The sequence below is a fragment of the Chrysemys picta genome, chromosome 19 (assembly GCF_011386835.1).
Source record: "Chrysemys picta bellii isolate R12L10 chromosome 19, ASM1138683v2, whole genome shotgun sequence".
NCBI classification, from domain to species: Eukaryota; Metazoa; Chordata; order Testudines; family Emydidae; genus Chrysemys; species Chrysemys picta.
In genome coordinates this window covers 25,026,262-25,146,521 of record NC_088809.1, presented here as the reverse complement: position 1 = coordinate 25,146,521, position 120,260 = coordinate 25,026,262, and the positions used below count along the sequence as shown (strand labels likewise).

The 120,260-nt window shown below is 55.6% G+C and overlaps 2 protein-coding genes and 1 long non-coding RNA gene across 4 annotated transcripts; 1 reads left to right on the top strand and 2 right to left on the bottom strand.

The window, feature by feature from the left end:
• Nucleotides 1–14,334: 14,334 nt before the first annotated feature.
• Nucleotides 14,335–54,655, bottom strand: LIMK1 (LIM domain kinase 1). Of its 2 annotated transcripts, XM_005278861.5 has the most exons (16): nucleotides 54,482–54,655; nucleotides 51,454–51,550; nucleotides 36,608–36,746; nucleotides 33,021–33,130; nucleotides 30,433–30,639; nucleotides 29,620–29,725; nucleotides 29,348–29,532; nucleotides 29,017–29,200; nucleotides 28,529–28,615; nucleotides 22,963–23,094; nucleotides 22,416–22,475; nucleotides 18,108–18,173; nucleotides 17,717–17,873; nucleotides 17,476–17,531; nucleotides 17,157–17,314; nucleotides 14,335–16,655 (listed from the first exon to the last, which is right to left on the bottom strand). In XM_005278861.5, the coding sequence occupies exons 1-16, from the start codon at nucleotides 54,537–54,539 to the stop codon at nucleotides 16,493–16,495; spliced, it is 1,965 nt and encodes a 654-aa protein (XP_005278918.1). In that variant the 5' UTR covers nucleotides 54,540–54,655; the 3' UTR covers nucleotides 14,335–16,492. The 2 variants fall into 2 exon arrangements, with proteins under 2 accessions (XP_005278918.1, XP_023967118.1); XM_024111350.3 differs by lacking the exons at nucleotides 51,454–51,550; nucleotides 54,482–54,655 and adding an exon at nucleotides 48,845–49,040 and having other exon boundaries at nucleotides 16,355–16,655.
• Nucleotides 54,656–98,119: 43,464 nt separating this feature from the next.
• LOC135976660 (uncharacterized) lies at nucleotides 98,120–98,756 on the bottom strand. Its single transcript, XR_010593978.1, has 3 exons — nucleotides 98,656–98,756; nucleotides 98,352–98,447; nucleotides 98,120–98,218 (listed from the first exon to the last, which is right to left on the bottom strand). It is a non-coding gene; the product is annotated as an uncharacterized LOC135976660 (long non-coding RNA).
• A 7,121-nt stretch (nucleotides 98,757–105,877) lies between these two features.
• On the top strand, nucleotides 105,878–110,287 carry LOC101934590 (fibrinogen-like protein 1-like protein). Its single transcript, XM_065573558.1, has 4 exons — nucleotides 105,878–106,184; nucleotides 107,076–107,219; nucleotides 107,989–108,051; nucleotides 109,197–110,287. The coding sequence occupies exons 1-4, from the start codon at nucleotides 106,181–106,183 to the stop codon at nucleotides 109,823–109,825; spliced, it is 840 nt and encodes a 279-aa protein (XP_065429630.1). The 5' UTR covers nucleotides 105,878–106,180; the 3' UTR covers nucleotides 109,826–110,287.
• Nucleotides 110,288–120,260: the final 9,973 nt, after the last annotated feature.

Below are 120,260 nucleotides of genomic sequence, written 5' to 3'. Positions count from 1 at the left end.
CCTATGGAATATAACCGCAACATTACACTGTCCTGTGCTGCACAGGGTACTGTACAGCGTAAGCTCATAAAATTCGCCCCTTCCCTCACTGTGGAGAGGAATATTCAACAGCTTTCTCCCCCTGAGTTATGATTCCACACACTGATTTTAGATGAAGCAAAAACACGTTTATTAACTATAAAAGATAGATTTTAAGTTATTATAATGGAGAGCAAACAGATCAAAGCAGATTACCTAGCAAATACACAAAAAATGCAAACTAAGCTTAATATACTAAATAGATTATAATCATAGAATCACAGAAGATTAGGGTTGGAAGAGACCTCAGGAGGTCATCTAGTCCAACCCCCTGCTCAAAGCCAACACCAACTAAATCAACACCAGCCAGGTCTTTGTCAAGCCGGGCCTTAAAAACCTCTAAACAATCCCAGTTCCCTCAGCCTCTCCTCATAAGTCATGTGCTCCAGCCTCCTAATCGTTTTTTGTTGCCCTCCACTGGACTCTTTCCAATTTTTCCACATCCTTCATAGAATCATAGAATATCAGGTTGAGACAGGACCTCAGGAGGTCAGATCTTGTAGTGTGGGGCCCAAAACTGGACACAGTACTCCAGATGAGGCCTCACCAATGTCGAATAGAGGGGAATGATCACGTCCCTCGATCTGCTGGCAGACTGTGGGGGATTTACAGTCTTAGCAAACATTTTTCTAGTTATGGAGCAAACATTTAAACATGCCCTTTTAATATGGGATAGAGAGAATATAAGCAGGATTAATACATGCTGTATCCTACACTAAACACCTTGTTACAAGTCTTACTCCTGTTATAGCCATACTAACCCACAGGCGTGTCAGACTAGTTTCTAGCTCTGCATTTGATAGTGTTCACTCAAGGCCTAGGGACCTTGGCATGAGCTGGCACCTGGTTTGCCAGCATCACAAGAGTCATCATTTGTCCCTCCATGACCTCACCTGCCATCCTGAGGAGAGGCAGGGGTGGAACAAGGAGGCATATCCCCTGCAAAGAGGAAGCAAGTGGGAATGGGAGGCAGGTGTCTGTTCACTCCTCCCTTGAAGAAGTGGTAAGAGAGTGTGTGAATGCATACCCGTGCAAACATACACACATGGACACATACATGCAGCCATGTGCACACACACATTCACATGCCCACACAACCAGGACCCTACATTTTATCATTACATTTTTCTTCCTAGTGAGCAGGCGAATGGCCGCTGAGCTCACAAAAATGCAGTGTCTCCCACTCCCTTTCCCTTGTCTCCACTGCCCCCCCCCAACAGTCCGTACTTCACAAGCACATCTCTCAGAGGAACCCTACCAGGGATGCTATCTCCAGGGAACACGAGGGAGGCACTGGAGAGGAAAGATGGGATGTTGGTGCCTGGGGTGATTGTGTGGGACTGGGAGCTGGGTGCTGCTGGGCCAGGCATGGGCGGGGCTGGTTAGTTGGAGCACAGCTGAGGAGTGCCTGGGGTGTTGCAGTGTGAGTCCCTGAGAGGGGAGCTGAAGGGCCTGCCAGAGGGGAGGGGGAATGCCTGAGGCAGTAGCTGCGGGCACTGGGGAAGTCACCTTATGGGGAGAATGAGGGTCATGGGGGGTACCTGAGGAGACAGCTGAGGGTGACTGTGGTGGGTGCCTAAACGGAAACATAGGACATGGGAGGTACGTCTAGTCCAGTATCCGATCTCTGACAGTGGCCAGCACCAGATGTTTCAGAGGAGGGTGCAAGGACCCTGCAGTAGCACATGTGGGATAATCTGCCCCCACAGTAGGGCTCATCCTAGTCACTGAGAGCTAGAAATTGGCTGAAGTCATTCCGGAATGTCTGTTAGCACTGCCTGGGAGAACTCTGGGTATCCTGGTTATTCAGATAAATGAACCATCGCTTATTACTGCCTGGCTCAGCTCGTAACTGCAACAACTTCCTGTGCCAATGAGTTCCACAGCCTAATTATGTGTTGTCTGAAAAAGTGTTCAGTGAGGCTTGGGGCCTTGGCATGAGCTGGCACCTGGTCTACCAGCATCACCGTGTGTTTCTAGTGGGGTCCTACAGGGACTGGTGCTTGGCCCTGTGCTAGTTAACATTTTTTTTAATGACCTGAAAGAAAATGTAAAATTATCATCGATAAAGTTTGCAGATGACACAGAGATTGAGGGATGGCAAATAACAAAGAGGACAGGTCACTGATAACAGTGATCTTGATCAGTTGGTAAGCTGGGTGCCAACAATGCATTTTAATATGTGTGATGGGGTGGTCACCCCGCACAGGGCCTGGCAGGTTTAAAATGGCTAAGGGAGCCAATTTCACTGCCCAGGCTGCACCTGGAGAAGAAGACAGGGAGCAGGGATTTAGTAGAGCAGGCTCAGCTGGGCAGGAACCAGCGGTGCCGATATAAACCAAAAAGCTGGCAACAGAAGGGGTGGGAGGGAAGGAGTTTGCAGCCAGTCCCTGGGAGAAGGGTGACTTGGCAAACCCAGAGAAGGGGGAGAGCCAGAGAGGTAGGCAAGGCTCGGGGGGGGAAAGCAGCAAGGTGTGGGGTTGGTCAGACCTTGGCTGCTGATTAGAGGGTCCCTGATCCAGGACCCAGAGTAGAGGGCAAGCCCGGGTTCCCCTACCAGCTGATGATAAGGTGGCACCCATGGGGCAGGGAGCAGGAAGACTGCCTGAGCCCATTTGTCAAGAGGGTCTTTGATAGCCCAGAAGCGGGGTATGGTGACCTGTCTGGAGGGCCGAGTCATGAAGAGGAAGCTGCGGTTCCTGGAGCGAGAGGGGTCTGCAGAGCGAGAGAATGATGGAAAAGACACTGCCGGGGGAGGGTGCAATGCCTGGCCAGAGCTAATCCTCAGGATGGCCAGCAGGAGGTGCCACCAGCAGTGAGTGAACCCAGTAACAATATGGCTAAATGTAAATGGAGACATCTAGCAACAAAGAATGCAGGCCATGCTTACAGGATGGGGGACCCTATCCCGGGAAACAGGGACTCTGAAGAGGACTTAGGGCTTGTGGTGGACAATCAGCTGAATATGAGCGCCCAGGGCAGCCTGGGGGTCAAAAGGAATAATGTGATCCTTGGACGCATAAACAGGGGAATCTCTAGTAGAGAGGTTATTTATTTGCTGTTGGTGCAACCACTGCTGAAATCCTGTGTCCAGTTTTTGTGCCCACAGTTCAAAAAGGATGTTGACAAATTGAAGAGGACTCAGAGAAGAATAATGAACAGATTAGAAAACATGCCTTAAAGTGACCCAAGCAGCTCAACAGATTTAGCCTAAGAAAGAGAAGGTTAAGGGGTGACTTGATCACAGTCTGTAAGTACCTACATTGGGACTAGATATTTGATACTGGGCTCTTCAATCTAACAGAGAAAGGTCTAACACAATCCAGTGGCTGAAAGTCAAAGCAAGACAAATTCAGGCTGGAAATAGGGCATATAGTTTTAACAGTGAAAGTAATTAACCATTGGAACAATTTACCAAAGATTGTGGTGGATTCTCCCATGATCACACAGTTTCCATAGCTGGAAACCAGTCTTGTTTACCTGTGTGTTAGCATTGTCACAATAAACATTAGATTTTAAGTTGGTAAGACTCTGTTTAGTGTTTTAAAAATGCTTGGAGGATGCTGCATGTATTGTTCTCACTTAACTACACTCCATGTTATAAAGTGATCACAAGCATTTGCATTGTAAACTTCTCTGACTATGTAACTCACCAAACAGGGGAAAAGCCTTGTGAATGCAAATGATGGTATTTTACAAGAAGATGTTAAATCCTGTTCCTTAAACACAAACGAGCCATTGTGCAAGATCAAGGATCAAAGACTTTAACTGCTGTCCCACTTTAAGGGACCTGAGTGGGGAACTTTTGCTGTCAGTTTAGTTTCTGTGAGAAGAAGCTATAAACATGGCCACAAGGAAAAATTCTTCATCTCTGGACTGTTTGGATTCTAACAGGGAAGAATAACTGAATGAGAAGACGGAGATCCCCAGAGTTACTCTGGGTAGCCCTAAAAGACTTTTGGGAAACTGGCAGATTACTACATCTCTGCTACACTTTGAAATTATAGACTGTGACTCATCTGTACATATATTTTACCTGCTTTAACCTCTCAATAATGCTCATTACTTTTTCTTAGCTAAAAACCCTTTAGTTAGTTTTACTATAGAATTGGCAACCAGTGTTACCGTGTGAGATCTAGGATGCAAATCGGTCTGGGTGAGTGAATGGTCTCTCGGGACAGAGTATAACCTGAATGTTGTGTGATTTTTGGTGTAAGTGACCATTTATCATGTAGTCCAGCTTGGCTGGGTGGCAAGGTAGACTGGAGTGTCTAAGACGACTGTCTGTGACTCCATTATAAGACTATTGTAGTACTTTGGGAATTCACATTTGGTACTGGGATGGTGAAGTCTAGTTGGGTATGTTCCAGACAGTGAGCCAGTGAGCAGGGCCGGCTTTAGGCTGATTCAGCCAATTCGGCTGAATTGGGCCCTGCGCCAAGAGGGCCCCGCGCTGCAGCTCTCCACCCCGCCCTCAGCTCACTTCCCCCTCCTTCCCTCCCCTGAACACTCCGCCCCCTCCCCTGAAAAGAAGCAGGGGCGGGCCGGTAGCAACAGGTAAGCTGGGGTGGTGGGGGCGCGAGAAGGGCTCCGGGGAGGCGCGGCCCATTCCCGCCGAGCACGCAGGCCCCAGCAGCTCTGGCCCGGCTTGGCTCCAGCCCGGCCCCTGCGGCGCGGCGTGGCTCGGGTCCGGCCCAGCCCCCGCGGCGCGACCCGGCTCCAGCTCGGCCCCCGCAGCGCGGCTCGGGTCCGGGTCCGGCCCGGTCCCCGCGGCGCGGCTCGGGTCCGGCCCGGCGCGGCTCTGGCCCGGTCCCCGCGGCGCGGCTCCAGCCCGGCCCCGGCGTGGCCCCCGCGGCGCGGCTCGGGTCCGGCCCGGCGCGGCTCCAGCCCGGCTCCGGGTCAGACCCAACCCCGGCAACCCCGGCCGGAGCGCAGCTCGATTCCTGGGGGCGGGGCTTGCAGCAAGCCCCGCCCCCAGGAATCGGGCCCCGCTCTTGCTAAAGCCGGCCCTGCCAGTGAGCCATTCCAGACAGTGTAACACACACCTGTTCAATTCCCCGTTTACAATTACATGTTGAGACCTATTCATTAGCTATCTTTTAATTTTAATGTGTGCCATGTTAATTTTATATTCTAGTTTTTTAATCAAAATGCTGTGTGATACCAAGTCAAATACCTACAGAAGTCTAGGTATATTACATCAACACTTTTACTTAACAGGACCTATTTTCCATGTTAATTGGCATCAATTATATCACCCTTCTTTAATTCTTTATTATTCGAGTCCAGGATCAGCAATTCTGGTTTGCCTGGAACTGATGTCAGACTGACAGGCCTATAATTACCCAGGTCATCTTGTTAACCATTTTTATACATTGGCTCACCATTAGCTTTCTGCCAGTCTTTTGGAACTTCCCTGGAGTTCCAAGACCTCAACATAATGGTCTAATGAGCTCCTCAGGCAGCTGTTTTAAAATTATAGAATGTGAGTTATCCAGACCTGCTGATTTTAAAATGTCTGAATTTAGTAACTGCTGTCTAAAATCCTCCTGCAATACTAATGGAACGGAAAGAGTGTTATCATATGATATGACTACAGCATCTGTTCTTGACCCAATTACTGAAGAGAGAAATTTATTGAGCACTTCTGCATTATTGTTGATAATTCTACCATCTCCATCTAGTAACTGACCAATACTATTGTTAGGCATTCTTTTTGTTTCTATTATACTTAAAAAATGTCATCTTATTGTCCTTAACTTTGCTGGCCATAAATTTCTCCTTGACTTTTTGCTTCCCTTATCAATTTTCTACATTTCCTAGCTTCTGATTTATATTCATTATTATCAACTTCCCTTTCTTCATTTGTTACATTAAAAAAAATAAAGCTTCCCTCACTTCCCCTCTAAACCAAGTGGGTTTTTTAAATCAATTTGGCTTTCTTCCTCAATTGTGAGAGTGTGGCTTAGAGCGCAGTGTTCCCTCTAATTTTCCTCACCCATGTGTGGATTTAATTTTATGTGCACCAATACGGAGGTGATGTGTGATACATGACCTTCATATTGGTGCACATAACAAAACTCATGTGGTGGGGGTGGGGCCAAGGGTTTCGGTGTGTGGGAGGGGGCTCAGGGCTGGGGCAGATGGTTGGGGTGCAGGGGTGTGAGAACTCTGGCTGGGGGTGCAGGCTCTGGGGTGGAGCAGAGGGTTGGGGTGGGGGCTTAGGGGGTCTCCAGCTGGAGGTGTGGGCTCTGGGGTGTGGCTAGGGATGAGGGGTTTGGGGTGGAGGCGGGTGCTCCATCGGGGAGAGGGGATTCTCCCCAGCAGCACCTGGGCTGGGGGATAGAGGCACCTCTCCCTGCTGCGGCACCTCCAGTGCTGGTTGGGGACCGGGCGCCCCTCCCCCAGCCAGTCCCCGGGCAGGTTCCCTGAGTGCCTGCATGGCACTAAAAAGGCTGCTGCGCAGACACGCAGCTTACAGGGAATTGAGGTAGAGTGTTCTTAAAGAATTACCACTTATCAGTCACATTTTTCTGATTACATTCTCTGGGCAAAGGGCTAAACTGGGCCTCTGTGCTGGAGGAGTCCCCTTCCAGCGACCATGGAGGAGCCGTCAGAGACCGGAGAGGGATGATCGATTACAATACTGGGGTGAACGGTAGTGACATCGAGGAGCCTGGAGCCTGGATGGGGATCGTTCCCATGTGGCAGGTGACAGGGAACAGTGATACGACGTAGACCGGTAGGAAGGCGAGCGGTGCCGGTAGTATGGAGATAATGTTGATCTCTAGGCGAACCTTGCATAAATAACGGTGACCACGATCACGGTGCCGGTGACCAACGGTAAGCACCAAGGGTCTGGGGAGCGGCTCCGGGGATTTGCGATGCAGGGGTGGGGAGCGCTGTTTCGTCTCGGAAGAACGATGGCGCTCTGCTACCCCCACAGAGGTCGCAGCGGCTGGCTTGCCCTCCTGGGGAGCCTTTGCCGCTTCCTGCTGCCCCCACTGCACCGATGGTGCCAGCGGAGGGCTCTGCTCTCTTTGCACCAGGGAGACCTGGGCAGGTGCTGGTGCTGATGGGGGCTTGGGTCCCAAACAGCTCCTTGAGTCAGTGATGGACCTTTCGAGGGGCTCAGAGTTTCAGCTAGAGAGGCCTGCACTCGTGGCTCTCGGGTAGTCAGGTGAGCCAAACCAGGTCCCTTGCCTGAACGCCCTTGGGCCTTTTTGTCTGGTGCTGCGGAGCTGTGCTTCTGGGTCGTCTTCTTAGGCACTGGGGAAATCAATCGGGGCCGGGTGGTGCACTAAGCACCGATGCCGAGGTACTTGCCGATTCCTGGCAGGATAACTCAGATGCTGGGCGAAGGACCCTCCCCGTGAGAAGGGCTCCGAGTCTGGTATCCTGCTTCTTTCTGAGCTTGTGGCCCAAACGGCACTTCTTGATGTGTGATTCGCCCAAGCATTGAGACAGCTGCCATGGGGATCACTAACAGGAATAGGCCTGCAACAGTCCGTGCAAGGTTTGAACCCGGGGGACCGGGCCATGCCCCACCTGGGGCAAAGTCCCACTGGGGATTCTAACTATTAACTAACTACAAGAAACAATTAAAACTATTTACAAAGCGCTAAGGCTCAATAGCTCTTAACGAGGCAAAAACAACCGCTGACCACTGGTGAAGCAAGGGAGAGAGGTGCTCCAACTAACCACCATGGGCGGTAAGAAGGAACTGAGAGGGCATAGGGATGGCGACGCCTGATATATCATGCCATGAGCGCATCACTCCAGGGGCGCCACAGCCGTCCCTACGGATACCGCTAAGGCAAACGTCTCTGACGGCCGTGCACGTGGGTGTGCGCACACCTACAATGGAATTGACATAAGCAAACACTCTGTAGAAATGAGACACACGCACCCATACACCCACTCTTTTTCAGCCACGTCAGGCACTGCACTTACCCTGTGGGGTGGAAGGAGGCCAGATTCTGTGGGGTTGCTCTAAGGTCTTCTGAGAGAGGCAGGGCCAGTAAGACAATTGTTTCCCTTTTCTTTCCCCACCAGCCCCACACAAAGGGAGTCTCCACAGCCCACAGAGCAGAGGCCTGGGCCTGCCCTGTGTGCTCCTTGTGCCCCTAGCAGGGTCTCAGACTGTGAGCTATGCCGAGAAATTCCCAGGAGGATCCTAACAGTGGGTTACTCCTGGGGAAATTCTGTGCCACTGCGCAGTGCAGAGGTTGTGCAGAAATTAATGTTCTGCGCAGAATTTCCTTTTTCCTCCCTAGAAATGGGCTGCAGAGCTGTTGGCTGCCACTAGGGGCCGCTGGAGACGGCAGAGCCCAGCTCGCAAAAAGAAGACACTGCTAGAGGGAGGGAGGGCTGGAGGGTTCCCAGGAACTGCAGTACCCGCACTCCGTGAAGGAAGGAGGCGGCACACAGGAAATGCCACACAAGCCCAAGACCCAGCATCAGGCTGTGTGATAAACGAAGGGGCGGGGGGGGGGGGGGAGGTAGCTCCCTTTTATAGACACCCAGCCTGCCTGTTAGCTATAAAGTCCCTTTTGGTGGCTGTTCTCTGCTTTATTTACCTGTAAAGGGTTAAAAAGTCCCCCAGGTAAAGGAAATGGAGTGAGCACCTGACCAAAAGAACCAGTGGGAAGGCTAGAACTTTTTTAAATGGGGGCTGGGGGGAACTTCCCCTTTGTCTTTGTTGTTTTCTGGGAAAGAGGGGAACAGGGAGCAGTTATGCTGTGAGAAGCTTTAAGCCAGGTATGATCATAGGTCACCAGATCAAACCTAGAACTACTTATTTGAAACCCCCAGATGTGTAAGTAGATCAGCAATGTTTAAAAAATGCGATTAGGTTTATTTCTGTTTATTTCTTATGGGTGAGTGGACTCCTCTGTGCTAACCCCAGATGCTTTTGTTTGCTTGTAACCTTTAAGCTGAACCCCCAAGAAAGCTAGTTTGGGTGCTTAATTTTTGGAATTGCTCTTTTAAAATCTAGCAAAAGCCCAAGTTCCAGATGTATTTTCTTTCTTCTTGTTTTTTATAAAATTTACCTTTTTTAAGAACAGGATTGGATTTTTGGTGTCCAAAGAGGTTTGTGCACATGTTGTTTAGTTAGCTGGTGGAAACAGCTAATTTCCTTTGTTTTCTTTCTCAGCTCTTCCCTGGAGGGGGGTGAAAGGGCTTGAGGGAAGCCGCAGGAAGGAATTCCCAAGTGTGCCTTCCTGGGTTCCAAAAAAGGGGTTTTGCATTTGGGTGGTGGCAGAATTTACCTAGCCAAGGTCAGAGAAAAGCTGTAACCTTGGGAGTTTAATACAAGCCTGGAATGGCCAGTATTAATTTTTAGACTCCTGGCAGGCCTCGACCTTCTGCTCTTGAAGTGCCAGAGTGGGGAATCAGCCTTGACATGGTGGTAGTGGTGGGATCATTTTGAACCAGAAGCACAGACTTCAGGATTTTAAAAGGACAAATTTTTCCTTTTGGCTGCTTGAAAGCCAGGGGGTTTTTGTTTCTTCTTTTTTCTTTGCTGCCTGAGGGGGAACAGGCACGCAAAGGAATCAGCCTGCAAAGCCAGGGCGTCCAACTAGCAGTTTATTTTTTTTTTTCTCTTTTCTATCTTCTTGGCAACTAAATAGCTAGGCTAGAATAGGGCAACCTGTGCATGAGGTTGAGGGCAGGCATCGAAACCTTAGAAAAACCCATCTTCCCAAAGTGGCCCGTTATGGAGAAGACAGACCCAGATCAAGCCCAGACATCCAGCTCCATGATGGAAATGCAGGGAGGGGATGGCGAAACGGGGACTTCCGAGGAGGGAAGGGTCAGCCCTCCCCCGTCTGAGATCCAGGTGCCAAGATGGAGGGATGCCCTTAACTCAAGCCGAGTTCTAACTGAGGCAGAAAGGAATTTCTGCCTAGAGATGAAGCGCTTGGAAGCAGAAGTGGAGGCAAAGCACTTGGAAATGAAGTGCTTGGAGGCAGAAGCGGAGGACAGGAGAGAGATGAAGTGCTTGGAAGTGGAGCTGAAGCGCTTAGAGCTGGAAAGGGCTAAGCTGGATCAAGCAGGTAACCCTCACAGTCCTTCTCCAGGTACTGCCACTCCCCATTCCAAGAAATTCCCCACATACAAGGTAGGCGATGATAGAGGCCTTCTTAGAACATTTCAAAGGGGCCTGCCTTGGGTACAACACCCCTATAGACCAGTATATGGTGGAGCTGAGGCCGCAGCTCAGTGGATCCTTAGCAGAGGTGGCAGCTGAAATGCCTAAAGAACACATAAACGAATACGAACTTTTTAAACAAAAGGCCAGAATTCGAATGGGGCTAACGCCCGAACATGCCCGTCAGCGGTTCAGAGCCCTACGGTGGAAACCAGACGTGGCATTTTCCCGACACACCTACTACATTGTAAAAAATTGGGATGCCTGGATATCAGGAGCAAGTGTTAAATCTCTGGAAGATCTGTCTCTCCTAATACAAATGGAGCAGTTCTTAGAGGTGTTCCTGAGGAAATAGAAAGGTACATCCTAGATGGGAAGCCCCAAACTGTAATCGAGGTGGGGGAGATTGGAACCAAATGGGTGCAGGTGGTGGAGAAGAAGAAAGCTAGTAGCAGTTGGAGCGGATACCAGAAGGGGCAAGCCGAGACGACACCCCACCATTGGGATCAGCCCAAAGCCCCACCTCGCAAGGAGGAGCCCTCCACACAGTCAAGGAGACCACAGATGCCCTCTTGTCCCACCACTCCACTCTCCAACCACCAGCCTCGCCCCAGCCGACAATCAGCTGGGCGATGCTTCAAATGTAATGAGCTGGGGCATGTGAAGGCCAACTGCCCCAAGAGCACCAACCGACTACAACTCATCATCCCGGAGTCCCACCAAGAGCCCTCAGGCCCAGATGTCTCCCAAATACCCCCAGAGAGAAGGGAAACTGTAAGTGTGGGCGGGAGGAAGATTACTGCGTGGAGAGACACTGGAGCACAGGTGTCAGCTATCCACCAATCCCAAATTCATCGACCCAGAGGCCCAAGTGACAGTGCTATCCTTTAAGGCCAACTCTTTTAACTTGCCTACAGCCAAGTTGCCTGTCCAACTTGGTCAGGAATATGGACTTTTGCAGTCTATGACGATTATCCTATTCCCATGCTGCTGGGAGAAGACTTAGCCAACCATGTGAGGCTGACAAAAAGGGTGGGGATGGTCACCCACATCCAGACTAAACAGGACTCCACACTTAACTCCATTCCTGAGCCTCTTGCAAGGGCCCAGTCTGAAAAAAAGATATATTGGAATTGGAAAAGGTACAGAGAAGGGCAACAAAAATGATTAGGAGTATGGAAAAGCTTCCATATGAGGAGAGATTAATGAGACTGTGACTTTTCAGCTTGGAAAAGAAATGACTAAGGGGGATATGATAGAAGTCTATAAAATCTTGATTGGTGTAGAGAAAGTGAATAAGGAAGTGTTATTTATTCATTCTCATAACACAAGAACTAGGAGTCATCTAATGAAATTAATAGGCAGCAGGTTTAAAACAAACAAAAGGAAGTATTTCTTCACACAATGAATCATAGAATATCAGAGTTGGAAGGGACCTCAAGAGGTCATCTAGTCCAACCCCCTGCTCAAAGCAGGACCAATTCCCAGCTAAATCATCCCAGCCAGGGCTTTGTCAAGCCGGGCCTTAAAAACCTCCAAGGAAGGAGACTTCACCACCTCCCTAGGTAACGCATTCCAGTGTTTCACCACCCTCCTAGTGAAATAGTTTTTCCTGATATCCAACCTGGACCTCCCCCACTGCAACTAGAGACCATTGCTCCTTGTTCTGTCATCTGCCACCACTGAGAACAGCCGAGCTCCATCCTCTTTGGAACCCCCCTTCAGGTAGTTGAAGGCTGCTATCAAATCCCCCCTCATTCTTCTCTTCTGGAGACTAAACAATCCCAGTTCCCTCAGCCTCTCCTCATAAGTCATGTGCTCCAGACCCCTAATCATTTTTGTTGCCCTCCGCTGGACTCTTTCCAATTTTTCCACATCCTTCTTGTAGTGTGGGGCCCAAAACTGGACACAGTATTCCAGATGAGGCCTCACCAATGTCGAATAAAGGGGAACGATCACGTCCCTCGATCTGCTGGCAATGCCCCTACTTATACAGCCCAAAATGCCGTTAGCCTTCTTGGCAACAAGAGCACAATGAGCTGGGGCACAGTCAACCTGTGGAACTAGTTGCCAGGGGATGTTGTGAAGGCCAAAACTGTAACAGGTTCAAAAAAGAGCTAATAAATTCATGGAGGAGAGATCCCTCAATGGCAATTAGCCAGGATGGTCAGGAATGCAACCCCATGTTCTGGGTGTCCCTAGCCTCTGACTGCCAGAAGGTGGGAGTGGATGACAGGGGATAGATCACTTAGGAAATTGCCCTGTTCGTTCTCTCTCAAGTATCTGGCGTTGGCCACTTTCGGGGTACAGGATACCGGGCAAGATGGACCATCAGTCTGACGCAGTATAACCGTTCTTATGGCCTTAGCCATGAGACCATCCTCTTTCTTCCTGCTGTCCTTGACTCATTCACTACATACTTTGCCATAAATGGGGCAGGGGTCTTACAGATTCCATTCTCAGAGCAGTGTCAGTCCAGAGCACTGAATGATACAAGGATCTGGTGGAAAAAAATAGTATGGGCTCATGTCATTAAAGGTGGTATAATGCAGATGCAAAAGGAGGCTGAATTAAAGTTGCACAAGAAACCTTAATTCCTGCATTTTCTAACGTGGGAGGGCCTTGCCTTGCTTTGAACATGGAGTTTTGTGTTTAATTTCCTAATTTAAAAACAAACAGAAATTCCATCATGTGGCACTATGTTGACTACAGCTTGGATTAGGAACAGTGTTTGACTTTAGCTCCACGACACAGAGCTCTGCCATTTGAGCAAAGGATGAACTGGTAGCAGTAGTAAGCTGTACACTGCTAGAGGGGGATGAGACACACGCAAGATTTTTTAGAAGCTCGTAATGGCCTAACTGGGGTGAATTTTCCCAGGGACACCAAACAGCCCCTCCTTGACACCAGCGCAGCCCTCCTGCCAGATTCCAAGCCCTTGCTCCAAAACACAGGGCCAGCATAGGGTTGTAATCATGTTTCAACATGGTCAAAGCACCGTATTGTCCCTTGAACTCATTCCAGAAACCTTCCAAACTCTTGGCATGGGGAATTTCAGCCTGAACAGTTAAAACATGGCGAAGTTATAATCCACTGAAACCAGGGTGGTATAAGTGCTGGGCAACCTTCACCACAGACACTGTTACCCATGACCACGCCCTCCTCTGGGGAAAACGCTTTTTGCTCCTTAGTAGCTGGGTGCACTAGGTGGGGTGTGATACAGCTGATGCAGCCACAGTGCAGCTGGCCCTACTGGCAGGCAGAAAGAGGACCGAAGAGCTTTCCCACCCTAGCTGTAGCCCTGCAGTTCAGCATCAAGGCATGCTGGGGGGTGGGGAGGCTGGCCCCACCCTGCCCATGCAGATACAGACACCAAGTGGCTGGACGGTTGTTGGGTGGACGTTTGCATTTGGAAGGCATTGCAGGGAATGTTTCTGACACATGTGTGCTTTTCCAGCTAGTGCCCCCATGTCCCCTCTGCCGGTAATTGCTACATCCTCCTCTGACTTGAAAACTAGCCTGGCCCCTTCTGCATTCCCTGGGCTGTCCGCTGCTCTCCCAACTCGGGTGAAGAGCTGCTCTTGCTTTCTGGCTGCAGGTCTGTAGTAGCAGGTAGCTGGGCCTCTCCGTTCACGGCTCCCATGCCAGCGGGGAGAGAACCCTGTCAGAACCGAGCACAGGCAGTCACAATGGAGAGGGGATTTAGGCTTTGCTATTCAGCTCCTCCCATTCCCCTCCCTGCGGCACCTGCACAGCACAAATGCTGTGTGGTCATGTACGAGTGACGCCTGCTTTAAGCTCAAGGCATTGGCTCTGTGGAGTCCCAGTCATATCAGGAATGGGGGCTCTGCTGGGTGACTCCCCAGGACTGTCCAGGGAGCCCAGACGCTCTGCCAGTGACTCCTGTTCATGCAAACTGGGATAGCTAGAAGCTGATGCTGTTTGAGAGAAAGGATGAGCCACCACAGCCCTTGGGCACATGGCTCCATGAAGGAGTGACTGGGGGCCATTGTGTGGTGGCCTGAACCACTCCCCCCCCCGGGAGGGGACACCAGAGGAGATGGCAGGGCAGAGCCCTGCTGTGCTGAGTGAGGCAGTCAGAGGGGAAGGACTGGATTTATTGAGTCATGACTTGTTACATCACAGTTTGAGAATTCTCCTTCCCGCCTCCGAGGACATCGGTTTTACTTCCAGGTAAAAGTGCGCAGAGACGCTTCACAGTTTGAATGCTTCCTGTAAGCAGAACTGAGGCAGAGTGACAATGGCAAACTTCAAATCGCCATGGCGGCCATATGAAAAAATAATACAAACTCTTCTCTTTAAATATATTACAGAAAATTAACCTGAATAAACGTAGCATGAACAGCACCGCACTGCAAAAACCACCGGGGGGGGCACCCTCCAGACCAGAGCCCCTCTGCCAGTGCTTTCCCACAGAGACCCCGCATGGTGCTGGGCACGGGGTCGGCAGCCCCCTCATGGAGCCTTTGTAGTGGGTGGGAAAGGAAATGAAACCAGCTGTGTCCCCCCACACCCTCTCCCCAGGTTCAGAAAACCCAGAGCTATGGGCTTGTGACAAACGCAGGCGGGGGGTTGGAGGGGCGCACACCCTCCATAGAGGGACACATTAGCAGGCATGTGAAGGGAGCAGGAGTCACATACGCTGCAAGACAGACATGCACATCACTGTACAGTTATGGGAAAAGAGACGCTCCAGCCACATGTGCAGGGAGTTGCGCCACCTTCAAGGGACTCAGCACGTACTCTCTCTCTCACACACACAGGCAAGACACCGCCACATCTGCTCCAAGAGACACACCCAGAGCATACACACGCTCCTACCCCACAGAAAACGCTCACGCTGCCCCAGCGAGCCGTGCTCCAGCTCAACAGGAATTTTGCTGGGGGAGCTCTACAGCCAGTCACCCAGGAGGGCTCCTGTCCCTCTGGCTTGGGCTCTGCATCTGGGACCTCAGGCGGACGTGGCGTGAACACAGAAGCAGGGACTGTGACGGCCCGGGAGATACACAGTGCAATCCTAGGGAGAGGGGAGCTGGCTACTAGAACACCAGGGCACAAGAGAGGCCAGGCCCCGAAGCAGAGCTGGGAGATGTTTAATGAGAGAGGAGATGTGCCAGAGGAGAGCAGAGGCGGTGGCGCACCCCAGCAGCCTGCCAGCAGGGCAGGAATGGGCCTGGGATCAGACCCCCTGTGGGGAGCGCTCCCCTCTGCTGGAGGGCCCAGGTCCCTTTCTCGGATCCGGCTGGCCTCATGCCAAGGTGTTCTTGCACTGAACTAAACACTAGCAAAGAGACGGGGGCTGTAGGCCCAGGGAGGAGAGGGTAAGGGGAGAGTGACACACAGGGACCCTGAAAGGGAAAAGAAAGAGTTTGTGGGACCCCTAGCCATTTCTATGGTGGGGGCATTGCAACAGTTATCTACTGGGACCAGCCCCGAAGCAACAGCCCCGCCCCCTGCACCATCAGAGAGACACACGCCCGACTTGCACATGCACCCCATCACACGCCTGCACACGCCTGCAAAGCGCCAGTGAGCTCCCAGCAGGCCCCACTGGTCCAGAGGACCCTTTATCTTTGCAGTGCAAGTTCACAAACCCAAGGCACCACTTTGATAGGCCAAGCGGCTGCACAGGGGAAGGCCGGGGCACCCTGCAGGTGCTGAGCGAGGCCCAGTGCCCCTCAGCCACTGGGGCAGAGCCTGGGGTGGGAGCGAGTCAGTGCCCCCTCACGCTCTGAGGAGTGTGCAAACGGCTGTGCAGGCAGGCGGCTCACCAAGGAGTAGGGGAGCGGGGCTGCAGGCTGTGCTCAGCTCCCGCAGGCCCTGCCACATGGCAGGCTGCTGCACACCCAGCATGCTGAGGGGCCCTTTCCTGGCCCCAGGCTCTGCATGGGAGGGGCTATGTACAGTCAGGACCAGTGGCTTGCTGCCGTCCCGTGGGGGCCATGGGCAGGGAGGCAGGGAGCTGGGGAAAGTGCAGTGGGTGGGGAGGCCTGGCTCTCCCAAGGGAACTGAACGGCAAACACGGCAAGGGAAGCAACCAAACTGGCCTTGCCGAGAGGGCTCGGCCACCGGCTGCTGCTGAGGCACCCCAGAGAGCCAGCCCTGGGGGGGGCCGGTGGCAGGAGGGGGCAGTGCTTGCCCTCTGGGCTGTGCTCCCCATGCGCTGTGAGTGTGAGGGAGGAGCGTGTGAGAGCTCTCCCCCTACGCCGGGGCTGGCTACTGCCTATGGCCCGGTGCTCAGTCAGGGACCTCGGGGTGCATGGGCAGCCCGCCCTCGCCCCGCCGGTACGACTCCCAGAAGGCCCGATCCAGCTGCTCCAGCTGCGAGCTCAGCGGCAGGTGGATCTCCAGGTGCATGTGCAGTGCTTCCAGCCACTGCGCCAGCCTGGGGAAGGAGGGCCTGGGGGAGAGAGGCCAGGTTAGATCCTGAGCGCGAGGGGAACCCTTCCCCCGCCACAAGGGCAATCCCTCCCCCCAGCACCTGAGCACAAAGATCAGACCCTCCCCCACAGCACTCTGAGCGCTTGGGTCAGACCCCTCCCCACAGCACCCCGGGGTGCAGGGGTTAGACCCCTACCCCCAGCACCCTGAGCATGGGGGGTCAGACCACAGCATCCCGGGACACAGGGGTCAGACCTGTCCTCACTCAGTCTGCGCTTAGCACGAGGGTCAGAGGGGGCACTTAGTCCCAGGGGGAGAGCGCCCTCTGCAGGGGGCAGGGGCACTGTTCAACTCCCCACTCCAGCCCAGAGTCTCTCGTTCTGTCAGCAGGGAGCAAGGTGTATGGGGCGTTGCTGTGCTTGTACAGGCAGGGGGCGCTGTGCGAGTGTTTATGGGGTCAGCGATCCCTTTCCCTTCCCAACACTCGCTGCCTGGGGCTGACCAGGGCTCCCCTGCTCACCTCTTCTCAGGGTCGAGGTCACAGCAGCGCACGGCGATGGGGAAGAAGCTCGGGGGGCAGGCAGGGGGGCAGTATCGCTCCAGGAACCCTCGCACATTGAGGCCGAAGTCCATGGTCCTGGGCAGGTAGTCGGGGTCGGCGCTGACCCGGCCGATGATCTGGGGATGGGGGAGCACAGGGGTTAGGAGTGGGACACAGCACAACTCAACGGAGAGCTCCGTCCAGGCACTTAGCGCTGCAGGGACACCCGGACACGGGAATTGGGGGCTTGGGCAAGGGGTGGAAGGGGGTGGGGGCAGGGCTGAGGGGATGTACTTGCCTCGCACAAGAGAATGCCAAATGAGAAGATGTCGACTTTCTCATCGTAGCTCCTGCCTGCGGGGAGAGAGGAGACGGGTCAGCCCCCACCAGGCCCTACTTCCCCCTGCCCTCTGGTGGCATGAGGACAGGCAGGCCCAGCACTGCCAGGTCATGGATGTGTCCCCCGGCTGCAGATGCCCGTGATGCCCTGGCTGCCCTGAGTCTGGCGCTCCCAACCGTGCCCCAGCCTCTCCGCTTACCATTGATCATCTCCGGGGCCATCCAGTAGGGGTTCCCCACCACCGTGTAGCGCTTCTTGCGGTCCGGTTTCTTCAGGTTCTTGAGCTGCTCAGGTTGGTTCTTTTCATCCACCATGAGCCGGGCCAGCCCGAAGTCAGCCACCACCACACTCCTGTTCTGAGCAGGAGAGATGGGCACAGGTCACCGGGCACAGGCCAAGGCAGCTGCTTGCAGCCACTCGTGGTAGAAGAGCCACGCAGCGCCGAGGCTGGAGTCAGCCCCCGCCGCACACCAGCCCGGGCCTTCTCAGCCACTGCTGCTGGCCGGCTGCCCTGCTCCCAGCCAGGCCCAGGGCTCTGTGCAGAGGCCAAGATGGGGCCTGGGCCTGGCTCAGCAAACAGCAGCACTTACCTCCCGCACCAGGCAGTTGTGAGAGTTGAGATCGCGATGGATGATGTTCATCGAGTGCAGATAGGCCTGGGGGAGCAAGGACCGGGGTCAGAATGGCACCAACTCACTGCGCCCCCCTGCATGGGGGCAGCACGCTGGCACTCAACCCTGCTTACGGCACCCCTGCCTGTACATGTACAGCAACACCCCCCTAAACACTCCCACCTGTACATGTACAGCAATGCACCCTAAATACCCACACAGCGCCTCCACCTCTACATGCACAGCAATGCCCCCCTAAACCCCCACACACCACCCCCGCCTGTACATGTACAGCAACGCCCCCATAAACACCCGAACAGCACCCCCGCCTGTACATGTACAGCAACACCCCCATAAACACTCCCACCTGTACATGTACAGCAACGCCCCCTAAATACCCACACAGCGCCCCCGCCTGTACATACACAGCAATGCCCCCATAAACCCCCCCACACCACCCCTGCCTGTACATGTACAGCAACACCCCCATAAACACCCGCACAGCACCCCCGCCTGTACATGTACAGCAACGCCCCCTAAACACCCGAACAGCACCCCCGCCTGTACATGTACAGCAACACCCCCCTAAATACCCACACAGCGCCTCCACCTCTACATACACAGCAATGCCCCCATAAACCCCCAAACACCACCCCCACCTGTACATGTACAGCAACGCCCCCATAAACCCCCACACACCACCCCCGCCTGTACATGTACAGCAACACCCCCCTAAACACTCCCACCTGTACATGTACAGCAACGCCCCCTAAACACCCGCACAGCGCCCCCGCCTGTACATACACAGCAATGCCCCCATAAACCCCCACACACCACCCCCGCCTGTACATGTACAGCAACGCCCCCATAAACACCCGAACAGCGCCCCCGCCTGTACATACACAGCAACGCCCCCTAAACACCCGCACAGTGCCCCTGCCTGTACATGTACGGCAACACCCCCATAAACACTCCCACCTGTACATGTACAGCAACGCCCCCTAAACACCCGCACAGCGCCCCCGCCTGTACATACACAGCAATGCCCCCATAAACACCCACACACCACCCCCGCCTGTACATGTACAGCAACGCCCCCATAAACACCCGAACAGCGCCCCCGCCTGTACATACACAGCAACGCCCCCTAAACACCCGCACAGCGCCCCCGCCTGTACATGTACGGCAACGCCCCCTAAACACCCGCACAGCGCCCCCGCCTGTACATGTACGGCAACACCCCCATAAACACTCCCACCTGTACATGTACAGCAACGCCCCCTAAACAGCCGCACAGCGCCCCCGCCTGTACATACACAGCAATGCCCCCCTAAACACCCACACACCACCCCCGCCTGTACATGTACAGCAACACCACCCTAAACACTCCCACCTGTACATGTACAGCAACGCCCCCTAAATACCCACACAGCACCTCCACCTCTACATACACAGCAATGCCCCCATAAACCCCCACACACCACCCCCACCTGTACATGTACAGCAACGCCCCCATAAACACCCGAACAGCGCCCCCGCCTGTACATGTACAGCAACACCCCCCTAAACACTCCCGCCTGTACATGTACAGCAACGCCCCCTAAACACCCGCACAGCGCCCCCGCCTGTACATGTACAGCAACGCCCCCATAAACACCCGAACAGCACCCCCGCCTGTACATGTACAGCAACACCCCCATAAACACTCCCACCTGTACATGTACAGCAACGCCCCCTAAACACCCGCACAGCGCCCCCGCCTGTACATACACAGCAATGCCCCCCTAAACACCCACACACCACCCCGCCTGTACATGTACAGCAACACCCCCTAAACACTCCCACCTGTACATGTACAGCAACGCCCCCATAAATCCCCCCACACCCCCCCGCCTGTACATGTACAGCAACGCCCCCATAAACCCCCACACACCACCCCTGCCTGTACATGTACAGCAACACCCCCCTAAACACTCCCACCTGTACATGTACAGTAACGCCCCCTAAATACCCACACAGCGCCCCCGCCTGTACATACACAGCAATGCCCCCATAAACCCTCACACACCACCCCCCCTGTACATGTACAGCAATGCCCCCATAAACACCCGAACAGCGCCCCCGCCTGTACATACACAGCAATGCCCCCTAAACACCCGCACAGCGCCCCCGCCTGTACATACACAGCAATGCCCCCCTAAACACCCACACACCACCCCCGCCTGTACATGTACAGCAACACCCCCCTAAACACTCCCACCTGTACATGTACAGCAACGCCCCCTAAATACCCACACAGCGCCTCCACCTCTACATACACAGCAATGGCCCCATAAACCCCCACACACCACCCCCACCTGTACATGTACAGCAACGCCCCCATAAACACCCGAACAGCGCCCCCGCCTGTACATGTACAGCAACACCCCCCTAAACACCCGAACAGCACCCCCGCCTGTACATGTACAGCAACACCCCCATAAACACTCCCACCTGTACATGTACAGCAACGCCCTCTAAACATCCGCACAGCGCCCCCGCCTGTACATACACAGCAATGCCCCCTAAACACCCACACACCACCCCTGCCTGTACATGTACAGCAACACCCCCCTAAATACCCACACAGCGCCTCCACCTCTACATACACAGCAATGCCCCCATAAACCCCCACACACCACCCCCGCCTGTACATGTACAGCAACGCCCCCATAAACCCCCACACACCACCCCGCCTGTACATGTACAGCAACACCCCCCTAAACACTCCCACCTGTACATGTACAGCAACGCCCCCTAAATACCCACACAGCGCCCCGCCTGTACATACACAGCAATGCCCCCATAAACCCTCACACACCACCCCCGCCTGTACATGTACAGCAACACCCCCATAAACACCCGAACAGTGCCCCCGCCTGTACATGTACAGCAACACCCCCATAAACACTCCCACCTGTACATGTACAGCAAATGCCCCCTAAACACCCGCACAGCGCCCCCGCCTGTACATACACAGCAATGCCCCCCTAAACACCCACACACCACCCCTGCTTGTACATGCACAGCAACGCCCCCATAAACACCCACACACCACCCCTGCTTGTACATGCACAGCAACACTCCCATAAACACCCGCACAGCACCCCTGCCTGTACATACACAGCAATGCCCCCCTAAACACCACACACCAGCCCTGCTTGTACATGCACAGCAACGCCCCCATAAACACGCACACACCACCCCCGCTTGTACATGCACAACACTCCCATAAACACCCGCACAGCACCCCTGCCTGTACATACACAGCAATGCCCCCCTAAACACCACACACCACCCCTGCTTGTACATGCACAGCAACCCTCCCATAAACACCCGTACAGCAACCCCACCTCTACATACACAGCAACACTCCCATAAACACCCGCACAGGCCCCCCGCCTGACCATGCACAGCCACGTCTCCATAAACACCCGCATAGTGCCCCCACCTCTACATACACAGCAATTCCCCCTTAAACAGTTGCACACTACCCCCTTCCTGTAAATGTGCAGCAATGCCCCCCATAAACACCTGTACTGTGCCTGCCTGTACATGTACAGCATCTATAGACTATCACTGAGCTCCCGACTGTTCCCCCCAGTGGTGCAAGTAGAAATCATTTCTTGCCGGTATGCTGCATTCATGAGAGGGACACAAAGGGGGGGGGCACGTGACCTCCCCACCCCGTCCCCAGCCTGGGGCCCCCGCACTCTCCCCGTCCCCTCCCCATGATCCACATCCATCCCACATTACCTGCGGGGGGGCTCTGTTCTCTTCCTGCTGCACCAGAGACTTCTGCTATACAGACTCCAGGCCGGAGAACTCAGGAGATGCAGCTGCATGGAAGGGCTGGGGGCCAGGCTGGGAGCAGTACAGCCGCACCGGAGGAGTTGCTGGCGTTCTGCTCATTTCCCCACTGGGAACCGCAGCAAGGAAAGGAGCAGAATGCCAACAGCTCCACCGGCTGCTGTACTCCCCCGCTGAGTCCTCCGGTGGGGCTGCTGTACAGACAGAGGAGACACAGCTCCATGGACGGGCTGGGGGCAGGCTCCTCCTCCGTTTTTCCAGTACACCGTACCAGCATTCCCCTGCATGCATTCCCTCTTGTACCTTTGTTTGGAGTGTCCCGTTGCCCCCACCAGTGAGCCAGGTGTGTATGTGCACAGCAAACCCTCCCACAGCAACTCAACCCATGGGCAGAGTGCCCAGCCCCTGGCACCACCTCTGCTGGGACCCCACACTCACCATCCCAGACGCAATGTCCTTGGCAAAGCTCACGCGCTGGCTCCATGGGTACTGGCTGTCCTGTGGGTGGAAGGGTTCCATTAGTGACAGGAGAGGGAAGAGGTGCTTGCCTGCACCCGTCCTGGAGCAGTTGCTAGGCCATGGCTCACAGCCTGCCCCGAAGCGATCAGCAAGGGCTTGCATGGGCACAGCCCAGCCACCCCTGCCCCAGGAGAGCTCTGGCCACAGGAGCACCGCCAGCTTTTCTGCCGCCATAGGCGGCGGAAGCTCCCGCCGCCGAAATACCACCGCAGTCGCCGCCCCCCAAATTGTAGCACCCTAGGCGACCGCCTAGGTCGCCTAATGGGTTGCGCCGGCCCTGCCTGGCCATAGTCCACACGGACACAGTCCAGCCACCCCTGCCCCAGGAGAGCCCTGGCCATAGTCCGCACGGGCACCGCCCAGCCACCTCAATGTTCTACCAACAGTGTCATAACATCCAAGATTTCTCATGTCCAACCCCCGAGTTGTGCCCAGGGCTCTAGGCTGGGGCAGCTCCCCTGCTCACCATGCTCTTTATGATGCCTCGTAGGGTCCCCCCCTTGATGTATTCTGTGATGAAATTCAACCTCTTGTCCTTGTACAGCACCCCGATAAACTTCAGCACGTTGGGGTGCTCTAGGCACCGCATCACTTTCACCTATGGGAGCCAAAGCACCATGGTCATCATATCATGGATCCCAAGGCCAGCAGGGTCACTGTGACCATCTAGTTTGACCCCTGTAGAGCACAGGCCGGAGACCTGCCCCATAGTTATTCCTAGAGCAATGGCCCATCTTGATTTAAAATAGAATCCATCACAACCCTTGTCAGTTGTTCCAAGAGTTAATTACTCTCACTGTTAAAAAAACTCACCTTATTTCTAACCTACCCCTGTCCAGTTTCAGCTTCCAGCCGTTGGGTCTTGTTAGACCTTTGTCTGCTAGACTGAAGAGCCAAATTTCTGTTCCAGACTGAGATCAGCTCACCCCTTCACCTTCTCCTTCTTAGGCTAAACTGATCAAGCTGCTTGAATCAATCACTATCAGGCAGGTTTCTAATCCTCTAAACATTCTTGTGGCTTTTCTCTGAACCTTCTCCAATTTACCAACATCCTTCATGAAATGTGGGCACCAGAACTGGACACAGATCGCACCAGTGCCAGATACAGAGGAAAAATAATCTCTCTGCTCCTACTCGAGATTCCCCTGTTTAGGCATCCCAGGATCGCATTAGCCCTTTTGGCCACAGCATTGCACTGGGAGCGCCTGTTCAGCTGATTATCCACCACGACCTCCACATCTTTTTCAGAATCCCTGTTTCCCAGGGCAGTGTGGCTGACTCTCTTTGTTCCATAGACATTTACATTTAGCTGTATTAAAAACACACATTGTTTGCTTGTGCTCAGTTTACCAAGCAATCCAGATCTCTCTGAATCAGTGACCTGTCCTCTTTGTTATTTACCACTCCCCCAAGTCTTCTGTCATCTGCAAACTTTATCAGTGATGGTTTTGTGTTCTCTTCCAGGTCATTGATAAAAATGTTACATAGCCTAGGGCCAAGAACCAATCCCTGCAGGACCCCACTAGAAACGCTCCCACTCGATGACAATTCCCTGTTTACAATTACATTTTGAGATGGGGTCACAAAGTGAGTAGCCTAACACGGCACTGCTGCCTGTTGGCCGGCCTTGGCTGCCTGGCCAAACCGCTGAGAGCCCATAGGGGGCAGTGTAGGAGTCTGAGAAAGGGCCCTTCCCCTGCCCCCACTTCGCTGGGTCCCCTCAGAGTCATAGAAATGTTGGGCTGAAAGAGACCTGAAGAGGTCACCTAGTCCAGTCCCCTGCACTGAGGCAGGACTAAGGATTGTCTGACTCTGACCAACCCCAGGATTTGTCTAACCTGTTCTTAAAAGCTCTAGTGACATGGATTCCACAGCCCCTCTAGGGAGTGCTGAGCCACCCTGACAGTCACAAAGCTTTAGAGTCCAACCTGAACCGCCCTGGATGGAATTTAAGCCCATTGCTTCTTGTCCTGTCCTCAGTGGACAAGGAGAACAATTTATCACCCTCCTCCTTGTAACAACGTTTAACGTATTTGAAAACTGTTCTCATGTCCCCTCTCAGGCTTCTCTTCTCCAGACTAAACAAACCCAATTCTTTCAATCTTTCCTCATAGGTCATATTTTCTAGACCTTTCATCATTTGTGTTGCTCTTCTCTGGACTTTCTCCAATTTGTCCACATCTTTCCCGAAGTACGGTGCTCAGAACTGGACACAATACTCCAGCTGAGTAACAGTGCTGAGTAGAGAGGAAGAATTACTTCTCGTGGCTTGCTTACAACACTCCTATTAATACAGCCCACAATGATTTTTTGCAACAGCGTTACACTGTTGACTCATATTTAGCTTGTGATCCACTATGACCCCCAGATCTCTTTCCGCAGTACTCCTTCCTAGGCAGTCATTGCCCATTTTGTACGTGTGCAACTGAGTGTTCCTTCCTAAGTGGAGTACTTTGCATTTGTCCTTATTGAATTTCATCCTATTAACTCTAGACCAGTGGTTCTCAAATTTTTGTACTGGTGCCCCCTTTCACACAGCAAGCCTCTGAGTGCGACCCCCCCCCCCCTATAAATTGAAAACACTTTTTTATATATTTAACACCATTATAAATACTGGAGGCAAAGTGGGGTTTGGGGTGGAGGCTGACTCCCCATGTAATAACCTCACAACCCTGAGGGGTCCCGACCCCCAGTTTGAGAACCCCTGCTCTAGACCATTTCTCCAGTTTGTCCAGATCATTTTGAATTTTAATCCTATCCTCCAAAGCTCTTGCAACCCCTCCCAGCTCAGTATCATCCACAAACTTTATAAGTGTACTCTCTATGCCATTATCTAAATTACTGATGAAGCTGTTGAATAGAACCGGACCCAGGACAGATCCCTATGGGACCCCACTCGTTATGCCTTCCAGCTTGACTGTGAACCACTGATAACTACTCATAGATTCATAGATTCTAGTACTGGAAGGGACCTCGAGAGGTCATCGAGTCCAGTCCCCTGCCCTCACGGCAGGACCAAATACTGTTTAGACCATCCCTGATAGACATTTATCTAACCTACTCTTAAATATCTCCAGAGATGGAGATTCCACAACCTCCCTAGGCAATTTATTCCAGTGTTTAACCACCCTGACAGTTAGGAACTTTTTCCTAATGTCCAACCTAAACCTCCCTTGCTGCAGTTTAAGCCCATTGCTTCTTGGTCTATCCTTAGAGGCTAAGGTGAACAAGTTTTCTCCCTCCTCCTTATGACACCCTTTTAGATACCTGAAAACTGCTATCATGTCCCCTCTCAGTCTTCTCTTTTCCAAACTAAACAAACCCAATTCTTTCAGCCTTCCTTATAGCTCATGTTCTCAAGACCTTTAATCATTTTTGTTGCTCTTCTCTGGACCCTCTCCAATTTCTCCACATCTTTCTTGAAAAGCAGTGCCCAGAACTGGACACAATACTCCAGTTGAGGCCTAACCAGCGCAGAGTAGAGCGGAAGAATGACTTCTCGTGTCTTGCTCACAACACACCTGTTAATACATCCCAGAATCACGTCTGCTTTTTTTGCAACAGCATCACACTGTTGACTCATATTTAGCTTGTGGTCCACTATAACTCCTAGATCCCTTTCTGCCATACTCCTTCCTAGACAGTCTCTTCCCATTCTGTATGTGTGAAACTGATTTTTCCTTCCTAAGTGGAGCACTTTGCATTTGTCTTTGTTAAACTTCATCCTGTTTACCTCAGACCATTTCTCCAATTTGTCCAGATCATTTTGAATTATGACCCTGTCCTCCAAAGCAGTTGCAATCCCTCCCAGTTTGGTATCATCTGCAAACTTAATAAGCGTACTTTCTATGCCAATATCTAAGTCGTTAATGAAGATATTGAACACAGCCGGTCCCAAAACAGACCCCTGCGGAACCCCACTTGTTACGCCTTTCCAGCAGGATTGGGAACCATTAATAACAACTCTCTGAGTATGGTTATCCAGCCAGTTATGCACCCACCTTATAGTAGCCCCATCTAAATTGTATTTGCCTAGTTTATCAATAAGAATATCATGCGAGACCGTAACAAATGCTTTACTAAAGTCTAGGTATACCACATCCACAGCTTCTCCCTTATCCACAAGGCTCGTTATCCTATCAAAGAAAGCTATCAGATTGGTTTGACAGGATTTGTTCTTTACAAATCCATGCTGGCTATTCCCTATCACCTTACCACCTTCCAAGTGTTTGCAGATGATTTCCTTAATTACTTGCTCCATTATTTTCCCTGGCACAAAAGTTAAACTAAATGGTCTGTAGTTTTCTGGGTTGTTTTTATTTCCCTTTTTATAGATGGGCACTATATTTGCCCTTTTCCAGTCTTCTGGAATCTCTCCCATCTCCCATGATTTTCCAAAGATAATAGCTAGAGGCTCAGATACCTCCTCTATTAGCTCCTTGAGTATTCTAGGATGCATTTCATCAGGCCCTGGTGACTTGCAGGCATCTAACTTTTCTAAGTGATTTTTAACTTGTTCTTTTTTTATTTTATCTGCTAAACCTACCCCCTTCCCATTAGCATTCACTATGTTAGGCATTCCTTCAGACTTCTCGGTGAAGACCGAACCAAAGAAGTCATTAAGCATCTCTGCCATTTCCAAGTTTCCTGTTACTGTTTCTCCCTCTTCACTAAGCAGTGGGCCTACCCTGTCTTTGGTCTTCCTCTTGCTTCTAATGTATTGATAAAAAGTCTTTTTGTTTCCCTTTATTCCTGTAGCTAGTTTGAGCTCATTTTGTGCCTTTGCCTTTCTAATCTTGCCCCTGCATTCCTGAGTTGTCTGCCTATATTCATCCTTTGTAATCTGTCCTAGTTTCCATTTTTTATATTACTCCTTTTTATTTTTTAGATCATGCAAGATCTCGTGGTTAAGCCAAGGTGGTCTTTTGCCACATTTTCTATCTTTCCTACTCAGCGGAATAGCTTGCTTTTGGGCCCTTAATAGTGTCCCTTTGAAAAACTGCCAACTCTCCTCAGTTGTTTTTCCCCTGTCTTGATTCCCATGGGACCTTACCTATCAGCTCTCTGAGCTTACCAAAATCTGCCTTCCTGAAATCCATTGTCTCTATTTTGCTGTACTCCCTTCTACCCTTCCTTAGAATTGCAAACTCTATGATTTCATGATCATTTTCACCCAAGCTGCCTTCTACTTTCAAATTCTCAATGAGTTCCTCCCTATTTGTTAAAATCAAGTCTAGAACAGCTTCCCCCTAGTAGCTTTTTCAACCTTCTGAAATAAAAAGTTGTCTGCAATGCAGTCCAAGAATTTGTTGGATAGTCTGTGCCCCGCTGTGTTATTTTCCCAACATATATTTGGATAGTTGAAGTCTCCCATCATCTCCAAATCTTGGGCTTTGGATGATTTTGTTAGTTGTTTAAAAACAGCTTCATCCACCTCTTCCACCTGGTTAGGTGGCCTGTAGTAGACTCCTAGCATGACATCACCCTTGTTTTTTACCCCTGTTAGCCTAACCCAGAGACTCTCAACACTTCCGTCTCCTATGTCCATCTCCACCTCAATCCAAGTGTGTACATTTTTAATATATAAGGCAAAACCTCCTCCCTTTTTCCCCTGTCTATCCTTCCTGAGCAAGCTGTACCCCTCCACACCAACATTCCAATCATGTGTATTATCCCACCAAGTTTCAGTGATGCCAACAATGTCATAGTTGTATTTATTTATTAGCACTTCCAGTTCTTCCTGCTTATTACCCATACTTCTCGCATTTGTATATAGGCATCTAAGATACTCTCTGAGTGCGGTTTTCCAGCCAGTTGTGCGCCCATCTTACAGTAGGTGCGTCTAGGTGTCCCTAGTTTGCTCATGAGGTCTGTTGAGACAGTATGAAAAGCCTTCCTGCTGCCTTGAGGAGTAGGAGAGGGACAGAGACTGGGTTGGGTCAGGATCAGGGTTGAAGGACAGAGACTGCGATGGGTCAGGGTATGGTTGGAGTGAGATCAGGGCTCAGGGACAGCAAGCAGGGTGGACTCACCTCTTTGAGGAATGCCCTCTGGGTCTCCTCATCAAAGCGGATCAGTTCCTTCATGACCATCACCTCGCCTGTCTCCCGGTGTGTCACCTGGCAGAGAGGGGCAGAGTGTTGCAGCCACACCCCGCAGCTCCCTGCTGCAAGGAGCATTTCTCAGCAGGGTGGGGCTGCAATGGATACTGGAGTGGGGCAGGGCCCTCGCCTCTCTATGGCAGCCACTGGGAGACCCACCTCCCCGTGTGGGGGGAGAGGTACAGGATAATGGGGCGACAAGGGAGCTGAGCCCATCACACGGGTGACACTGGGAGAAGGAACAGGGATCTGCAATGCAAGCCCTGACAGTGGCCTGAGGGTCCTGGCCGCTGCTCTCCTGGGCTCTCAGCTTAGAGAGTGGGGAGGGGTCCCCAGGGAGTGGGGGGCAAGAGGGGAAGCTGGGTTACCATATGGGTGGGTGTGGGGACCAGCAGAAGCCCAAGCTGGGTGAGTGGTACCTTAATGGCCTGTCCAAAACAGCCCTTCCCCAGCACCTCGCCGTGGATCAAGTCCGAGGGACGGAAAATGCGGTGCGTGCGGGAGACGACGCGGAGCGACTCGGAGCGGCTGATGTCCTTGCGCTGGGAGGCAGGGGAGCCCAAGGAACTGGAGCACGGGGACTTGTCAATGCTGCAGCTCCTCCTGCAGAGCCCGGCAAAGCACACAGCAAGTCAGCTGGGCCATTGCCGCAGGGGCCCCAGGCTCTATCCCACCGGAGCTCTCGCCCCCCCAACCCTTCCTTCGGCCCACCCAGCAGCATGCTGGTCATGCTTGTAGCTCTGTCCTTACATGACTGTCCTCTGGCTCACGGCGCTGGCCTCACCGCCAGGCGTGCAGGCCGGCGAGCGCTGGGGGCTGTGCAGGTCAGCCAGGGGGCTGCTCTCCAGCGCCGACTCTCGGGCCACCACATCGTGGGGGTCGTGTTCTATGGTCAGCTGGAGGAGGCGGCTGGTCTCCTGGATCAGCAGGTCAATCTGCAGGCACAGAGTGAGGGATTCAGGTCCCTGGGCAGCTGCCTGGGCCCTGCCGGCTGGCTGGGGGAGCATGAGGAGGGGGCGTACCTCGTCCAGTGGAACGTGCCTGATGGGGGTGCCGTTGATCTCCAGGATACGGTCCCCAACGTGGATGGAGTTCTTCATGTCGGGGCTGATGCAGTCAGGGTCCACTCTGGAGGCAGGGCACACACAGTGCAGTGAGCTCCCGCCACACCTGCACCAGGACAGGCTCACGGAGGCCCCACGTCCAGCCCCCTGGATGCAGTTCCAGGGTCCCAAGCATCCCCACCCCATACAGCGAAGAGGCTTTCAAGTCTCACCCACGGGGGGCAGAGCAGGCACCAGTGCCCCCCACCTCCCTGCATACAAAATGACACCTGGTCACCCCCAGCACCACAGGGTCATGCCCCCTGCAGGAGACTGGTCCAGGCACCCCCAGCCCCAGCGGCTCCTGTGTCCTCTACTTGGGGGGTGGGATTCTCCCCTGTTCTCAGTAGGGGGCGGATTCTCCCCTGTTCTTGGCTGCTCAGTGGCCCCTCAGGAAAAGGGGCTGGGGGGGTGGTGGTTTCGGTGCTGCACACACAGCTCCCATTGCAAGTGGCTCTACCTGGGCCCCTCCTTGCTTGCACTAGATGGGACGTGAACTCCCACCCCTCAGAAGGGTGAAGGAGGGTGTGTGCATGGGGTGGGGGGGCTGGATTCAGTCTGCAGGGCTCTTTGGCCTCCTCCCCATGCACAGAGCTGTGAGAACTGGCAGAGGGGCTCCCACTGCACCAGGGAGATCCATGCCCACTAGCCCCAAGTCAGCTACCTGTGGAGTGCTCCCCCCTCCCCGCTAGTGCTAGAGCATCGTCCCCCTCCCCCAGGGCAGATACTTACTCTCGGACCCGGACTGTGTGGGAGTGTTCTGAGCCACAGCCCTGGGAGCTGCAGTGCTGGTCGATGGACACAGAGAACCCTCGCTTCCCGTCGCTGCAGGCCGGGATGGACACCAGTGTGACAGTGTGTGGGATCCGGGCGCCAGGGGAATCCGGCAGGATCTGCTCTATCACCGGGGTCACCACCATCTGGTAGTAGCAGTGCCCACTGGGAGGGGTGGGGAGGAGGGCAGCGGGGCAGAGACCCAGCGGGGGGAGACAGGAGAGACGCCATGAGCAGTTTGTTAGCAGTTTTCCTTTGCAGATGGGCTCAAGACCAGGGGGACCCACGCGCTGGCCCATGGAGGGGTAGTGAACAGTGGGCTGGGGCTCACCCCGTGCTCCCTAACAGTGCATTTCAGTCTGTGGCATGTCCCAAGAGGGATTTCCAGCCTGGTACCCATAGACTAGGCCTGTCCCAGGCGGTGTGAGGGGGACTCGCTGAGCACCCACTCTGCAAAGTGCCACAGCTGGGCTATACTCTGCCCCACTATCACCAGTGTGTCCAGAAGGCTGCACTGGGACGTGGGCCCAAGAACAGGAGCACAGTGGGGCCATAGCAGTCCCAAGAGTTAGTGTGACAATACAGGATGGCCCAAATCAGGCCATTGGCCCCTAGACCAGTACCCCCCTCCCACATGCCGGAATGGATCAGCCTATTGGCCACTAGTTCGGTATCCCCCCACCCACTGGAATGGATCAGCCCATTGGCCACTAGTCCAGTACCCCCCCGCCCGCTGGAATGGATCAGTCCATTGGCCACTAGTTCGTATCCCCCCACCCGGTGGAATGGATCAGCCCACTGGCCACTAGTCCGGGGTCAGCAACCTTTCAGAAGGGGTGTGCCAAGTCTTCATTTATACACTCTAATTTAAGGTTTCACGTGCCGGTCATACATTTTAATGTTTTTTAGAACGTCTCTCTCTATAAGTCTATATATAATATAACTAAACTAGTGTTGTATTGTAAAATAAACAAGGTTTTCAAAATGTTTAAGAAGCTTCATTTAAAATTAAATTAAAATGTTGATCTTATGCCGCTGGCCCGCTCAGCCCGCTGCTGGTCTGGGGTTCTGTTCACCTAGGCCGGCAGTGGGCTGAGCGGGGCCTGTGGCCGGGACCCTGGCTGGCAAGGGTCCGGCAGCCAGAACCCCAGACTGGCAGCAGGCTGTGCGGGGCCGGTGGCCGGGACCCCAGACTGGCAGCAGGCTGTGCGGGGCCGGTGGCCGGGACCCCAGACTGGCAGCAGGCTGTGCGGGGCCGGTGGCCAGGACCCCAGACTGGCAGCAGGCTGTGTGGGGCCGGTGGCCGGGACCCCAGACTGGCAGCAGGCTGTGTGGGGCCGGTGGCCGGGACCCCAGACTGGCAGTGGGCTGAGCAGTTCAGCCCGCTGCCGCGCAGGGGTTCCATCCGCTGGCTCCTGCCAACCGGGATCCCGGCTGCTGGACCCACTCAGCTCGCTGCCGGTCTGGGGTCCCGGCCCACATACAGTGGGTACCTACCTTCTCCCTGGTTCTGGCCCATTCTCTTCCTCTCTCTCTGCTCTGAGCTGAGGGTGGGAGTGCACTGAGCACAGGGCTAGGGGTTGGGGTGTAGGGTCTGGCCAGGAGCTAGAATGAGGGAGGGAGCTCAGGGTTGGGGCAGGAGGTTTGGGTGTGGAGCGCTTACCTGGGCAGCTCCCATTTGGTGTGAGGGGTGCAGGTGGGAATGTGGGGGAGGGGGTGCAGGAGCTCCCGTTTGGTGCTCAGGATGGGGGTGGGTATGTGGGGGGTGCAAGAGTCAGGATGTGGGGGGTGCATGGGGTGTGGCGGGGGCTGGGTATGTGGGGGGGTGCAAGAGTCAGGGCAGAGGGCTGGGGGCATGCGAGGAGGGTGCAGGTGTCAGGGCATGGAGTGGGGGGGGGCCTGGGTATGTGTGGGGGTGCTAGAGTCAGGGCTGGGGTCGTGGGGGTGGTGAAGGAGTCAAGCAGAGGGCTGGGTGTGTGAGAGGGGGGTACAGGGCTCAGGGCAGGGGCCTGGGGTGTGTGCGGGGCTGCAAGGCTCAGGGCACGGGCCTGGGAGGTGTGCAGGGCTCAGGGCAGAGGGCTGTGTGTGTGTGAGGGGGGGTCAGGGCAGAGGGCTGGGGGTGTGGGCTGGGGTCATGGGGTGCTCACAGCAGGGGGCTGGAGGGGATATGCCCCTATTCCACCCCCCCCCTTCCACAAGGCCCTGCTCCCGCTTCTTCTCTGCCGCGAGCAGCAAGCACGCTGACTCCACTCCTCCCCCAACCCCTCCCTTGCAAGGGCCATCAACTGATCGGCTGGCAGGGAGGGAGGGACGGAGAGGAGGACGGGAGGGGCAGGAACCCAGCACACTGCGGGAAGAGGCAGGGGAGCCGGCAGGACCAAGCTTCTACCCCCTGCCCCCGCGGGAGGGGGCGGGGAGGGCGGAGAAGAGCGGGCCCCCAGCCCTGGGGTGGGGGGGGATGTGACCCAGACATGGGGGGGACGGCGTGACCCCGGCCCTGGGGGACAGGGCCCTGGGGGGAGGGGCGTGACCCCAGCCCCACATACCAGTAGAGCTTGGAGCGCTCCACGAGCGCGTAGGTGTCGCCGTCACCGATGAATGCCCGGCAGCTGAGGCAGCTGAAGCACTCTGGGTGGTATTTCTGCTCCCCAGCCACCTGTTCAGGAGATACAGAGCGAGGGCTGAGCGTGCCCACCTGGCTGCGCCCCCCACCGCTCAGGGAGCAGCCGGGAGAGCGCTGGGCCAAGCATCCTGCCCAATTCACTCCTCTGCTGTGACTGGAAGAGCCTCCTGCAGCTGGGCCTGAGTCCCACAGGCTGCTGGCCCCATGGCTGGACAGGCACATGGGACTGGTTCATGGGGGGTCTAGGCCAATGATAGGGCGAGGCAGGAGTTACATCCTGCATCCCAGCAGCCCGAGCTTGGGCCCCCTCATGGTGCCACTGGCAAGATCCACTTCTCTGCTGCCCTGTGCTATAGCCATTCCTCCTCTCTGGTCTTCTGCCCGTGAGCTCTGCCCATGGACACAGGGCCCCATTCACTTGGCACCAACATACAACACAGCAGCAAGGCCCCCGTGAGAAACTCCCCATGCAGGGGCCCTCTGGTAGGAGAGGAGCCAGCTCTGACAGCTTTGTGCCTCCTCTACAGGAACCCCAGCACCGGGGGCGCGACAGCAGCTGGAGCAGGTCTGGCCAAGGCAGGGCTTTGTTCCGCTATTCCTCAATTGCATTTGGGGCACAAGGGACGGCAACCCTGGGCCCCCTGGCAGCCCTGGGCCAGGCTCTGAAGCAAGATTACCCCAAGTCCTACCCTTCTAAGGGGTTGCACCAGGGACCCTGCCTTCAGGGCTTGGATCCCTGCTCCCCGCTGCAGGAGTCTGCCTCTCACTGGCCGTGTGCTGGGAGCTCACCCCCAGCCAGGCGGTGAGGGGGAGGGACGTGCGGTGAGGGGAGCCCACCAGGCAGGGATCTGTCTGTGAGGTGGCATGGAGTGATGGCCTTGGGCCCTAGCAGGGAGGGGCCTGGCCCTTCTCTCCTGCTTGGGGAGCCAGAGCCAGGATCACCGGGCTCTGCTCTGGGCGTCTCAGAGAGAAAAGCCAGACAGACTCCGGGGCTGGAGGGAGCCCACAGTGAGAGGAGATTCAGGGAGCTGGCCAAGGGACAAGTAGGGGACAGGGACAGCACTAAGGCCCTGCAGAGCCCCGGCAGAGAGGGCAGCTACTCAGCCAGGGCTCCTCAGGAATCACAGGATTAGATGTAGTCAAGGAAAATGTGCCCTGATGGCCAGGCCAAGGCTGCTGAGGGTGAGAGTTCTTCGCCCCTGGCTGGACAAAGCCCTGGGAGTGGCCCTGCCCAGTGGGGACAGCCTGGATGGGACCCAGGGGTTGCGCCCATGACCAGGGTAGAACATCTAGTGGCTGGGGTGGCAAAGAGCCCCTCCCTGCCCTGTGCTTGTAAACAAGGGGAAGTGCCCTGTGCTTGTAAACAAGGGGAAGTGCCCTGCGCTGCAGCATAGTCACATGGCTGGCCTCCCCAGCCCGGCCTTTCCCCGCTGTGGCAATGACAGCACTTGACTGAAGCACCCGGGGCAGGAGACGGGAAGTGCAGAGGCAGGGCTGCCCGGAAGGCACTTGCTGGCTCAGCTCCCTGGCTGGCTGGACCAGACCTCCGAACACAGCTCTTCTGGGGTAACCACCTGGGTGGGGACAGGCTCTCCTGGGTGGCATGCAGGACATGGGGTTCGGAAAGAGACTCGAGCATGGAGGCAAGCTGCCATGGGGGAACCCCTGGACTCAGCCTCAGAGGCCCAGGCCCTGGCCCTGGGGGGGGACCCCTGGGCTCAGTCTCAGAGGCGCCATCGATGGGGGAACCCTCGGGATCTGTCTCAGAGGCCCTGGCCCTGGGGGGACCCCTGGGCTTAGCCTCAGAGGCCCTGGCCCTGGGGGGACCCCTGGGCTTAGCCTCAGAGGCCCTAGTCCTAGGGGGACTCCTGGGCTTAGCCTCAGAGGCCCTGGCCCTGGGGGGGACCGTTGGGCTTAGCCTCAGAGGCCCTGGGCCTGGGGGGTGACCCCTGGTCTCAGTCTCAGAGGCGCCATTAATGGGGGAACCCCTGGGCTCAGTCTCAGAGGCCCATTCCCTGGGGAGGGACCCCTGGGCTTAGCCTCAGAGGCCCTGGCCCTGGGGGGGACCGTTGGGCTTAGCCTCAGAGGCGCCATTAATGGGAGAACCCCCGGGCTCTGTCTCAGAGGCCCTGGCCCTGGGGGGACCCCTGGGCTTTGCCTCAGAGGCCCTGGCCACATGAGCTGGGGAGAAGCTGTATAAACCCAGCAGGACGGCGTTCATGAACCGAAAGGCAATCGATTGGCAGGTAGTGACTGTTGGATGTAAACATCCCCTGCAGCCCAAACCCTGCGTGCTGAGCGGGTGCTGCAGCCCCAGCACGGCACTGACTAGCACAGCTGCTCGCATGGGGAAGGTTGGGAGTTTGCCAGTAAAACCTGCACCAAATCACTCCCCACCAGACAAACAGAAGCGAGAGGTATCAGCCGCTCTGTGCTGCCCACGCTGAGTGAGATGCAGAGTGAGTCACGGACAGGGAGGTGAGACTGCCAGCACTGTCAGCTTGGGGCTCCCCAGGAATAGAGGACAGGAGGTTTGACGTGACAGTGTCCCCTTAACTCCTGGGGCTGGAACCTCTCTCACCAGGCGTGACTCCACTGCCATCTCACTGGGGTCCCACCAGGGGTATTTGGGTTGCTATTGCTACTTCCACCAAGAGGGTGCAGCAGCCTCCCCCAGCACCCCTAGTTCCAGCACCCATGGGTATCACGACTGACCCCTTGTCTGCAAAGGGGGTGGATATGGAACTCGACCACCTTGGCTATTCTCCCAGCTCCCTGACTAATTGCCACTTATCTGCCTCAGGCAAGAAATTTGAGGTTACAAATTTCCATCCAAAATCCAATGACATTAGTGATACCAACAAGCCCCCCAATCCCGGCTCCAATGGCCAAGGGGCCCTGGTTGCTGGAAAGCAGCATCCTTCCTGGCCCTCCCCTTCGTGGGCAGTGGCCGCAGCTCCCGGTCTGGCCCTTACCTGTAGCATGGTGCTGTACCAGTTCCCCTGCTGGTGCCTGAGCCTGGCTTCTCCGACCATGGTGCTGGGTAACTGTGACAGGCTCCCTGCTGTGTGTGTGACTTATTTACTCGCCCACTGCTGGAAACTACCCCCTTTCCAATGACCTCATCTCTAGATGACACCAGCTAACACCGCCCACATCTTCAGTTTGAGCCCCAGGTCATGTCCCACGCTGCCCTGCGGAGAAGCTGGGTTGGGAATGTCCAGTCACTGCTAGCCACAAGACCACCGGGTTTGTGGGAATCCCCAGCATCCAAGGAGCCCTGGGCCTGACTCTCTGCTTGCCTGCACACTGTGAGAGCATTGATTTCAATGCCGGTCTGGCTGGGCAGTGCTCCTCCGGAGTAAATGACTGCACAGGGTCAGGCCTCACACCCGGGTTGGGCTGACTGCACAGAGCCCTGTGCCCCTCACTTTAAGCTGTTCCTTAGGTGCACCCACATTCAGACTGCTCGCAGAGGGCGACGCCTCTGCTCTGGCGAATGGTACTTACCATGACCAGCCCCTTGGTGATCTGCTCCGAGCAGCCGTGGCACAGCTCCCCGAACCTGGCCCAATAGTCCTTCTTGCAGTAGAGGCGCCCATCCTTCTCATAGTACTGGTGGGACAGCAGGGCCCCGCACTCGCAGCACCTGCAGTAGCAAGAGGGTGGATCACGGATGGTGCCCGTGACCTATCGGGATCCGAACGAGGGCACCATGCAGGTCTGACCCTCCCCTCGCCCAGCCACAGGAAAGCCACAGTGGGGCTGGGCTGCTCCTGCCGGACGCTACCTCCCCAAACGGCTGCAGGGCTGGACTCTGGGCATGGGGGCTGCCCCAGCTAGCGCCCGGCCCTCCACGCTGAGCTGCCCTCCATCCCTCCCGTATGGCCCTGCTGGTCTCTACTCCTTGTCACTCACCCAAACTCCCCTCCCTCACACACCTGTACTAGCCACCATGTCACTGCAACCTGGCAGCTGCCGACAGGCAAGCGACCCCCAGCCTCTGTGACTTTACAGATCTCACTCCTCACCCCCTCGCTACCCCACCCCCGGCCCTCCTGCTGTCCCAGTGACTCCAGGGGAATTGCACCAGGCGAGCACTGGGTCCAGCCAGCTCTGCCTGCCCTCCAGCTCAGGCTGCATCCTGCTGGCCTCTCCCAGGCCTGCTCCTTTCCCCTGGGCTGACAGTGACAACGCAGCCGCAGGCGGCTCAAGCTCCCTCCCAGCACAGCAGGAGTTAATGCTCAGCCCCTCCCCCCACTTTCCTGGTCTGTCCCAGCTACACTCAGCCCCTCCCCCGTCCTGGGAGTGCCCCAGGGACATTCAGCCCCTCCCCACATCATGTAACTGCCCCTCCCCCATGGTGTAACTGCCCCAGGGACATTCAGCCCCTCCCCGCATCATGTAACTGCCTTCAGTGATGCTCAGTCCCTCCCCCATCATGTAACTGCCCCAGTGACCCTCAGCCCCTCCCCCATCACGTAATTACCCTGGTGACACTTAGGCCCCCTCCCCCCCTGCAATGTGAAGAGCAGACTATGTGAGTTCAGGGCTGCAGCCTGACAGTGTCTGCGCAATTGGAAAGCTCTTGACCCCTGACCCCACCTGTGTGGGCACCTCTGAGCTGTGCAAGTGCTGGTGGAGAGAGAGAGACTGTCGCTCCTCTGGCAGGGGCCTGCCAGCCTCCTGTGGGCTGCTGGGTAGGGTTACCATACGTACGGATTTTCCTGGACATGTCCGGCTTTTTGGGCCTCAAATCCCCGTCCGGGAGGAAATCTCAAAAAGCTGGATATGTCTGGGAAAATAGGGAGGGAGGGACCGGCGGTGCTTGGCCGGGGGCCGGAGCCGCCGGGGCCGGTGGTGTTTGGCCGGCGGTGCGGAGCTGGGGGCCGGGGCCGGCAGTGCTCGGACGGGGGCTGGGGGTGCTCGGCCCAGTGCACCCCGGGGGTGCTCGGCCCCGGGGGCCAGGTCGGGCCCGGGGGTGCCGGGGGTGCTCGGCCCCGGGGGCCAGGTCGGGCCCAGGGGTGCTCGGCCAGGGCCCGGGGCCGGCGGTGCTTGGCCAGGGCCGGGCCGGGGGCCGGCGGTGCGGGGTCGGGGGCCGGCGGTGCTCGGCCGGCGGTGCTCAGCCGGCAGTGCGGAGCCGGGGGCTGGGGCCAGCAGTGCTCGGCCGGCGGTGCGGAGCCGGGGGCTGGGGCCAGCGGTGCTTGGCTCAGGGGCCGCTGGCCGCGGTGCTCGGCTGGGGCCGGGCGGTGCTCAGCCGGCGGTGCGGAGCCGGGGGCCGGAGCCGGCGGTGCTTGGTCGGGCCCGGCAGTGCTCGGCCCGGGGGCCGGGTCGGGCCTGGCGGTGCTCAGCCCGGGGGCCGCTGGCGGCGGTGCGGAGCTGGTGGTGTGGGGCCGGGGCCGGCGGTGCGGAGCCGGCGGTGCGGGCCGGGGGCCGATGGTGCTCGGCCAGGGGCCGGCGACCCAGGGCCTCTTGGCCTAGGCCGGCCGGCTGCCAGGGGGGCCGGACTGGGCCGCACCCCCCCCGCCCCAGCTTGCCTGCTGCTTCAGGCTTCCCGTGAATCAAATGTTTGCAGGAAGCAGGGGAGGGGGAGGGGCAAGGGGCGAAGCGTCCAGGGGAGGGGGCGGAGTTGGGGCGGGGCCAGGAAGGGGCGGAGTTGGGGCAGGGCCGGGGCCCGTGGAGTGTCCTCTTTTTGGATGCTTAAAATATGGTAACCCTACTGCTGGGAGAGCCGCCATTCCAGCTCTGGTGCAGAGGTTCACACTCAGGGTATGTCTACACTGCATGTAGACACCCCCTGACTTGGGTTAAGGGGCTGTTTACTTGTGGTAAAGACATTCAATCTCGGGCTCTGGGATCCTCCCACCTCGCAGGATCCTACAGCCCAGACCCCGCGTGCCTGGGTCAGTGGGCGAGGACCAGCCGCTGCTGTCAAACTGCAGTGTACACATACCCAGAGTGATCAAAATCACTGCACGTCACTCTGTGCCGCCGGCGCTTCTCCTGGAACGTAGCACCTCTGGGCCAACGGGCAGGCTCCATAATGGAGACAGAGCCAAAGGCTCCATGGACTACGCTCCACAGGGGATGGCGATGGCTGGCAGACTAGGCTGCGATGGCCGGTGGTTATCAGCACTTACAGCACCACAGCCGCCTGCTGCCTTAGGGAGAGACCTGGTTCTACCGCTCCAGAAAAAGCCATCACCATCCTGCACCCTGTGTGCGGAGAGGCTGCAGCAGCCAGGCCAGGACCCACCCAGGGCCATTTCCTGTCTCTGATCATGGCTATTGCAGAGGGCCCCAGCATGTGGCAAAGCCTGTTCTCTGACCATGAGAGGAGAGCCCTGCTCGCTGTGCGCCCGCCAGCCAGCCGCCAAGGCGCTCGCCAGCCCAGGCACCAGTAGCTAGGTGACTCCCAGCTGCATGGTCCCACATAGACTATTCTCAATATAGTGATGCCCAGGTCATGCTGGCTTCCAGTTCCCTTCTCCTCCATCCCCTGCTCACCCTAGGGAATGAAACAGCTTTCGGATGTCAGGCCCCAGTCCCAGGATTCCTTGCCACGTGCAGTCTCTATGTCCGTCCCATCCCCTGATTCACACAGACACCCCCCATCTCCAATTCCACCCCTCCCCCCGGCTCACACTGACACCCCTATCTCCAATTCTACCCCACCCCCTGGTTCACACAGACATCCCCATCTCTAATCCCATCCCTCCCCCCAGCTCACACTGACACCCCCATCCTTGCCACGTGCAGTCTCTATGTCCGTCCCATCCCCTGTCTCAAACAGGCACCCCCATCTCCAATTCCACCCCACCCCCCGGTTCACACAGACACCCTCATCTCTAGTTCCATCTCCCCCTCTGGCTCACACAGACACCCCCATCTCCAATTCCACCCCACCCCCCGGTTCACACAGACACCCCCATCTCTAGTTCCATCTCCCCCCCCGGCTCACACAGACACCACCATCTCCAATTCCACCCCATCCCCCGGCTCACACAGACACCCCCATTTCTAATCCCACCCCTCCCCCCTGTTCACACAGACACCCCCATCTCTAATTCCATCTCCCCCTCTGGCTCACACAGACACCACCATCTCCAATTCCACCCCACCCCCCTGTTCACACAGACACCCCCATCTCTAGTTCCATCTCCCCCTCTGGCTCACACTAAAGTGAAATCCCTGCAAGCTGCATGGGCGCTTTTTAAAGACACCAGAATAGAGGCCCAACTTCAATGTATACCCCAAATTAAGAAACACAGTAAAAGAAATAAAAAAGAGCCACCGTGGCTTAACAACCATGTAAAAGAAGCATTGAGAGATAAAAAGACTTCCTTTAAAAAGTGCAAGTCAAATCCTAGTGAGGCAAATAGAAAGGAGCATAAACGCTGCCAAATTAAGTGCAAGAATGTAATAAGAAAAGCCAAAGAGGAGTTTGAAGAATGGCTAGCCAAAAACTCCAAAGGTAATAACAAAATGTTTTTTAAGTATATCAGAAGCAGGAAGCCTGCTAAACAACCAGTGGGGCCCCTGGACGATCGAGATACAAAAGGGGCGCTTAAAGACGATAAAGTCATTGCGGAGAAACTAAATGGATTCTTTGCTTCAGTCTTCATGGCTGAGGATGTTAGGGAGATTCCACAACCTGAGCTGGCTTTTGTAGGTGACAAATCTGAGGAACTGTCACAGATTGAAGTGTCACTAGAGGAGGTTTTGGAATTAATTGATAAACTTAACAGTAACAAGTCACCGGGACCAGATGGCATTCACCCAAGAGTTCTGAAAGAACTCAAATGTGAAGTTGCGGAACTGTTAACTAAGGTTTGTAACCTGTCCTTTAAATCGGCTTCTGTACCCAATGACTGGAAGTTAGCTAATGTAACACCAATATTTAAAAAGGGCTCTAGAGGTGATCCCAGCAATTACAGACCGGTCAGTCTAACGTCAGTTCTGGGCAAATTAGTCGAAACAATAGTTAAGAATAAAATTGTCAGACACATAGAAAAACATAAACTGTTGAGCAATAGTCAACATGGTTTCTGTAAAGGGAAATCGTGTCTTACTAATCTATTAGAATTCTTTGAAGGGGTCAACAAACATGTGGACAAGGGGGAACCAGTGGACATAATGTACTTAGATTTCCAGAAAGCCTTTGACAAGGTCCCTCACCAAAGGCTCTTATGTAAATTAAGCTGTCATGGGATAAAAGGGAAGGTCCTTTCATGGATTGAGAACTGGTTAAAAGACCGGGAACAAAGGGTAGGAATTAATGGTAAATTCCCAGAATGGAGAGGGGTAACTAGTGGTGTTCCCCAAGGGTTAGTCCTCGGACCAATCCTATTCAACTTATTCATAAATGATCTGGAGAAAGGGGTAAACAATGAAGTGGCAAAGTTTGCAGATGATACTGAACTGCTCAAGATAGTTAAGACCAAAGCAGACTGTGACGAACTTCAAAAAGATCTCACAAAACTAAGTGATTGGGCAACAAAATGGCAAATGAAATTTAATGTGGATAAATGTAAAGTAATGCACATTGGAAAAAATAACCCCAACTATACATACAATATGATGGGGGCTAATTTAGCTACAGCAAGTCAGGAAAAAGATCTTGGAGTCATTGTGGATAGTTCTCTGAAGATGTCCACGCAGTGTGGAGAGGCGGTCAAAAAAGCAAACAGGATGTTAGGAATCATTAAAAAGGGGATAGAGCATAAGACTGAGAATATATTGCCCTTATATAAATCGATGGTACGCCCACATCTCGAATACTGCATACAGATGTGGTCTCCTCATCTCAAAAAAGATATACTGGCACTAGAAAAGGTTCAGAAAAGGGCAACTAAAATGATTAGGGGTTTGGAACGGGTCCCATATGAGGTGAGATTAAAGAGTCTAGGACTCTTCAGCTTGGAAAAGAGGAGACGAAGGGGGGATATGATAGAGGTATATAAAATCATGAGTGATGTGGAGAAAGTGGATAAGGAAAAGTTATTTACTTATTCCCATAATACAAGAACTAGGGGTCACCAAATGAAATTAATAGGCAGCAGGTTTAAAACCAATACAAGGAAGTTCTTCTTCCCGCAGCGCACAGTCAACTTATGGAACTCCTTACCTGAGGAGGTTGTGAAGGCTAGGACTATAACAGCGTTTAAAAGAGAACTGGATAAATTCATGGTGGTTAAGTCCATTAATGGCTATTAGCCACGATGGGTAAGGAATGGTGTCCCTAGCCTCTGTTTGTCAGAGGATGGAGTTGGATGGCAGGAGAGAGATCACTTGATCATTGCCTCTTAGGTCCACTCCCTCTGGGACACCTGGCATTGGCCACTGTCGGTAGACAGGATACTGGGCTAGATGGACCTTTGGTCTGACCCGGTACAGCCGTTCTTATGTTCTAATTCCACCCCTCCCCCCTGTTCACACAGACACCCCCATCTCTATTTCCACCCCTCCCCCCTTTTCACACTGACACCCCCATCTGTATTTCCACCCCTCCCCCCGGCTCACACAGACACCCCCATCTCTATTTCCACCCCTCCCCCCCGGCTCACACAGACACCCCCATCTCTAATTCCACCCCTCCCCCCAGCTCACACAGACACCCCCATCTCTATTTTCACCCCTCCCCCCGGCTCACAGAGACACCCCCATCTCTATTTCCACCCCTCCCCCCGGTTCACACAGACACCCCCATCTCTATTTCCACCCCTCCCCCCGGCTCACACAGACACCCCCATCTCTATTTCCACCCCTCCCCCCGGCTCACACAGACATCCCCCATTTCTAATTCCACCCCTCCCCCCGGCTCACACAGACACCCCCATCTCTATTTCCACCCCTCCCCCCTTTTCACACAGACATCCCCCATCTCTATTTCCACCCCTCCCCCCGGCTCACACAGACACCCCCATCTCTATTTCCACCCCTCCCCCCAGCTCACACTGACACCCCCATCTCTATTTCCACCCCTCCCCCCGGCTCACACAGACACCCCATCTCTAATTCTGTTCAGTCTTTGCAGTTCACGTAGCCTCCCCTGGTGTCTAATTGTGGCCGAGCTCTGTAGCTCGGGTGACCACTATTGGTCTCTAATAGCGTCCCAGATTGGCAGCTTGGGTAGCCACTGCTGGTCTCGAATTGTGTCCTATCTGTGTTGCCTGCAGATCCCCCTCAATTCCCAGCCTGGCGCCATGGCTGAGGGAGCCCCCCCCTCGCAGCTAAGTTCCCAGGTGTGGTAACACTGTGGGGCACTGGGAAGGCACTGGCTGTGTTTGGATCACTACTTGCTCTTGGTTTCTCCTGGTGTGGTGAGAAGAGGAAGCAGTGTCACAGAATCACGTCCTGTTTGCACGCGGGCTGCAATGCAGCAATGGATTTGTGCACATCACGTGCTGTCCAGCCACAGCCTGGAACCTGCCCCAAAGGGAAGTGGGGCCAGAGCATGACAGCATCTCTTGTGTTAGCTGTACATGGAGCTGGGAGCCCAGGCTGGTGCACGGGTTTGGCAGTTGGGCCAAGTGATCCACATCTGTGCCATCTCCCCCACCCAATCAGTGCAAATTAGCTGCAGAGTAAGGGGGGTGAATGGTTGAGTTACCTCTGATGACTCTTGGGCCCAGTCCAGACTAGGAACGTTCGTGGGTTTAGCTACAGATGGGGTGTCTGTGTGAGTCATGGGGGTGGAGTGAGCAGGTGCTAGAGGAGAAGGGAACTGGATAGCAGTCTTGTAACCCTATTGACCAGGAAGCCACCCCCCCAAGAGCTGCAGCTGTGCGAGCGAAACACTGGGGTAGACAGCACTCACTGGACAGAAGAATTCTTCTGTCAACCTAGCCGCTGCCTCTCCGGGCGGTGGAATGCCTGCACTGCCGCGAGAACTCTTCCTAGCCCCATAGGTCGCGTCTTCACTGAAGCGCTACAGCTGTGCCACTGCAGCATTGTCAGTGCAGACTCCCTCGCCGTGCCTTGCTGTAGCACGGATGGAACTTGTAAGGTACCAATGCCTGCAAACTGGATGGTAACACACTGTGAATCTCAGAACCTGGTGACAGTCTGAACAAAAAGAGCCTTCAATCATGCTTGTAGCTGTTTCCATGGCTTCACGCTGACTCAACCGACATTCCAGGCTTCAGAGTAACACACGGACAGGTAATAGGCCTGGAATCTCAGGCCTGGGCTACACTAGGAATTTACATCCGTGTAGCTACGTCTCTCAGGGGTGTGAAAATATCCACACCCCCGAGAGACACAGTCATACCACCTGAGCCCGGTATAGACAGCGTTAGGTAGACAGCAGAATTCTTCCATGGACCTAGCTACTGCCTCTCAGCGAGGTGGATTATCTACGTCTACGGCAAAATCCCTCCTGTCAGCGTAGGGAGTGTCTACCCTGAAGCTCTGCAGCTGCACCGCTCTAGCGTTTTAAGTGTAGACGTACACGTACTCGCTTTGTGGTGCAGTAGCAGCTAGGGCCCCAGTCAGGGATCACGGCTTCGCTGCGCTAGGCACTGTACAAAGAGTCCCTGGCTGGTTCTCATCATTCACACTGCAGCATAGATCTGCCTGGCTCAGACTGTGCTCAGCACGCCGTACAAGATGCATTAAAGAATGAGTTCCATGAGCAGCACTGTCCTTCCCGTTGTCTGGGCCGTCCATCCTGCAGATGTGCTCCCCCCCTACCCACCCACCCCCGGCAATGTGTCCTTTGGCCTGGCACAGCAGCTCTGACTCACACGGCAGGACCCTTTGCTCCCCATGAACCCCCTGTCCCGGTGGGGAGGCCCCAGCTGCTGTGCTCTGTGTACAGCTCTCCATGTCCCGCCTTGGGACCTGGCAGCCCGCTGCTAGCAGGTGCTGGGCTCGCTGGAGAGCTAGTCCCTACAGCCAGGGTGGGACTGCACAGCACTCATGAACAGTGCAATTCACGACAGCTCCAGATGTATCCTGCTGGAACTCGGGCTCTGGCAGGACACTGCTGTGGGGAAGCTCACAGCATGGGAAGATCACTTTGTATATACCTGGTAGGGAAGAGCCATGCAGAAAAGTGGGGAGCATGTGGCTGGGAGAATGCAGACTGTTCATGAGAGCTGTGAGGGGTAAGGATCATGGGGTATGGAGAGAGGTGGGCTGGAGTTGGGGCATTGGAGTGTCAGTGTAACGCTGGAGTGGGGGGGCAGTATGGAGAGTGAGGGGCAGGGGTTGTGGGCTAGAGTTGGGGGTATCGGTGTGGGACTGGAGTTTGGGGGTGTGGCCATGGAGAGTGAGGGGTGGGGGTCGGGCTGTCAGTGTGGGGATGGAGGGTAGGGTCAGGCATTGGGCTGCGGGTGTCAGTGTGGGGATAGAGGTTGTGGGATGTTGGTGTGGGGCTGGAATTGGGGGTGAGGAATGGAGAATGAGGGGCGGGAGTGCTGGCGGTGTTGGTGTGGGGCTGGAGGGTGGGGATGGAGACTGAGAAGTGGTGGGGCTGGGGCTGTTGGTGTGGAGCTGGAGAGAGAGCAGTGGGGCTCGGGGTGTTGGTGTGGGGCTGGAGGGGGGTGGAGATGGAGAGTGAGGAGTGGTGGGGGTGGGGCTCTAGTGGGGTGTGGGGTATGGAGAATGGGCGCTGGGGTGGTCAGTGTGGGACTGGAGGGGGTGGGGCTGGAGAGGGGGGCAGGAGGGCTGGGGCTGTCGGTGTGAGGCTGGAGGGAGGAGGGTTGGAGAGTGAGGAGCGGTGGGGCTGGAGGAGGGCAGGGTTGGAGGGGGGTGGGAGGGCTGGGGGTGTCGGTGTGAGGCTGGAGGGAGGAGGGATGGAGAGTGAGGATCAGGTGGTGTAAGTGGAGGGTGGTGCTGGAGAGTGAGGAGCGGTGGGCCTGGGGCGTTGGTGTGGTGCTGGAGGCATGGTGAGAATGGAAAGGGAGGGGCAGTGAGGGTGGGGCTGTCGGTGTGGGGCTGGAGAAGGAGCGGGGATGTAGAGTGAGGAGTGGTGGGGGTAGGGCTCTAGTGGGGGTTGCGGTATGGAGAATGGGGGCCTTGGGCTGTCGGTGTGGGGCTGGAGTGGGTGTGGGGATGGAGACTGAGGAGCGGTGGGGCTGGGGGTGTCGGTGTGGGGCTGGGGTGGGTGTGGGGATGGAGACTGAGGAGCGGTGGGGCTGGGGGTGTCGGTGTGGGGCTGGAAGGGGGCGGAGATGGAGAGTGAGGAGTGGTGGGGGTGGGGCTGTTGGGGGCAGGGCTGGAGAAGGGTGTGGGAATGGAGGGGGGCAGGAGGGCTGGGGCTGTCGCTGAGGGGCTGGAGGGAGGTAGGGATGGAAAGTGAGGAGTGGTGGGGTGAGGCTCTAGTGGAGTGTAGGGTATGGAGAATGGTGGCTGGGGTGGTTGGTGTGAGGCTGGAGGGAGGGTGAGGATGGAGAGTGAGGGGCAGGGGGCTGGGGCTCTAGTAAGAGGTGGGGTATGGAGAAGTGGGGCTGGAGGGGGGACAGGAATGGAGATTGAGGAGCAGTGGGGCTCTGGGGGGCAGGGATGGAAAGAGAGGAGCAGTGGGGCTGAGGCTGTAGGTGTGAGGCTGGAAGGGGGGCGGGGATGCAGAGTGAGGAGCGGTGGGGCTGGGGCTGTCGGTGTGGGGCTGGAGGGGGGATGCAGAGTGAGGAGCGGTGGGGCTGGGAGCGTGGGGCTGGAGGGGGGCGGAGATGCAGAGTGAGGAGTGGTGGGGGTGGGGCTATAGGTGTGGGACTGGAGGGGGGATGCAGAGTGAGGAGCGGTGGGGGTGGGGCTGTAGGTGGGGATGCAGAGTGAGGAGCGGTGGGGGTGGGGCTGTTGGTGTGGGGGTGGAGGGGGATGCAGAGTGAGGAGCGGTGGGGCTGGGAGTGTGGGGCTGGAGGGGGCGGGGATGCAGAGTGAGGAGCGGTGGGGGTGGGGCTGTAGGTATGGGGCTGTAGGGGGGATGCAGAGTGAGGAGCGGTGGGGGTGGGGCTGTAGGTGTGGGGCTGGAGGGGGGATGCAGAGTGAGGAGCGGTGGGGGTGGGGCTGTAGGTGTGGGGCTGTAGGGGGGATGCAGAGTGAGGAGCGGTGGGGGTGGGGCTGTAGGTATGGGGCTGTAGGGGGCGATGCAGAGTGAGGAGCGGTGGGGGTGGGGTTGTGCTTCTGCAGCCCCCTCCTGCCTCCTCCCCCTTTCTCGCTCGGCAGCACGTGGGTCGCATGTCAATTGCGATGATGTCATTCCCTGGCAGCCCCATTACATCACTCCGGCAGGGAATCCGCCCTCCGATTGCTTGAGTCAAACTCTCCCGGGAGGGCGCTGACCAATGAGGACGCGCGTCCGGGCGCAACCCAGCTGCGTTAACCTTCGCAGTGCTGGTGTGGGAGCACCCCTGCTCTCACCCAACCCTGTAGCACCCTGCGGGTGGGCCACGCTCTCGCCACTCTTCCTGGCCCTGGGCCTGCCAGGAGGGTGTGCAGCCGGGCGCCCTGCACAGGTGGACCTGGTGCAGCAGCGGTCTGGGTGCCCTGTGTTCCCCCTGCACCCTGGCTAGGACCACGGACTCTGACAGGCTCCTGACTGGGGCTTGTGCGCTCACACACTCGTGCATGCACAGACAGCTGCACACGTGTGCGCTCAGACATATAGCACCAGTGCACACGCACGTTGTACAGATCTAAATAGGAGAACCCCACTTGCTAGGCTGCAGGAAGTTCCATAGGAAGAGATGGACCTTTGGGGTTGATCCGTGATCCTGGGAGGGGTGCAGTGGCTGGGTCGCCATGCTGCATGGGCTCTCAGCCTTGCAGGAGAGGGAGGTGCAAAGACCTTTGCTCTAGCCCCTGTGCAGCTCTGCCGGAGGGAGCAGCGATGGGGAGCGCCCAGGGCATGTCCCCTAGCCTTGCTCAGAGCAGGCAAACCCACCTGCCTTTGATCTACCCTGGCACTCCCACTGGCAGGGTGCAGTGTCCGCTTGGCCTAAATCAGATCCAGAGTAAGAATCCAACTCACTCACCTGACTTCCCAACCCTTGCTCAATCCAACAGAGCCCAGCATCCCTCCCCCACCCACATAAATCACTTCCTCTCAGGGTGTCTCAGGTTCCCCATCTGATAAAGGGGATAACGACACACACACCCAGATGGCTGGTAAAGCTGCCAACTTTGGAGCAGAGGGGTTTTCAGTTCCTCGGTGCTGAGTAGAGGTGTGGGGGGGGATATTTCACACAAAAAGCAGCCAGACTTTTTACCAAGTGCATAACAAGGTACCAAATGCTGCAACGCACAGAAGGTTCCTCTAGTCACCGAAAGTCAATTCCCTCCAGCCTGGGGGAGGAAAATTCCAGCTCCAGCCACAGCCCCCAGAAGGTTATCAGAATCTCACCATCACCTCCACCCTGCTCAGCTCCTCCACCTCCCACAGCTGGTCTGGCCTCAGCTGCCTGCTAACTGGGGGAGTGCAGGAGAAGCAGTGAGCAGGCTGTGTGAGGAGAGATATGTGGGGGGTAGCTGCATAGGCTAGAGGGCTGGGGGGAGGGAAGGGGGGCGGAAGGGGACATTTCCTGCCACGGTTTCTATTTCCTTGGCAGTATGTCTCCAGGCACACTCCTTTTCCTTGGGATTGCCTCCTTCCCTCTATCCATGTCTTGGGCTGGGACCCCAGGGTGCTGTCCGGACTCCATCGCAAACTGTCCCACACCATGTCCCCAAGCCCATGGTGATGCGGTGCCCCTAGCCACGGCAGAGGCTCAGGGGCGAGCCAGAGCAGCCCCACACACTTACTTGGCTCCAGCACTCAGGAAGCGGCTCTTCTTGAGCACAGCAGTCAGCATCCTCCGAACCAGAATGAGTCCGGGGCCGTGCGGCCCGCGCCTCAGTGAGCGGCACTCACTGCCCCTGCTGGGATGGTGGGGCCCTGCACTCAGCCGTGGGGGCGCCTCCCCCAGCTGGCCAGGGAGGCCCTGCACACACTTCTGTGGCTTCTAATTCCTACAGACACTTCAAAGAGCTGGAAGCATTAAGTGAGAGGGGGAGGAGGGACCAGGAACCCATGACATCATCCCCTCCTCCTCAGCCTGCTCCCCACAGCTCTGGCCTCAGTGACTCACGGAGAGACACTTGCTCTCACTTCCCCCCAGACCGCAGCCAGCAGCCTGAGGGGGAAAGGAAACCAGAGTTGTAATCACACAGGGACGGCGCTTCCTCAGTGACAGCCAGCAGCCTGCCCTGCATCGGCCATTGCTGCGCCTCCCCTGGGCTGGCTCCTCAGGACTCACAGGCCTCCCCTCTCTGGGGCTGTGCAATGGCATTGCGGGCACACTCCTGCAAACACAACAGCAGCCAACCCACTGGCACCCCCACTGTTCCACGCAGAACATCAGCACGGACGTGTGCAGCTTCACTGTCCAAATGGACATGGCCCTGTTGCCAGCCGTACACGGCCTCCCACATCTCTGCTCCCATTTGCAACAGCACTGTGCATGCACATGCCCTGCCTTCCAGCATCACAGCTCACCCCACCCACCAACTCACGGTGTCCCTGCCAGCGCATCCCTGCAGACGCATGCACACCCTCTGGCATGCAATGCCAAGTGCAGGGAGCCCTGGGGCAGGTCCCAGTGTGTGCACTCCTAGGGAACTGGGCTTTCCCAGCTCCAAAGAGCCCTGCTGTGCTGCACTTGCACTGGTGCTAGCAGTGATTCAGTGGCTGGCTGCACTACTGTCCACAAAGCTCCAGTGCAGCTGCCAGCATTAACCACTGTGCTGTCTAACCCTGCTCACAGGGGGCACCATCACAGTGCCAGCACGACTTCCACCCCCAACCACCTGCCCCCTCCCATGCCCCCCATCAGACTGAAGAAGAAACACCTGCCGACCCCCCTGCCTGGGCAGAGGGGGCTTGGCTCTGTCCTGGCCCCAGTAAGCCTAGCAGACTGCCCCCCACCCTGGGGACTCCAGCACACAGGATGCGATGCACAATCCACCCCTCCCCTCCGTGGCTCAGGCTTAGCAGGCACACAGGCTAATGAGGAGCAGATGGCCCCGTTCACATGCTCTCCAGCTGCTGCTGCTATTAATGGCTGCCCAGTCGCAGTAGCGCATGGGGCTGTGGAGTGCAGAGAGCAGCCCAACTTCCCACAGAATCTGGGTCGCTCCCAGACAGACTTCTTGCAGACACCACTGTGCCCCAGGGACAGGCCAAGGGGTCAGCTTGTTCTGCGTTTGTACAGCACCTAGTACAATAGGGTCCTGGGCCATCCTGGGCCAGGCTGCTAGGTGCTCCAGTAACACAAACAGTAATAATGATGAAGGGAGCCATCCTCACACTGCCCCACAGAGCCCCCTGCTGGGAGGTGCCAGGGCATAAATAACTGGGAGCTCCCCCACAGCCAGCACTCCTGCCCCAGTCCCTATAGCGCCCCTGCTGGGAGAGGCTGGGACTGCAGTAGAATAGCAGGGAGATCCCTTGAAGCAAGCATTGGCACACAGCATTCCAGTAAGGTTTGGGTGGGTCGAGCTGAAGGCAGGTTGCAACAAGAATGCCAGGGAGCTCGGCACTCCCATTCTCCCAGGCTAGGGACGCACTCTATGCTGTGTGCCAGGTGTCCGAGCCCTCCCTGGGGAATGACATTTATCTGTGCTGCAACCACAGACGTGAGGGGGCAGCACACCTGTGTGGTACTGAAGGGCAGGCCCTCTGAGAGCCTGCAGGCTCCCAGTGACATGCTCACACTCCGGCAGCCGCTTCACCCCAGCTGGGATCCAGCTGCAGCAGCAAACACCCCTTCACCCCGGCTGGCCTGTCCGAAAACCTGGCATGCCTGGGGCACCTGGCTTGGAGGACAGCCCTCTCTGACTGAGTGCTGGAGAGGCTTCAAGCCCTGCTCAGTGCACAGGGCTCCCACCTGTGGCTAGGCCACAGGGCAGTCTGGGTGACATGGCCAGTGCTGAGGGCTGGGAAGAAGCCTGCAGAGCAGGTGCTGAGGGGACAGAGGAGCCCAGGGAAGCAAGCAAGAAACCAAAGCAGACTGCAAGGGTCACAGGCTGCTAGGGCCCCAGAGCTCCAGCCCCAGCCTGGCTCTGCAGGGCTGTGGGGAGAACTGCAGCCCATCCTGGGAATGCCCCACCCCAAGTCTAATGGCTGGCTGGGACCAGGGCTAAGGACCCAGGGAATTGTGTGCCAGAGGGGCATTGCAGGTGTGTGTGTTTGTATATCTGTGCAGGACATTGTATGTGTGTGTGTGTGTGTGTGTGTGTACACATGTGGCCACCTTGACGGGGAGGTGACACCAGTGTCTGTCCCTAGACTTCTAGCCTTGGCCAGGCGTGGCAGGCCCAGCGCTGAGGAGCGCAGGCCAGAGAGCTCCATGCCTGCCCCGCGTGGCTCCTACCTGAAGCAGTCGGCATGCCAGTCAGCGTTCAAGGCCTGGAGGTATTGCCCATCGTAGATACTGTGGCCACAGCTCGCACATACAGGCAGGTCGCTTCCTGCAGGACACAGAAGAGGCACAGGCTGTCGCACCCCCATGCGAGGGCACAGCCAGTCTGGCTTGGGGAGCCCTGAGGGCCCTTCTCCCGTGGAAGCCCAGCACCTAATTTCACCTGCTTGCATTGAGGCAACTACGGAGAGAGACATGCGTAGCAGTGGGAGCTGGTGGTAAAGGGACAGGACAGGGCAGCAGGACTCCTGATTTGGGGGGACATAGAACATCCCCGCCCTGCTCGGTGCCTCAGTTTCTCCAATCAATGAAAGGGGAATGTGACGTAGCGACTGCCTGGCAGGCTATGCAGGATACGGCAAGCCTTGGTGGAATGGCACTGGAAACGGGCACACAATTAGTCCCACAGACCCCTGTGCCAGGAGCACCAAAACTGCTACAGAGCAGGAATAACTAGGCCGGGCACATCCCCCTCACGCCTGAGAGCCCCCAGCCCACCCGCCACCGGGACCCATCCCCTTCCTCACAGGGCCTGCACTGACCCTCCCCCGCTCCCACCTGCCCAACACCAGGACCCACGGTAACTCTGAGCCTCCTCCCCCCATCACATGGACTCGCACTGACACTCACCCCTGCCACACACCCCACCATCCTGTCACTGCAACACCTATTGACCCTGACTCCTCTCCCACACTGGAACTGCAGTGACCCTGACCTCTCCCCCCACTGGGACCTGCATGGACTCTGATCCCCGTCCTCCAGACCCACACAGGCTTTGACCCCACATCCCCCACTGGGACCCACATTGACCCTGACCCCCCATCTCTGGGCCCTGACCAAGCCTGGCCTCTGGCCCGGGGGAGGCACAGCACAAGCCAGGCATGGCCATGCTCTCCCAGTCGCTGCTCTGTGCTCCGCACTCACCTTGCCTGTACTTATTGATCCCCTGCTGGTTTCTAGAACAGGGGCTGGGGCCCCACACCAGCCACAGCCAGATCTGCCCCCTCCAGTGCCCATGGCCTGTGCTGGCAGGGCAGAGCAGGGCTGGGACAGAGTCACATCGGGGCTCAGGCGGGGGCAGGGTGAAAGGCACTGGGCGCGTGGTGTCTGGCACGGGTCAGGAGTGTGGCCTGGGCCAGCTTGGGACCCTGGGGAGTGGTGGGCTCCCTGGAGGTACCAGCACTGCCTTGCGTCCCCACGACTGCTGCTCCATCTCCTCTGACTGACAGGTGCAGGGGCAGGAAGAGCAAGTCCAGAGCTCAGGGGAGAAAGCAGTGGAGGCCGCTGGTTTGGGGAAGGTGGGGGTGGGGAGCCCTGCTAGCCCTGAGGGGTGCATGAGGGGTGAGGGAAGGTTGTGAGGAAGATGCTGTGAGGCAGGTGACTCGCTGTGGAGGGGAAGAGCAAAGTGCATGAGGGGGAAGAAAGGAGAAGGTGAGGATAGGATGAGGCATGTGGGGTGAGGAGGGTGAAAGGAGGACCTGGGCAGCGAGGAATGTGGGGGAGGGGAGGACCAGATAAGGGGGTAGAGGACGAGGTATGGAGGGGGGAGGAGGAGGGAGGGAGGGAGGAGATGTGGGGTGACAAGAAGATGAGGGGCAGGTCAACAGGCTGAGTATGCAGGGTGTTAGTGGGCGCAAGGGGGCCCACTGCCCATGGTGAGCCAGGAACCGCTCCCCAGCTGTCAGGAGAGAGGGCCTGGCGTGGGGGCAGTGGAGGCCCACAGGACTGAGACCTGGAAGGGCGCAGGGAGCCCGGCTCCGCGGGGGGTGGAAGCAGAATGGCTTGAAAGCGGAGCTGCGGGTGGCAGTAAGGTGATAGGCTGCATGGAGAGGGGCCATGCGTTGGTGTGGGAGGCAGGGCAGCCAGGACTAGAGGGAGCCATTAACCACCAGGATCATCTGGGCCAGGCCAGGGTCTGCTCCCTTCCTGCTTTGGGGGCCAGGAGCCAAGGGGCTGTGACAGGCCACGCCCTGAAATGATGAACCCCCAGCAGCCAGGGAACAGCTGGCAAATGGCATCGCAAGGGGCTGGGAGTAGGGTGACCAGATGCCCCGATTTTATAGGGACAGTCCTGATATTTGGGGCTTTGTGTTATATAGGTGCCTATTACCCCCCACCCCCGTCCCAAATTTTCACACTTGCTGTCTGGTCAGCCTAGCTGGGAGTTGGGAGCATGGGACCTTTGATGGGAGGGTTTTGGTGACCCCCAGAGGGCCAGAGACAGGCCACTGATGCCCCTGAGAATAGAAGTAGGGATGTAGAAAGCTCCGGCCCAGCATGCACCCCCTAGCATGGGGGAGGGCTCAGACACCAGGGTTACTAGCCCCTGTGCTGGAGGATGGGAACCCCAAGTCAGGGAGAGATCAGTGGTGATCAGAGATCCTGCCTCACTGCAGGACTGAGGGGGCAGCTTCTGGGGCCCTGGCCTGAAGGGCTCCTCGTGGCCATGGGCTGCTGGCTCTTCGCCCTCTAGCCCAGGGCAAAGAGCTGGCCACTGGCCACCAGCCGCCCCCTGAGGGCTGCCTGCCTGCAGTGGGGCAGGAGGCCTCCCCTGTATCACAAAGGGCCCGCCTGGCCGGGAGCGGGGGCACGGTACACCAAGTCGCGTCAGTGGGAGCCCCCTCTGCACCTGCCCAGGGACGTGTCAGAGCCTGGGCTGCCCGCCCGCCCGTCCACACCCACTGCACCAGGGGAAGCGATTCGCTCAAGGTCACAGCGAGCCCCTGCGGGCTGCGAACGGGACCCAGGAGTTCGGGCTCCCGGGAGCCCCTGCGCCAAGCGCTGGCCCAGGCTTCCTCCCTGCGGGGGAGCGCTGGGCGCGCCGGCAGCCCCGGCCGGGCTGGGCACGCGGCAGCGGCTGGGAGAGGAGCTCGGGCGGGGGGATGAGAGGAGGCTCCCGGCCGCTCGGGCTGTCCCTGCCCGGCAGCCGGGGCTCCCGCATCTGCAGAGGCAACGCAGTGGCCCCAGCCCAGGTACGAACCTTCGTCCTCTCCCATAGGCTCGTCCCTCCAGGTGCAGCAGAGGAGCATCAACCTCATCCACGCCGCCGGCTGGCCCTGGGCACGACCCGCGGCGCCAGGCTCCGCCGCCTGCTCCGGCTCGGGGCGCGTCTGGCTCGCAGGCAGCGAAAGGGGCAGGGCTGCGATGGATGCTCAGCGGGAGAACAGGGGCTGGCCGACCGCACAGCATCCCTGGGAAAGCAGGAGCGAGAGCCGCCGCCGCGCCCCCAGCCCTGCAGGCGGGGGAGGTGGGCAGGAGCGAGGGCAGTAGGGAGCCCGGCAGGGCAGAGTCCTGTGAATCCCAGTGCCCCCGCCTCCCTCCCATTAACCCTGAGACAGCCCGGCCCAGCTCCTGGCGCTCCCAGCCGCAGTGACCCTGAGCAGGGATCCCACTCGAGGAGGGGCTCTGTGCGGCTGGAAGGCTTGTCAGAAGTTGGTCCAGTAACAGATAGACCCCGGGACCCACAGCTACAGCAGCAGGGCCGGCTAGTGTGGGGCTGGGTCCCCTCATTGTCCCTGACTGCGTGACCCTTAGTGAGTTGTTCCAGTGGTTGATTACCCTCACTGGTACACATTTACCCCTCGTTTCCAGTCTGAATTTGGATCGGGTTACACCTTCCTCTGCTAGATTGAAGAGCCCATTATTAAATAGTGGTTCCCCATGCAGATGCTCACAGACTGTAATCAAGTCGCCCCTTATGTTAAATAGATCAAGCTGCTTGAGTCTCTCACTGTAGGGCAGGTTTTCTGATCTTTTAATCATTCTCATAACTCTTCCCTGAACCCGCTCCATTTATCAACATTCTTTTTGACCTGTGGACACCAGAACTGGACTCCAGTGGATTCCAGCAGTATCAACTACAGAGGTGAAATCCTCTCTCTGCTCCTACTTGTGATTCCCGTTTAAACATCCAAACATGGCATTAGCCCTTTAGGCCACAGCGTAGCACTGAGCGCTCATGTTCTGCAGAATATCCACCATGTCTCCCAAGTCCTTCTCAGAGTCTCTGCTTCCCAGGCTGGAGCCCAGCCCGATGGTATGTCCGTCATTCTTTGCTCCTAGAGATATACTACCTTTACATTTAGCTATATTCAAATGCACATTGGTTTCTTGCACCCAGCTTACCATGTGATCGAGATCGCTCTGTATCAGTGACCTGTCATCTTTGTTATTTACAACTCCCACAATTTTTGTGTCATCTGCAAACTTTATCAGCGATGATTTTATGTTCTCTTCCAGGTCATTGATAAAAATGTTAAATAATATAGAGCCAACAACTGATCCCTATGGAACCACACTGGAATCACACACACTCAATGACAATTCCCTGTTTACAGTTACATTTTGAGACAGTTTTTAATCCATTTAATGTGTGCCATGTTAATTTTATATTGTTCTAGTTTTTTATTCACGTCACGTGGTACCAAGTGAAATGTCTGAAGAAGTCTAAGTATATTAGGTCGACACTATTCCTTCATCAAGCAAACTTGTCATCTCATGGGGAGCTGAGGGACAGAAAACATAAGTGATGGCCTCGGATCACACAGGGAGTTGGTAGCAGGGTAGGGAATTGATCACAGGTTGCTGTTCAGGCCTTGGTCACTGGCTTAACCACTGGACCATCCGTTCTCTCTTTATGACCCTCCCTTTTGCTGTAATGCAGGCCATAGAATTTCATGCAGGAATTCCTACATCCATAGGAACAGCTATACTGGGTCAGACCAATGGTCCATCTAGCCCAGTGTCCTGTCTTCCAACAGTGGCCAATGCCAGGTGCTTCAGAGGGAAAGAACAGAACAGGACAATTATTGGGTGATCCATCCCCTGTTGCCCATTGCCAACTTCTGGCAAACAGAGGCTAGGGACACCATCCCTGTCCATCCTGGTGAATAGCCATTGATGGACCTATGCTCCATGAATTTATCTAGTTCTTTTTTGAACCTTGTTATAGTCTTGGTCTTCACAACATCCTCTGGCAAAGTTCCACAGGTTGACTGTGCGTTGTATGAAGAAATACTTCCTTTTGTTTCTTTTAAACCGGCTGCCTGTTAATTTCATTTGCTGACCCCTAGTTCTTGTGTTAAGAGAAGAAGTAAATAACACTTCCTTATTTACTTTCTCCACACCAGCCATGATTTTATAGATCTCTATCATATCCCCCCTTAGTAATTTCTTCTCCAAGCTGAAAAGTCCCAGTCTTATTAATCTCTCCTCATATGGAAGCCGTTCCATACCCCTAATCATTTCTGTTGCCCTTTTCTGTAACTTTTTCAATTCCATTGTATCTTTTTTGAGATGGGGCGATCACATCTGCACCCAGTATTCAAGGGGTGGGTGTACCATGGATTGATTTAGAGGCAACATGATATTTTCTGTCTTATTATTAATCCCTTTTTCTCAATTATTCCCAACATTCTGTTCGCTTTTTTGACTGCCACTGCACATTGAGTGGCTGTTTTCAGAGAATATCCACAGTGACTCCAAGATCTATTTCCTGACAGATAACAGCTAATTTAGACCCCATCATTTTATATGTAGCCCAATAACTTCTGGTTGAGCTAGAGCGTATCTTCAGACACCCGAGTTTGATTTAATGACTTCAAAGGAGCCCAGCCCCCAACACGCTGAGCTCTTTGGATTGTGGGTGCAGCACTCTTTTGAACGCTCAGGCTAGAGGCTGCAGATGGCCAGCGTTTGAACAGCTCACTCGCTCTCAGCATTGGGTTTGGCAGAGGGCTGCATTGGGCATGCTCACAGGTCAGGTAGAGTCACAGTAAAACACATAGTAAGCCCTGCAGCTCAGGTGCTAAGGGAGCACAGGATATTTTTAGGAATGTGGTTATAGTATAACGGAACTCCTGCAAGGCCCAGGGAGTTTGCAAAGAGCTCAGCAGGGATGGGAACCTGCAGTACAGTGGGTCACTTGTTACCTAGTAGCTCTGTGTTCTTGGGGAACCAAGGCACGGTATCCAGCCTGTCTGACTCACGAAAGATGTTCTCCCCCACAGCCTGTGCTTGAACCAAAACTGATCAGAAGAAAGACTTACTGAAAAGGCCATGGGAGACACAGCTAACCCCCTCCAGACAAGGGTGACAGGATTAAGGAAACCCCCCAGCCCTATTTGCATTGAAGATGGGACAGGGAGGCATCTCCATTAGCATACAGAATGGAGAACAGAGATTCCAAAGCAAGAACCGCACAGAACTCTGGAACCAGAAAGGTAGGGAAGCACTGCATGCTGGGGGATCTCTGCTCCAGATGTTAATGAACCCACGCCTGCACACACCCAGCTCAGTAGTTATCAGACCAATTCTAGTAATAAACCCTTTATTGGTATCCAAAATAGTGAAGCTGCCTAATTGCATTGTGAGCTCCCTGGAAGGAACACCGCCTATAGCCAGGAATGAGCAGTTCCCATTGTCTAGCCTGAACAAAACAACTCTGGTATACTCCCTTGAGCCATCAGTTCACCCATACACAAATCTAGTGTTCTCCCTTGAACCATTGCTCTTTCCCTACAAAAATCCCTACCCATGCTCAAGTGCTCTGATGCCTGGATCCAAAATCTGCATCAGTTCCATTGGGACTTCATCTTCTCCTGACTGATCATGGGGGCTCTGCCTGTCTCCAGCACTACCGCCACCTGGGACCCTCGGTTGATTCAAGCTTCATGGAGTGGTGAGAACCCATCTCTCTCTCTCTACGTATAGCCTTCTGACCCTGACTTGCGGGATCAGTTATAGTTTTCTAAACCTGACTTTTATAATCAAATTTAAGTTAGATTTAATATTATAACTGTTTTGTTTGTTCGGCTCCCCTATGGTTATTACCTGGCAATAAATAACATTCATGGTTAAGCTGGTTGCTTCTCTCTCTCTCTCCCTCTCCCCCCCCCCCCCCCCCCCGTGGGTGTTTTTTGGCTTCCTCATTCGCTCTGCAGCAACGCTCTTCGTACCTAAGCTAAAGATCCCTGTGTGACAATGAGGTTCTGGCGGAACCCAACTGAGAGTGCCAACTCAGGACAAATTGCTAAAACAGGGCAGTTACAGCCCAAGGCTGGGGTTTTTTCCACCTCTAAGGCAAACCAAACCAGCCAGACTAGGAGGACTTCGGTCTCATCCCACTGGCTAACTGCAAGTCTCACAAGCAATCTCCTTAGACACTCCAGTTTCCCAGTATCACCACCAGTGCCACTTGTTATGGGGACAAATGGTTATGAAAACCAATACCCCAGTAAAAGAAAAAAGTTCTCCTGATCCCAAAGGACCAAGCCCCAGACCCAGGTCAATATACAAATCAGATCTTGCCCACAAATCACGCTGTTCCCAACCCTTTAGAATCTAAAATCTAAAGGTTTATTCATAAAAGGAAAAAGATAGAGATGAGAGTTAGAATTGGTTAAATGGAATCAATTACATACAGTAATGGCCAAGTTCTTGGTTCAGGCTTGCAGCAGCGATGGAATAAACTGCAGGTTCAAATCAAGTCTCTGGAATACATCCCCCGCTGGGATGGGTCCTCAGTCCTTTGTTCAGAGCTTCAGTGTAGCAAAGTTCCTCCAGAGGTAAGAAGCAGGATTGAAGACCAGATGGAGATGAGGCATCAGCCTTATATAGTCTTTTCCAGGTGTAAGAACCCCTCTTTGTTCTTACTGTGGAAAATTACAGCAAAATGGAGCCCGGAGTCACATGGGCCAGTCCCTGCATACTTTGCTGAGTTACAAGGCGTATCTGCCTTCTCTCAATGGGTCCATTGTATAGCTGATGGTCCTTAATGGGCCATCAAGCAGGCTAGGCAGAGGTAATCCCAGAAGCATAGCATAAGTTTGCCATACAGACAGTATAGAGACAATATTCATAACTTCAACTACAAAACTGATACACCCATATAGACAGCATAATCATAACCAGTAAACCATAACCTTGTCCTAGACACCCCATTTGACCCCCTTTATACAAGATTTGGGTGCCACTATAGGACCTTGGTTGCAACAATGATCTATATGGTCCCAGTTTATGTCAATAACGTCACACCCTGCAGCGCCCAAAAGCCCTGTGGGGTTTGCTCATCAAGTGGGTCACGACCAGAACAATTGTAACATGAACGTGGGGAAAGGGATGTGCTGAACCTGGGACATCTGAGGGTGGCAGATTGAAAGTGCTGCTCGACCCAGCCTACTGAGTCCAGGGACATCTAAGGGGTCAGCTTGGGAGTGCTGATTAACCCGGTCCTCTCAGACACGCTCTGTTCATGTGTATGTGTGTGTTCGTCTGGTTCTGGGGCTGGAAGAACCAGCCCTGGGGAACCTAGGTCCTGCAGGATAGTTCCATTGGGAGGGAACTTGCAGAAGTAGAGCTCTGTATAAGAACACAAGTGACACAAACAGTACATTGACATTACAGACCCCCTCCCCAGAAGAGTTACCCTAATAAATGAGCATACCCCAAAGTAACGGGCAAATCTGGTAACACCCTTGCCAGTGTATCCCTGACTCTCCTCTATCTTGTATGGCCCCCATCTGAGTGCCCTTCACACATTCATGACTTTCTCCTCCCAGAACCCTGGTGAGGTTGGAAGAAATATTATCCCCATTCTGCAGATAGAGAACTGAAGCACAGAGAGATTATGGACAATTTAGCCACAAATTTTCCAACAGGGCCATTAATTTTGGGGTGTCTCAAATATTAGCTGTCCAGCACCTTGGTGTATCAAGCTGGGCACCCAAAATCAGTGAATCTGGCCTAGGTGGCTTGTGAAAGGTCATCCAAGGAGTCTGTAGCAGACTCAGGACTTAACTCTAGATCTGTGGGTCCCAGGCTAGTGCCCTAAGCACAAATTCCTGGGTTGGGTATAGAAATCTTCCAGCCCTACCCAAAGCCTGGCAGAAGGATAATATTTCCTTCCAGAGCTGAGTTGCTTTCTTTAGACTTTAATGCCTCTGTATTCGCCATAAAGTTACAGCTGTCCAAGGATTACAGATGCTTTTCTCCTACTCCGATGGTGATGGAACAGCATTTTCAGTTCCTCAGCAGGCTCCTACAGGCGCTGTTTCAGGAATAGATGGGTTGGCGTTATCACATACCATGCTCCCACTCTTCTGACTGTCTGCACATTACTTTATTCAGCATAGGTTTAATTATACCACCAGACATCACGCGGGAGGGTTGGCATTTCTCCTGTGGCGAGAAGTTTGACCAATTCCCTCCTCACCATGCTCAATAATTTACTCCTGGAGCAACATATTTTTTTCCAGTGATTTGGATGAATTCTGTTAATCTTATAATTTAATTGTATTATTCTTTATTTGGCTATTTGTTTTAACCCTTTTGAAGCAGCAATCTCCCAGCCACCTTTCACAGAGAAATCTCCTGCCCAAATTTGTTGCCGTTCTCTTTAGCTTTGCCACCCCGGTAACTGGTCCATGCATGTGTGTATGTGGAATGGTCCTTGCCCCTGACAGGTTTCCAGCCTTTCCTCTCCTTTCCCTTCTTCTCCAGCTGCAGGGGGAGCATACGGCACAGAGTGCACACAGGCTGCTGCTTTGGGGTGCATGGGAACCATGGGCATGGCTGGTTCCATGTTTGGGGGCTCACACAGCAGCTGGCTGGAATGGAACTGTATTATACTGTGGCACCTTTAAGACTAACAGATGCATCTGATGAAGTGGGCATTCACCCATGAAAGCTTATGCTCCAATACATCTGTTAGTCTTAAAGGTGCCACAGGACTCTCTGTTGCTTTTTACAGATCCAGACTAACACGGCTACCCCTCTGATACTTGTATTATACTGTAACTGTATTATACTGGTCAGCCACTAGGTGGGCACCGTGTGTAACATACCTTATTTAAACTAACAGCCATACCTGGCAGAGCATTAAAGGATCTTACAATGAACACACCTGGGTCCAGTCCATATCAGGTACAGCAACATGACATGGTGTCAGGAGTAAATAAAAACAGAAATAGAAGAAAAACAGCAGAAAGTGGCAGACAGAAGGAACATCAACAAATGTTGCAGGATCTCATCAACATGCCACTCAGTGCCCCAGAGAACTTTAGCTTCAACAAACCTGTAGAATGGACAGACTGGAAACACTATTTTGCACAATTGTGCATTGCTACCAAGCTCTGTCATGCGTCTGACGAAAGCTCATGCTCCAATACGTCTGTTAGTCTATACGGTGCCACAGGACTCTGTCGCTTTTTAAAGCTCCACAAAGGAACTGGAGATATACAGGTATCTCCCTTAATTAATGCCCAGGGGGGGTCAGGAAGAGCATACTTCTAAACCCTTTGACTTTACTGAAAAGACAGTCATAAAGATGAGTGTGAAAGGGTTTTGGCTATGTGTGATTTATACTTTATATCTCAGAAAAATGCAGTATATGAAAGAGCATATTTTCACCAGAGAATTCAAGGACCAGGGGAAAATGTTGAATGTTTTACAAGACCTCTGCATGCATTGGCTGAAAACTGTGATTTTGGGAATGCAAAAACATGAAAAGATCAGAGGCAGGCTGGTTATTGGATTAAGAAATAAAAACCTTTCACAGCAGCTACAATTGAAGAGATATTTAACCCTAGCCACAGTGATACAGAGAGTAAAACATTCTGAATCGGTGAAACAGTATAACCTAGAGCAACTTTACAGACTTGAACAACTTGAAACTAGCTCAGAAACTGTAAACAGATACTTGAGTTTTAAAAGTCATTAACATAAACCCCCTGAGGCAAGGAGAGAGAATTTCCAGGCTAAGAGGGACAAATTCCAGCCTACATGCACTAGGTGTGGAAAGAGTCATATCCCAAGGGATGATGCATGTCCAACCAGAGGCATATGGTGTAATAAAAGCATGAAATATAGACATGTTTCAGATGTTTGCTGCACCAAAGCAATCAGGGAGGTCACTTACGTTACACATGATCAAAAGCACAGGCGCCGACTCTGTGGGTGCTCCGGGGCTGGAGCACCCATGGGGAAAAATTAGTGGGTGCTTAGCACCCACCGGCAGCTCCCTGCCCCGCCCCAGCTCACCTCAACCCTGCCTCTGCCTCCTCCCCAATGTGCCGTGTACCCGCTTTCCTCCCCTAGCTCCCAGCGCTTGCCGCATGAAACAGCTGTTTCACACGGCAAGCGCTGGGAGGGAGGGGGAAGGAGGGGGAAAGTGGCATGCTCGGGGAAGAGGTGGGGCCGGGGCAGGGATTTGGGGAAGGGGTCCAATAGGGCAGGGAGGAGGCGGGGACTTTGGGGAAGGGGTTGGAATGGGAGCACAACAGGGGCGGGGAAAGGGTGGAGTCGGGGCGGGGCCAGGGGCAGGGGGGCATGAGCACCCTCTGGCGCCGGGGAAAGTTGGTGCCTACGGTCAAGAGCCATTGTTTCTGGGATCTATCACTGGAGATGACATAGAGCCTGCCTGGAGAGTGAAATTGAATATTCATGGCAAGACTAATGACTTTAAAATTAACTCAGGAACTGAGGTCACACGCATCTCAGAAGGGACTTAACTTCAACCTCTCCCAGAGCTGGAGTCACGTGACACAGCTCTGACTAGTCCTGGAGATAGTCTGAACTGCATGGGCCAGTTCACCACAGAAACAACTTACAAAGGCAAAAGCTGTGTATTCAGAGTCTATGTGATCAAAGGATCAAAGACCCACAACCTTCTCAGTCACAGCGTGGCAGCCATGATGGGCCTAGTGAGAAAGGTGGAAGAACTTGATGGAGGATTTGATGATATTGGACTTTTGAAAGGAGATCTAGTACAGATCAACGTAAGAGACAATGCTAAATCTTACAGTGTACAAACACCCCTATCAGAGAGACCTTAGAAGACACTAGCTGCAGATTTATGCAAATTCAGAGGACATCATTACCAGGTCATTGTGGATTCTATTTCCAGGTATATAGAAATAATGGACTTGAAAGATATAACGTGTTATCGAGAAACTGAAATGCACTTTTGCTCACTTATGTATTCCAGAACAACTAGTGTTGGACAACAGGCCACAGTTCACTGCAGCAGAATTTAAGTCATTCCAAATGAAATACGACTTTGATCATATTACTAGCAGCTCACATTACCCACCAGTGAATGGAGAGGCTGAGAGAGCTGTACAGACTGCCAAGCAAATCCTATAGCAGGAAGATCCATTCCTTGCTCCTTTGAGTTACAGATCCCAATAACAGCTAATGGATATAGTCCAACTCAGCTCCCAATGAAAAGACAACACAAAACTATGGTTCCAACTCTGAAAAAGAACCTATCTCCAAAGTAGCCAGAGGTGACAAGAGTAGCCAAATAGGATGAGAGCTAAAAGAGCTTATGAACACTTTTACAACAGACATCAGTCAGAGAATTGCCAGGTCTAGAACCCGGTGGCTGTGTTCACATCAAACTGGGTGGAGAAAAAGGATGGACAACTCCAGCTGTTATAAAGAAAAAGAATTCAGCCCCTAGATCATATGTGATTGAGACCAACAGTGAAGAGTTCAACTGAAACCATCAACATCGGCAGCGTGTTCCTCAGAAAGAACAATCAACAGAACAAACGCTTCAGCTGGCAGATGCAGAACAAGAAGATGAAGACTCAAGGCTTCTGAACCAGCCACAGGCAGTCTTTGCAGCCAATGGGCAGCCCGGTGACTAAGTGGTTACGTGTTCATGTCAATGTAATTAGAAAATCAGCATGATTCAGAGACACTTAAAAGACTGATCAGTACTGAACTTCAAAGACAGCGTGTCAGGGTTCCCTCCCCACTCTGGGGTACAGATGTGGGGACCCGCATGGAAGTCCCACCTAAGCTTATTTCTACGAGCTTAGGTTAAAAGCTTCCCCAAGGCACAAATCCTTCCTTGTCCTTGGACAGTATTGCTGCCACCACCAAGTGAGTTAGACAAAGATTCAGGAAAAGGACCACTTGGAGTTCCTGTTTCCCCAAAATATCTCCCCAAGCCCCTTCACCCCCTTTCCTGGAGAGGCTTGAGAATAATATACCAACCAAATAAGTAAACAAGGTGAGCACAGACCAGACCCTTGGGTTTTTAGGACACTAAAAACCAATCAGGTTCTTAAAAAAAAGAACTTTATTAAAAAGAAAAAAGTAAAAGAAGCACCTTTGTAAAATCAGGATGGAAGATAATTTTACAGGGTAATAAGATTTATAACACAGAGGATTCCCCTCTAGGCAAAACTTTAAAGTTACAAAAAACAAAAAACAAACAAACAAAAAAAAGGAATAAACCTCCCTCTTAGCATAGGGAAAATGCACAAGCTACAACAAAAGATAATCTAACGCATTTCCTTCCTCTTACTTACAATTTGTAATCTTAGATGCTTAGTTCAGGTCTGGCTTTGGGAGATGTATTTTCCCTGCCCTGATCCCTCGCTGACCTGGAGAGAACACAAAGAGAGACAAAACAAAACCTTCCCCCACAGATTTGAAAGTATCTTCTCCCCTCATTGGTCCTTTTGGTCAGGTGCCAACCAGGTTATTTGAGCTTCTTAACCCCTTACAGGTAAAGCAGGGATTTTATGCTCCCCGTAGCTGTATGTTTATGACACAGTGTGATAGTGTAAATGGTAGGAATGTAGAACTTGGAGTGGGACATGTAATGCTGCACTGTAATATATTGGTCAGCCACTAGGAGGTGCTATATGCAAAATACCTTATTTAAGCTAAACTCAGCCATACTTGGTGGAGCATTAAAGGATTTTGTGATGAACACAACTGGTGGGTATAAGCAGGGTCTGTGACCTGTCCGTATCTGATACAGGAGAACATGATATTCATGAACAATGGGAGGGGGAGGGCAGGGCTGCCTGCCGCTGAACCAGCTCCCCTGCTGAGCTGCCAATCTGGCCTCTCACTGAAGGAGAGACACCTTGCAGCATGGCAGGCCAGGCAGCGTAGTGGGCGAGGGAGGGCCTGTGCTCTGGGCATTTCCTTTGTTCTAAACCCAGCTTTGCCAGCAACTCCTCCAAGGCCCCATGCACATCACCAGACAAAGGGGATGTGGTGACTCAGTAGCAGATGCACGGCAAGTGCATGCACCTGACTGAGGCCTGCCCCCTCTGACTGCTGGAAACACTGCCAGGAATAAGGCCTGGTCTCAGCATAAGCAGCTGGGCTCCCTGCCGGTGGCAGGAACCCCACAGATCTCAGGCCTTACTTTATGAGTCAGAGAAGGATGGGTTGCCCTACAGAATAAGCCTGCTGAGCCCACCAGAAGGCAGAGGCCAGCTGTGTGTATGGGGGAGTGAGCACCAGGCCCAGGTGTGGGTAACGTGTCTGGGGGCAGAGGGTGGCACAGTGCCCCAAATGCTCAGGCTGGCTCTGGAAATGAAGGAACTGCCCTAGGCACCATTTATGAAGGCAGTGCAGCACCAGCTGCTGTAGTGAGGGGTTTGGACTCACACAGCATGGCCAGATGCTGCAAGCACAGCACAGGCCTCCACATGCAAAAGGCTCATGGTTGGGCTGTTCTGGGAGCACTGGGAATCCATTCCCTGGTCCCCCAAGCCAGCTCCAGGCCTCCTGCCTGCCCCACCCGACTCTCCCAGTCAGGGCCGGCTCTAGGGTTTTGGCCGCCCCAAGCAGCCAAAACCAAAAAAAAAAAAAAAAGCCGCGGCCGCGATCGCGATCTGCGGCGGCAATTCAGCGGGAGGTCCTTCACTCCGAGCCGGAGTGAGGGATCGTCCGCCGAATTGCCGCCGAATACCTGGATCTGCCGCCCCTCTCCCGACCGGCCGCCCCAAGCACCTGCTTGAGAAGCTGGTGCCTGGAGTCGGCCCTGTTCCCAGTGAGGTTCACTGGGGGCTTCTCTGGGAGCTCCGCCCTAGTCAGCTGGCCCACGTCTGGGCAGCACACAGTTCCCAAGGCCCTGCTGAGTCACTCGGCCCAGGCCAGCTTACTGAAGGTAGGGTTACCGTATTTCAACAATCAAAAAAGAGGATGGGAGGAGCCCCGCCCTAGCCCCGCCCCCATCCTGCCCTAGCCCCGCCCCTGCCTCTTCCACTCCCTCCCACTTCCCGCCCCCTCAGAACCCCCAACCCTCCCCCCCACTCCTTGTCCCCTGACTGCCCCCTCCTGGGACCCCTGCCCCTAACTGCCCCCCAGGACTCCACCTCCTACCTAAGCCTCCCTGCTCCTTGTCCCCTGACTGCCCCCTCCTGAGACCTTCCCCCCATCCTAACTGGCCCCCTAGGACCCTACCCCCTACCTGTCCCCTGACTGCCCCAACCCTTATCCACACCTCCACCCCCTGACAGCTCCCCCACGAACTCCTGACCCATCTAAACCCCTCTGCTCCCTGTCCCCTGACTGCCTCCTCCTGGGACCCCTGCTCCTAACTGCCCTCCAGAACCCCACCCCCTACCTAAGCCTCCCTGTGCCTTGTCCCCTAACTGCCCCCTCCTGAGACCCCCCCCCCACCTGTACTCTGACTGCCCAAAACCTTATACCCCCAACCCCCAGACAGCCCCCCCCCGAACTCCCGACCCATCCAACCCTGCTCCCTGTCTCTTGACTGCCCCCCCCCCGAATCTCCCTGCGGCTTCTCTGACCCCCTGGCCCCTTTACCGTGCTGCAGAGCAGCGCGCTCGGCAGCGGAGCAGGGTCGGAGCTCCAGACTGCCGGCGATCTGCGAATGCGAGGGGGGGGGGGGAGGGAGGGAGAGGAGGGGAGTGGTCTCAAGTTGCAGGGGAGAGGAGGGGGAAGTGGAGGAGGGGCTCAGGCTGCCGGAGCCCTGTGCGAGTGGCACGATCCAGCCGGCTGCCCTGTCAGCCGCGCGCGCTCTGCATGGGGGGGAAATCCGGACATTTACAAATTCCCCCCGGACGCTATTTTTAACTCAAAAAAGCCGGACATGTCCGGGGGAATCCGGACGAATGGTAACCCTGACTGAAGGAGCCTTGTGAGAGGGGAGATTTCTTCCCTAGCACCAGTGACTATGGTGCAGAGTGAGGGACCTGCTGGCTCCAGCTGAGTGTCCAGGACAACACAGTGCTCGGGGCTCAGCCCCCGTCTCGCCCAGAGGGGTCAATCCGGGGAGCAGTGCGACTTCTCTGCAGTCAGAGTCCCCAAGGAAGGGTCCCTCTAATCACAGCCACAGAGCCTTGGTTTAGAGACTCCAATACATTGCCACGATGTAGGGCTGCCAACTTCGTAACACTGAAAAACCAGACACTCCATCAGGAGTGCCAGAACCTCCCCTGCCCCCACCTCTTCCCCCCGAGGTCCCTCCCCAGGCCCCCTCTTCCCTCGAGGCCCTGCCCTGCCTCTTCCCCCCATTTTCTCCAGTTACCCACCATGTCACTCGCTGCTCTTCCCTTCGCCGGCCTCTCCCCACCCATCTGCCTGGGTTGGGAGGGACTCGCTAGCGGAGCCGGGGCTGGTAGGACGCGTACCCGGCTGAATAGGGGCTGGCGCTGTTGATGATCGAATGCCTCCCTCGCCAACAGTAACCGGACATTTGGTCTCTGGTCAGAAGATGTGACCGGACACTGTCAAGTCCCATTTTGGACTGAACTTTCTGGTTGAAAACCAGGCACCTGGCCACCCTGTGCCTGTGAACCATACACAACTGGGCAAGGAAACTGGGTATTACCCCCATGAACCCTCCCCAGCCGGCCCGGCAACGGGAGAGGGAGCTGAATTTTATCCCCATTAGTCCTACCCGGCCAGCCGAGCGACAGAAGAGGGAGCTTGTTTCTATCCCCATTAGCCCTGCCCAGTCGCCCAGTGAAGGAAGAAGGAGCTGCATTCTATACCCATTAGTTGTGCTCGGCCAGCCCAGCAATGGGCGAGGGAGCTGGATTCTACCCCCATTATCGCTGCCCAGCCAGCCCAGCAATGGGCGAGGGAGCTGGATTCTATCCCCATTAGTCCTCCCGGCCTGCTGAGCGACAGGAGAGGGAGCTGGTTTCTATCCCATGATCCCTGCCCAACCGGCCCAGCCATGGGAGAGGGAGCTAGATTCTGCCTGATTAGCCCTGTCCGGCGGCCCAGCGACAGGAAAGGGAGCTGGATTCTCCCCACATTAGCCTTGCCCAGCCGGCCCAGCAACGGGAGGGGGCTGGATTCTATCTCCATTAGCCCTGCCCAGCCGGCCCAGCGATGTGAGAGGGAGCTGGAGTCTATCCCAATGTACCCTGTCCGGACAGCCCAGGAATGGGAGAGGGAACTGGCTCGTATCCCCATGAACCCTGTCCGGCTGGTCCAAGGACAGGACTGGGAGCTGGATTATTCCTCCTTTGGCCCTGCTCAGCCGGCCCAGTAAGGGGCGAGGGAGCTGGTGTCTGTCCCACTAGCCAGGCCCAGCCCGGCCTGCCCAGTGTTGGGAGAGGGAACTGTATTCTGCCCCCATTAGGCTGACCAGCCAGCCAGGTAAAAGGAGAGGGAACTGGATTCTGCCCCATTAGCTCTGCCCGGCCAGCCCAGTGATGGGAGAGGGAGCTGGATTCTCCCCCCATTAGCTATTTTTTTTTTTTTTTTTTAGACTTGCTGACTAGTAAGTTTGCTGTGGAAAGTGCTATTAACATACAAGTATCACTTTTCACAGCAGGAGACTTCCTCAGCCCCCGCAAGCCCAGGGACAAATTAAGCCCTGGCTGGGGAGGTGGCTAGGGAGACAGCGGGGGCCAGGAGCAGTAGCAGGGCAGAGGCTGGGGACGGTACCTGCTGCTGCACGGCTGAGGCCCGAGCCCAAAGCCCAACAGCAGGATTACAGGGCTGAACCCACAGCTCTGCAGCTAGAGCCTGGGGCCTGAGCCCGAAGCCCTGCGGCTGGAGCCCAAAGCCCTGCGGCTGGGGGATGGACCCTGTCACCACTCCGCAGAAGCCTGGGGCCAGAGGCAATGGGGGGTGAGCCTGGGGCCAGAGCCTGCGGCTGCATGGCCGGGGGATGGAGCCGAAAGCCCCACAGCCAGAGCCTGGGCCCTGTCACCCAGGGCTGGAGCCCAACTCCACCACCCCCGGGAAGGTGGGGAACTCACTGGCTCTCGACTTCTCCGTTTGTCTCTCCAGAGGGGGCAGGGCCCAACCCCCGCTGGCAGCCCTGCGGGAGGGGCTGCTACTTTGTCCTCCCCCCCATCACCGCCCAGGAGGCTGTAGCCACAAGAAACACCTGCCCCCACCTGAGAAACGCTGAACTAGGGGATTGTGTCTGTGGGCAGAGCTCATTGCCTGCACCAGGTGAGCCTTGCATCCCTCCACCCCTTGCCCTGGTGAGGGGCACTGGGGGTGGTGGTGGACAGGCTCCCACTCCTGGTCCCGGCCCATATGTCTGCGTGGAGTCTCCTGGGCTCAGGCCCCTCGGACCCCCAGTGGGAGCAGAAGGTGGTCAATGGGGAGACATGCCTGGGACAGAGAGAACTGTTGTCAGGCCCCGGGTGGTGCAGCCGCAGATGCTGAGGGGCTGTGTGATCTGGGTGAAGGTCCCCGGGATGAAGCCCCTCGCCCTGCCTATGGCCCGGATACCTGTGCAGACCCAGGAGGGGTCAGGCTGGCTGGTCATTGGGGTTCTCCAGGATATCGGCTGTGAGGTCCTGTTGGGGAGTGTGACGAACTGGGACTGTTCTTAATGTGGTCTTTGAATGCTGAGTGGGGAGTGTTGGCTGGGAAGGCAGGGGAGTGTGGCTAGGATGGTCTGCATGGGGGGATGGGAGAATGGCCGTGAGGGAGAACCCAGGAAGGGGTTAGAGGCCAGGTGACACCTTTGCCCAGGAAACTGAACAAAGGCTGTGGGAGGGGTCGCTGGAGGGGGAGTTTCAGAGCTGACTGGTGGAATGGCTGGGAGGCAAATGGGGCTCTGACCCCCCAAGGGGCTGTGGTGCCCTGGGACCCCAAGATGCACCTGATTGGGGGGGATCCTATTGTCTGTGCCTGAAAGACCTGTCTTGGACTGTGTTCCTGTCGTCTAAATAAACCTGCTTTACTGGCTGGCGGAGAGTCATGGTGAATCGCAGGAAGCCGGGGGTGCAGAGTCTTGTGTCCCCCCACACTCCGTTACAGGGGGTGACCGTGTCTTTGTAGGACAGGATCCAGGCCCTGCTTCTGTAATGGCCGAGGATTTGAATTTGAATCCAGGAAACCAACTGGCTAAGATGGAAATAGTCAGTGAAAATGCAAATGACCTGGCTGGCAGGAGGGAGGGGCTGCTGGGCTCATCATACCTGCCTACCTGTAACCAGACTCCTGGGGCTAAGTGGGTCGCAGAGATGCTCCCCGCTCCCCTGCACACTGGAGAGGGGGCTCACGCTGGCTCTGATGCTGTGACGAGAGCAGAGAGCTCACTGCCTGCCCCCACTGGGACAACAAGGACAGTGCTGGGCATGGTGGGAGCTGAGACCCCAGCTGAGTGGGGGGACACACAGGCAGGGCAGGTCGGCTGCCAACCAGGTTTGCCTGGTCCAGACGTGCTGCTGGGAAGTGATTCCACGGCAGGGAAGGGGCTACCAGGGATCGGGCTCAGGGGGTGTGTGACCACAGACCCAGCCAGCGAGAGGGAACAGGTCCCACTCCCTTCCCCAGCAGCTGAATTCCAGACCGAGCCGCAGAAGCAGGGGTGGCAGGTTTGTAGAAATTTTGGTGGTGCCCAAAAGCTGCCGCCAGGGCCGGCTCTAGGCACCAGCCCTCCAAGCATGTGCTTGGGGCGGCACTTTCTAAGAGGCGGCTGTGACGTTATTGATATAATCTGGGACCATATAGATCATTGTTGCAACCAAGGTCCTGTAGTGGCACCAAATCTTGTATAAAGGGAGTCAAATGGGGTGTCTAAGACAAGGTTATGGTTTACTGGTTATGATTATGCTGTCTATATGTGTGTATCACTTTTGTAGTTGAAGTTATGAATATTGGCTCTATACTGTCTGTATTTCAAACTTATGCTATGCTGTTGGGTGACATCCCAGACAAACTGGTGTTAGCTCTGCCTAGCCTGCTTGATGGCCCATTAAGGACCATCAGCTATACAATGGACCCATTGAGAGAAGGCAGATACGCCTTGTAACTCAGCAAAGTATGCAGGGACTGGCCCATGTGACTCCAGACTCCATTTTGCTGTAATTTTCCACAGTAAGAACAAAGAGGGGTTCTTACACCTGGAAAAGACTATATAAGGCTGATGCCTCATCTCCATCTTGTCTTCAATCCTGCTTCATACCTCTGGAGGAACTTTGCTACAAGCTGAAGCTTTGAACAAAGGACTGAGGACCCATCCCAGCGGGGGATGTATTCCAGAGACTTGATTTGAACCTGCAGTTTATTCCATCGCTGCTGCAAGCCTGAACCAAGAACTTGGCCATTACTGTATGTAATTGATTCCATTTAACCAATTCTAACTCTCATCTCTATCTTTTTCCTTTTATGAATAAACCTTTAGATTTTAGATTCTAAAGGATTGGCAACAGCGTGATTTGTGGGTAAGACCTGATTTGTATATTGACCTGGGTCTGGGGCTTGGTCCTTTGGGATCAGGAGAACCTTTTTCTTTTACTGGGGTATTGGTTTTCATAACCATTTGTCCCCATAACGAGTGGCACTGGTGGGAATACTGGGAAACTGGAGTGTCAAAGGAGATTGCTTGTGAGACTTGCGGTTAGCCAGTGGGGTGAGACCCAAGTCCTCCTAGTCTGGCTGGTTTGGTTTGCCTTAGAGGTGGAAAAAACCCCAGCCTTGGGCTGTAACTGCCCTATTTGAGCAATTTGTCCTGAGTTGGCACTCTCAGTTGGGTTCCGCCAGAACCACATTGTCACAGCGGCATTCCGGCCTCCCTTTTTTACTTTTATTTTTTATTTTTTTGCTTGGGGCGGCATTGCCGGGAGCCGGCCCTGGCCCAGCCACTCACCCTGCCAGCGGGAGCTGGGATCCGCGCCCCCTGCCCAGCCCGGCGATGCCCTGTACAGCGCTGCCCTGGGGAGACTCGGTGCGGCAGCGGCAGCAGGACCCCATCTCCCTCCCTGCATCCCTGGTGCCGCTTCCCTTCCCCCCCCCACTCCGGGAGCCCCTCTCGCGGCCACGGCAGCCCGGGCTGCGGCGGTGGCTAGAGGGGCTCCCGGAGTGTGTGAGGAGCGGGGGGGGGGGAGGGGAGGGGGAAGGGAAGCGGTGCCCGGGATGCAGGGAGGGAGATGGGGTCCTGCTGCCCCTGCCGTGCTGAGACTTCCCTTCCCTTCCCCCCCCCCCGCGCCCCTCCTCACACACTCCGGGAGCCCCTCTAGCCACCGCCGCAGCCCGGGCTGCAGCGGCCACGAGAGGGGCTGCCGGAGTGTGTGAGGAGTGCGGAGGGAGAGAAGCGGCGCGCCCTGGAGCCGAGCCCGGGCTGCGGTGGAGGCGAGAGGGACTCCCAGAGTCAGGGCCACCCGGGGCGGGGCAAGTGGGGCAATTTGCCCCAGGCCCCGGGTATGTCCAAGGCTCCCCCCGCCTCCATCTTCCCCCATCCCCCGGCATCTCAGCCGGTAAGGGGCCGGGGCTGCCAGCTGCGTCCGAGCGGCGGGAACTCAGGCCCCGCTGGAGACACCAGGCGGCTGCAGCGATGTTTGGGAGAGGGGTAAGCGGCACCCCCAACCCCATCCCCCACAGCCCTGATCCCCAGCTCTGAGCCCAGCCCCTCTAAGCCGGGCACCCCCCGACCCCATCCCCACAGCCCTGACCCCCAGCTCCAAGCCTAGCCCCTCTGAGCCAGGCACCCCCGACCCCATCCCCCACAGCCCTGACCCCCAGCTCTGAGCCCAGCCCCTCTGAGCCAGGCACCCCCAACCCCATCCCCCCACAGCCCTGACCCCCAGCTCTGAGCCCAGCCCCTCTAAGCCGGGCACCCCCCGACCCCATTCCCCACAACCCTGACCCCCAGCTCTGAGCCCAGCCCCTCTGAGCCAGACACCCCCCGACCCCATCCCCCCCACAGCCCTGACCCCCAGCGCCGAGCCCAGCCCCTCTGAGCCGGACACCTCCCGACCCCATCTCTCCACAGCCCTGATCCCAGCCCCTGTGAGCTGGGTACCCCCAAACCCAGAGCCCAGCTCCCCACCCAGCCCTGGGCAACAGCAGCGCTACCCCCAGGCAGCGACAGCCCATTGGCACCAACCATCACCAAGCAACAGCCCATTATGTAATTGCAAATGTAGACATACCATTAAAGCATTTCATGTTTTTAAATAATGTATTTAGTGTATTTTCAAATTATTACAAATTAATTTTTGAATCTATTTCACTAGTTATTTTTTACATTTCCAAATACATGTTACTATAGTATTGCAACTTTTTTTTATGGAAGGGGCCCCCGAAATTGCTTTGCCCCAGGCTCCCTGAATTCTCTGGGCAGCCCTGCCCAGAGTGTGTGAGGAGCCAGGGAGGGAGGGAAGTGGGGTCCCCTGGAGCCAAGCCCGGGCTGCGGCGGTGAGAGGGGCTCCTGGAGTGTGTGAGGAGGCGAGCGGCCGGCTGGGCTCGTCGGTGCTGAGCAGGTAGCCCCGCAGCCGGAGATCCTCGCCTTCCCGCCCGCCGGGGCTGGGCCAGGGCGCGGTGAGGCTGAAGAGCAGCAGGTCCGGGGGGCTCTCCAGGTCCTCGGCCGCCAGCATGTCAGGGGTGAGGGCGGTGAGCACAAACTGATCCACCTTGGCCACCAGCAGTGCTGCAAAGCCCAGGGAGGGGCCGTGTTCTCCGTGCCGCCCCGGAACCACACTGCCACCTGGAAGTACTCCCACTCCGCGCCGCCCAGCAGCTCCACTCGCATGGGGACAGAGTCACGGCTGGGCCAGGGCTTGGCCGCTGTGTGCTGGTAGCGGATCCCACGTTTGGGGGGGAGCCCAGTGCTGGGGTGGCAAGGGGTGCAGGGGGGGAAGAGAGAGCCCATTGCTGGGGCGGCAGGGGGTGCGGGGGGGGGCACTGGTGGGCTGGGGGGGGCAGCCAAATTTTTTTTTGCCTGGGACAGCAAAAAAACTAGAGCCGACCCTGGCTGCCGCCCCAACTCCGCCCCCCCAAACTCCACCCCCCACCTGCCTAAGGCTCTGGGAGGGAGTTTGGGTGAGGGGAGGAGGTCTGGGGTGCATCCCCTTGGGGAATGCTGCAGGGACAGAGTCCTGTGGGAGAAGAGATTCCTGTACTGGGAATGGGCTCCCCAAGGGGAAGTAAAACTGTGGGAAATTGGGAGGCAGCTGGTGGTGCCCCAGGAATCCACAGGGTTCTTCCCTTTCGAGCTGCTGTATGGGAGGAGAGTGAGGGGACCCCCGGACCTGGAAGGGGAGGATTGGGAGGAGAAGGGGGAAGACCCCCCCTGGTGGATCTCTTCCCTGAGGTGGGAGCCAATCTCCCCATCAGGTGTTCCCTGTTCAGAGTCACTGGGAAAGCAGCCCAGAACCTGGAAAGAGAGGTCAAGGACATGCTGGCTTTAGATGTGATCCAGCCGTTCAACAGCCCACGGGCCTCACCCGAGGAAGATGGGATGATCTGGTTCTGTGGGGACTATCGGAAGCTTAAAGCCATCACAGTGTCTGATGCCTACCCCATGCCTAGACCTGGTGAGATTCTAGACAAGCTGAGGGGGATGGAGAACTTGGCCCTGGCGTACATCAATGACATGTGTGTCTTTAGCCAGACCGGGGAGGAACAGGTGTCCCAGGTGAAAAGGGTGCTGGGCTGCCTCAAGGAGGCAGGACTGACGGTAAAAGCCGAAAAGTGCAAGGTGGAGATGATCAAAGATTGGCCTGTTCCCCAGACCAAGAAACAAGTCCAGGCCTTTATCAGGATGGCGGGGTGCTACCGGAGGTTTGTACCCCACGTTAGCCCCCTAGCTGCCCCCATCCCTGAGCTATGCAAGAAGGGTAAGCCAGATGAGGTGGTCTGGACCGAACAGTGCCAGAGGGCTCTCTGTGCACTGAAGGAGGCTCTAATCCAGGGCCCCATGAATCTGGTAAACCCAGACTTTGCCAAGCCTTTTGCAGGGTTTACCAACGCCTCAGACGCAGGGCTGGGCACAATGCTGATGCAAGCCAATGCTGAGGGGGGAAGACACCCCATCGGGTACCTGAGCAAGAAGCTGCTGCCCCGGGAGCAGAACTGTGCGGCCTCAGAGAAGAAATGCCCGGCCATGGTGCAGGCCCTTAGAAAGCTGCAGCCGTATCTATTTGGACAGCACTTTACTGTGTATACTGATCACTCTCCTCCGACGTGGCGGCATCAAATGAAAGGGGCTGATGCTGAGCTGAGGGGACAGAGACACCTGTTCAGAGGGGTGCCAAGGTCAAGATGGGGGCTCTCAACCAAGAGAGCCCGAATTGCAGCCCTCCAAACTGGAGCGCTGGGAAAATACCCAATCCTAGTTTAAACCCCAGGAGTATTGGGGTGGCAAAAGGGCACGGGCCGCATAAACCTTCCCACATGCAGCCTGCAAGTGCCATCAAGCACACCCGACCTACGGGAAGCATGAAACTGGAAGGCCCTGGTGTAACTCCAGGATGGGTAAGGAATAGTGTCCCTAGCCTCTGTTTGTCAGAGGATGGAGTTGGATGGCAGGAGAGAGATCACTTGATCATTACCTATTAGGTTCACTCCCTCTGGGGCACCTGGCATTGGCCACAGTTGGTAGACAGGATACTTGGCTGGATGGACCTTTGGTCTGACCCAGTATGGCCGTTCTTATGTTCTTATGTCACCTGAAAGTGAGAACAGGCGTTCCCATGGCACTGTTGTAGCCAGCGTCTCAAGATATTTACGTGCCAGATGTGCTAAAGAATCACATGTCCCGTCATGCTTTAACCACCATTCCAGAGGATGTGTCCATGCTGATGATGGGTTCTGCTCGATAATGATCCAAAACAGAGTGGACCGACGCATGTTCATTTTCATCATCTGAGTCAGAGGTCACCAGCAGAAGGTTGATTTTCTTTTTTGGTGGTTCGGGTTCTGTAGCTTCCGCATTGGAGTGTTGCTCTTTTAAGACTTCTGAAAGCATGCTCCACACCTCATCCCTCTCAGATTTTGGACGGTACTTCAGATTCCTAAACCTTGGTTCGAGTGCTTTATCTCTGTTTAGAAATCTCACATTGGTACCTGCGTTGTGTTTGGTCAAATCTGCAGTGAAAGTGTTCTTAAAATGAACAACATGTGCTGGGTCATCATCCGAGACTACTATAACATTAATATACGGCAGAATGTGGGTAAAACAGAGCAGGGGACATAAAATTCAGCCACAAATTTAATTAACGCATTATTTTTTTAACGAGAATCATCAGCATGGATGCATGTCCTCTGGAATGGTGGCCAAAGCATGAAGAGGCATACAAATGTTTAGCATAACTGGCACACAAATACCTTGCAATGACGGCTACAAAAGTGCCATGCGAACGCCTATTCTCACTTTCAGATGACATTGTGAACAAAAAGCGGGCAGCATTAGCTCTTGCAAATGTAAACAAACTTGTTTGTCTGAGCGATTGGCTGAACAAGAAGTAGGACTGAGTGGACTTGTAGGTGCTAAAGTTTTACATTGCTTTGTTTTTAAATGCAATTACATAATCAAAAAATCTACATTTGTAAGTTGCACTTATATGAGAAAGAGGTAGCGCTACAATACTTGTATGAGGTGAACTGAAAAATATTATTTATTTTATTTTCCAGTTTACAGTGCAAATATTTGTAATAAAAAATAATAATATAAAGTGAGCACTGTCAACTTTGTATACTGTGTTGTAATTGAAATCAATATATTTGAAAAAGTAGAAAAACATCCAAAAATATTTAATAAATTTCAATTGGTATGCTATTGTTTAACAGTGTGATTAAAACTGCGATTAATCACGATACATTTTTTTAATCGCGATTAATTTTTTGTAGTTAATCGGGTGAGTTAATTGACAGCCCTAGTGAATACACAACTGCAGGGGCTTTCCACTTCCTAATAACAACTTCATAGTATTAGCCGGAATTCATAAATTGTACAGACAGACCCTCCAAATAGCCACAGGGGCACGTGCTCTTCGCAGGTAGAGGCCAAGGCCGCATGGCTCATCCTCAGACGCTCTGCACCAGCACAACTCTCTGGTACAGGCAGCTCCCCGCCTGGCCTGCACGCAGCAGCTCTCTGCCATAGGGAGCTGGGATTACCCAGGTCTTCTCAGCCCTGCAGGGAGCTTTGTCCTGGTGCAGGAGGTCTGGGTTCCCCTCTTCAACCTGCCCAGGCTTTCAGATGTTTTGCCTCATCTCACTGCAGGGTTTACAACGGTGCTGGGCCCACACTCAGAAGGGGCCCCGGTGCCCAGACCATAGCCCCGGCCCCCCACTCCACCTGCACTCTGCCCGAGGCCCCGTCTCCACTCAGCCTGTTCCCGTCAAGACCCCGCCCACTGCTTGCTCCTCTCTGCCCCCTCCCTCCCACCCATTGCTCCCTCCTCTCTGTCCCCTCCCCGCATGTAAGCAGCAGGAGGGGCCTCCAGGGAAAGAGGCCGAGCGGGGGTGGGACCTCAGGATGGAGTGCAAGCAGGGCTGGCTCCAGGCACTAGCCGAGCAAGCTTGTGCTTGGGGCGGCAGATTGTAGGAGGCGGCATTTGGCCCAGTCCTAGGGCGGTACGGCCGCTTTTTTTTGTTTGTTTTTTTTTGTTCCACTCCGGCCGCCCTGTAGGGGGTGGTGGCGCGGAAGAGGGGAGCGCCCTGCAGCAAGCCCGGCAGGGCAGCCCGCGTCCTTCCCTCCCAGCCGACCGGAACGGCGCGGAGCCCTCCTGGCAGACGGCGCGGCGGTTGGGGCCTCATGGCAGTGCTCCGCTGAAGCCCTGGCCGCCCCCTTCTCTCTCCCCCCCGCTCCCTCCCCCCGCTTGCTGGGGCACCAGCGCAGGGAGTCCCCCCGCACCCTGGTTCCGGCGGCGCTGCAGGATTTTTGTTTTGTTTTGTTTTGTTTTATTTTGTTTGGCTTGGGGCGGCAAAAAAGCCAGAGCCGGCCCTGAGTGCGAGGGAGGCGGGGCCATGGTCCAGATGCTGGGACCCACAAAAGTTAATCCAGCCCTGCCTCTGCTAAATTCAGGAACAATCTCTCCCTAGGGTGCTGAGAGGCTGGCACAGCAGTCGCTGAGTTACTGGCCCTCCCGAGACCCTCGTGGTCCATGAGTCTGGGTCGGCCATGTGGACGCAGGCACCTCTGGATTCCTTGGCCTAATCAGAAATGCTTGTGCCTTTTTCCGGAGGGGTCTCTGCTCCACAGTACTGAAGAAAAAGTGTGTCTCAAAGCAGCTTTGAAGGAGGCCTGAGCTGTTGTGGCAGAATGTGGAGCCATCACTGCACGGTTTCAATTGCTACGACAGCTGGGTGGGAAAAGATTTTCCTGGAGAAATTTTGGAGATTTTGAAAACATTTCCTGTTCTGCGTTGCAATGAAACCAATCAGGGAGTTGAACGTGGGTCTGCTACTTCCGATGTGAAGGCCTTGACCACTGGGTTATTGGCTACTCTGAGGTGAGGCTCTCTCTCACCAAAATTCCCAACCAGCTGTGGTTGCTGAGTTTCTGCATCTGAGTCTGGGTCTTAATGTAGCAGGGCTCAGTAGCAAGGACGAATGGAGTAGGAATAATCATAGCAGAAATATGCCAGAACAATGTCGTGGCCGTCCAAAGGAAGAGTAACCAGCTGAGGACAGTTAGAATAGCACTGAGCAGAGAACAGATATTGAATGTTAGATGCGGCTACATGCAGCAGGTTGGTCATACAATTGAGGAGAATTCCAGAGAGCACTGGACCCAGGGCCGGCTCCAGCAGTTCTGCCCCCAAGCAAAAAAAAAAAAAAAAAAGCCGTGATCGGCGGTGGCAGTCCAGCAGCAGGTCCTTCGCTCCTAGAGGGAGCGAGGGGCCTGCCGCCCCCGAATTGCCGCAGGTGCCGCCCCTCTCCCTTGGCCGCCCCAAGCACCTGCTTGTTAAGCTGGTGCCTGGAGCCGGCCCTGGCTGGACCACGTGCTAAGTGCCTTACCACAGGCTGAGTGCTTGGTTATCACAGACGACCTCCACGGACATGTGGCAGAACACAGTGAGGGCTCCGACGATGGTCACGAAGGATGAGGCTTTGGAACAGGAAGTGAAGCTGGTGAAGAGATCTTAGAGTTAGCCAGAGCCCATGGCCTGAGTCTTGCCAATAGAGACTTTGTAAAGAGGGAGAAGCTCTGAATTACACACCAGGGGGTGCCAACACATCCCAGCTCAACAGCTTCCTGACAAGAGGAAGAGCTCTAAAAAGCATGAGACTGTCAGGTGATGCCAGGACAGCAGATTGTGGAGCAACGCAGACAGCTTGTAATGAATGTCCGGGTGAAAAGTCTAGGGAGGGCAAGAAACAAGCTGTGGAACAAAGGACGGAGCGGTGGAGGTTCGCAGATAGCGAAGTTAGTGGAAGATCTAAGGATGAGGTTCTCCGGAGGTTGGCCAATGACCACAATGATACCGAGGAGGTTTGGGGGTCACCTCGAAGTCTGGGGCGCAATGGATGGGCCGCTAAGCAGCTGGCTGGAACCTGCTGAAAGCGACTCTGTATCAGCATCCCAGAACGTTCACACCCAGCAACCAGGGGGAAGGAGGCTTCCCTCCCTGCCATCTCTCAGCAGGGAAGCTGCGCAGAGATTTCACCAAGAGTGGGCGTGTGGAGAAGCTGGCTGCTCCCACCTGGGATACTCAGAGAGGGACAGAGCCTAAGATGGAGCTGCTCCCGCTTGGCTGTGGCCTGCTCCGGCTTGGCCAGCTGGAGGATGCTTTAAGCGTCATTTCTCCAGGCTAAGCTCGGGACTCCAGCTCCCGACTGCTTTGCAGACACTGCCTGGCCTGAGGGCTCCTGTGAACACTTGCTGCGGAGCGTTAGTCCCTGCAGAGCGCGGCAGTCTCTCACCAGGAGTCTATGGCCATGGGATTCGCCGGGCAGAGCTCCCAGCATGAAGCAGGGGGGCTGGAGCCCGAAGGCTCAATCTCAGAGATGCTGAGACTATGGGGCCTGCCCTTAAGGAACAGTGGGGCCACGTCTCCTCCAAGGGACTGTTTAACAGCCCAGACACTGCGGATCCAGGACAGTAACACCCCAGCCGATCCAGTCCGCCATTTTGGAAAATATTTTACACATCAACGGGCAGAACTTGTGTGATTTTGGTGAAAACTGGAAAAGCAGAAAAGCCTTAAACTGCTGCTCCCTGTTCTCCCTGCTGAGCTCCACCTGACAGCTGTGGGGCAGTGGCAGAAGAGAGCAAAGGAGGTTTCATTCCTCCCTCACTCCCAGTGTTCTGTCTCCCCAAAGCCTGTGCTGTGGGGGAGTGAGCGATAGAGGGGTGCCAGCCATCGGCCCCTCCCTTCCCAGCAGGGGTGGGGTACGAAAGCTGCTGTGGAGGGGGGAGAAAAAGGAGAGCCACAGGAGTCACTGGTAAGCAGGGCAATGGGGGAGCCATGGCACGGATGGGGACACAGAGGCCTGGTATGGGGGAGACGGGGAGTTGCAGGGGGTCCCTGAAACAGAGCGGATGGCAGAGGAGTCCCCAGGGAGCCTGGCAAGGGGTGGAGGGATGCAAGGCTCACCTGGTGCAGGCAATGAGCTCTGCCCACAGACACAATCCCCTAGTTCAGCGTTTCTCAGGTGGGGGCAGGTGTTTCTTGTGGCTACAGCCTCCTGGGCGGTGATGGGGGGGAGGACAAAGTAGCAGCCCCTCCCGCAGGGCTGCCAGTGGGGGTTGGGCCCTGCCCCCTCTGGAGAGACAAACGGAGAAGTCGAGAGCCAGTGAGTTCCCCACCTTCCTGGGGGTGGTGGAGTTGGGCTCCAGCCCTGGGTGACAGGGTGTGACGAACTGGGACTGTTCTTACTGTGGTCTGTGAATGCTGACAGGGGAGTGTGGCTAGGATAGACTGCATTGGGGGATGGGAGACGGCCCGGAGGAGAATACCTGAGCGTGTAACATGAGAACCCAGGAAGGGGTGGAGGCCAGGTGACACCTTGGCCCGGGAAACTGAACAAAGGCTGTGGGAGGGGTCGCTGAAGGCAGAGGGTTGGAAGCGGGCTGGAGAGATGGCTGGGAGGCAGAGATGGCTCTGACCTCCCAAAGCGGGGGGCTGGGATGCCCTGGGACCCCAAGCTGGACCTAACTGAGGGGGGCCCTGTTGTCTGTGCCTGCAAGACCTGTCTTGGACTGTATTCCTGTCATCTAAATAAACCTTCTGCTTTACTGGCTGGCTGAGAGTCATGGTGAATCGCAGGAAGCCGGGGGTGCAGGGCCCTGAGTTCCCCAATACTCCGTGACACAGGGCCCAGGCTCTGGCTGTGGGGCTTTCGGCTCCATCCCCCGGCCATGCAGCCGCAGGCTCTGGCCCCAGGCTCACCCCCACATTGCCTCTGGCCCCAGGCTTCTGCGGAGTGGTGACAGGGTCCATCCCCCAGCCGCAGGGCTTTGGGCTCCAGCCGCAGGGCTTCGGGCTCAGGCCCCAGGCTCTAGCTGCAGAGCTGTGGGTTCAGCCCTGTAATCCTGCTGTTGGGCTTTGGGCTCGGGCCTCAGCCGTGCAGCAGCAGGTACCGTCCCCAGCCTCTGCCCTGCTACTGCTCCTGGCCCCCGCTGTCTCCCTAGCCACCTCCCCAGCCAGGGCTTAATTTGTCCCTGGGCTTGCGGGGGCTGAGGAAGTCTCCTGCTGTGAAAAGTGATACTTGTATGTTAATAGCACTTTCCACAGCAAACTTACTAGTCAGCAAGTCTAAAAAAAAAAAGAACACAACCGAAAAAGCAAGAGCAAAAAAGACAAGAAAGTGCAAAGAATAGCGGGAACTGTGCATTATTAGTATTATTGCATCTGCAAAAGTTAATTAAGTATTTTAGGAAAAACTGTCAGAGCGGCTACCATCAAGTGTTTGTGGCCGCACTCTGAGCAGGGGCGGCTCTATGTATTTTGCTGCCCCAAGCACGGCAGTCAGGCAGCCTTCAGTGGCATGCCTGTGGGAGGTCCACCGGTCCCGCGGCTTCGGTGTACCCGCCATCGAATTGCCGCCGAAACCGGTGGACCTCCTGCAGGCATGCCACTGAAGGCAGCCTGACTGCCGCCCTCACAGCAACTGGCACGGAACCCCCCACGGCTTGCCGCCCCAGGCACGCACTTGCTGCGCTGGTGCCCTGACTCTGAGGCCACCAAAAAATGTGTTGTGAGAACCCCTGCCTTACTTTATCTCCACAATGCGCAGAACCAGCCCCACTCCCACCCCGGGGTAGTGCTGGTGCTTCTGGCTCCTGCATCATGCCCAATGAGCTACCAGGCCCAGGCACTCAGGGTTTCATCCCAAGGGTGGCACTCCCAGGAGCTCAGCTCCCCCAGCACCATGCTGGCTCCTGGGTAAGGGCAGCCCCTGCTGAGTCACTCCCCCAAAGAGAGAACCAGCCCATCCCTGCGTAGTGCTGAGACCTCCCTGGGCTCAACCCCCACAGGGAAGTCTGGTAACACCAGCAGCCCTCATGTCCAGTGTGCATTTGCCAGCCCCTCCGAGGAGTCCCGGGCCGGGGAAGTTCAGCTCCCTGTGCTGGGCTGTCTGTACGTGGAGATGCTGTCGCGGGCAGCGCACGTGCCTAGGAAGGTTCCTGGCACGTGATGCACAATGAGGCCGGGGTGCCCCCAGAATTTTCCTGGGGACAGGGCCCAGGTTGCATGCGCTACGTTCCCTATTTCCTCCTCTGTGGGCTCTTGCTTTACACATACGTTGTGTCCTGAGGGGTCCCCCCTTCACATTGTCACGTGACCCATGTATGTCCTTGCCAAGGCTGCAGCAGAGCTGGAGGAGGCAGCATGAGGAGATGGTGGCCCAGGGTTCTGGGAAGTGGGGAGCTGGGTCTGGGGGATCCTAGAGGCCGAAGCCCCAGGAGGAGCCGCTGCTCCCATTTCTGCTGTGCTGGTCTCTGGCAGCTTCTTCCTCATCTCCAAGGGCCAGCCCCAGGTGACAGAGACTGGCCAGGACCTCTCCCCCCTCCCCTCGGACATGGTGCACAGGCTCGGCGCTCCGGAGCCGCTCGCAAGGGGGTTCAGGCAGGATCCTCTTGCAGTGTGACACCCCTCAGGGCTCACTGTGCCTAGGGCAGCCTCCTGGCTCTGACCTCGGAGCGCTCAGCGCCCTGCTCCATGCCGTGAGCTTCCCGCAGTGAGTGCCCCTGGATGGGACACCTGGGGAAGCCTCACCCCCCCAAAGGGGCCGTGCACCCCACCCCCGCAGTCAGCAGTGACCCCAGCCAGCAGGTAACACAGACGGGTTATTAGTGGTGGGAACACAGTGTAGAGCAGAGCTCGTTAGCTCAGAAATTAGGAACATTCAGGAAAGTCCATCCTGGGGGGAGGGCAGCGAACCCCGAGCCCAGAGCTCTCCCCTCTCAAGTTACCCAACCACAGACAGACCTGCTTCCAGCAGCCGAGCCTCAGTCACGTCCAGCTGCCCTCCTCCGTCCTCTGTCTCTTTCCCGGGCAAGCAGGTCCCCCGGCCTCCACCTCTCGCTTTGTTCTCCAGCACCTACGGCTGGCTCTCCCAGAGAATGGACCCCAGCCATCAGTTGCCAGGATACAGAGTGTCGGCCATTGTCTGTGCCAGGCAGCCAGCCGCCAGTCACATCTGCCCGCTAGGGGTCTCTGCAACGATCACACCCCCTTGTCCCACCACCTCGATACTTGCGTGACACACCGGGGAAACTGAGGCGCGCACACTATTCAGACAAAACATTAAGAACAGTCCCACTTCGTCATACTCTCCCACCAGCCAGACCAGGTCTGGCCGGGACGTCTCCCCCCTTCCCTGCCCCAGAGAGACAGGGCCTGGCCAGGATCTCGCTGCCATCCCTTCCACCAGAGAGACCAGAACCGGCTGGGACATCTCCCCACTTCCCTCCCACCAGAGAGACCAGGACCAGCTGGGACGTCTCCCCCCTCCCATCCCCTTCCCTCCCACCAGAGAAACCATCTCCCACCTTCCCTCCCACCAGAGACTGGCACTGTGAATGTGTAGTAGAGTCTAGGGCTAAGGGGAGGGGGCTGCCCTGCCCTACTTCGTTGTGCCCCTGGCAGTAGCCACTAAGCCCAGGGAGGCCAGGGCCTGGGCGGTGGGCTGGTGATGCATCCCAGCCCAACTCCCTTTTGAAGAAACGCCACCTGACTCCAGGCACCCACCTTTTCACTATCCCCTGAAGGGTGGGAAGTGTAATAGAGCCACAGATAAACGATACCGACATTGCTATGGACAGTACAGGTGAGCCAGTGTCTTCACGGGATCTCATCTCCCCCTGCAGAGCAAGGCTAGGGGCACAGGGCATCCCTCATGCCCCTTGTTCTCCTAGACCCCACCCCACTGAGCAGAGGCCACTGACAGGCTTCCTGCGCTGCATCTGTAACCCAGCACAGGCATCGACCCGTCCCGGGGACAGCTCTCACCTGTGTCCTGGTGTATGTTGCGCAGTGTGCAGCACCCCCAGGAACAAGCGATGGGTTTGTAACAGCACTCTCTTGCCTTCAGCCTGCCCCAGGCGCACTCCCCCACCATCCGGCAACTGCTCTGGGGGTGACTCAGCCTTCTGCTGCCAGGTGCTCCCTCATCAGGGTTCAGCTTCATAAGCCAGGCAGGGGTGGGCCTGGCCACCCACACAACAGTGGGCACAGACACCCTATCGATAGCCATATCATGTGGGGGGACCAAAGCCCCTTCTTGTCCAAACAGGTAAATGCCAGATCTCTGGAATACTCTGGCACCATGCTGTGTCCACGAACTGCCCTCTGTGGTTGACCAAAGGTTATGTAACAAGGGAGCAGTATCCTTTCCAGCTGCCATATTCCTGTGCCCCTTGTGCGAGGCAGACCATGGGAACAGGAGTGCCAGCAAAGGCCCCTACACCAGGGGTAGTCAATAGGCGGACCGTGAGCCAAATCCAGACCGCCAGACCCTTTTGAACGGACCCGGAGGTGAAAGGTTCCCCGCTTTATAAGTCCAAAGATCACATTAGCCCTTTTGGCACAGTGTCACATTGGCAGCTCATGTTCAGCTGATTGTCCAAGATGCTCTCCAAGTCTTTTTCAGAGTCGCTGCTTCCCAGGGTAGAGCCCCCCATCCAGTAAGTGTGGCCTGCGCTCTTTGGTGCTCGATGTACATTTACATTTGGCCATATTAAAACACACATGGTTTGCTTGCACCCCACTGGGCAGCTGGGACAAAGGGCTCCTCTCCTCCAGTGGTTGTATCGTCTGCACACTTTATGAGGGATGATTTTTTGCCTTCTTCCAAGTCATTGATAAAAATGTTAAACAGCGTAAGGCCAAGCTCTGCTCCCTGTGGGACCCCACTGGAAACACACATCAATGAGGATTCCCTGTTTACAGTTACCTTTGGAGACCTGTCAGCCAGCCAGTTTTTCATCCATCTAACAGGTGCTGCCATGTTCATTTCGTACTGTTCTAGTTTCTTCATCAAAATGTTGTGAGTTAACAAATCAAATGCCTCACCAAATTCTAAGTACACTACATCACCGCAATTACCTTTATCAACCAAACTTGTAATCACATCAGAAAAAGATATCACCCAGTGGTGCAGCCAGGAATCCTTCTCCTCTGGTTTCCACCCCAATGCCCCTGTTCCAGGCTTCCCAAGCAACTCATCACCCCAGAAATGTGCTCCCTTCCCCCGAGCCCACAACTCACGGCTGACCCCACATGCCTCGAATGGCGTGTGATGCAGAATGTGTCTGGTGGGATGGGGCCCCATGAGCCTGGAGGACACGACCTTGTTGGTTTCTATCCAGCAGGGTGTCTCTGATGCAACACCAGCTGTGACGCCCCCCACAGTCAGTGCAGGGAGGGGGTTTCTCTCTGTGCGGCTCCAGAGGGGGCCCACTGCTTCGCTCGCGCTCCAGTTGGGATTCCCAGGTGAGGACTCTCGAGTTGGAGACACAATCCCGTCATCATTTGGACACGAGCCGTCCCCTGGGGATGGGAGCCAGGGAACCTCGGGAATAGGAACCGCACACAGGTGTGTCACCGGTAAGCACTGGTCCCAGGGCACGGCCCCCCAGAGCTGAATGCACAACATCCATCTGCCAAGGGGAGGAGATGAGAGCTAGGAAAGGAAACAGTGAAGGGAAGGTGACAGAGTGGGGGGGCTGCAGGGGTCTCTCTCTCTCTTTAGATCCCTAAGATCCTTTCTAGCTCAGTCACTAGCCATGGGGTTGGATGCAGGATTCTCCCGAGGAGGTTCTGTGGCCTGGGTGATGGAGGAGGCCAGACTGGATGGGCGTAATGGTCCCTTCTGACCTCAGGACTCTATGTTTATGTTTTGTTTTATGGCTCCAGAACTCTCTGGTACTAGGGGGTGAACCCCCCAGGCTGAAAGGGGCTGCTCAGAGCCATGGCAAAGGCTGCACATCTCCAGCCGAGACCTGCCTGTGCAGAGCTCACAAGAGGAGGCAGAGCTGGGGGCACTCACACTGCTTTCCCAGGGTCCCAACGTTTCATTTCACTCGTCCATGGGTTCAGAGGTGCTTTATCCCATCCCTCCCCTGTGTAGATGCCTCTCAGGATCTCTGGTTCCTCAAGGCCCTGGGCAGCTGGGACAAAGGGCTCCTCTCCCTGCTCCAGGCAGGAGATGATGTCAGGCTTGTGAACGGGAATCCCTGCTCATGGGAAAGTCCACAGGTAAGGTCCCAGCCCGCCAAATGGCTCCGCAGTCATTGTTCCAGTACTTTAACCCCAGCCACCCTTCCCGTGCCCACGAGGGCGTGGGAGCCGCACAGCTGGGGAAATACCACCTAAGCCTTCTGGGGAGCCAAAGTGTCTGTGAGGGGAGTTGATGTGCCCAGTTAAGACACCAGTGCCTCTGTTAAATGCCACTGGACTGTCTATCTCCAACTCAGAGGGCTAAATCCAATCCCGGCACTGCCACTACTGTCCCTCCCCTCTGGGGGCAAGTTAGGACTGGGGGAACACAAGCTAAATGGGCGGACATGTGACCACCCCATGTGTCTCCTGCCTCTGCTGCACCCCGTCCCCGCACCAGCCCCGCACCCCCTGCCCTGCCCGCAGCCAGCCCCGTCTCCAGCCAGCCCTGCACCCCCTGTCCGCAGCCAGCCCCTGCTGCACCCCTGCCCTACCTCCAGCCCCGCCCCCCTGTTCTGCCCGCACCAGCCCCACCCCCCTGCCCTGCCTGCAGCCAGCCCTGCACCCCCTGCCCACAGCCAGCCTCTGCTGCACCCCATGCCCTGTCTCCAGGCAGCCCCGCACCCCTTGCCCTGCCTGCAGCCAGACCCTACCTCCAGTAAGCCCCTGCCCTGCCTCCAGCCAGCCCCATGTCCACTGGTGCCCTGCAGTTCCCAGGGCAGTAACCCTGCACACCTGCTTCAATGAGGGGGGCAAGGAGCAGCTGGGATCCACACATGTGCACACCACTAGGTGATCAGACAGCAAGTGTGAAAAATCGGGACGGGGTGGGGGATAATAGGATCCTATAAGAAAAAGACCCAAAAATCGGGACTGTCCCTATAAAATCAGGACATCTGGTCACCCTAGCACACCCCCAGGGAGTGGCGGGGACCCACACACGTGAAACGGAGCTCATTAATAACCAATCAACAGCATATATGATGCAATGTACATAATATAGAATTTTATTATTTATATAGTTATGGAAAGTAAATAATACATGGAAGAAATGAAAGGCTTTTTTTTACATTATTTTTTTTGTTAGTCATCCCTGCCGGGGCCCCGCCAAAAATGTTCGAATTGGGCCCCGCCCTTCCTAAAGCCGGCCCTGCTGGAGAGAACAGGAGGATTCAGTCAGCAGGGGCTGCCGATCCGTCCCATTCACCAGGGCTGCCATCCTGCGGCTTCAGCATTAGTGGCTGGGGTGACTTGGGGAAAGGTTTCAACCTCCCCACATCCCACTTCACTGCTGCCAGAATCCCTCCTGCCCCCCACCCCGCTACAGTCCCCTCCCTACCCAACCTGGGTGGGGCTGGAGGAGAGGGGTCTGAGAACTTGAGCTGTGGATTGGAGGTGGAACAGCTATCAGGGGCACTGAGGGGGAAGTGGCAGGAGCTCCCCGTACAAGGAGGGGGGTTGCCACTGGAGGTCACTAGGAAGGACAACAAGACTCCATCCTGGGGGTCAGGAGGGGGAATCCATCCCTGAGAGGTAGGCAGCGGCTGGGTGGAAATGCTGCTGGTTCCAGGGGCCGTTAATCCCCCCTGATTCCTCGGAGGCGTCTGAGGCTCAGACAGGTTCTCGTTCCCTTGCAGCAGGAGGACGTCACGGCCAATGTGATGCGCCAGCTCCGTATCATGCGGCACTTGCGCCAGGTGCCCGAGGCGCTGCAGGGCCTGTGCCTCTGAGGCCACCAGCAACTCCCGCTCCCTGCTGCAGGTACTGCTCTGGCTCTCTGTAAATGGGGAGCTAGTGGAAGGGGAAATGGAGCCCCCTGGCACTCACAGAAAGCTGATTACAGAATGAGCCCGAACTGAGAGGCACCATATCCGCCCCCCTAAAGAGCCAGACTTCAGTGGTGATACACCCCAGCTGGGGTAGCAACAGGATTGAGAACGAGGTAGGAAGTTCAGAGCAGCAAGGAAAGCCTGGAGGGGAACTTGAGAAGAGAGGTTGGAAAAGTGCAGCAAAGAGAAAGGTGCAGACCTAGCTGTTGGGTCCAGGGCCCTGAGCTGCTATCAATGTCAGGGTGGGACTGGGTTCCCCTACCGGCCCCAGAGGAGGCGGCGTACACGCACCTGGAGAGGGTTCCCAAGCCCAGCAAGGGGGCTACAGGCTGAGCAAGTGCCCCAGCGATGGCAGAAGGACTTCTGTCTGTGGAAAGACCTCTTTGGACTTTTAGTGTGAGGCAAGCTGGGCCCCAGAAGGGTGGACTAAAGGTGGTGACCTGGCCGGAGTTACCAGGCAGAGAAACTGCCGTGGTGCTGGAGCGACCATGGATGGGGGACGCTAGCCCAGCGAGAGGGCTGTGATGCCATGCCTGGCCGCCGGGGGGCACCTAACGATGAGTAGATTCATTTATGATTGGCATAGTTGGCAGGATTGAGTTCCCCCTGTGATCCGTGAGGGAAGTCTTGGTTGCTGAAGGAATCATAGAATATCAGGGTTGGAAGGGACCTCCGGAGGTCATCTAGTCCAACCCCCTGCTCAAAGCAGGACCAATCCCCAGACAGTTTTTTGCCCTGATCCCTAAATGGCCCCCTCAAGGATTGAGCTCACAACCCCGGGTTTAGCAGGCCAATGCTCAAACCACTGAGCTATCCCTCCCCCAAGCAGGTGTATCAAGGGACCAAGCTGGTCGCTGGATTTCCCACTTCAGTTCCAGGGACTGGCTAAGCAGCCAAAGCAGATCTAGGGGTTTCTCCAGCAGCTCCTAGAAAACCAACAGACACAGAAGGAAGTGCAGGTGGAGCTACAGACGCAGCAGCAGCAATACCTGTGAGAGATCCTGCAAAGGGAAATCAACCCAGGGTCTGCTATGCCCATGGACAAAAAGAGCAGAGAAGGAGAGCATGCCTGGGCTGTGCTGAGAAGGTTAGCCCAGGGAGAAGGGCATGAGAAAGGGTACAAGCATGGCCTAATGCCAAGATGGGAGCAAGAGTTCTTTGTTTTGGGGGCAGAGAAGCAGGCCATATCAAAAGTCACGGCCTGCTTAGGAAATTGCTGAGTGGCTGAACGAGGGGCCAGGGCCCTAAGAAGTTAGAAAGAAAGGAGAAGGTGTCCTCTGACACAAACCCCCATGAGGCAGGCAAGGTGGAGGTGGCTGGGGTGGCCATGGACCTTGCAGACCCTCCACCAACACACCCTGTCGGGTGCTGCAGGGAGACGAAGGACGAAATGATTGGCCCAGAGATGAAGCAGACTGGAGGAGGGACAAACACAAGGGTGGAGCAGTCCATGATGGGTTCTCAGACCCTGACCGAAAAGGTTTTGGCAGATGCAGCGGCAGTAGCAAAAAGGCAACAGAAGACGCTAAAGGCTTCAGAAGAGGCTCTGCAAGCAGCTGTTCATGAGACTGAGTGGCTGCAGGAAGAGCGTCGGGATACTGCAGAAGAGAAGGTTTGCCCCAAGCGAGCTGGCCGTGGAGCTGCAGACACTGCGCACAGGCTGTACAAGCGCGCAGCCGGTGACAGCGATGAGATGAGGAGGGATGAAGCTTGGAGAAGAATAGAACTTGCCCCCGCGTGGGCCAGGTTCTAAGGAGGAGGGTATATACCGGGGGGCTTGGCCTGTGGGCTATAAAGCCTGGAGCTAGGCCAAATGGATTAGAGTGAGCTCCAGTTGAGGGGAAACTAGGGGAAACCGCAACAAAGGTACAGGAGCAGGCCTAGCTGTTCGGTACAGGGCCTTGGGGCAGAACCTAGAATCCAGGGTAGGACTGGTTCTCCCACGGTCTCTAAGGAAGGGGATGTACAGGGCCATAGAAAGGGCTACCAAGGCCAGCAAGGGCAGGCCGAGCCAAAGTCAGGCTGAGGAAAAGCCCCCAAGGGACAGAGGATCTTGTTTCAGTTAAAGACATTTTTTGACTTTTCGTTTGGGATGAGCGCGACCCAGGAAGGAGTGGGACTAAAAGATGGTCGCCTGGCCGAAGGGCTGAGTTCCCAGCCCAAAACCTGCTGGCGGGCGTGGAACAGGCCATAGGATGAATCAAGTGTCAGGGGGAGACTCCCTGTGTGTGGGAGATGATGTTGCCCCTCTGTGGGGAATCCCTTCCTTGCAGATGCTGGGCTTTGGGTGCTGGACTCTGCCCGGAAGCCCAGCTCCCATCCCTAGCAACTTGGCTGTTCCCTACACTGCTGTGCACCAGGCCCTCTGCAGAGAGCTGCTCTGGGCAAGAACTACAGAGCCTGCTGTCATCCTGGCAGGTGTCACCCCAGGTTCCATAATCCTGACCCCTGGTCTCCCTCCGCTGGCAGGCTCTGAGCAAGGCCTGCCCAGAGAACATGGATGACGAGCTCTCGATCCTGCTGACAGCACCCCCCAGCACAGACAAACTCCAGCACATCTTGGAGGTGAGCAGAATGGGGAGGGGCCGCAGGGGTTTTACCTTAGCCCTGGGGACTCCTAGAAAGAAGAGACTGGAAAATCCATGTTTCTATTGGATCCTTCCGACTATGCATTCGTGATATAAACTCACTGGGTGACCTTGCGGTAACTCACTTCCCCCTTACGGCATCAGTCTTTTCCACTATCAATTCTACACTGGGGAAGAAGGACAGAAGCCCCGCCAACCTCCTTCACCTCTGGGTGTCTGGTCCTGGGAGCCGAAACCAACTGGAATATCTGCCCCATGTCCTAAACTGCCCTGTCTTTTCCTCCTAGGGCCTGGTCATTAGTGCTCAGCCTGGCCCCTTCCCAGCTTGTCCCTGACCTTTAAAGGACTCTCCAAGCCCCTCCCATGCCTGCTTCCCTTGGGGTCTCTCTCCTGGCTGAGCACAGGCTGCCCTTCTATCTCTCAGCAGGCCTGGGTCCTAGTCACAGGCTGCGTCTTGTCATGTGACCCCCACATTTATTCCCTTCACCCTTGGGAGCTGCATCACCTGGGCCAGGTGCAGTTGAGCTCCAACCCCTTTCCTGGCCATCTCCCCTGGGGACAGGTTGAAACTGGAAACCTGTGGGTAACAGTAACTGGTTGCTCGCAAAGGTGCTGAAGACACAATGGAAGAGGAAATCCTTTGGCCTGGATTGAAATTATTCCGACTGAAAGTGAATGAGAGAAAATAGGTCCTGAGTTCTCTTCCTAGCAGCAGAAAATGTAGCGATTGATAGAGGTTCAGGTCAGAAAGGACCATTATATGCATCTCCTGTGAGTCGCCCCTCCTGTATAACTCAGGGCCTAGAATGTGACCAAGTGGTTCCTTCAGCCAACCATAGCATGGGACTGAGCCAGAGCACGTCTTTTGGAACGACATCCACATGCAGGAGAGCCAGCTGGCTACCAGAAAATCTCTCTTCTGCAGTGACGTGGGGTTAAGGGACATGGCGGAAAAGACATGGCGGCTGTGACTAAACTTAGAGCAGGGTGGGAAACGGAGACGCAGTTTGGACATGTCTACACTACAGGTCTGTCGTGCGTTTGTAATCTGCTGACCCCCACATGTTGTTCAGAGCCTATGGACAACACAGCTCCTAAAGGCACGTTTGTTCTGTGCTTATCCCCTATGTACCAGCAGGACTGGACGGCATTTCTCCCAATGCAAGGTCCTATACGTGGCAACAAGGCATGCCGGCCACACCTCCAGAATGGGGACGTGTATCCAGGAAAGCAGTGACTCTGAAAAGGATTTAGGGGCCATAGTGGAGAAGCCACTCAACATGAGCTCCCAGTGTGATGCTGTGGTGAACAGGGCTAAAGCCATCATTAGATGTAGGAGCAGAGCCGTGAGTAGGATAGGGAGGTGACACAGCAGCAGTGAGACTGCTATTGGAATACTGCCTCCAGTGTTGGTGTCCTCCTTTGAAAAAGATGGTCCTAGAAATTGGAGCTGGGGCAGCAAAGAGCCACCAAATGTTCTGAGGGCTGGAGAAAAATGCCTTCTAGTGAGCTATTGAAAGAGCTCAACTTGTTTAGCTTATCAAAAGAAGATTGAAAGGTGACTTCACTGAAGTGTTGAAATGCCTTAATGGAGAGAAAATATTGGGTATTAAAGGGCTCTTTAATCGAGCAGAGAAAGGCAGAGCAAGACCCAATGGCTGGAAGGTGAAAAGAAACAAATTCCTATGACAAATAAGGCACAAATATTCAACAGCGAGGATGATTGAACCCAGGAAGAAGCTACCATGGAAAGTGGTGGATTCTCCATCTCTTGATGTCATTTAATAAAGACTAGATGCCTTTCCGGAATGTGTTTGCCCCAAAAGTAGCTATTGTGGTAGACAGGAGGCCTGTGATATGCAGGGGGTCAGATTAGATGCTCTAACAGTCTCTGCTGCCCATAAAGTCTACTCATTTCTGAGAAACCGAAACAGCCTCTGTTTATTAAACAATCAGTTTTTCAGCACCTGCAGGACAATTTGGTTCTTAGGACTAGTGAGCATGGACTTGTCAAGAACAAATCATTCCAGACCAATCCTAGCTCCTTCTTTGGCAGGGTTAGGGGCCTAGTGGAGGTGGGTAAACAGTAGATGTGATCTATCTTGGTGTTAATAAGACTTTTGACACAGTCCCATAGGACATTCTCACAAGCAAACAGATGCTGCTTAGCACTGTCAGAGCAGCTTTTGCTGGGGGATTCTCCCAGCACTTTCCAATAGTGGGAAAGTATGAAATCCCCATTTGACTGCTGGGGACAGAGCCTAGAGTGGGGAGCAACTCACCCCAAGTCCCACAGGAAACCAGCAATGGAACCCAGGAGTCCTGACTCCCAGTTCCCTGCTCCAATCACTCCAGCGGAGCACACTCCCTCTCAAAGCAGGGGGACCGGACACGAGGGCCTGGTTGTAATTGCCAGCTGTGGGAGGGAGTGTGCAGCAGTGGTTAGTGAAGAGGCCTGGAAATAAGGACTGCTGGGTCTATTGGAGAGTGTCACTAGGAGCAGTGCATAAGATGAGGTGTCCTATCATGTTTACTCAGATCAGATTAGGACATAATAGAATGGCTGAAATAGTTTATTTTATTTGTATTGTATTATTTTGCAATTGTTAAGAGACAATTTAACACACGAGACAATTTAACACATTGTGACAAAGAATTTTCATTGCCACTTGTTATGATTTCAAGAAACAAACTGGTTTAGTTTGAATAGGATTTTCGGTCAGAAACGGTTTCAATGAAATTTCCCCACCATCTCGATTCCTGGGCTCTATCTCTGCCTTTCGGGGGTGGGGGTGGGGTTTGCTGTCTGTTAGAACAGGAGTCTGATTTGGATAGGGATAGAGACCTCTTCAATGTTTTTAATGAAGTAAATACTAATGGGAATTGTGTGATCATGGGAGACTTTAACTTCCCAGATATAGACTGGAGGACAAGTGCTATTAATATAATAGGGCTCAGATTTTCCTAGATGTGATAGCTGATGGATTCCTTCACCAAGTAGTTGCTGAACCAACAAGAGGGGATGCCATTTTAGATTTGGTTTTGGTGGGTAGTGAGGATCTCTTAGAAGAAATTGTTGCAGGAGACAGCCTTGGTTTGAGCGATCATGAGCTAATTCAGTTTAAACTAAATGGAAGGGTAAACAAAAATAGATCTGTGACTAGGGTTTTTTTTTTTTCAAAAGGGCTAACTTTAAAAAATTAAGGAAATTAGTTAGGGAAGTGGATTGGACTGAAGAACTTGTGGAACAGATGAATCAGACTGAACAGGTTCCAAACCTCTCGGAGGCTCTTACCTTCTAAACAGGGACGTCTGTTTTCTAGTAAAATCAGGAAAAAGAAAGGAGAAAACTCAAAAGAGGTTCCTCCTGGCGCTCATGTACGTGACCCCTAATACTCTCTCAGTCCTCAAAGAGAGACCTCGAGAAGGAGACTTGCTGAAGGAAAGCTACAGGGGACTCAGAGGTTTCCCTGGCCCTGCGCCCCTGTCCTGCCTGGCTGATGTCAGCATCTCTCTCTGAGGTCACCACCTCCCCAGCACCTTTGACCAATAGGCTGAGGTCCTGCAAAAGGCCTTTGTGATGTCACTGCCACACCCACCCCTCCCCTGCAGTGCTAATGTCCTGCCGCAGGCCAGACCCTTTGGAGGTTTGAGCTACTCCCTGTGGATCACCCCGCTCAATGAGTGTTCATTCTAGGAAGCAAGCCGGCTAGACAGTAAAACAGCAGAGGCTGCTCCCAATGCTACACTCGGTTTCTCCGAAATGAGTAGACTTTATGGGCAGAAGAGACCGTTAGAGCATCTAATCTGACCCCCTGCATATCACAGGCCTTTCTGCACCATATGGGGCAGGCAGAGCTCTGCCTGGGCACAGAGGGAATGGGATGGGGGTAGATCAAGGAAAGGGGGGAGGGGAATGGGTGTGAGGGAAAGAGCTCCTGTCCCAGATGAAGGAATTTGGGGGCAGAGGAAAGGACCCTGCTCCACAGAGAGGGGAGAGGGTTTCTGTGAGTGCCAGGGGGCTCCATTTCCCCTTCCACTAGCTCCCCATTTACAGAGAGCCAGAGCAGTACCTGCAGCAGAGAGCGGGAGTTGCTGGTGGCCTCAGAGGCACAGGCCCTGCAGCACCTCGGGCACCTGGCGCAAGTGCCGCATGATACGGAGCTGGCGCATCACATTGGCCGTGACGTCCTCCTGCTGCAAGGGAACGAGAACCTGTCTGAGACTCAGACGCCTCCGATGAATCAGGGGGGATTAACGACCCCTGGAACCAGCAGCATTTCCACCCAGCCCCTGCCCACCTCTGAGGGATGGATTTCCCCTCCTGACCCCCAGGATGGAGTCTTGTTGTCCTTCCTAGTGACCTCCAGTGGCAATCCCCCTCCTTGTACGGGGAGCTCCTGCCACTTCCCCCTCAGTGCCCCTGACAGCTGTTCCACCTCCAATCCACAGCTCAAGTTCTCAGACCCCTCTCCTCCAGCCCCACCCAGGTTGGGTAGGGAGGGGACTGTAGCGGGGAGGCAGGAGGGATTCTGGCAGCAGTGAAGTGGGATGTGGGGAGGTTGAGACCTTTCCCCAAGTCACCCCCATCCCATTTCCCTTTCCCCAGCCACTAATGCGGAAGCCGCAGGATGGCAGCCCTGGTGAATGGGACGGATCGGCAGCCCCTGCTGACTAGGGTTACCATATGTCCGGTTTTTCCCGGATATGTCCTGCTTTTCGGCAATCAAACCCCCGTCCGGGGGGAATTGCCGAAAAGCCAAACATGTCCGGGAAAATGCCGGCCGGGCACTTCCCCTCCCGCGGCTGCTCTGCTCCGCTCCTCCCCTCTCAGACTTTAAGAGCCGAGCTGCCCGAGCCAGCGCTACTGGCTTCGGGCAGCCCCCCCTGCCTCTGGACCCCCAGCCGCCGGCCAGGCACTTCCCTTCCCGGGCTCCAGCTGAGCTGCTCCGCTCCTCCCCTCTCAGACTTTAAGGTTCCAGGTGCTCTGGGGAAGCGCCGGTCGGGGGTGCAGGGTCTGGGGGCTGCCCGGCAAACCGTGAAGCCGGTAGCGCTGGGGCAGCCCTTTCCCCATGGCTGGGAGTGGGAGGGAGGAGGGGGCGGAGTTAGGGCGGGGAAGGAGCAGAGTTGGGGCGGGGCTAAGGGTGGGGAAATGGGCGGGGCCAGGGCCCGTGGAGGGTCCTCTTTTTTTATTTATTAGACATTGTAACCCTACTGCTGACTGAATCCTCCTGTTCTCTCCAGATCGGGTCCAGCCTTGCCAGCATGTCCCCTGCCCATGTGCCTCAGCCCTGCCTGGTCAGACGCCATCACCCGTCAGTCCTTGGCCTCCCAGGCTGCCAGTGATGGGAGCAACTCTGGGTGGTGGCTCGGGTGACACAGACACCAGACCACTAGGAATTGGGTGCGGCCCTGTGGGACAGGAGAGTCTCGCAGAGGGCACTTGGGGGACTCTCCTGCCCTTCCCAAGAGCGATAGCACCCTCTCCTGAGAACATAAGTCTGGGTTGAGGCAAAGCTAGTCATTAATTAGCCTGGCTAAAGAGCTGGGTGGAGCTGCTCCGGGGACAAGCTGGCTCGCTCCTGCTCATAGAGGTGAATTCTTCTCCCTTCCCAGGAGCACCTGCTCTCCCTTTCATTCCCCACCAGGCTCCTTGTGCCGAGCCAGCGAATGGCCACAGGATGGGAATGAGGCCTGGGCCCCGCCCCAATCTCCTGAGTCTAATGCAGCTGCTCACCTTGTCCCCCATCAGCTGCTGGGTTTCCCCCAGGAGGGAGTAGGTGACAGGGAGAGAGACACACACACATTTGTCCTTCTGGTTGCAGGGCTTGTGTCCTTCCAATCCCATTGGTGGCTGCACAGTGGGCAGAGTCCTCGCTGCGTGCCCGGCCCAACAGAATTGCAGGGCGTGGTGTGGAACACAGAAAGAGATAGAGAGACTCATCCTCCAGCCGGGGTCAGTCTGAGAGAAATTGGCTGGGGTCCCAGTCTCACTCTTCTAGCGGGTGCCATTTCCCAACTGGGTTCCTTACTCCTCTGGTGCAGCAGCAGCTGGTAGAGCCGGTAAACCCCCTCCCTGGCCTGCCGGCTGATGTCCTTGGCTGGGTCACTGACGGACAGAGCCAGCTGTGCCATGTGGTGACCCATCCTGGGGAATTCCGCTGAGTTCTAATGGACGGGAGAGGGAGAGGGGACTCCATCAGCATTTTCCTGTCAGCTCCCAGTCCCCCCCCGGGCCAGGACTCTCCTTCCCCTCAGCCCCTCTGCAGGAGATGCTAGAGCCAGACCCTTAATTTCCTCTGCCCCCAAGGAAGCCTGGAGCACAGGGCTGTGGGCAGGGCCCTCCATGAGGACTTGCTTCCCCAGCTGCTCCAGGATGACAGGGAGGCATGAACCTGGAGCACAGTCCCCTTAAAAGCCCAGAGTCACCACGTAACTAGGACAAGAAGAACTTGACTCAAGCCAGGCTCACTCTCTGCTCTGACTCTGCCTCCCCAAGAGGAACACTCCTAACCCACAGCCCCTGCAGCAGCAGATCCTACAGCCCGTCGGAGCCAGATCACCTATGCCTGGAGTCAGGAAGCTGGGGTCAGAGGTCACTTACGTCAAACTCAGGGAGGGTGATGGTGGATCTGAGCAGGGCCGTGCTGCTCTTAACGGCCCTGGCTCTCTCTCGCGGCACCCTGGACACGATCCAGTAGTTAATGTGCTGTGAGGAAAGGAGGCATTGCACTGACTGCCCTGACCAAGGATGCCCACTGGGGGCCCGGCTAGGAGGACAGACTGGAAAATGGATCTAAGAGTGAAGGTAAAATTGCCCCCATCCCTCTCATCGGGCTCACCTCCAAGATGTACTGGAGCCTGTCGGTGTCTGGGGACTCTGCCAGCAGGTTCCCCAGCATGGCGTCCAGGAGGTCTGGCAAGACCCTAGGCAGATCCTGAAAGCAAGGGAGAGCCATGGGTCAGAGTTAGGGAAACTGGGGCTACATCTGCCACAGGATGGGAAGTGGGGTCTCTGGGAAGCACTGGTGAGACCCCAAACACATATCTTGGCCTCTCTCATTCACATCCCACTGCAGGCAATTAGCAACGATTCATGGCAGGATGACAGCTGGCTCTTCTATCCATGACTTTAGCATGATCTACCTGCACTTGGGTGGTGTCCTTCTCCATGCCCAGGGTGAAGACGGCATGCAGGGCAGCTCGGAGGAGGTGGGTCTCCAGCTCTGGCTCCAGGGCAAGCGTCATAGTGCTGGCAAGAGAGAGGAGCCGGTATTAGACTGTGCAGTGCGGGGATGGGACTGGCACCAACACGCAGGTGAAACTGCAGCGAAATAGGCACAGGCTGGCGAGAATGGAAACTGAGGCGCCGAGCCAGGGAATGACAAGGCCAAGGTTTCTCAGACAGACAGTGGCAGGGCAGGAATAGCCCCTGTTCCCTGGACCCTGCTGCCCCTCCTGTATCTGATCCTGGGAGTGAGCCTCTCCCCAAAGCCGTTCCAATGTTACTGGAGTGAAAAGAACAGCCCAGCCAGGAGAGAGTGAACCTTCCCCCCACCTCTGCCAGAGGAGCCACCCTTGGGCGGTGACCTGGGAGTGGGAGGGGCAGTGACTCCCAGCCCTGGGCCTGAGCAGCACTGGGGTTAGGGGAACCGGGCCGGAGGGTCTCGGTACCTGAGGTTGCCCACAGCAATCAGGGAGTTAGCGAGGACGGCGCCGGGTGGAGAGTTATCAGGCAGCTCCTCAATGAGCTCCTGTGAGACCCAAAGGAGACAAAGGAGCGTGTGAGATTCGGGCCACACTGACACTTCTCAGTGAGGAGATTACACAGCCAGGGCCCCACACAGCCAGCAGGATCCCCCCACCTGCCCCCCGCTCCTCCGATTCCTGCCCAATAGTGACCACTCTCCGAATTTCTCCCGTCTCTTCGCCCCGACCATTTCTGGTTTCTGCAGACTAGATGTTTTAGCAAAGTTTAGAATTCCTTGGTGCTCAACACCGTGAAACTCCCCTTTCTCCTTCACAAAGGGCTTTAACGCCCCTTATCTCACCCAGGCTCTCGACTGCCCAAAGTTGGAGAATTGTCCCTGTTCCCACGACACACACACAGAGTCCTCCTGGTGGTGGGAGGGGAACAGAGGAAAGGACAGAAGATGTAAGAGATGAAGAGAAAGGAGGGAGGGATGGAGGAAAAGGTAAAACAAAAAGGACAAACCCTAATGTCCCCAGTGATTCTAACGGACAAAATCCCAGGTGGGGAATAAAATTCGACCACCTTAAGCTAGTGTTTTCCATGCCTAGAATTCAGCTGGCGCCAGATGCATCAGACTGAATAGGTTCCAAAACTCTCGGAGGCTCTTACCTTCTAAACAGGGACGTCTGTTTTCTAGTAAAATCAGGAAAAAGAAAAGAGAAAACTCAAAAGAGGTTCCTCCTGGCGCTCATGTACGTGAACCTAAATACTCTCTCAGTCCTCAAAGAGAGATCTCGAGAAGGAGACTTGCTGAAGCAAAGCTACAGGGGTCTCTGAGGTTTCCCTGGCCCTGCGCCCCTGTCCTGCCTGGCTGATGTCAGCATCTCTCTGTGAGGTCACCACCTCCCCAGCACCTTTGACCAATAGGCTGAGGTCCTGCAAAAGGCCTTTGTGATGTCACTGCCACACCCACTCCCCCCCTGCAGTGTTAATGTCCTGCCGCAGGGCAGACACTTTGGAGGTTTGAGCTACACAAAGAGGAGACACTTAGATCTCAAAAATTAGATGAGATGTTTCAGTCTGAGCTAAGTAGTTGCTGCTCTTAACAATTGCAACATAATAAAATACAAATAAAATAGACTATTTCAGCCATTCTATTATGTCCTAATCTGATCTGAGTAAACATGATAGGACACCTCATCTTATGCACTGCTTGTAGTGACACTCTCCAATAGATCCCCATCCTCCACCTGCCGGGAGGTAGGTAGGGGCAGATTGTTATCCCTACTTGAAAGAGGGAGAAGCTAAGGCTGAGAAAGGAGAATTGACTTGTCTTAGGTCACACAGCCAGTCCGTGGCAGAGTTGGGAATAGGACCGAAGAGCCCTGATTTTCAAACTAACCATCGGATCTTGAATTTCAGACATTGAATGACCTGAATAAAGTGCTCTCAAGTGAGTTCCAGACCCGCAAGAGTTCATAGTAATTATTCAGCAAGTATTTTAGGAGAACTGGAATGGTAGAGAAAATAATGAACTGCAGAGAAGCAGCAAAATTTGTCAAACATATGACTGGTTATGACTATTTACTTGGTCTTAAAAGAAAACAACAGGGACCTGAGTCTCCTCCCTGTCAATAACCCCCTGCTCAGCCAATCAGGGTAGAGACCGAGGGGCGGGAGGATGAGGGTTCTCCCCAGAGAGCCCAAAGGATGGCCCAGGTCACCGCTGGGGATCACTGTCTGAGCACTATTTCAGCCCCACATTTTTCGGTGGACCTCCCACAATGGGAGTTGTAGAGCACCCCCCACGACACACACACACCCCTCCTGGTGGTGGGAGGGGAACAGGGGAAAGGACAAAAGAAGTAAGAGATGAAGAGAAAGGAGGGAGGGATGGAGGAAAAGGTAAAAGAAAAAGAACAAACCTTAATGTCCCCAGAGATTCTAAGGGACAAAATCCCAGGTGGGGAATAAAATTTGGCCACCTTAAGGTAGTGTTTTCCATGCCTAAAATTCAGCTGGCACCAGATGCAGCAGACTGAACAGGTTCCAAACCTCTCGGAGGCTCTTACCTTCTAAACAGGGACGTCTGTTTTCTAGTGAAATCAGGAAAAAGAAAGGAGAAAACTCAAAAGAGGTTCCTCCTGGTGGTCACATACATGAACCCAAATACTCTCTCAGACCTCAAAGAGAGACCTCGAGAAGGAGACTTGCTGAAGCAAAGCCACAGGGGTCTCTGAGGTTTCCCTGGCCCTGCCCCCCTGTCCTGCCTGGCTGATGTCAGCATCTCTCTGTGAGGTCACCACTTCCCCTGCACCTTTGGCCAATAGGCAGAGGTCCTGCAAAAGGCCTTTGTGATGTCACTGCCACACCCACCCCTCCCCTGCAGTGGTAATGTCCTGCCACAGAGCAGACACTTTGGAGGTTTGAGCTACTCCCTGTGGATCACCCCACTCAATGAGTGTTCATTCTAGGAAGCAAGCCGGCTAGACAGTAAAGCATCACGAGTTGCTCCCAATGCTACACTCGGTTTCTCCGAAATGAGTAGACTTTATGGGCAGAAGAGACAGTTAGAGCATCTAATCTGACCCACTGCATATTACAGGCCTCCTGTCTACCACAATAGCTACTTTTGGGGCAAACACATTCCGGAAAGGCATCTAGTCTTTATTAATGACATCAAGAGATGGAGAATCCACCACTTTCCTTGGTAGCTTCTTCCTGTGTTCAATCATCCTCGCTGTTGAATATTTGTGCCTTATTTGTCATAGGAATTTGTCTCTTTTCACCTTCCAGCCATTGGGTCTTGTTCTGCCTTTCTCTGCTAGACTAGAGAGCCCTTTAATACCCAGTATTTTCTCTCCATTAAGGCATTTCAACACTTCAGTGAAGTCCCCTTCAATCTTCTTTTGATAAGCTAAACAGGTTGAGCTCTTTCAATAGCTCACTAGAAGGCATTTTTCTCCAGCCCTCAGAACATTTGGTGGCTCTTTGCTGCCCCAGCTCCAATTTCTAGGACCATCTTTTTCAAAGGAGGACACCAACACTGGAGGCAGTATTCCAATAGCAGTCTCACTGCTGCTGTGTCACCTCCCTATCCTACTCATGGCTCTGCTCCTACGTCTAATGATGGCTTTAGCCCTGTTCACCACAGCATCACACTGGGAGCTCATGTTGAGTGGCTTCTCCACTCTGGCCCCTAAATCCTTTTCAGAGTCACTGCTTTCCTGGATCCACGTCCCCATTCTGGAGGTGTGGCCGGCGTGCCTTGTTGCCACGCATAGGACCTTGCATTGGGCTCTGCTCAAACTTGTTTTCCTTGAATGGGTCCAGCTGGCCGAATGAGCCATATCGCTGTATATCACTGCCCTCTCCCCATCAGGAATTACCACTCTGCCTGTATTTTGTCACCCCCCAATCTTATCCGCAGTGATTGTATGTTTTCTCTCAATTCATTGATAACAATTATTTAAAAAAATTAGTCCTTGAGAGCTTCTTCAGACCCTTAGTACCCAGGATCTGCTCCCCACATCACAGTGAGAAATGCTGTCCAGCCCTGCTGGTACATAGGGGATAAGCACAGAACAAACGTACCTTTAGGAGCTGTGTTGTCCATAGGCTCTGAACAACATGTGGGGGTCAGCAGATTACAAACGCACGACAGACCTGTAGTGTAGACAGGTCCCAACTGTGTCTCGGTTTCCCACCCTGTAAAATGGGGAGAACAAACAAAACCTTGATTAGCTCCATTTGATAGCTGGGGAAACCGAGGCACCCAGCGGTGCAGAGACTCGCTCATGGTCCCAAAGCCAGGAATAGAAAACAGCAGATCTGATAGCCAGGCCTGGGACCTAACCCTGGTTTTCCTGGCCTTGCTGCTCTAAGTTTAGTCACAGCCTCCATGTCTTTTCCCCCGTGTCCCTTAACCCCACGTCACTGCAGAAGAGAGATTTTCTGGTAGCCAGCTGGCTCTCCTGCATGTGGATGTCGTTCCAAAAGACGTGCTCTAGCTCAGTCCCATGCTATGGTTGGCTGAAGGAACCACTTGGTCACATTCTAGGCCCTGAGTTATACAGGAGGGGCGACTCACAGGAGATGCACATAATGGTCCTTTCTGACCTCAACCTCTATCAATCGCTACATTTTCTGCTGCTAGGAAGAGAACTCTGGACCTATTTTCTCTCATTCACTTTCAGTCGGAATAATTTCAATCCAGGCCAAAGGATTTCCTCTTCCATTGTGTCTTCAGCACCTTTGGGAGCAACCAGTTACTGTTACCCACAGGTTTCCAGTTTCCACCTGTCCCAGGGTGAGATGGCCAAGAAAGGGGTTGGAGCTCAACTGCACCTGGCCCAGGTGATGCAGCTCCCTAGGGTGAAGGGAATAAGTGTGGGGGTCACTTGACAAGACGCAGCCTGTGACTAGGACCCAGGCCTGCTGAGAGATAGAAGGGCAGCCTGTGCTCAGCCAGGAGAGAGACCCCAAGGGAAGCAGGCATGGGAGGGGCTTGGAGAGTCCTTTAAAGGTCAGGGACAAGCTGGGAAAGGGCCAGGCTGAGCACTAAGGACAAGGCCCTAGGAGGGAAAGACAGGGCAGTTTAGGAGATGGGGCAGATATTCCAGTTGGTTTCGGCTCCCAGGACCAGACACCCAGAGGTGAAGGTGATTGTCGGGGCTTCTGTCCTTCTTCCCCAGTGTAGATTTGATAGTGGAGAAGACTGATGCCGTAAGGGGGAAGTGAGTTACCCCAAGGTCACCCAGTGAGTTTATATCACAAATGCATACTCGGAAGGATCCAATAGAAACATGGATTTTCCAGTCTCTTCTTTCTAGGAGTCCCCAGGGCTAAGGTAAAACCCCTGCTGCCCCTCCCCATTCTGCTCACCTCCAAGATGTGCTGGTGTTTGTCTGTGCTGGGGGGTGCTGTCAGCAGGATCGAGAGCTCGTCATCCATGTTCTCTGGGCAGGCATTGCTCAGAGCCTGCCAGCGGAGGGAGACCAGGGGTCAGGAGCCTGCATTAGCGCCGGTGTGCCGTTGACCAGGAGCCGGCTGAGGTAAGCGCCGCCTGGCCGGAGCTCGCACCCAGAAACCCTGCCCCAGGTCGGAACCCCCTCCCACACCCAAATTCCCTCCCAGACCTCACACCCGGCACCCCAACCCCCTGCCCCAGGTCGGAACCCCCTCCTGTACCCTAATCCCTCCCAGACCCCACACCCCCACCCGCACCCCAATCCCCTACCCCAGCCCTGAGCCCCCTCCCGCACCCAAACTCCCTCCCAGAGTCCGCACCCCAACCCTCTGCCCCAGCCCGGATCCCCCTCTGGCACCCCAAACCCCTAATCTCCAGCCCAATCCCAGAGCCCGCATCCCCACCGGAGACCTCACTCCTCCCTGCACTCCAACCCCCAGCTCCAGCCCAGTGAAAGTGAGTGAGGGTGTGAGAGCGAGCGACTGAGGGAGGTGGGCTGGGCTGGAGTGAGTGGGGGTGGGGCCTTGGGGAAGGGCATGAAAGGGGTTGGGTCAAGGGCGTTTGGTTTTGTGCAAGTAGAAAGTTGGCAACCCTACTTAAGGACCTTTGAAAAGCAGCCTCCTTAGCACCGCTCCTGATACCAGGGGCCAAGGCGCCCCCGGACATGAGAACCACAATAGGACAGAGCAAAATGCTGCGTTAGAAATCGGAGCTCAGGCTGCCAAGCGAACGATAGCTGACAGACAGGAGATGCAGGAATTAAGGTTGTGCCTTCAGCCAGCAACTGGTGTTCATCCGTTTGCACCACACACACACCTGTAGCCAGGGCCACTGTTTCCTTCCCTGCCTGTTTAGCGTCTCTCGGTCCTTACTGTGCCCATCACCGTGGTGTCTGAATGGCAAACCAAGGGTTTGACGTGTGCATATGAAACTGCCTGACGGGAAGGACGTGGTTTGGTGTGGATCAGTGACTGCTGGGGCGATTGGTGGCAGAAGACTCTGAGGGCCTGGCTCATTCCGACCTGGCTCATTCCAATGGCTTCTACAGCTGAGAGCAGCCCAGTCTCCTGCCTGGGTCCGACGCAAACCAGGAAGTACAGGACCACGGTCAATAAGAGCAGCTCAAAAGATCATTTTCGCTGAGCCCAGCCCTGCACAGATTTCCAGCTTAGGTTTGCATTTTCAGCAAAAGTTCTTCTTGATTATTTTCTCCCAACCCCCTTCTGCCTCCATAATAGCCAGCCATCCCGTCAGTCACATCCTGGGGCGCTCCAGGGACAGCGTGTGTGCGTGTATGTGTACGTCTGTATATATATGTATGTGTACATGTGTGTATGTATGTGTGTATGTGTATGTGTACATCTGTACATATGTGTACATGTGTGTACATGTATGTGTGTACGTGTACGTGCACATGAGTGTGTGCACATGTGAATGTGCCTGTGTATGTGTGTACATGTACCCCAGTCAGATGTATACATCTGGATTTCCTTTGAAAGAATTTTCAAATTGAGCTGATCAAGTGCAATGGCAAAGCACCCAATTCCTCTGCCCCCCAACTGCCTTCGCTGCTTTAACGTACAACCTGCTCTGCTGACACCTCTGACTCCTGAAAGCCCTAACGCTCCAGGGGAGCAGGCCGTGCCCTGCCCTGCCCTGGCTGCCCCGGGTGTTACCTCGGAGGGAATCGTTCCAGATTCCAATGGGTGGCAGGTCCAGGGAAGAGCCTTATCTGGGGGGAGGCTGTACCAGACCCGCCCAACCCAGGCAGGCTCCCAGGTACTCTCTGCTCGGGGCTGATAAGGCTCCTTAGCAGTTTCTCTCCAAACAAATTCCAGTTCAAGACACCTGAGAGCTCCACAGCAGGGCAGCATCCCCAGAGCGCAGCAGGGCGGGGGTTAGGGGGAGCAGTCGGTAGCAGCACCTGCCCCTCGTACGGCAGGAGCGAGAAGTGCCAGCCTCTCTGCACAGAGCAGCAGCGTTCAGCCTGGGCCAGACGTGCTGCGGTGATGGGTAAGAGCGGGCTCGGAGAGCCAGAGGGTCTGTGGGGCAGCGCTGGGCCCTTCTGCTCCGCACTAGGGCCGGGTGGGCGTGTTCAGCTGGGATTGGAACCCACCAGCACTTGTGGGTGCGAATGTGGGGCTGGAACACAACGTGGGGCGCTCCCACCTCGCCCGGGGGCAACTGGGGGGAAGGGCAGAGAGACACCTGGGCTGAGACCCCAGCTCCAGGGAGACAGTCACCCCGGCCCAGCCGGCTTAAATTGCCCAGCTGTGTGACAGCCCCCGCATCCCCGAGGGGTCCCCCCCCCCCGGTATGTCACAGCAGGGTAATGTGCGTATTGAACGGCAGGGGTTGCCAGAGACTGGCTGGGAGAGGCCTTTGGGGATGGAGGAAGCAGCACTAAGGTACATGCCAACCTCCCTACAGAGGAGGGGCCGTGCCCCGCAGGTGTGGGGCAGGGAGCTGGGACACTGCGCGGTGGGTCATTGTCTGGCCCAGGCCCTTCCTAGCCCCAATCTCCATTTTCCCTTTCTCTCACCCACTCTCCTGCCCTCCCCTGCCCGGTTATTTCCATGGCACAGGGGTGTCTCTGTGGGGCGGGAACATTTCTCCAGGGCGACTCCCAAACTCCTCAGCACCCGCCCCCTCCTGGGAGTCTCTGTCCCAACGGGGCTGGTTCCTAGCGTCTCCTCTCTGCCCCGTGCATGCCTGGCCGGTGGCCGGCTGCCCAGCCAGACTGACGGGCGAGGGCGGAAGTGCCAGGCTGTGCTGGGCGAGGTGGGAGGGTCCAGCAGTCCCAGCTCTCGGTTGTGCCGTTCCCGGGCACAGGGAACTGGGAGTCGCGGCTCCTGAAGGGCGGGTTTGTGTTCCCAGCTTCTCATCGGCTCTTCCCTTTTGCAGCTGCCCGGTGCCCTCGTCTCCTGCTCCTCACCGGCCTGCTGGCCCTGTCAGCCCCAGTTCTCACCCTGGAAATACACAACCTGAACATCTTAAAGGGACCCACCCATGCAATCCGGAACATCCACTCAAAGCACCTGAAGGCAGGTGTGTCATGTGTCTGCTTCTATAGCCCTCCCCCCTGGCCCTAGGGGTCCCTGCCAGCCCTGGGGCTCCAGGACGTCACTCACTGGCTGCCTGGGGATTATGGAGGCCTGAAGCCACTGGGAGAAATTACAATCCAACCGTAGCTCTCTATTCAAACCACGCTGAGCTCTTTGGCGGTTTGAGGGAGGGGAGGGAGGGAGGTTCGGGGGGGGCACAGGGGCTGGCCCATTGCAGTGCAGGGAGCAGCACGGGACAAAGCCAGGAGGTGCTGGTTGCCTTGGGCAGCAGAGGGGGCGTGGAGGAGTGAACTGGTGCAGCCTGGGCCCGAGCCAGGCAGGGGCAGACGGGATGAGATGTGGGTGCTCGGGCAGCAGGGCGACTGGTGCAGAATTAACACAGAGCTCGAGCTAGGCAGGGCAGGGCTGTGCAGAGCTCGAGGGGAGGCGCGGGGGCTGGAAGCTGCTGCAGGAGGAGCTGCAGAGCCAGGGAAGGGACTGGAAGGCACAAGGTGGTGTGGGCAGAGCCACGGGAGCGGGCGGTGAGTTTGGTGGCTGCATTTGGGCCAGACTGGAGGGGAGCAGACAGAAGCCAGGTAGAGCAGTGACGGGGGTTTGCAGAAGTGTGGGCAGAAGAAAGGTTTGTCCTGGATGAGGGTTTCAGGGACATGGAGAAGGGGAGACGAATGCACTGCTAACACTCTCTGGTGCTTGGGAGACAGTCTCTGAAAACCCCTCATGTCACGCGGATCTCCCAATTCCTGTCCCTACAGATCTGGGGAAAGGGAGCCTGCGGCACAGCCGAGCCAGTGACCCACAGTTACCAGAGGCCCACGGTAAGAGTATCCCACGCTTCACCTATCCGCGCCCTGCAGAAATGAGATGCAAGAACAACAAGAAGCAACAGAGAGTCCTGTGGCACCTTTAAGACTAACAGAAGTATTGGAGCATAAGCTTTCGTGGGTGAATGCCCACTTCATCAGACGCAAGATTCACCCACGAAAGCTTATGCTCCAATACTTCTGTTAGTCTTAAAGGTGCCACAGGACCCTCTGTTGCTTTTTACAGATCCAGACTAACACGGCTACCCCTCTGATATGAAGAACAACAAGAGTTATTCACACAGCTTCTCCCTGCAGGGCACAACAAGGCATTGGGATGCATTGTCTGACCGGGCCAGAGGGGAATCCCCAGGCCCCTGGGAGCAGGAACTCTGATGGCAGAGGGTGGGAGGGTGTGGGGGAAAGGGCTTGATACACACAGGCTGTAACGTGTCCTGCAGAGGAGAAGCTTTGGGTCATGATCTTTCTGCAGGGAAAGTGGCACCACTGATAGACTGTGTGGGATCCAGGACCCAGGGCTGTGACCCACTGGGCCGTGTCCCTCACTACTGCAGGTGTGGGGAGTTTGCAGCCAAAATTTGAGATGAGTGGCAAGATCCTTTGACTCCACAGACTCCTCCTTTCCCTAGCAGCTGGTGTCGGTGGCCTCAGCACACACGCCCTGTTGGAGAGCCCTTGGCACAGGAGTTTGCTGAGAGCTGAGGGGGTGCAGAACCCGCTGCTGTAAGATACAGTCACCCCACAGGACACACGGTGCTGTTAGCTTGCAGTGTCCCACGCATCGTGTCTGCCGTGTTAAACACCTCCCCGAAAACCCCTGCAGAGTATGAACAGGGACCTGTTTGTCTTCTGGGAAACCTACGTGTGCACGTGCAAAGTAGCTAGTTAGAGAATAAACTGCCCAGGAGTGGGTGACAGGACCTAATGCCAGGGCTGTGCCAGCAGATTCGGGCTTAGTGTCTGCATCCATTGTTGAAGCCTCTTTGACAATGGGCTGGCAAAGCATGCGGGGTGTCAGTGCAGACACTGCTGTCTGTGGCACACCGGAGGGGCCCTTTCTCACTGACCCAGGGTGGGAAGAGCTGAGCAGGGTTCTGTTCCACGGGGTTTAGTGAAAGCGATCTCTCTCTTGTGCACAGTCTGGCCCAAGGACTGCAGCGAGATAACCTGGAACAGGGTCAGTGGCGTCTTTGTCATCCAGCCCACAGGATTCCACCAGATTGTCGTTTACTGTGACTTGAACAGCACCAGCGAGGGCTGGACGGTCCTCCAGCGGAACCGGCACGACACACAGATCACCTGGGCTGAGTCCTGGAGCACCTACAAGTACGGCTTTGGCAACGTGCAGGATGACTACTGGCTGGGGACGGAGTACATCTATCGGATCGCCAAGCAGAAGGTCTACCAGGTCAGGTTTGTCATCCACGATTCATCCGGCACCATGAAATACGCAGACTACAACCTCTTCGGTCTGGAAGACGAGTCCAAAGGCTACAGGCTGAGGGTGGGCTCTTACACTGGGACTGCAGGGGATGCCATGACTTCAAACAATCCTAGCACCGTGCATGACAACATGAAGTTCTCTGCTAAAGACCTGGATCAGGACACTTACGGTGGGAACTGTGCGTCTAGCTCTGGTGGGGGCTGGTGGTACTCGGCTTGTCATTCTGTTCGACTGAACGTCAAAGGGAGCATCACTTGGGGTAGTTTCTGTAGTGGGAACTGCCAAGCCTCCGCCATCCTCATCAAACCAGCGTCCTACTGTTAGTCACCCCTTCCCCACCCTCCTGTCTGCAGTGAGGCCAACCCCTGCTCCACGAAGGGAGGGAAAAGGGTCAGCGTGTGTCATGGCCAAACCTCACACCCAACTCGGAGGGGGAAGTATCATGTTTATCCAAAATGGGGCAACTTTCTCTTTTCTTTTCTTCCGTGCACTTTCCGAGCTAATCTCTGCTGGGCACTTGTGCTTTGCGTTGACTTGACTTAGTGATATTCGTAATCAGAAGAATCATTTGCAAAACCTGCAGTATCCAGATGTAGAAGCTCCGGGGAGAGTAAATGCCTCGGATCCTTAGTGCCTTTTCAGTGTCTTTTGCTCTCAGACTCATGGGCAGTTCCAGAGGTCACAGGGGTGGGGAAATCCAGAAACACAGAAGGGTTTTTATAAACACCCGCTCTACTGCTCATTAGCAGGGATTAAAGCTTCACATTAAAAAGGCATTTTAAATGTGGTGGCCCCAGTTGGTAACTTTCTGTTCCCTGCCACTTACTCTCTGCTGTGCTCTCGTGGGCACCATACTGCGTAGATCCATTCCCAGTATTCTCAGCCGTCCTGCCTTGGGGGAGTTGGGCTGGCAGACCTGGCTGGGTTCCTTGCCCCACAGTCTTAGGGGTCTGCAGGTTGCTGTGAGGGAATTTTCGGCAATGGCCTAGCAGGATTTGAAAGCCAGGCCTGCACGTCTGACGATATCTGGGTAGCTGCAGCAGTGGCCTGAGGGCCCTTTAATCAGTACCTTGAATTACTGTCCACGTGTGCAAGTAGGTCCTAGTCCAAAGCCAGTTGATAACAGACAATCTTCCATTGACTTCAGTAGGTGTTGGATCAGGGCCCTAGTGTAGGGTTGTTGGGATGGGCCCGTTGCTGCCAACTGCACCAAAAGTAACTCCTTGGGCCACCAGTCCTTTCTCACGTTTGGGGGAGGAGAGACTGGGATGCTGGGAGAGGAGACTATGGGCTACCTGCTGTCGATACAATACCCAGAGAGAGCCTGTGGGGCAGACACGGGGTGTATTCCACTCCCACAGCAGGCGGAGCCGCTCCTCAGCCTGAGAATCAGGGCTCTGCCCCCAGCTTTGCCTGGCCATGTGCTTCGGTGAAGAGGTCACAGACCCAGGGGCTGTCTCCTGTAAGGGCTGTTGCTTGCTGGCCGCAGTCAGACAGTCACATAGCAACAAGCAAAAATGGGGGGAGGGATTTTCCAAAGGTCACGAGTTACTTAGGAGCACAGAGCCCATGGAAAGTCAATGAGCAGGGCTGGGTTTGGGAGTGGGCAACCGCCCAGGGTGCAATGGTTCAGGGAGGCTCCGTGGTCAGGGGGCTGTCCATGCCCGTGGGACCCATGTGTGTGGGAAGGCCTGGGCAGTCGGAGAGCGGCGGCTGCTGGCCGGGCACCCAGCTCTGAAGGCAGTGCTGCCATCAGCAGCAGCGCAGAAGGAAGGGTGGCATGGTAGGGTGTCTTGTCACCCTTCTGCAGAGAGTGGAGCTGGGGCGGCTGCGGCTGTGGCTGGGGCACGCAGCTCGAGCCTGTTCACCTCAGCCAATCTCCGGCCGAGCCGGGAGCCAGGCCCTCCCCATCCTCCTTGCCCGGCGCTCCAAAAGGCAGCGACCCCCGGCCACAGCGGGAGTCGACCTCACGGAGATCCTACCTGCTCCCTCAGGGCTGCTGCTGCTCTATAGGGAGCTCATCCCCCCACACCCTGGGGCCTGTCTGCTAGGGTTACCATATTTCCACAATCAAAAAAGAGGACGGGGGGGAGCCCCGCTCTAGCCCCGCCCCCGCCCTGCCCCACCCCCATCCACTCCCTCCCACTTCCCACCCCCTGACTGCCCCGCTCAGAACGTCCAACCCCCCCACTCCTTGTCCCCTGACTGCGCCATCCTGGGACCCCTGCCACTAACTGCCCCCTAGGATCCCACCGCCATCTAGCCTCCCTGCTTCTTGTCCCCTGACTGTCCCCTCCTGAGAACCTCCCACCCTAACTGCCCCCCTAGGACCGTACCTGTCCCCTGACTGCCCTGACCCTTATCCACACCCCACCCCATATTTACACCCCTACCCCCAGATAGACCCCCGGGACTCCCATGCCCTATCCAACTGCTCCTTGCTCCCTGACAGGACCCCCAGAACTCCTGACCCATCCAACCCCCTCTGCTCCCTGCCTCCTTAACCCCTCTCCACACCCCTGCCCCCCTGACAGCTCCCCCAGAACCCCCGAGCCATCTAACCACCCCGCTCCCTGTCCCTGCCTGCCTCGACCCCTCTCCACACCCCTGCTTATACAGGGTAAACTCAGAAATTGGTTGCCCTCTATAACACTGATAGAGAGATATGCACAGCTGTTTGCTGCCCCCCCCAGGTATCAATACATACTCTGGGTTAATTAATAAGGAAAAAGTGATTTTATTAAATACAGAAAGTAGGATTTAAGTGGTTCCAAGTAGTAACAGACAGAACAGAGTGAATTACCAAGTAAAATAAAATAAAACACGCATGTCTGAGTCTAATACAGTAATACACCTGGGTACAGATAAAAACCTCCCCAGTTCCAGAATGCTGCTTTTTACAGACTAGTCTCCTTCTAGTCTGGGTCCAGCAATCACTCACACTCCCTGTAGTCACTGTCCTTTGTTCCAGTCTCTTTCAGGTATTCTTGGGGGTGGAGAGGCTATCCCTTTAGCCAGCTGAAGACAAAATGGAGGGGTCTCCCAGGGGGTTAAATAGACTTTCTCTTGCGGGTGGAGACCCCCTCCTCTCTCCTATGCAAAGTCCAGCTCCAAGATGGAGTTCTGGAGTCACATGGGCAAGTCACATGTCCATGCATGAGTCAGTTTTTACCAGCCAAGCCACATTCCTGGGAAGGCTCTGATGTGGATTGGCATCTTCAAGTTCATTGTTGGCTGAAGTGGTTTTTGATTGGGCAGCTAATTTGCACTTTTCTCAGGAAGCTGACCAAATGCTCTACTAGGCTAGTTAAAATCAAGCAAGTATACAGCCAATATTCCTAACTTCAAGTACAAAAATGATACATTCACACAAAGAGGAGTAATAGATTCAGTAGATCATAACCTTTACAGAGATATGTTACATGGTATATGTAGCATAAAACATATTCTAGTTATGTCATATATACATTCATAAGCACATTCCATAAAGCATGAGGGGGGGGCACCATCACACAAGGAAATTGCTCCAGCTGGGCAAAACTTTTTCCATCAGAAATGTGGTTTCGGGGAAAGCAAAATTTTCTGTGGGAAAAAGTCAACTTTGTTGCAATGGCAAATACGGCAGGAGAGGGGGCAGCATGAGAGAGGAACAGGCCGTTTGCTCGTGTACACACAGCACAAGAGAGAAACACAGGAGAATGGATCTGCTCTGCTCCGGGCTGGGAATTGCTTTGTTTGTTCTCTAGAGAAGGGAATTCAAACTGTTCAGTAATCCCTCCCCACAACCCGTAAGAAGAGTTAATGCTGAACGTGTGTCAGTGGGGCCATCTACCGTCCAAAGCAATACTACATTTTCTGGACAAAACAATGAGGCCTTTGGACACCGAACGTCAGGAAGTCTGGAGACGGACAATGAAAGGAACCCAGCACCGCCCCACTGGTCTAGGACCTTCCACTCCAGCAGTCTGACACTGGCCACTCAACTTTGTCCCAACACGTCCAACTAGTTTCCTTGCCTCAACTCCCATTGCTCTGCAACCTGCACTGCAGAGCTTCCTAAAAACGTCCCTTGTCCAGCCGTGCATCCCACCTCGTTTCCAGGGCTGTTCACAGACCAAAGGGCAGCCTGGCCAGGGGGCAGAGCAGCCAGGCTAAGCCTGTGGAGTGACCCCGGTGATGTGACCGGGGGGAACTGGCTGAATCCCTGAATTGTCCGTTCCCAGACTTTGTGCAGTTTGGGGCTTGGGAAGCTGCAGTAGTTCTGTGCAGAAAGTGCATTTAGGGGCCGTTAACTAGACCGTTCTGCATTGATGCCCACACGACCCCTCCTTCCGTGCACTACCCTCCCCTCGTCCCTCCAGGCTCCCGCCCCGCTGTGCCTTTCTAAGGGGCTGAGGGGTTTAATCACAGAACTCTTGTTTTACTGCTTCAAAGGAACTAGTTTATTTGGCCACGTAGCAGATCGCTGACTCACTGGCGCGGCGCCTCCTGCTGGTCATCCAGGAATTAGTTCAATTCCAGCACTAGGAGCGCCTCCTGCTGGCCGGTGTCTCTCCTGCTTCAGGCCCCCATGTCCCTCACAGACCCCAGTGCCCCTTACCTTGGGGTGCTGTCCCAAAGCAGTGCCCCCACACTCTGGCTCTCCCTTCCCAGGGGAACCCTCTCCCCCATGCCCACCTTGCCTCAGTGGCTACTGCCAGTCGTCATCTAGCCCCCTTTCTCTGGGGCAGACTGCATAGGGTTACCATACGTCCGGTTTTTCCCAGACATGTCCGGCTTTTCGGCAATCAAACCCCCGTCCGGGGGGAATTGCCAAAAAGCCGAACATGTCCGGGAAAAATACCGTCCGGGCACTTCCCCTCCCACGGCTGTTCTGCTCCTCCCCGGACTCAGACTTCGGCTCTGTTTAAGAGCCAAGCTGCCCGAGCCAGCGCTACCGGCTTCGGGCAGCCCCCTTGCCTCTGGACCCCAGCTGCCGGAGCAGAGCAGCTGGAGCCGGGGAGGAGAAGTGCCCGGCCGGCGGCTGGGGTCCGGAGGCATGGGGCTGCCCGAAGCCGGTAGCGCTGGCTCAGGCAGCTTGGCTCTTAAACAGAGCCGAAGTCTGAGTCCAGGGAGGAGCAGAGCAGCTGGAGCCCGGGAGGAGAAGTGCCCGGCCAGGGGCACAGGGTCCGGAGGCATAGGGGCTGCCCAAAGCCCGAGCGCTACCGGCTTCATGGTTTGCTGGGCAGCCTCCAGACCCTGTTCCCCCGGCTGGGCGCTTCCCCTCCCGGGCTCCAGCTGCGCTGGGGAAGCGCCGGCCGGGGGCGCAGGGTCTGGAGGCTGCCCGGCAAACCGTAAAGCCGGTAGCGCTCGGGCAGCCCTTTTCGCGTGGCTGGGAGGGAGGAGGGGGAGTTAGGGCGGGGACTTTGGGGAAGGGGCGGAGTTGTGGCAGGCCGGGGGTGGGAAAGGGGCGGGGCTAGGGCCCGTGGAGTGTCCTCTTTTTTTATTTTTTAAATATGGTAACCCTAAGACTGCATCTGTCATGGCCACTCATCGCTGCCAAGGGGGTTGGATCAGCTGCTTCTGCCTATGCCCAGGCAGCACCTCTGCAGCCCCAGTACCACCCTGGGCCTTACCAAGCCTCAGCCTGGGGAATTGCCAAGCTGGAGCTGCCCAGCTCCTCTTGCCCATCCCCAGCCCTGCTCTGCTTCAGGTCCCCTGTGCTCCCCGGCAGCCAGGCCCTTCCCACTCCCAGCTGGAGTGAGACTGAGCCAGCTCCTCCCTTAGCCCTTCTAGCAGGGCCAAAGCTGTGGCTGCCTCTTCAAGCAGCCGACCTCAACTGCCTTTAACCTCTTCTCCTCGGAGCAGGGTTACTGCCCCGCTCCAGGTCACTTTCCCTTCTTTTGGCTTAAAGGGTCTTTTTGGAAGGGGAAATCCCTGGCTTAACCGTCTTTAGATGTTATTAAAGCCCCTTGTCGGCAATGTAAGCAGGGGGTGAAGGAGCTCTCCCCTAACATCTAGCCGTGAGCTGGGGGGAGAGTTCAGGAACAGGCCGTATTTGCACAGACACGCTACTGTGCCTAGGTAATGAGCCGATGGAGCTGTTTTGCCAAAGGGATCCGTTTTGGGTGCTGTTGGGCAGGGGCGGCTCTAGGCACCAGCAAAGCAAGCACGTGCTTGGGGCAGCCCATTTGCAGGGGCGGCAGGGATCCAGCAGGGGAGCTGAGAACCAACAGGGGGCCCTGGGAGCTGTAGTTCCTTGGTTAGCTCCCTGCCTATAGAGCCAGCCCTGAAGCAGGGAAAGAACTACATTTCCCAGCATTCCCTTGGCCACTACCAACAGGAAAGAGGGAGAGGGAGTGAGGTAGCTAAGACCTCATGCTGCAGCCTGCTATGAATGGAGAGCTGCACTCTGAAGGGTAGGGATACCATATTTTAACATTAAAAAAAAAATAGGACAGTCCACAGGGAGGGTAGCCCCCCCCCGCCACCATCCACCTCCTCCGACTGCCCCCCACAGAAACCCTAACCCATCCAACCCTCCTGCTCCCTGTCCCCTGATCACCCCCTCCTGGGACCCCTGCCCCTAACTGCCCCCCAGGACCCCACCCCCTATCTAAGCCTCCCTTCTCCTTGTCCCCAACTGCCCCCTCCTGAGACCGCCCCAACTTCCCCCCTAGAACCCCACCCCCTACCTGTCCCCTGACAAATCCCCGGGACTCCCATGCCTATCCAACCACTGCCTGTCCCCTGACTGCCCCCCCGAACTCCTAACCCATCTAACCCCCCCTTCTCCCTGCCCCTGACTGCCCCCCTGAACCTCCGCCCCATCCAACCCCCCAGCCCCCTTATCATGCCACTCAGACCAGCATGTCCGGCTCCGCGCAGCGCCAGACACACTGCTGCATACATGGTGCCGTGCTCCCCCACGGAGCCACAGACCCCCCCAGCACCTGCCTTCCAGATTTGAACACCTCAAAATTCAGGAGTGCTCAAGCTCAGTTTGGGCAGCTGTTACTTCATTTCCCCCAAATCAAATATACTGATCCACTGTAACTTGCTGTAGAAAAAGTAGGATAAAATTGAGCAAGAAATGCTTCCCAGTGGTTATTAGGACAGGAATTGCAATTTTCAACAGCCATTGCCTTTTTGTTTGTTTGTTTGTTTGTTTAAAAGGAAGACAGTGATATTGCATTGGCAAATTCCCCATAGAAAGAAAGAGTGGAACAAAAGAATAATAAAGGCACCTCAACTTTTCCTCATTTATGTAGGACAGTCTTATAATGTGCATCCAGATATCCCCCAATCACACAAGCTGAAAATCGTTCCACTTTACTGCAGTTCTGTAACCATATGGGAACCAATCCTGTCTGTGTTCTGTGCACATCTAAAATTCCTGCTGAATGACCTGCCCTGGGAGCGAGTTACCAGTGACCCAGGGCTGCAGCGGAAGGAGGGTGCAGGTGGGGGAGGGGGGAGAGAGCCCAGGGCTGGGGCGGCAGGAGGTGTGTGTGGGGGGCAATGAGGGGGGGAATGAGGGAGCCCAGGGCTGGGGCGGCAGGAGGTGTGTGGGGGGGCAATGAGGGGGGGAATGAGGGAGCCCAGGGCTGGGGCAGCAGTAGGTGTGAGGGGGGGGCAATGAGGGGAGGAATAAGGGAGCCCAGAGCTGGGGCGGCAGGAGGTGTGTGTGGGGGGCAATGAGGGGGGGAATGAGGGAGCCCAGAGCTAGGGCGGCAGGAGGTGTGTGTGGGGGGCAATGAGGGGGGGAATGAGGGACCCCAGGGCTGGGGCGGCAGGAGGTGTGTGTGGGGGGCAATGAGGGGGGGAATGAGGGACCCCAGGGCTGGGGCGGCAGGAGGTGTGTGTGGGGGGCAATGAGGGGGGGAATGAGGGAGCCCAGGGCTGGGGCGGCAGGGGGTGTGGGTGGGTGGGTGGGGAGAGCCCAAAGCTGGGACAGCAGGGGGGTGCGGCGAGGAGCCCAGGGCTGGGACGGGGGGGGGGCAGCCAAAAATTTTTTTGCTTGGGGCGGCAAAAAACCTAGAGCCGGCCCTGCTGTTGGGTACAGTTCACGATAGTGTTGAGTGCAGGGGTGCTGAAGTGCTGTATGAGTAAATGAGTATGAGTAAAGGGTGGCAGAACCAATGGGAGATTAATGCACAGGCCCACAGGGCCCGTGCCCAGGGGCGCCAGCCAATTTGGGGGCCCCTGCAGGAGCACCGGAACCTGTGCAGAAGTGAGGGTGCCACTGGCTCCAGAACTGTGGCCCCGCTTGTCCTCTTCCCCTGTGGCTCTGTCCCCTGCCAGGCTGGAAGCTGGAGCCTGGCTGTGGTAAGAGGCGCCCAGGGAGCCGGGGCCAGTTGTGGGGAGCCCTGGACCCTCCACTTGCCCAGGGTGGGGGGCCAGGGAGCCCGAGAGCAGCCACAGTCTGTATCCCCACCCCCAGGGAATGCCGCCCAGGGTAGGTGGAGGGTCCTGGCCTCCCCACTGTGACTTGGGGGCCCTGGGCAGCTCTTACCACAGGACAGTTTCCGGCCAGGCCTGGGAGTGGAGCCTTGGGGGGAAGAGGAGGACCAAGGGGCAGGACCCCATGGTGAGGGGAGCTGGGGAGACCAAATGTTCTTTGTACCCAGCACCCCAATAAGCCTTAATCGGCCTCTGGGTGGTGTGGGCAGAGCCACGGGAGCGGGCGGTGAGGTTGGTGGCTGCATTTGGGCCAGACTGGAGGGGAGCGGCCAGGAGCCAGGTAGAGCAGCCAAGGGGAGTCTGGGTTAGTCGAAGTCATGACACCCCCACTGGATGGATCAGGAGAAGTGCTTTGAGGACTGGCCCTGCCTCCATAGCCCTGATTGGCTGGGGATGGGCACACAGGAGAAGCTGGCCTCCCGCCCCGTCCCTCAGAGCCCTGGCTGGCTGGAGAGCTGGCAGGAAATCCTGCCTCTCCTGCCTGCTACCAGCCCTTCTCCCACCCTTTGAGAAGGGGCTGTCGGAGAGACATGTGCTGTCCCTGCAGGGACACAGCAGGGCCCAGGGGAGCCTGAGCTCAGGGCTCGGGGCTGGGCCCAGGGAGCCGCCCTGCGCATGTGCGAACGGGCCCTGGCCCAGAGGGAAGGAGCCTGTTGGTGCCCGATGCAGGCAGAGCCTATCAGGCCTCCGGCCCCCTCCTGCTGATGGTTCTTGGCAGCGACGCGGGGCTGTGGCCAAGCTGAGGAGGGTACCAGGGTGGGTCTCTGCTCTGGAGGGATTCTGGGTGAATTCCTGCCTTCCCGCAAGTGTCAGAGTTTGCAGCAATCCAGCAGGGAGAGGCGCCCCAGTGCCCAGTGGATAACTGAGGCCTACAGCTGGGCCAGCGGAGGGACAGGGAGGCGAATGTGCTGAGAATACGCCCAGCTGTGGAGCTGGGAATATCCTCTGTAAAGCCCTCACATCACTCGGCTCTCTCCTCCCCACACAGATCAGGGGAAAGGGAGCCTCCGGTGCAGCAGAGCCAGTGACATGCGGGTAGCCCAGGGTAAGTGGTAAGTGTGTCCCGCTTGCATTGTCCCCCCTCACAGGGGTGACACACACACACACACACACGCACACACACACTGCAGAGATCTGGGAGCAGAGTTCCAGCGGTGAGAATTCCCTCCAGCACAGCTATGGGGACATCAGTCTGGCGCGAGGCTAGAGACCAGAGCTCACCTCCAGGACTCCTCAGTGCAGCCTGATCTGGCCAAGATGCAGCTGCTATTCCTCGGCGGAGGAGTTGGGAAGGAGGCCAAGGAAAGATTTTATGGAAACTCCACTGTGATCGTAACTCTGAGCGGGGTTTTGTTCCATGAGGTTTTGTTCTTGACAACTTGTCTTGTTTTGCCCACAGCCTGGCCCAAGGACTGCAGTGAGATAACCTGGAACAGGGTCAGTGGCATCTTCGTCATCCAGCCCACAGGACTCCATCAATTCGAGGTCTGCTGAGAGCTGAACAGCACCAGCGAGGGCTGGATGGTTCTCCAGCGGAACCGGCATGACACACAGATCACCTGGGCTGAGTCCTGGAACCCTGCCCCACTCCTGCACAGCCAGGGGGAGGGGAGGAAAGAGGCCCCTGGTGCTCCCATGCCACCTGGCACAGGGCCTGGCTCTTCATCTCTACATCCGTCCTGCCCCTGCAGTCAGCAGGGCCCAGTTCTCTGAGGGGATCAGTGCCCCCTCCCTCGGCATCACCGTGGAGCTGCTCCGTGTGACACCATCATTCAGCTTGTGCTGATCAATCCTTTCATAGGAAATATTTGAAAATACTCTGGTTTGAAATCTCCCGGCTCCCTCCCAATCCGGGGCTCCTGGCCGGCCCCTGCCTGTCGCCACAGGCAGCTTCTCACACTCCCCTCAGAGCACACGGCGGGATGGGGACCTGGGACGTTAGGCAGTGGTCTGGCCAGCGAAATCCCTGTTCTTTGTTCCTGAGCCGCACCTGGCACTGATACCAGTCCCATTCCCAGGCCGTGAGGTTACACACAAGCTGCCAACAGAAAAGGGGCATATTCATCTTCCCTCTTCAGCAGCATTGGCTGATCCCACTGCACCCTGCAGAGCCACAGTGAGCCAGGGACGCTGGCTGGGCAGCACGGGGCGTGGGCTGGGCCCTGGGAGACAGGCTACGGGCGGAGCAGGGGTGAGGGCAGGCAGGGCTAAGCAGGGCTCTGGAAATCTGGGGGGAGGATGTCTGTGTGTAGGGGGATGGATGGGGGAGCCTGACTGTGGGACTGACCCGAGCTGGGAATCTGGGCTGGGCAACAGT

Bases quoted from the DNA above. Each gene is read 5' to 3' on its own strand.
- LIMK1 (XM_005278861.5), bottom strand. From the start codon at position 54,539: ATGAGGTTGATGCTCCTCTGCTGCACCTGGAGGGACGAGCCTATGGGA. The intron at 51,551-54,481 runs GTTCGTACCTGG...TGTGTCCTGCAG, and splicing joins GCCTATGGGAGAGGACGAAG to GAAGCGACCTGCCTGTATGT. The intron at 33,131-36,607 runs GTAAGTACCATT...TCTCCTGAACAG, and splicing joins TCACCAAGGGGCTGGTCATG to GTGGCTGGGGAGCAGAAATA.
- LOC101934590 (XM_065573558.1), top strand. The intron at 107,220-107,988 runs GTGTGTCATGTG...CTGTCCCTACAG, and splicing joins CTCAAAGCACCTGAAGGCAG to ATCTGGGGAAAGGGAGCCTG. The intron at 108,052-109,196 runs GTAAGAGTATCC...TCTTGTGCACAG, and splicing joins ACAGTTACCAGAGGCCCACG to TCTGGCCCAAGGACTGCAGC.